This window comes from Hibiscus syriacus, unplaced genomic scaffold (genome assembly GCF_006381635.1).
Source record: "Hibiscus syriacus cultivar Baekdansim isolate YM2019G1 unplaced genomic scaffold, ASM638163v2 tig00110195_pilon, whole genome shotgun sequence".
Classification (NCBI taxonomy): domain Eukaryota; kingdom Viridiplantae; phylum Streptophyta; class Magnoliopsida; order Malvales; family Malvaceae; genus Hibiscus; species Hibiscus syriacus.
In genome coordinates this window covers 135,927-239,663 of record NW_024062621.1, presented here as the reverse complement: position 1 = coordinate 239,663, position 103,737 = coordinate 135,927, and the positions used below count along the sequence as shown (strand labels likewise).

Sequence of the window (103,737 nt, the reverse complement as noted above, 5' to 3'; positions counted from 1 at the left end):
GTCAACCCATTTTTGAAAAGTTAACTTTTGATGTATTTGATTGTGGGCGTCATATCTTCTTGATCGAATGTGACACATAGTTGTCTTGCAGATTGTCCTCATTTTCTTTCTGAGTCTTTTCTGACCATAGTCGGACCCCTGCGTTTTTCACCTCTTGTATTACAACCCCTTTGTCCATTAATGCGAATTATTTATGTTTTAACAAACACGTTTTTGGTGGATCAATACCTCTTTTAAATGATACAAATGATGAAAACAAAATAAAAGATAACAAAAATGAAAAAGGTTAGTGAGGTGAAAAAAACAATCATGAAAATAAAAGTCCTACCACACATGATATCTACCCCACATGCTTATTATTCCTACCCGAACATGATCTCTATCCCGCAAGTTAATTTTGAACAAGTCCTAACCGCATAAATTTCTAGTTCACTTGCTTTGAACAGAAAGTAAAGCAGAAAATAATTCTGGCATCTTAGGGTTTGAAATGAGGTTTTGGGGTGGGCTCTAACTCCTTCAAAGTCTCCCAGTTTAGTTCTAAAAAATGGTATCCGAGTTCTCTTTGCTGGTGCCCCATTGGGCTTACCAGACCCTTAGTCCTAAACCCATCACAGGCTTGTGTGGACTAAGTTAAACTCGAGAGGAAACATTCCCTTATGCCCATACGGAGAATAAATTCACACAAAGACATAAGGTATATGAATCCCGAAGGCTACTTGCTAGGCCCACACGGTGAATAAATTCACACGAAGGCGTCGCTTTCACCCCCACTTAAATAGGGTTCGGAGCTCGGGTATAAAGCCTTAGACGAAAAATCTTTAAGGGCTGAAATCATTAGAAAACGGTTAGTATAACTATTTACTTGAAAAAAAATAATCAAAGATAAATAATTGGAATCGAATAAATAAATTAAAATTTAAACTTGTAATTTTCGCTAAAAAAAGACAACCGAAAATTAATTTCGGCCTGACTCACTTACCTGTCCCCAACGGAGTCGCCAAGCTGTCGTAACCGTCTTTCGGTTGGGCCCCAGAATTGGGCTTCGACTTGAAAAATGTGTATTGGAGTCGCCACCGACCATTTTAAAACGAATTTAGGTGGGTCGGACACCATCTTACCTGATCTGCGTTTTTACCAGAAATGTGTCAGGTTCGGGAGTCGGTTACGGTCAAGGAAGGATTAGCACCCTTGAACCGCCCTTTCGGTACCAATTAATTTGCTGGTTGTCTTAGTTGCGAAAATTCAAAATTAAAATTAAAATTTAACAAACCCGATTCAAATTACTTACAATTAATTGATTTGAATACCCTTAAAAGATAAAAACGTTTGACTCGTAGCAGAGTATAAAATCGAATTAAGATAACAAGTGTGCAAACGTGAGAATAATAAATAAAACAAGAAAAAATGGAAAATAACAAAACACGTAAAAAATAAAAAATAAACAAAATGAATAAAATGTTAAAAAATAAAGACACAGATAAAGGGAAAATATTAATGGAGTAAAAAAATAAAAAAGGTAAAAGAAATTAAAAGGGAATAAAAATATGTGTACATATAAAGTAGTATTTACTAAAATAAATAAAAATAATAAATATATAATACTAAGTAAAACAAATAAAAAATAAAGATATACATAATATTAAAAAAATAATAGAAAAAATAAAATAAAGTAAAAATATAATATATATAAATAAATAAAACAAAAATAGAATATTAAGAAAATATATATAAAAACGTATAAAATATAATATTAAGAAAATATATATAAATAGTAAATGGAGAAAATTAATACATCTATATATATATAATGATATATATATAATAAAAATAATATAATATAAATAAAAAAGGAATATAGTAAATAAATAAATAAATATAATTAAAAATATATATATAGGGGACAAAATTAATATAAAAGTAAAATTAAAGGGTAAATTTTAAGGTAAATTAAAGATTAAGATTGACTTAGGGGGAATATTAAATACTTTAAAAAAATGAGTATGCCTCGTGAATATCTAGGTTCGAAACTTCGAAACCCTACCCCTTTTTGGTCATCGGCGCAACCCACGCTTTGGGTTATTCAAACCAAATCTCAAGAAAAATAACATGCACATGCGAGAAATGAACGAATCAATGTAAAAAAAGATGCTACTTTTATTTCCTTTTCGAATCGTTTACAATAGTTTTGTCTTTGTATTTTTTGTGCTTTCCTCTGTATCTTGTATATAAATCGTGTCTTACAAATGGGGAGGATTACATGTATTTATAGTGAAAAAAACTAACTATTTTTAGAATCCTATTAGCAATAGAATCTTAATGCAACTAGACTCTTTGCTCGGTTATTGCACGTTTGTTGGTGTGGTTGTTGCTTTAAAAGATATGGTGGTGGAAGAGTCCTCTTAGGAGATGAACTCTTGCTAGTTCTATCTTTTAAGAAAATGAGTGTCTACAAAAGGTTATTCAGATTCGAGTGCGAGTGTGATATAATGTACGTGATGAGCACAAGTCTATACTCATATATTGATATGCATCAAACAAGGTTATTTAGAATCATTTCGGATCGTTGATCTCTTATGGTCAAATCGAATCACGTCATGTCGTACCGGATTTGAATATTGTTCGAATAAAAATTTTCAAGTTCGGGTCAGAATTATCTTCAATAAGGTTTGCAGGGCTATAAAAGTTGGATTTCACATGGAAGTAGTAATTTGGTCGTGGAAAGGAAGATCATAAAGGCGATGGCTAGAAGCCAACATAGACTCAATAATCTCGATCTAGAAGAAGATGTAAGATAATGATAATAAATAATTTATCTTTATTTTTTTTTCTAATTCTTCTTAATTAATTAATAATTTAATGATGCACATGGCAGATTATGTGTTATACTTGAGGAAATATAGATAAACCTGGGAATACTAAGATGCTTGAAAAGCCTAAACACATTGAAGACAGACCAAAGAAAGCTTTGGCTTATGAGAATGCCAACATTTTCAACCCCTTAGGTGTGAAAAATGCCATAGAGAAACAAATCAAAGTGAATCCCTACTTGAATCTTGTGATTTTATGTGTACACGGTAATATATCGGACATGGATATGCGTCCGACATGAATATTCTAATTCATAACATATTGTAATGTGCCTAGATTGTTAAGAAAATGTCACTGGAACTAAGATAGGAGCAACGCGAAGTGAAACTGGAAATCGAACGTATAGAGAAACAACTTAAGCCTATGAAAGACGAGGCGTTTGTTTACCGTACTCGGCGATTGGAGATGTTGACGCGGAAGGAAGCAGCCCAGCATTGCATTTTGAAACTGAGGCAAACGTTTGTTGAAATGGTACCAAGTTACCCTTAAGTAGTTACTTGTATCCCTACAATAGCTCAGATTATCGCGATATAAGAAAATTTGTAAATATTACAGTTTGAGGTTTAGAGTTTAGGGTTTATACATAGATGAACGTTGTCGTAACATTTTTACCTACATGGTTATTATCCATATATCGATTCAGAATGGAAAGTATGATGAATATGTGTCAGTGTTGAGCAATGCCAGAGAGCTTTCCAGGAACAAAGATATTGCTGCACTGAGGAAACTCTCACGTCATCAGGTTTTATTTCTCAGACCAATTTTTTTTTTTTATCATTCTGATGTTTGAATTCATCAAAATTTTCTATACAACTGCATAATCTGGTTATTGTTTGTCGCAATTATAAGCCAGTAAGGATGGATCGAGGGGTATAGGGATGACCGGTCTCATGAAAATTAAAAACTAATTGAAATGTAAATTAAAGTATGTTGAAATTGACAAAAATGGAAAAAAATAATAAGGCAAAATAATATTTTTCCAACTTTATTGGTTTAGTCATTTTAGTCCTCAAGCTTTTTTTGGGGTCAAATTAGTCCAAATGTGATGGAACTGTAATGGATCGTTAAGCTGAAATAAGTTGTTTGTCCTTATTAAAATGTTGACAACAACTATTTTGTTATTTGCTTCCATTTTATCAAAAAATATTAAAAAAATATAAAAAGCCGATGTCCATATTTCAGTAAGGATAATATAAAAAATTAAAACATTTTGATAACGTGGAAGAAAAGGATAAAATAGATAATGTCAGCTTGACAACGTTGTTATTGTTTTGTCACTTTTAGGTCAATTTAATAAAAAAAATTTAAAAATTCAAGGGTTAAAATGGCTAAACTAAAAAGTTGATGAGCCAAAAAGTCATTCCACCAAATAATAATGTAGTGAGAAGGTGGTGGCAAAAGAGTTGATTCATTACTTGGCGTGGGGTGCAAGGGCTTTCGGGTTTTTAATAAAAGCATTAAGCCTCGCACCAATTCTCAATTCAATCATATATATATATATTTGAAAGGCCACATCCACTATATCCAAGGTAAATGTATGATCATTTCTGATTTTCTATATACATCTTTTTGATTTCTTCGTATCGAACACCTATCCGTATTCGATTCTCATCCGATTTTGCGCCGATCCATATTCTCGACTTCTTAGCTTCTTGTATCTAACTTGAAAAATGCAGTGTCATATATACAATTTTGAGAATGAATCTGTTTAACTGCATCAAAACAATATGCAGGAACATCATGGCAATGGACGACTCGGAAGCTAATTCAACACTGCCGGTTCTTATTCACGAAAATGAAGAACATGAAAAAGTGATTTACGATCGAATTCATTGTTCTAAAAAGATTCGTCGATTCTATTTTGTCAAGTTTTGGCCATATAAGGACCCTGATGAAGTATCCGAAATTGCAGAAGCAGAGCAGCTGATTGAAAACTTGGACTAAAAGTTAAATCAAATGCGCCGAGAATACAAACTTACAACGGTATGTATGTATGTAACGACATTAAATCTTTATTATCTATATTCAACACATATTTGAACATGAGTAAGGAAATTTTGGACAGTTAAAGTGGATCGATACACGTTCACAAATCGATCATCTAAACAATCGGAAATCAAGCATTTCATACAGATTGGAGTGGCAAACGAGGATGTTGTTGGATCACCTGCAACTTCAGTTGCATAAGCTTCACTTAGCCAGCAACATTCCTCATAAACACAAAGGACAACCAAATCACACTCGAGTAAGTTTCTCGTTGCTCGGATTTTGACTTGAGTGTCGGATATTTGGATGATTATATCACTTTACTTGTATCTCGACATGCATCCGACACGGATATATTGGATATGCAGGGCTTTCGAAGCTGGATTTCACATGGAAGAAGTAATTTGGCCGTAGAAAGGAAGCTCATAAAAGAAGTGGTTAGAAGCCAACACAGAGTCATGAATGATCTTGATTTAAGCAGCAGCTCATTACAAGAACAAATTGAAGAATTTGTAAGATAATAATCATAACAATTTATTAAACTTAAAAATTCTTAATTAATCTTCTTTTAATGATATCTATGGCAAACTAGTTGGCTTAGTTGGGGGAATATAGACAAGTCCAGGTATACCCAGATGCTTGAAAAGCTCAAACAAATTGAAGAGAAAAAAGAGAGCTTTGGCTGATTCTGCTAAAGAATCCAACATTTTCATCCCCTCAACTCAGAGAAATGACATCAAGGAGCAAATCGAAGTAAATCCCTACTTAAATCCTATTTTTCGTGTCATCTTCCTGTATTAGACATACGTGTTCTCGATCATTTTAACTATATATATGTTGATAAATATATAGTTTGTTTAGAAAATGTCACTGGAACTAAGAGTCGAGCTACGCAATGTGGAATCGGAGATCGAGCGTTTATCGAACGAATTTGATCCTTGGGAAGAAAAGGATTTTGTTTATAATCATGACACTTGGCATTGGGAGATGTTGAAGCAAAAGGAAGCAGCCCAAAGTTGCATTTTGAGACTGAGGCAAACGTTTGATGAAATGGTACCGAGCTAAGTTTCGGATTTTAAGAATATATATATGAATCAATCGAGTTAAGCTCCGGGTTTCATGTATATATATTTGTCGTCGCAACATTTTTATCTCCGTGTTATCTGTTGATTCAGAATGGCATGTATGTTGAAAATGTTGCACTGTTGAGCAATGCCAGAGAGCTTGCAAGGAACAAAGATATTGCCTCACTAAGGCAACTATCACATCACCAGGTTGAAGAATTCATGTCGGAGTGGAATCATCCTTATGTTAAATCTTTCAGATTTAATTACGAGTTTAATATCTTAAATTCACTACTTAAACGCAGATTAAGCCAAGATGAACGGATTGAATTCCAAGACGATGATCGAGAAACACTTTGATACATTGCGGATGGATCTAATATATGTAAGCTGGGATAAACAAAGACTCTGATGTACAAGACATTAATGGTGATCTCTATGATGCTAAATTACGAGAGCTGAACTGTTCCATTTTCAGCCTCTGTTATTGATACGAGGCATTAACCATTCTGATAAAAATACATGGTAATGCCAGATACATATGCATGCATATATTACATTAAAGATATCACAGTAAACCCGACCTCCAAGACTAGAACGGTCCGACTGCATTTTTTGCTGCAATAACTTTGCTAACCAATAGCTTCCACTTAGTCTCGTCTTTCTTGCATTGCTGCTGAATTTTCTCCTTAAAATGCCTATGAAACAGGTGAAGGAGATGATCAAATCAGCGGAATTAGATGTCTGATTAATTTGTCATCGTTGATATGGACTATAATGACCAATCACAGGAATCAACGGTTGCTTACCTGCAAAGAGGAACCTTGCAAGAATCCGGTTCATTGCAAATGCGGGAATGCAGTTCGAGAAGCTGCCACATGCGCTTGCAATGATTGCATCCTCCCGGGACCCGACTCTTACAACCGGAGAAATGACGAACTAAAGCCTCGAGTCCCTTACAAGCCGGGAAATTGCAGGTAACTTGATTTCCTTTCAGCACTTTGTCACGAGGACCGATCGTTCGACAACCGTCCTTGCAAATGTGAAGGAGAGCCTCCATTGCCTCGTGTAATTGCAAGTAGACCTTTTTCTCTTCTATTTTCCTCTGCCTCTCTTGCTTTCTCTTAAGGAAAACAAAGCAATAAGTAAAGCCAATGGTTTTTAAAACAAGCCATCTACTAATGTATAAGCGTAAACCGAGAAGGGTTCGACTTACAGAATCAGCTTCAACAACGCACTCTACGAGTTCTTGCTCGAGAGCCGGATTAGCACGTTTCATTACTTTCCACCCTTCAGTCGATGATACAGATTTGAAATCCTTTACGACCATACGAATGCAAACAAAAGCCAGCCTAGGTGCATCACAATTCCGGGCTAACTGAAGGACATCGATCATGTTTTCTCTGTTAAGCCAGCCCTGCTCCAGTAAGCTAATACAGACTCTTTTCAACTGCAGAACCGAGTAGGCATGCGACAACACTAATAGATGGAGAACAAACTTCTTCAGCTCTTCCTCTTCATAGCTGCATTCCATATCGAAAAAACATGAGTATACCAGGTTATAACTCGGATAACCGAGAAAACCGAAAATTTCCTAATCAAAAAATAAACATATAAGATGCAACAAATTTCATTGCAGTATCATGGCATAACAACATCAAAACATACACAAAGTTGCCATATTCGGTTTTGATTTCTGATTAGAACATACATGAAACTGTCATCAAAATGATTTCGAACGTACCGGGATGAATATAAAAAACGAACAAACAGTCGGACGGCATCGTGAGGTACTCCGGGAATTTTGATGTATCTCATGCCTTGCTTGACTTTTGATTGGCCGATCATACTGCTCAGCACAGGTGATGCAGTTCTCTGCATAAAACATTATACATATAGCTTTGATTTATAAGGAAATCGAATTAAAGCTCGAATTCCCATTTCCGAGTCCGTTCAATAAACAATTAAAAGCAAATATAATTGAACTGACCAGAACAACAGAATGAGCAGGAACATATGATCTGTCCTCGGTGACAATGCAAACATCTGCACCATAACCATCCTTGAAAACCTTGTCCCACATATCCATTGTCTCCTTCGGGGCAAAGCAGCACTCGAGCGGCCTTCTCGGATACTTACTTCTCGTACTGATATTACTCGGAAGAGGCGGCGGTTTGGGGATGTTACAACTACTAGACACCAAATAACACTCCGGAGCTTCCGGCACAGGAAAAGTATCAGCCAGATCCACTTCCTCTCCGTGTGCAGTCGATGACCAAGTTAAGGTCTCAATATGTGACGACATCAGGGCAGAATCGATAGCTGGTGAAGCCATGAAACATAAATTCTTACCAGAACACCTGCACTAAAAAATCAAACAAAATTGCAAATGAGCTACAACTGCAGTAATTAATCAAGTTTATAAATATGAACTTGGAGAGATGAATATACATATATATACAGAAAATTCATACAAATATATAGATTTCATTAAATGGAATCTTAAGGTTGCACCGTTTCATGTCAAAATCTTATCCGACAAGGAATGTTTGGACTTGAAAACTTAACAGAATCAAACAGGGAAAGTATCAACTGATAAATGTTTCTTAACGGTTGCCTACCTTTAAGGCTAGATTTGGTAATTGATGTAAGAAAAATCAGTCCAGATTTTGCCGGATCTTCTTCGGAGTATTTAATGATCTACAAAGCTGAAGAACCTGAACCAAAAAAAAAAACACTTGAAAAAAACTAAAAAAATATATCGTTACATCACATATAAATTAAATATTCATTAAAATATATAATAAAAAACACACACACAGATTTATAGTGAGAATACATGAAAAATGATTACAAAAATGGAAAAAAATAAGAGAAAATGATTCTTTTAGAAAATATTAAAAACTTACCTTTTGGATCAAACAGCTAAAGAAAGTGGTATTTGGGAGAGCATTGGTATTGTGGAGCTTCAAAAACGACGGAGTTTCGGTGCTCAGAGAAGGAGATATGTGTTCGTTTATGACGCCAAAGCGAAGAAGACGAGAGAATTCAGAATTGAATAAATAATAATATTATTTTCTGCTAAAAATGAAGAAGGCGAGAGAACTTATCTCGTGATAAATTTAGAAGATTCAACTTCAATATATCGTATCATTATTTTCTACATTTTACGTCAAAGTTTTCTTTTTTTCCAAAAGATTTCTCGATTTATTTAATAATTATAATCAAAATTGATCACTATAATTTATAACGAGTTTGATAATTAAATTTTATTTAGATAAAATTCATTTATAATAAAATTTAGATAAATTTCATTTATAATAAAATTTAAAATTTTAAAGTAAATAATGACAGATTTTAATAAAATAACTTGTTATGTAATTAGAATTTTTTAAAATATTTTAGAATTTAATTAGCTTATTCAAAAACTTTAAAAGGTATAATGAGAAGTTTTAAAATTTAGAGATTTAATATAAACTTTTCAACATTGAGGACTAAGGTTCAGTTATTGATATTATGATTAGTTTATAATAATAAGATTCAAACTTAAAATTTTATAATTTTTAATCTTAACTTTACCATTAAGTTAATGTATCACGGATTTTATGTTTACTTTTAATTATTTTATGAAATGTATGGTATAAACATTAGTATATTTCTTCACAAATTAGGCTTCTATTGCTATATCAAAACCATGTGTTATTTTATTTTGAAATATTACAGTAATAAAATTTAATAAAAGAAACCAATTGTTTAGTCACTGAATTGTAATCATATTTTTATTTGAATTACTAAACTATAAAAATTCCAATTATAACATTTAAGCTCTAAAAGTAAAATTTGATCGATTTTAAATTAAATTTTTAGTCGAACTCAAACTTCTTATGACTTAAACTTAACTAGAGATGATTATTAGCATTTAATTTTAGTAATCAAAGATTAAATCCGTCAAATATAAAAATATATATACTAGATTTGAAATAAAATCAGAACCATTCAATCTCTCGTTAGTTACAAAATCTGATTAGGGTTTCTCTCATAGAAATGGACACGTAAGTGCAATATGGAGTCTACATGTCATAGAAACATACAATTTCTGACAAAGGCTAAACTGGAATGTCGGCAAACTTTTATCTTAAAACAATGCTAACTTTGATGCAAACTTTTTCCTTCTTTTTCCAATTAGTTTTGCCTTTTAAATAACTTTACTAAAACTTTAGACCTACTAAAAGGTATTTTATATTTATATTTAATCAATATTATTTAAATCAAAACAATTAAATAAAAAAATCGATAGTTCGACCAGATTAATTAGGGATGTTAAAATAAATATAGAATGAACTGTTACGAAATATAAAAAATAAGAACAAGAAAACGACAAATATTTTTAATTTTATATAATTTATTAATTGAACTAGTAAATTCTGTTAAACTAAAAAAGTTAACAACATGATTGAATAAATCATTAACTATCTTTACATTACTTTTAATCATCTGATCTACATAAAAAGAGAAGATAAAGGCTTTTTATTCTCGTCTTTTTTTATTCCTTAGTGGTGTGATATAAGAAAAATGATGACTTGAAAAGTTCTAAAAATGATAAAAAAAAAGGAGAATTATTAATAAAGCCCCGAGTTTTTTTAAAAATAATAATAAATATTAATATTAACATTCAAATAAAAAAGTAATTCGACCTACCTAAAAATGTAACTCACTTTAATGTAATTTACAATCTTTCAATTTATCCGGAGACGATATTATAAGAGAAGAGATGGGACGCGAGTGTGACATATGTACTAGTTTCATAGAGGGTGGGGACCACCTCGTAGTCGTCACACGGCCATACATGAACCCACCAATACTACATGCACACGTGGATAAGATGATTGATGAGATCGCGTAGAAAGAGAGACACGGAAAGTGGGGCGGTTTGAAGAAAGACAAGGAAAATGACATGCTAGATTCTATTGTCCTATCATTTTAGTAGATTTAATTTTATGGGCTTGTTATTTTCTGTTTTTTATAGTTCGATCCCTTCCAGCTCAATTGATAGAGCACAAGACTTTTAACCTTGTGGTCGTGGCATCGAGTTCCACGGAAGGCATTTCATAATTCGGAAGTCTCCTACGAAAGCAGCTCTCAACCTGACGTTGTAGACAGCCTATTATCATACATTCCCTTATCCTATTAAAGGGTCTCCTAATTTTTTTTATTCTTGATCATTCTTTCAAAGTTTTTCCCCCCTTGGCTTTTTTGCATTGAAGAGTCGACCGAAAGCTACTTTTTCCAACTCATGAATATAAATAATTCTAAACACCATCAAGCTACACTTTAAATAAGTCATTTAAGATGTGTCCTTATCGGATCATGCACCGCAAGTACATCCAACATACAGCGTTACTCTCTAAATTATCCCATCTATAAACAACCTAGCCTTTTCTTTATGGTAACGGACCAAAGAACTTGTATTATCATAGATGAAACGTGAAATCTAAAGCATCTAAACACAGAAAAGCAAGGTGACCGATTGAGATAAAAGAGTAGCAAAATAGCTATCAACTCTTCCTTTCTGAACCTTGCAGAGACAATAAAATTTTCAAAGGAAATGTTGTGAACATGTATATCAAGAGCATCTCATCAAACTTGTCCAAAACTTACGATTCAATAATTGAACATTAAGGGTAATTACATACCAGTAGTTCACATAAGCTTCCACTGAAAGATATTGTTTCATGGATTTGTCCTCGAGGGAGACAATAAATATCATCTCGGTCCAATGCAGAATCAATGGTGCAACAAGAACTCAAACCTCGCTGCTTAATTGGAGCCCGCTGAGAACTGAAAACTGAATATATAAATACAATTCTGTTTTTGACCAAAACACTCTATTTTGGCTTACTTCACTATCCACAATAGCATGAACCAAGCATGCCTATGAATGGAGTTGCTGAAGTGCATACCTGGATTTATTAGAAATATCATCAACGTCTAAAAGCGTTTCTTTCTGATTCATAACGGCCTTGTGAATAATGTGCTCTGCGACGGACACTCTCTTCTATTGTTGAGCTTCCTCCCATCTCGGCACCGTAAATGCTTTTATGAGCAGCATCCAAGAAGTTTCTGCCAGTAGATGTGCTGGACACTGTAGCCTCTCGAGCATCATTCTCCTCCTCCTTTTTCAACCGTTTCCATCTTTGCTCTTCATGCAACTCAGCATCCTCTTGCATCTCACGAAGCCTGGCAGCTCTCTCCTCTTCAGAAAGTTTAGAGGTGCCACCCCGGCGTCTGTTATCCCGAGGTGCAGTGTCTCTATGGTCAGAAGATGGTCTATCTTTTTCTTGATTTTTATCTGCTTCAATCCTTCGTGGAGCTTGAGAAGAATATTTATCGTGCTTAGACTTATCATGGTTCCTTTTACCATCATCTCGATCATCATATTCATATTTCTGCCTGCAGCGATTCTTCTCTCGACTTTCTGCTTCCTTCAATTCATCTTTCGAATCTGACTCAATTCTGCGATAATTGCCCTCTTTATCTGACCTCTTGTGATAGTCAAAAGCTGGCCTATCTTTTTCTCGACTTTTATCAGCCTCAATACTTCGTGGAGCTTGAGAAGAATATTTATCACGCTTAGATTTGTAATGGTTCCTCTTAACATCATCTTGATCATCATATCTGTATTTCTGTCCGCGGAAACTCTTCTCTCGACTTTCTGCTTCTTTTAATTCTTCTGAGTCTGACTCCTGATAGCGGCCCTCATTATCTGACCTCTTGTGATGGCGATCTCTATTTCTTTTGTCCTCCTTAGAAATGTCATCTTCAGAATCTGAATGGTGTGATGAAAGTTTTCGCTGCTTGGAACTACTTCTCTGGTGCATCTTACGGTGTTCCTTATGATAAGGTGATTTTTCCTTTTTTTTCTTTTCTACAACCTGTTAAACAATTAATCGGAAACAAAAGTATGATTAGTAATTACAATAGTTAATCTCATTGAACTATACAATAGACAAAGTAATTGCAACTATTGATGGGTTCCCTACCCCTACTTAATCAGAAATCATATTCCCTACCCCTACTTAATCTGCTAGAGAAATAGAATAGATAGATAGCATACCGATTTACGAATCATTGCCATTTGGACGGGGTTGTTCTTGATGCGGGCAAGAGCTTCTTGCTCGCGCTGGCGAATCATAAGCAAGGGATCCGAATGGAGCTTGCGCCAGGCATCATTGGCTGAGTGAGGTTTGTCCTCGAACAAGGCACCCGGGGCAGAAGACTGGTTGGCTGAAGAATCCGTAGCCTTAGACGACGGGAGAGCCTCTTCAAGAGCCTTAAAACCTGCACCGCTGCCTCCAGCTGCGGAGCTACTGGCGCCTTTCCCAACTGCAAGCCCAGAATCGTATAGGAAATCCAACCTCTCCTGCTTCCTGCAGAATTGAATTAAAAGAAGAAGAAGAAGTAATTAAACTAAAACCCTAACCCTAAACTCGAAAATAAAAGAGGGGAAGCCAAGGAAATAGACGCACGGGACAAGGCCAGCTTGTTCCTGGAGAAGACGAAACTCAGAGCGTTCCCTCTCCTCATGAATCTGCTTGCGAAGCTCTTCCAATTTCTTCTGCTCAGCCTCATGCTTCTGTTCCGCTTTCCATACGTTTTCGATGTTCCTCAAACTTCCAGTATGCCATCCTTTCTTGTTCAGAAACTTCAACGCCATTCTGTTTTCAAATTTGGGATGCTGAAATCAGCCAAATCAATTACCCGCTCCTCGAATACGCCTAATTTAAATCTCCTATGGCTATAATCAGAACCTGTATAAGATTGAACAAATTTAAATGTAACCCTAGCAAATAACAAGTTGAACAAATGTGCAATTTACCCTAGAATCATTAAAAAAAATTGAATTGCACAGCTGAGAGGAAAAAGAACATACCCAATTGAAGCCGTCGAAGGGAGAATTATGGAAACAAATTCGATGGTAGAGAAATTTGAAGGAATCACAATCGAATTTAAACTTGGACTATCCATCCAACTTGCTCGGGTCAGGTCAATTCATGCTCACCCGGCCCAACTCCTACACCTAGTTCAACAATAAAATAATATTTTGATTAAATTTAAGGATAAAGTTTACAAATAGTTCCATAATTTTTAGGGCGCTTGTATTTTGGTCACCCAACTTTTGAAACTTACAATACAATCATCAAACTTTTAGTTCGTTTTCAATAAGGTCTCTTCCGTAACTCTCGTTAGTTTTAGCTGGCGTGGCACTTAACTCATGTTAACTCCCCCACCCCCTTCTTCTTCTTCTTCTTCTTCTCTCACCTCCAATCACCCCACCTCTGGTCAGCAGTGGCTCACACTGCTATCATCATCTTCACCTACGTTACCTTCCGACCACACCTCGACCCTCGATTCATACTTACAGTTTGTCGTTTGTCTCAAATCGCAAGAAGACCGTTCGAACACTCATCTTTGATCTCTGTCATCAGTCGTCAATGACCATCATTGTCGGTACCAGTAGGAGCGCAACCCCATTCCGACCAAAACCCCTCTAACCACTCGCCTAGACTCAGCTCTGTTCATTGTGGAGATAGTCCCAAACCTCGTCAGAAAACTCCAACGCCTCTTTTCTGTTTTCATCAATTTTTGCCCGGTTGGGTCATCCGTTTGCCACACCGCCACCACTGTTGAATTTCTCACACTGTTCTGACCAAAACCCAATCAACCGTGCCTCCTCACCATCATCCCTCCTCTGTCCGCCGTTGATTAGGAAGAATGAGAAGCAGAAAAGAAGAAGGGAGTAGGGTTAATGGGAGTTAAGTGCCAAGTCAGCTAAAACTAACAGAAGGTAACGACATAGACCTTATTGAAAACAAACTAAAAGTTTGATGATTGTATTGCAAGTTTCAAAAGTTGAGTAACCAAAATGCAAGCACCCTAAAAGTTTGAGGACTATTTATATACTTTACCCTAAATTTAATATATATATATATATATATATAGACTGCCTTGATCCAACGAGTTGGTGAGTTACTCCAGAAACAGTGGAACGTAAAACTTTTTTACGTTAACTGTGAAGCTAATGAAGTTGAAGATCACACATCAAGAGAAATATGAGGCTGGAGCTAACGGTGTTCCAAACCCCGCCTGCAGAAGTTAGGCAACTCCTCACGCGTGAGAAAAAGTTGGAGTAGAGCCCTTTCACACCGCTTTGCAGTGTTCTATTGTTACCCCCCAAAAAAAATTAGGTTCGGGTTGATTAAAAAATATTGTACGAGTCCAAAGCATGTATCAGACTGTCAGTCACTGAATATTCTACGAGTTAAAAGCATATATCATGTTGAAATGGTTAGCAGTTGTACATAATATATACATATGTTAATATTCGAGTCACATTCTATACTAATGGATGTCAATTCCCCAAACGTTTATCCTTCAAAAGACTCAAAGCAACCTTTTCCACTACGATTTTCATCTCCTAAACCATGAAACCCGAATTACGTGGCTCCGACATCAATTCGACACTATATCGGACAGCTGCGATGAAGGCGGATTCTCGAAAGCCAAGAACATCGGCGACTACCTGTACGGCTACAAGCTGCCGCGTCAAAAACCCTAACAAAACTCATCATAAAATACCAAAATTCACCACATCCCATTGACCGCACAATCTACTATGCTTTCCTTCCATGAGCTCTCGATGTCGCCAACGCCAAGTAATTCGGCATATTCGGATCCGATTTCTACGCAGGTGTGTGCTGTGAATTACATATTTTACTATGCTCATCATGGGCTTTTGAGTCCTCAGGTTTTGTCGTCGGTAGAGCCGATCGCCATCCCTGGTTTTCCGTTGCTTGAGCCTCGAGACATGTTGTCGTGCATCTATGTCGCTAGCTTATATACATCTTATTAATTTGCAGTTAGCGTTGAATCAGTTCTCTATTGCAGACAAAGCCAATTTCACTATAGTTAATACCTTCTACGAGTTGGAACAAGAGATTAGTTCGTTTACTTTTGACTATATATACTATGGGTTTAACCAAAAGTTCCAAATCGTTAAAAATGTCGAGTTACTTGAAATTCAAGTGTTAAAAGTTTGGCTTAAACTCTTAAAACATAAGAAGCAGGAATATTAAAGAATTACTTGATGATTCATCCATTGATTAAAGTAGAATTATTATGTATATTTACAGCAAAACTAACCATGCTATCTAATAAAACTAACTGCCTCTAACTAACTAATTTGTTGCTAACTTCTACATAAACTCGATCAATTTTCAATTTTAACATTCGAGTTTATTTAGAGAGAAAATTTGATCTACGTAAGCTAGAGATCGAGTTTATTATTTGTTGTTAGACATAGTGATTACAAGGAGGCAGGAGAGGGTGGCTTGGACTGGGGTTACAAGGAGGTTTGGCAAGATAGAGTTGTTCATGGAGTGTTGTTGTATAGGTGGATTGTTTGTATTTGTATAGTGACTGCGTTAATTGGGAGGGATGCTGCTGATTCTTGTTGTATTAGGGTTGGTTGTTGTCTTGTGTAATTTGTAACATCTCTCTATTTCTCTTGGGTAATAGAAATTCACCGTTCATTAAAAATAAAATGATAGCAATTAATATAAATAAGATGAATATGAGCTTTACTCTTTAAATTAATGAAAATTAATTTATAATATATAATTTTTAAAAGAAATGAATGGATGTTAAAATATAGACGGAAGTGATTGATTTAATAATGGAGATTTGATGTTATACACTTTTCAAGTTTACCGTAAGCAAATACGTAAGCAATTAATAGACTGTTTTTATCTTTTCCGTCGATTCCGTCTGACTTACACAGTCGGTCGATTCAGTATCCAAAGTGTTGACAATCCCATCCTCCTACTCGGATCAAAGACTCCACAGCCACCAACACTATGACCTCAATCGTGTTAGTCTTTCAATTTTTATATAATTTAAATATTCTCTTTAAATATTTCATCGATGATTTAATTGTCTATCTTTTATATTTTTAAAGTAATTTTTTAAGAAATTTATATTTTTTGATATAAAATTTTATGTTCATCTCTATCTCAAATTTATTTACGTCTAATTCAATAACATGACTCCTCTTACCATTCACTAAATGAAAGAACTTGCATGGGGTTTAAAGCAAACTGAGTTCGACTTCTTGAGGGTGGTTGGATCATCCAAATTAGATAAAGTTTCGGATGGGTTCGTCAAAGAAATGGGTGTTAAGGCCTTGATAGCTAACTGGATTCATCGAATCAAAGTGCTTGGTCGAAGTCGACGACGGAAGCCTTGCGTTTCAAGGTGCCAGCGGTGGCGATGCCATGATAGAGAGACCAAACCACGATTGGTAAGCTGGTCGAAAATGGTTGGAAGGTCAGAGTTGGAGTTAAGGTCGACGAGGATGGGATCGTGAGCCGAGATGAGATAGAGGGATGCATTAGACTAGTTACGGGAAAAAAGGGAAGGAAATCAAAGGGAGTGCAAAGAAATGGACGGAATTATAAAAATGTCAAGAAAATTTTGAAATTTATAAAAAATAAAAAAATATTTTTCCAAATTATATAATTTTAAAAATATTAAAATTTCTGACTTATAAAAAATGCTTAAAAGTCTTAAAATATTTTTGAAAACTCGAGTATTATAATTTCTAAAAACATATATATATACTTTTAAAAATAAATTCTGAATTTTTAAGATTTTTTTTCTATTCATTCTAATATAAGTACAAAATGATATATATATATATATATATATATATATATATATATAACTTAGTTTGTTTTTTAATATAATGCGTGGCCAGAATAGGATCAAACAAATATCATATAAATAGACCAAACGATATCAGTTGTTTCGTGTACAAGATTGACATATGATAATTTTGTCCGATTCCAATTTCGTGTGATTGGAAATCATCTCATTAGGAATTATCTAAAAGTCTAGTCTAATACATCATATTTAATAAACATAAAATATTTTTTTAAATAAGACTAATACCATAATACGAAAGTTAACGATACAACTTAGATAGGATTGGGATTAGATTTAAGATGTGTCAAATAAAAGACGATAGAGTTTAAGATAAACTACTCCATTAGTCATTTAATTTTGGGTGTGTTCTATTTTGATCATCAAACTATTTAATTTTATAAATTTAGTCATTAATGTTACACTTTAGTACCAATTTAATCATCGATCATTAAGTTAATAACATAGTCAATTTTTAATTGGTATATTTTTGCATTTAGCCCCTCTCTATGTTGAAGGTTTTGGGGTGATTGGATTAAAGGTGATAGTATAGGGTTAAAATATCATATAATAGTAAAAATACTTTCAAAATATAGACAAATGAAAGGACCAAAGTCATTATTTTTTGAAGTTTCAAATTATTCTAGTATTTTTATGCTTTTTCTAATTTTTTTGTTTTTTGAATTTTTATAATTACAATATTTAAGATTAGGACTAAATTGATAAACATTGTCAGTGTAAAGGATTAAACTTGTAAGTGTAGAGAGCTAAATTGATAAAATTTATAAACGTGAAGGTTAAATTTATTAAATAATTTAAAATTAGAAATAATTAGATAGAATAGATAAGCGTTGAAGGCTAAATGCGTGATTATTTCAATTAAGAAACTGACTTGCGTTTTCAATTTAATGGTCAATGATTAAATTGAAACTAGTGTAAGGGTAGTGACTGAGTTTACAAAAGTTTTAGTTTGAAAACTGAAATAGAACACACCTAACAATTTTATGACTAATAAGATGATTTACCATAAAATTTACAAATCAATTATTAAACGAGGAGATCCATAAATAATGAACCGACTAAACTAATTTTCAAGATTATATGTATCAATTATTCATTGCTTCCTTTATAAACATCTTACTCTAATGTCCATGTATATCATAAGAGAAAAATGGAGAGAAAAGCTACAAACAGAGTCCATGTATTGGCCATTCCTTACCCTAGCCAAGGCCATATTAACCCAATGCTCCAATTCTCCAAACGTTTATCTTCCAAAGGACTCAAAGCTACCTTTGTTACCACCATCTTCATCTCCCAAACCATGAAACCCCAATTAATCGGCTCCGACATCGATTTCGACACGATATCGGACGGCTGCGACGAAGGCGGATTCTCGGAAGCCAAGAGTGTAGACAACTACCTCGTACGGTTGCAAGATGCTGGGTCGAGAACGCTAACTGAACTGATCATAAAATACAGAAACTCATCCCATCCTATCGACTTAATAATCTACGACGCTTTCCTTCCGTGGGCTCTCGATGTTTGCCAAGCAGTTTGGCATAGCCGGGGCTGCTTTTTCACGCAGGCGTGTGCCGTGGATTACATATATTACTATGCTCACCATGGGCTTTTGAGTCTTCCTGTTTCGTCATCTGCGTTGCCGATCACCATCCCCGGTTTGCCGTTGCTTGAGCTTCGAGACATGCCGTCGTTCATCTACGTCGCTGGATCGTATCCATCTTATTTTGAGATTGTGTTGAGTCAGTTCTCTAATGCAGACCAAGCGGATTTCATTCTAGTTAACACCTTCTACAAGTTGGAACAAGAGGTTAGTTTAATCACATTAACTATATGGTCTGAAGGTTTAATCGAACCTAGCCGAGTTCAGGTTATCAAAAAACTTGAAAAGTTAAAATCCGAGGCTTAAAGCTCGACTCAAGCTCAACTGAGTTTCAGTTTTAATGTTCGAGCTCACTTAAAGGCCAAACCGATAATGACGTTTTATTTTCAATGAACTGGCATTGTACTTAATATCGTAAGCAAATATGTAAGCAATATTAATAGTTGCAAAGGTTGGCTGATTTACGTTGACCCATCTGGTGGAACAGGTTGTTGATTCGATGTCGAAAGTGATGACTCCGCCATTGTTAACGATCGGACCAACAATCCCATCCATGTATTTAGATCAAAGACTCGAAAACAACAAAGATTATGACCTCAATCTCTTCAAACTGGACTCCACCAGTACTCATTGGTTGACCTCCAAGACACCGAGGTCAGTCGTTTACGTCTCGTTTGGCAGCATGGCCAACCTATCCATTGACCAAATGGAAGAACTGGCAAGAGGTTTGAAGCAAACGGGGTTTGATTTCTTGTGGGTGATTCGATCATCGGAGATGGCCAAAGTCCCAGACTGGTTTGCCGAAGAAATGGGTGATAAAGCCATGATAGCAAACTGGATTCCCCAAACCGAAGTGTTGGCACACGAGGCCGTGGGGTGTTTTTCACGCATTGTGGGTGGAACTCAACGATCGAGTCTTTGTGTTTGGGCGTGCCGATGGTGGCGATGCCACAATGGACCGACCAAACCACAGATGCTAAGCTGGTTGAGGATGTATGGAAGGTTGGGGTTCGAGTTGAGGTCGGAGAGGATGGGATTGTAAGCCGAGATGAAATTGAGGGTTGCATTAGACAGGTTATGGAAGGGGAGAAAGGGAGATCAGTGAAAGAAAATGCTCTGAAATGGAAGGAATTGGCAGTTGAAGCAGTGTGTGAAGGTGGAAGTTCAGACAAGAACATAGATGTATTTGTTTCTGCAATACTGGCAGAATGTAAATACTCTTAAAATGGTAGATCTGAAACTTTTGTTCAATCATCATTTTCGTGACTGGTAGTTTTTCCAACAGAAAAGAGGACTGCCCTGTCTACAGCAATAAAAATCATTAAGCCTTAAGTGTTGTTAGTATAATAGGTTAGTTATAATGTGCTAGCAACCGCATAACTGTGTAAAACCCCAGCATGAGAGTGCTATATATTCTCGGTGAAAAGAATTAAATGATAGAGCAAAGTTAACAAGTGTTTATTCTAAAATTGCATTTCCAACACAAATTTGCATATATCGAATGCTGCAATTCTTTAAGAGTTTAGCCTCAAAGCCTAATCACAGGCAGTTCAAACAAAAGCTTCAACAAGCTCCGTCAACACAAATAATTTAAAGAAGATGAAAGCTCTAATATCAACATCGATGATTAACACCACTACACTGTCGCCAGTTTCTCCAATACTTAGCCAAGCCTTGGGAAACAAATAACAAATTGCTCTCATCTTCCACAGGTGTTGTCATGAGCTCGAAAATCAGGCATAGAGAGCTTCATTATTTGCACAATCTTGGGCAGTCTGGGGACCATTTGTATGAGCCCATTGCTCCATTTCCTTCAAACATTATGCTGGAGATGACTGATCTGTCATCATTTGTTTGTAACTCTGATTCGTACCCAAGTCTATCGAAATTTTCGTCAGAATTTACAAGAAGCAAGTTGGCTCTTCTGCAGCACTTCAGATAAGCTGGAAGAGGAAGACATAAGTTTAAAAAAGCCTCTGTATATTTTAACACAATCAAACATCCTACATGCAAATCTTGGTAGTATCGAGCATGCCACGAAAGTACGCCTTGAGTTGCATTATTGGGCTTTCTTTTGCCCCTCAATGGAGGCAGATATATGATTAAAACAAGAATTACCTAATAATCATCATCACCATCACTAGAACTGGAGCTATCATCTTCGGGTCTGCTTTCGAAAGAGCCTGAACCTCCTACATATATTTCAAACAAATCAGTTATGCATAGGATAACAGCAATTACTAAATGAAATCAAATAAGGCAACTTACTTGTCCTATCAGAAGCCAGCATCCAATCTTGAAGACAAACCAATGCTTGTAACATCTTTGGTTTTAAAGAACTACGATCAGCGCCAATCACTTGAGAACCAATGTCAAATGCACTGTCAGAAGCAATAGTGGACACTGGAATGGTTAAAACATCGCGAGCCATTCTTGAAAGCTCTGGATACCTCAGGGAGCATACAGTCCAATACTCTAAAACATCTATTTCACTGTTTAGATCATGGCTAGGCTCTTCTAAATAAAGATCGAGTTGAGACTTCTCCACTTGAGTTTGAAATCTGGCACTTTGAAAGGTTTCATAATCTTCAAACCCATCGTTATCATCTTTATCATTGGATATTTTACAGGTAGCAGTTGATAATTCGATAGCATGAGAAGGGCGTGCAGAATTTTGCATGTATTCCTCGAACAAGCCATACAAAGTGTTAACACTTACACTAACATATTTCTGAGCGCCGCTACCATATAGTTTGGTATAACAATATTCAACAAACTTAATCTTATACCTAGGATCCAAGATCGCAGCACATGACAAGATCAAGTTATACGCCGACCAGTATTGGTTCAATTTTGAGTGCATTTCCCTGACCATGCCAGTCATAAAATTTTCTGGACCTCGAACCATATCAAATAAGCGACTATGAACTTTCCATGCCGCTCTGAAATACAAATTTGAAGTCGGCTGTTTGTTTCTAAACAATACACAACTCACCTCAAAAAACACTTTCAGAAATTTGTACAAGACACTCATCTTTTCCCACTCGTCGCCTGATAGTTTGTTTATAAAGTTTTTGTCCTGCTCTGCCAAGTACACAAATGCGTTCTTATAAGACAAAGCAACTTCAAGCATATTATATGTGGAATTCCATCTAGTAGGAGAATCAAGACACAACTTTCTTTGAGTATCCAAATTCAAAGTCCTGGCAATTATGTAAAAGTTCTTCTTCCTATGCGGGGATTGGTGCACATACTTAATACCAAGTCTCAGTTTCCCAATGATATCAATGACTAGGTTCAAACCAACTAGCACAATCGAATTCAAAATGCGAAAGAAACAACCCACATGAAAAAATGCACCCTTGCAAGGAAGGTACTTTTTCGCAGCAAGTCGTGTTCTCAGCATGTCGGCCACACAATCATCACTCGAGAAGTTCTCCAGCGTAATGCTGAACACCTTGTGTTCGATGTTCCATTGAACCATACAAAAAGCTATCTCATCGGCAACAGACAAGCTATCATATGGAGGAGCTATAAGCTTGAACCTTAAAATCCTCTTCTGCAACCTCCATTCATGGTCAATGAAGTGAGCAGTGACACCAATAAAATGATCATCGCAATTGGATTTCCAAGTACTGGATGTCAAACAAATCCGCCCAGGACATGTTGCTAGCAACTCACGGATATTCTCCTTCTCCTTCACATAAATGGAAATGACATCCTTTTTAATAGAGCTCCTACTCAGCACCGGAAATTCAGGACAAGCAGCACCCAATAACCGTCTAAACCCCGACTCTTCAACCATACTGAATGGCTGTTCATCAACAATGATCATCATTGCAATCGCCCGATGGATCTCATCCACATCTATTTTATAGTTCTTTAAGGATGTAGTAGCAGCAATCAAAGTGTCATGGGAAAGAGTGACACGATTGGCATCCCGTTTAGCAGGTTTAAAGCATGCTTCAATCAAACGCTGATCTACGTCATGATTAGTACGTTTAACACAAGCTTCAATGTGTCGTCTCAAGTGAGAAGTACCGCTAGTTGTTTTAGCAGTATATATTCTCCTGCATAGCTTACATATAGCCTTGGAATCTCCTTGCTGCGCTGGAAGCTTCTCGAAAATATCCCAGACTTTGGATGTTGTTTTTGGCCTTTTTGAAGAGCTCTCATATATCTCTTCATGAACCATGCTTAATGGGGTAACGGCTTCTGCTGAGAGATTCTTGAAAAAATCTGCAATTGAGGAAATGGACAAAATACTCTTACAAATCCAAATTATAAGCAAAACAAAGGAGAGATAGTATAAAGCTGAATTAACGATTCGGCTGCAAAAATAAAAAATAAAAAATGGGAGCTTACCTGGACCGAGCTTCTGATCAAAGTTATCCATTTGTCGCTATTACCGAAACTCCAGAGAATGGTGAGAATCAATACATCAGTTTTAATGAAGCAAAGTCCGTGAATGAGAACTGAAAAACCTGGAAATATTGAGATGAGGGAATTCATAAATTCAACACCTCGGGCAGTTAGCAACTTTAGGAAGAAAGGTCAGATGATAATTGACAATGGGATTATAATAAAATTCTAAATACACCCAAATTCTCAAACTTTTCAACTTTCAAAAGGAATCGAGAGCAGAAATTTTACCCGTCGTCCTCGTCCATCAAACAAAAAAGAGAGACGAAGTGCTAAAGCTGAGATAAGGGTCAAATGAAATCCCTAAAACCCAAAACAAAATTCGAGTGAAAAGGGATCGAACCTTAAATTGAGATCGCCAAGAAAATACGCATCTGAAATTAAGAATCAGAATCATAAAACCCTAGAAGAAATCTGCTTTGTTTACAAGAAGATGCCCCAAATTCCAAAAGCAAAAAGACATTCTCCTCGGTTTCATACTCAACTAAATTTTGATTCATTGCAATTTACCCGACACCATGGACGCCATAACTAAAAAATAGAAATGAAACAGATAAAGAGAACATCGTCGAGTTTCCAACTCTCGATGTGCTAGGACACTGTTCACAGCATAGTAAACTAACTGCTAACCCACATAGATAAAGTACATATGGACGAATTACTACTGGATCATCCGGATCGGGTGATTATTCTGTGCGCCACCTAAAATACAACTAAAAAACGACGTAGTCCGTTTTACTACTTTTAGATCAAACAAAAATTTTAATAAAATATTCATATGATCCTTTATCTTTTGGCTCTGACTGATTTTAGTCATTACTCACTAGTTAAAAAAAGAGTTATTTTGATCCTTTATGTTATCAATCCATTTGATTTTAGTCCGTCAACCGTTAACTAACCTTAACCCCTTAACGAGAGATTATGTGGCAATAAAAAAAGATATTCTTCTTCTTACGCTTGTATACATCACTGGGGAGAGAGCAATTCACCCCTTTGAAGAACTCATACCTTTTGATTTCTACAGATCCATTCAAGCTTCCGATTCTCTTCTTTGGATTCTTCACTAGTAGCTTGCTGATGAGATCTTGAACTTTGACCATCTCTTCAAACTCTTTACCGCTTTTAACACTGATTCTCGGGAATGTTAAAGGTTATTGAAGGATGTTGATCAATGTTTACCCATTGTCTTCGCCTTTGAAAGGTGTTCTTCCGTACAACATTTCATATAAAAACACCCCTAGCGTCCACCAGTCCACAGCACTCCCATGGCCTTGTCCTGAGATCACTTCTGGTGCCAAGTATTCGTGGGTTCCGACAAACGACATGAAGTAAGCACACCGGTTCCGTACCGACTTCATGGCCTCGATTATTAGCTTGTTCTGTGATTGTTTTCAATCTAGAACCTTTCTTAATACGATTGAAAGAGTAAAGAAACGTAAGAAAACTTGTGTATTTATCAAAATTGTCTCATACAATGATATCTAATTATTTATAGCAGATTGTTTAGTAGCTAACTACTAACTAATTAACTAACTACTGCTAACTGTTAACTATAGTTGTAACACTTCCGTTTCCTGTTGGAAGATGAGAAACAAGACAACACTGGTTGCATAGGGTAGCACATGCGGGAGTTGAGCAATAGCTTTCGTAATTTTCAACGTCTTCTTCTTCTTCTTTAAGTCTCCACTCTCCACCACTCATAAAATTGTTAAATTCATTCATCGGCTCATCGCATCGGAAGTAGATGTGCTAATTCACCCACTGTTTGTTATCATTCTACTCATCTTCCTCTCCAACTACCACTTTATCATCACTACCGCTGCTACCACCATTCGTGGTGCCATTCATCACCTCTGTGGCAGATGATGCCGCAGGTGCATTACTGGTTCTGTCATCTTCGAATGCAAACCAGTTCGAGTTTGTGAACAGACTGCATTAAAACACATGGGTTGTAATCTCCATTATTATGACTGCTTTAACAAAACAATAAAACTTTACATTTATGAAAGCCAAGGGAATAGGAAGTTCAACAAAATTACCCATCAGGTGATGCATTATGAGCCTCACCAACTAATTACTTCATTACTATGGGTAAAGTTGACAAAGCTCACCTTCCTTGTTCATCTCCAATCCTCAAGGATGATATGACAACCTCAGCAGATTCATCATCGAAGTATGTGTCCTGCAAAATTGAAAACATATATATTTATGTACTCTTTAAAAGACTTTTCTGTTTGCTCTTACACCAATTTGGTTTCTGCAAACAGAAATCATGAGCTATAAAAAGCCATAAATACTTTAAAGAAGAAGAAGACCGACCCGGGGGTGTTTGTTTAACGGAGTTAATGTACCACGTCAAATAAAACTAACGGCGGGTAACGTCAAGGACCTTACTGAAAATGAACTAAAAGTTCAGTGACTGTATTGTAATTTTTAAAAGTTGGTTGACCAAAATGCAAACTCTTTAAAAGTTTTGGGGACTATTTTTAAACTTTACCCAAAATTTTATTTGCCGAGAAAGAAAATTGCATAATTAGCACTAAGTAATAAGATAAACTTAAAAAGGTAGAAAAATCCTATAACACTAAAAGCTTAAATGGCGCACGATAACGGAACTCCCTGGGTGCACATTAGCAGGTCTAATGGAACCTGAGTCTTTCGTTGATTCGCCGGCGTTTATTTCCGATTCCCTCCCAGATCATCTCTACTGTTACTTCTCGTTCGTTGTGGTTCTTGCGATTCATTGAGGCTATTTATTAGAAAGATGGATTGGCGAAAATTGTTTGGAGGCTCGGCAGACCAGAACCTAGAATACTTCCCTCCCAAATTTCGCGATGGAATCCCGACTGTCCTCCCTCCTTCGGAGATCCTCGATGATGGAATTTCCGAGTGGAAACTTTCACTAGTGGGCCAATTTCTGGGGGTTGCTCCAAGTTTCACTTCTATTCATAGGACAATTGAAAAATTATGGAGTAAAGCGCAACTGGGATCTCGAATCCAGGTTAGTACTGCTGGAAATAACATTTTCATTTTCTCTTTCAGTAATGAATCTGCTAGAGATTGGGTACTTGAACAAGGTCCATGGCATGTGCATAATAAGCCCTTAATCCTTAGGAAATGGGAACCTAACCTGAAAAGCCTTAGCTTTAACTTGTCTAAACTTCCTGTTTGGGTACAATTGTACAACGTTCCCCTTGAACTATTCTCTAGAGCAGGCTTAAGCTATATAGCAAGTGTAATTGGAGTTCCAATCTCTATGGACTCCATTATTGCTGTAAAATCTAGGCTCGAGTTTGCAAAAGTCTGCGTAGAAATAGGTGTTAAAGACACAATTCCTAAACACATTGAGGTAGCTCTGAAAGATGGGCAAACAACCTCTATCAGAGTAGAGGTTCCTTGGCTACCCCAATCTTGCAAGAGCTGTAACGTATTTGGTCACAATGAAAAAGGATGCTTGCTTAAAGTCAACACAAATCCTACTGCTTCACAAGTTTGGAAGAAGAAGGGAGAATTAATTCCCAATACTGCAGTCATTCATGTTGGTGGGATAGAAGCTTTACAAGAACACGAAAAACCAGAGAATCATGCAACTCCTTCTACTGAAACTAACAACCAGAAAATCACTGACTCATTTACTGCAGCTAGAGAAAAAAATGTTGTTGGATGCGATGTTAATTCCCCGATCAGAACGGAGAAGCTAAATTCTTCTAAAGATGCTGCTAAGAAGCATCAAGTTGATGAAACAAATGTTGACTTACAAGAACATGAAAATCCAGATATTCAAGCTACCTCTATTACTGGAGATAGCAACAAAATTAATCCTCCAGTAAGAATAGAGAAGTTGAATTCTTCTAATGATGTTGCTAGTAAGCAGAAAGTTGACGGTACAGATGCAGATTCGCACCAAGTTGATGTTGCTGCAAGTGACCTAATTATGCTAGAGGCTACTGAAATTGAAAAACCTCAACATACTGCACTTAAAAAGTTTCGAGGCAGACCTGAAAATGATAAATCTCAATTATCAGGTTCAACCAACAGATTTGATATACTCAATTCTGCTGAAGAGACTTCTAATTGTTCAGAAACCTTGCAAAGAAAACCGAGAGCTGCATCATTGGGTGTTGCAAACTTGGTGAAAGAACTTAAATCAAAAAAGAAGGAACATCTTGATAGGGCTAAAGGTCTTAAAGCTGGAGGTCAAGGGGGTTCTTTGGGATCACCTTCCCAATGAAAGTTAGCTTCTGGAATATTAGAGGACTTAACAGTTCTCTAAAGCAGAATAAAGTGGTACATCGAGCCACTCAGAATAATGTCGACGTTCATTGCCTTTTGGAGACTAGAGTTAAGGTGGATAAAGAAGAAGCTATTTTCAATTATAAATTCCAGAACTGGAATTATTGTTCCAACTATGATTTTGCTTACAACGGTAGAATTTGGGTTCTTTGGAGGAAGGGTATTAATCTCTCTATCATTCACATTACCGATCAATGCATTATTGTTAGAGGAACTCACCTTGGGTTTCCTTTGTTTATCTCGGCAATTTATGGTAGTAATGATGGGATTGCTCGAAGGCAGCTTTGGAATAGCTTAAGAGAAGTTGATTATACTGTTAACAACTCACCTTGGGTCCTAGGAGGGGACTTTAATATTATCATGCATTCCCATGAAAGTTCCGACCACGAAGTCATTGGCCACTATCTCACTTCTGAAATGAAAGATTTCCAGGATCTCACTTATGAGCTTCAACTCCAAGACCATCCTTATTTTGGTCATACTTTCACTTGGAGTAACAAGCAAAAAGAATTTTTCCTTGCAAGGAAACTAGACAGGGTCATGATAAATTCTAACTGGGCTTCGATCTTTCAGAATTCTTTTGTTGAGTTTATTGCTCCAGGAGTCTCGGATCATTGCATGTCACTTACTTGGCTTTCCAAAGAAGCTCCAGCTAACAGGCCAAAGCCATTTAAATTCTTCAATTTTTGGACTGCTCATCCATGTTTCTTGAATGAAGTAAGTCAATCCTGGCTCCAACCGGCTCATGGCAATCCTATGCAAATTCTCCTTGCTAAACTTAAAAGACTCAAAGCTTGCCTTTCGAGATTTAACAAGGAGAATTACAGCAACCTCTCGGACCGAGTAAAAAAGAAAAGAAGCGAGTTGGAACAACAACAAATCCTCATTTTAAAGGGTGAAGAGGTAATCGACAAGAAGCTTTTATTACAAGACGAGTTGAAAAATTTGGAAGATGCCGAAGCTTCGTTTCTCAAGCAAAAGTGCAATGGATTAAAGAAGGAGATAAAAACTCCAAATTCTTCTATTCATCGATTGCTTTTAAAAACAAGAGAGATACTATCCGTGTTCTTATAGACGAACAAGGCAATCGATTGGAGTCCTTTGAAGCAATGTCGAAAGAAATTATCTTTCTTTTCTAATCTGATCGGAACAACTGATAACATGGTAAAAGGAATTGATCCTAACCTTCTTAAAGAATTACTCAATTACTCGCTGCCTTCTGAAGCTTCAGCAAGCCTTGTTAAAGAAATTACTAGAGAAGAAATTCAAAAAGCTGTTTTTTGTCAAGACAATGATAAAGTTCCGGGTCCCCGACGGATTCACTCCCTATTTCTTCAAGAAATCATGGAATATAGTGGGTGAGGATGTTGTTGTTGCAGTCAATTTTTTCTTTCTTAATGCTTCAATTCATCCTGCATTTAATTCAACTATTATTGTTCTTGTTCCTAAAAAACCAAATCCGAGTGTTGTAAAAGACTTTCGGCCGATCTCCTGTTGTTCTGTAATCTACAAGATCATTACTAAAATCATTGTTAGAAGATTGGCTGATTTCCTCCCTGAGATTATCACTTTCAATCAAACGGCATTCATCAAAGGAATGAGCATTATTGATAATACCCTTCTTGCTCAAGAGTTGGTTAAAGGTTATGTCAGAAACTCTATCTCCCCAAGATGCGCTTTGAAAATCGATATTCAAAATGCTTTTGACTCCATTAATTGGGGATTCATCTCACAAATTCTTAAAGCTCTCCAACTTCCTCAGGCTTTCATTGCTTGGATCGAAGCTTGTTTCACAGGAGCTAGGTTCTCCATTTCTTTTAATGGGACCTTAATTGGTTACTTTAAAGGTGCAAGAGGTCTAAGGCAGGGAGACCTTCTATCCCCTTATCTTTTTGTTCTAGCAATGAATATTTTATCTCGGATGCTTAATTTATCTGCCGAAAGAGGAATGTTTGGTTTCCATCCTAAATGCAGGAAAATTGGCCTAACTCATCTATCGTTTGCTGATGATCTAATGATCTTTTGCAAGGGTAACATTGAATCTGTTGTTGGCGTACTCACTATTCTTGATCATTTCTATGAAATATATGGGCTTAAACTGAATCCTTCCAAATGTGAGATTTTTGCTGCGGGGATTACATTAAGAACTATTGAGGAATTAAAACTGATTACTGGGTTTCATATTGGAATTCTTCCTGTCCGTTATCTTGGTATTTCTCTTGTCACCCGTAAGCTTACCGAAAAGGATTGTCAAGCTTTAATTGATAACATCAAGCTCAAGCTTCATCATTGGACTGGGAGAAATCTCAGTTATGCAGGCAGATTAGAGCTCATTAGATTAGTCTTATTCAACGTCAACAACTACTGGTGTAGACAACTTGTTTTGCCAGCTTCAATCCTTAAAAAAGTGGAACAGCTTTGCTCAATGTACTTCTGGAAAGGAGCAGATAAATCTGCTGCTGGTGCTCGTGTGAGCTGGGAAATTATTTGTCTATCCAAATCAGAAGATGGCCTTGGACTGAAGAACATTAAATCTTGGAATAGAGCTTGTCTCATTAGTCTAATTCGGAAAATATTAACGGGAGATGAATTATTGTGGGTTGCATGGTTAAAGGCATACGTTTTTAAGGAGCATGACTTTTGGCAATTCCGAGCTGCTGCAAATGTAAGTTGGAGTATCGGCAGAATATTAAAATCAAGGGCTGAAGCTCTTCCAATTCTTTCAGTCGGTTCTCCACAAGTAAAGGAAATTTGGGGCTTGATTCGATCTAAAGGGCAAAATATTTCATGGCATAAAATAATTTGGTTCCCATTGCATATTCCGAAGTTTAGTTTAATAGCTTGGATGGCTTTACTGAACAAATTGCCAACTAGAGACAGGCTTCTTCGAATGGGAATTAGTACTGACGGTATTTGTGTTAATTGCAGCAACTCAAACGAGACAAGGGACCATCTCTTTTCGCACTGTTCACTAGCAACAGATCTCTGGAACTCAATTCTGAACCTTAATGGGATGAAGACTACTTATTTATCATGGGAAGATATGGTTTCGAAGGCATGTTCATCATGGAAAGGGAGGTCTCTTCTTACTACCATTCTTAAATTCTCTTGGACTGCTTTTATCTACTCTTTGTGGCAGGAAAGAAATCAGAGAATATTTCAAGGACGACGTAGAACGATCGAATGCTTGCTCAAAGATGTTAAAGACGTTGTCGGAATCCGCCTCAGGAGAACTAATATTAATAGACTTGATAGTACGAACTTAAGGCTTTGTAAGGTTTGGGGTATAGTCTAACCAATCATTTTGTAGGTTGTTTATTTGATTCTTTCGTTGTAGATTGGTGGATTGGTTGTAATTAAACCTTGAGTTGGGTAATAAAATCATAATTATCCAAAAAAAATAAGATAAACTTACTTAGCAGATTAAATGCTGAAACGGTTTCCCAGTTGGCATTGCCTTGAAACATACAAGTCTCGACCAGAGCAATGCTCCTGTACTAAACAAGAGTAATGAGAATCCTCAAATTCTGCATACAAAGTGAGCTCAAATGTGCGATCAAGCATACCTAGAATCTCTTTCTCCATGTCATCTCTCTGCAGCTTCTTCCTTATGGCAAGAGTTTCTCTATCCACAACTTCGTGGCATAAAAGAACTGAGGCAAACCAACCACAAGGTTCCTTATCTGGCAAAGATAAACATTTCCTATGTCGTCGCTTCCCGGCCTACGAAGGAGCCGAAAATCATGTATTACACCAAATTTGTAAGAAGAAGACGATATGAGGATTTTATTTTTAATTGCCACATAAAATTTCTGTTAATCGGTGATCAAAATTGGTCAGACAAAAAACATAAGAAATCATCCGTATAATTTTTTTATATTAATTTGAAATGTTACCTATATTAATATAAAATTATATCTAAGTTTTAAAACTGACTCAAACTTAATATTAAGGATAACATTTTATGTTGTAACTGAGTATGTTACCTTTTTACCTAATTTGTTGTGATTTTGAAACTTGAAATGTTACCCAAATTAACTTAGAATATTAAATGTTTTGGTAATATTTTCAATTATAACCTAAAATGTTACTTGAATTTTTAAATTACGACGAATTTAATTTGATAATAAAATTTTAAATTTCAGCCAAAAATATTATTGCTTTTAGATAATTTATTATGATTTTACCTAACATTTTAAATTTTATCTTAAAATTATTTTTTTCCTTAATAAAACAAGAAATTCCCTTTAACCCATCTTCCACGTCATTTAAAACAAAATCATTCTTAATTTGGGTTAATACCCTAAAAATCTAACAATTTTCTTTATCTTCTTTTTGTTTAATCGCCAATCTCAAGAGTAATAGAAGAATCAAGTACAAACTCAGCACCCTTTTGTGGAATTTTAGTTGTCTTACGCACTTTCTGAATATATGATAATGTTGGAAGGAAGCTTTTGGATGTGTGAACCATGAGTATCGTTTTAGAAGAAATTCAAAATTATTTAACTAATTTGATTCACCTTTGAACCTACGTTAAAAAAAACTAGTCATTAACAAGACATACTCCCTACAGATACAACTGTTCGAATCTAAAACCTCGAAAAAGAATAATAATTCATTTTAATCATTGAAGCCACTTAACGATGAATTAAAATTTTAGGTCTAATGTTTAATCAGGTAAGATATAATTTGGGTATTAGGGTTTAATTTTGTAACCTATAGTTTTGGTTTTAGGTAGGTTTGAAAATGATTAATTTTAATATAAATTATTAACTTGTTTTATTTATTTTTGTATATTTCATTTTTTTAATGTTAATTTTAATATAAATTAACTATGTAAACAAATAATTGAAATTGAAAAATAAAATGAAATGAAAATTAAAATATGAAATTAAAACCATTAGTTGATCATTAAAATTATCGATTGATTCATGTGAATTTAGAAAAGTAACTTTTTCAAAGTCATAACAAAATTATTTTGTAATCAAGATTAACCGAATAAAAAACCCAAAAAAAAAATTCAAAAATTATTTTAAAAAAACAATTATTTTGAAATTATGGATTATTATATGCAAGTCATGTTAAGATATATTATGATTACAGTATGTTGGTTTATATTTTATAATAACCGATTTTATTATTATATGAATATTTTATTGTAATAATAATTTTATTTATGGTTTATAGTCATCGCTCTTATATGAACGTGTATATATTGTTTATTAAAAAATTAATGTTCGTACCAATAATTAATTAGTCTAGTAGAATGATGTTCAAATTTTTTAAATAAGACCAAAGTTTGAATCTTGAGATTATGAATAAATAAAATAAAATTAAAATGGTTATTTCATAATAGATCTTTATAATATTTGATTTGAATCAATCGATCAATATATCAATCATTAGTTAAAAAAATTAATGACCCGTGGATATAGTGTGGCTGGCTAGCTGCCACTACTTGCACAGGTGTTTTATCTAGTGAAATGTGGATATAGAGGTGTTTATAGGTAGGGCTGAACAAAATTTGTTTCGGTTAAAATATATATTCTTTATTTTTAAAGTTATTTAATTTGTTTGAGTTAATTTGAATTAAAAAAATTGAGTTTGAATCAAATTTATATTTTATCAATTTAAAAATAAATTTCAAAACAATATCATTTTGATCTTTAATTAAGTAATTCGAGTGCTTTGAAGCTTGATCTTTGATTTTCTTATTTCGTCAGATTCTCTTTCATTTTAAATTTATTTATTACTAAATTTAAACCACAAATTCATATCCCATTTTAGAATATATATATATACAACTTCAATTCATTTTTTTGAAAATAAATTCTCTTTTATCAATTTAATTCGTCAATTTTACACAATTTTCTCATTTCTTCAATTGTCCTCCATTTTAAATATATTTTTGATCAAATTTAAGCTACATACTTTTCTATCACTATAGAATAGCATTATAATATTGTAAAAGTTCATTATGGGATCAACTCTCTCAACTTTGTTCGCAATTAAAATTTAAGCTTATGATTTTATTAAATGATATAATGTCTTATCATATTAGACCAACCGCTGATTGATAAATTCGAGTCTTTTTTTTATAAATAATTTTATCTACACTCTCTTAACTTAAAATAAATTTTATCACATCCCATTATATGGCAAACGTAAATATTTTTATATAAGTTTTTTAATAAATTATTTGATAAACATATTATAATAATATTAATTATTTTTAATGATTTTAAATTGAACTACTAATTAGTTGACCGGTGAGACGATGATACCAAATTTAATCAAGAGTTTAAATTATTTTTATAAACATCATGCATGCATGCATGTGAGATTAGGAAGGAAAGTTAGGCAAGAAGTAAATGTGTAATTCAATATTAATATTTTAAAATTTTTATTGACATGAAAAAATAGATATTTTTTCTTTTTCTTATGAATCTAGTGATCTTAATAGTTATAAAGATGGTTGTTATATTTAGAGATGTTAGGTTTCGAATACAATATTTATTAGGATGTTTAAATGCCCATTGGCGTATGATTAAAAATCTTTAGATGTTTTATGTGAATGATTGGTGTTCTTTTATCTGTTTATTTAATTATTTAAATATTGATTAATTTTATAGTGAAATCGTAAAGATAATAAAGTTATCCGGTGGTATAAAATAAATGGTTGTCCATTGTTCTCATATATAATGGGTAAGGGAGGTAAGAAAATGAGAATATGATGAGATGAAATGAATAAGAAAATGAAGAAATAAGGAGATTTTAGCCAAATTCACGTCCTGGTATTGCCTCTCCTTACTCAAGGCCACATCAACCCGGTGCTACAATTCGCAAAACGCCTGGCTTCCAAAGGACTCCAAGTTTCACTCATCACCTTCTGTGGTAACAAATCCTTGGAAATCAGAGACAACAGTTCCGTCAAGCTCGAGCCTGTTTTCGACGACCTTGGAGCCGATAGCGTTATGGAGAAAAGCATCGACGATTACCTCGACCGCCTCGAAGCCGTTGTCACCTTTAGATTACCACAAATCATCGATAAACTCGGCATGTCCAAGTCTGAAAACACAGCGAGTTGCCTCGTTTATGACTCGGCTTTACCATGGGCGCTGGATATAGCAAAGCAACAAGGCGTTTATGGAGCTGAGTTCTTCACTTTTTCTTGTGCTGTGAGTACAATCTACTACAATCTCCACGAAGGGTTGCTTAAGGTTCCCATTGTTGAGCCTTGTACGTTCATGGCGGGCTTGCCTTTGCTTCGACCACACGACTTGCCATCTTTCATTTCTGACATAGGAGCTTATCCCACATTAACGCACCTTTTGACAAATCAGTTCTCCAGCTTCAAGAAAGCCGACTGGGTTTTCTTTAATACGTTCACTAGCTTGGAAAATGAGGTAATTTCTACTTACTGACTTTATAATCTAACGGGTTTAATTTGTAGGGTTAAATGCACTAGAGGCTATTAAATTTCGTCGAACAAACTGGATGGCGTACCAGAGGCCAATCAAGACAATCGGACCCACGGTTCCGTCCAAATACCTAGAAAACCGAGTTGATGACGATGACGATTACGGCGTTCACTTATTCAAGCCCGAGATAGACATTTGTGCCAACTGGTTGAACTCTAAGAAAACCGGTTCAGTCGTTTACGTATCATTTGAAAGCTTGGCAGCCCCAGGAGAGGATCAAATGGAGGAGTTAGCAATGGGTTTAAAGAGAAGCGGAAGGAACTTCTTATGGGTTGTCAGAGAATCTGAACAGAAAAAGATTCCGGCCAACTTCATAGAAGAAACTTCAGAGAAAGGGCTTGTAGTTTCATGGAGTCCTCAACTGGAAGTGCTGGGTCATAAAGCGGTGGGCTGCTTTATGAGTCACTGCGGTTGGAACTCGATGATGGAAGCATTGAGTTTGGGGGTGCCTATGGTGGCGCCGCCGCACTGGACGGATCAAACGACGAATGCTAAATTCATTGCCGATGTATGGCGTGTGGGAATCAGAGCGGAGATTGATGGAGAAGGAATCATCGGCAAAGAAGAGATAGAGAGATGTATAAGGGAAGTCATGGATGGAGATCAAAGTGAAGAAATGAAAAGGAATGCAATGAATTGGAAGAAATCGGCAACAGACGCGGTGAGTGAAGGCGGAAGCTCAGAAAACAACATAATTGAATTTATAGCTCAACTTACATGCAATAACCATATTTCCAAACCCCAAGCTTAGCTTTGCAATAACTATATATATTTTTAATCAAATTCGTGTATAGTCCATTAATAAGAGGCGAGTATTTAATGAAATGTTATACTTACATTATAGGTCTGCATAATTAATTTGGGTTGACTGCACTGACTATGAATTCTTATATATGTATGACTAAATAAATGGTAATTGAAGGGCACTATTGGTTATTTAAGTAATAATTTATTTGAAGGGCTCATATTGTGATAATCTAAGGACTTGGGATTAATTATTCCATTGGAAAGATGAATAGTACAGGCTTAACATGCAACCGCTGATCTTCACCAATAAGCATTTCCAATTTGTAAGCTCTTTTACACAAAAAAAGACGGACCAAGAAAGAAGAGACAGGGAGGGGATGTTCATCACTTTCTTTCAATGACAACATGGTTTTGCACTTTGTTCAGCTCAAAGAATTATTACATCTCACATTCTTCAAGATGAAGCTTCCAAAACACGATCTCGAACTCGAAACCTCCCTCGAAATCTTTGTTCGGTTTCCTCTTTTCCGAGTTGACCGATCCTTCCCCTTATTTCCTGCAAACAATCAAGGGTTAAATTATACTGCTTTAAAACTCAGAATTCGGAAGAGTAAGAGCAATGGAAGTCTTCGGCAGATTCGGATTTATGTCTTGGATTAATCCGAGTCTACCACCATTGCCCTAGACCCTAGTCTGAGCAACATAGATTATAATAGTACTTGAAAAGGAAAATTTGAGTTCATGATATATCAAGGTACACCAAATAACATGTCATTCATATGTAACATATACAAACTACCGGTGAACGAAAAATTCGGTGATCGGAGCATACCAAGGAACCTTGAAAGTTTCTTTCCACCACCCTTGTTTCGTGCAACCAGAAACTATTTTGTCTAATCGTACGATGATTTCCGAAAAAGTCGGTCTTACAAGAGGTTCTGGATCCCAGCATTCTGCAATAAGCCTGTTCATATGGTCATAGGAGTAAAGCTTAGAATATTTATAAGCATGTAGTCTTATACAAGATAACTGCACTTTTTCCTGGTGAGACGAGAGACGATCTTTTCACTCCGAGACTTACTCTCTTAATTCTGGAGGATAACTTTTCGATTTGGTCTTGAGTGGCGGTCTCTGTTGTTCGATACACATCAATTCCACCGCCTCTTCAGCAGGCTTAGATCGGAAAGGCACTCCTCCTTCAGTCATCTGAACTCATATAGGAACAAACAGGAAAAGCCGTCAAGACCCCTGAAAATCCAGGCATTCATAAGGAATGGAACTATTTAGGGACCTTGTACCTCATATAGCATAACACCGAAAGAATATGCATCGACACTTCGATCGAATATCATATCTTTCCGAATTTCTGGTGCCATACATATATCTACAATAAAAAAACTGTTCTGTTAGCAGTTCAACAACTAGCTGAAAGACTACATGTGTTGTACTTATATTGAATGTACTGAAAATCCAGAAGGAAGTTTTTTCGTCACATACTCAATGGATCGAGTTGTTCGTTTGGACGTGCTAATTTAACCTTGTCGGCGGATAATTTCGACAATCTCAGCAAACCGAATCCGGCTATCTTCAACTGACCACCACTATCCAGCAAAATATTTCTGGCACCTTAAAATTTCAAATATTAAAGGACAGTTCACCTTAAAATTCTGCAGGCATTATGTCAACTTCTATAGTGGTTCCCTTACTTTGGCTGTAAATTGCAGTGGATGATAGGATCTGGTTTAAATTCATGAAGGTAATTCATTCCCCTTGCTATGTCGACGGCAAATCTTAGAACTTTGGATGGCGACAGACGCCTTTTCTTTCGAAGTTTGCTTTCCAAGTCACCCTGAAATGAAGATCATCACCTTAGTAATGTTAAAATGGACAGATCAACGTAGCAAAAACACATGCTTACATTCGGATGATACTCTGAAACAATCATCATGGGAACGTTTTGCGTAACAGCTCCGACGAATTGAAGCACATTCGGGTGTCGAACTTTTTCTAGTAAAGTTAGTTCATACTTGAAAGCATTTCTGTTAAGAGAAGAGATACAAATATAGTTCTGCATTAGGCTCTGCAACAAATTAGGACTAAAAGAAAAGAAGATAAATGTTCATACATGCTCTCAGGGTCGGAATAGCTGTCCTTGTCTAATATCTTGACTGAAACTTTCGTGCCATTCCATTTTGCCACTTGATATGATCCCTGCCAATTGTAACAAGCCGGAGTAATCTTTTATTGGTTCTAACGGTGTGAAACACCAGGACGATATGCAGAATACTAATCATTGCACAGCATAGTGAATGAAATGCAGAATACTATCTGCAAATAAACCGACTTGTCTTTCAGATCGGAGCATACCTTTGTTATACTGTCAGACTTCCGAATTTGAAGATCCGATGGGTTAAGCTCGTACTCCGGCACCTCTTGAGGGTTAGCAACTGTCATTGGCGTCTTCCTGGTTTTCTAATATCAAGACAGATATGTAAATAACAATCTTCATACATGCATAATAACATAAATCATTTAATCACAAACAAACATGATACATAGATGGAAGAAGAAGACGAAGAAAATGTACTATCTTACAGGAACTTTGGCTCCTCTGGCCTTCAAAATTTCATACACTTCTGCATTGCCATAGTATTTAGCATCAGCAGCCGCCTGGCAATATCGGAACAAAGTGTAAGTGTTAGATGCGAGTATATATATACATACATACATACATACATACATATATGTATATATGAGGTAGGATCCGTTCATACCGTGCTACCCCAACGATCACGGGCATCGATATTAGCTTTCCTTTTAAGAAGAAGCTTAACAACCTCAACATGACCTTCACAAGCAGCGATATGCAAAGCAGTACGTCCATCAAGATCGATACTATTGACATCAACCCCTTCGTTCAACAAATCCTCAACCCCTTTAACATCTCCTCCACACGCCATGAACAGTAGCTGCATGGTCGAGTCGAGGTTGTTCGGCACCGTCGTCTCATCCCAAATGCTTTTCCTCCTAATGGGGTCCAACGACGACTGCCGGCCGAAGCTAAACCGTCGGTTGTTCCTCCACGGTTCAAGAGACGACTGCCGTGTGAATTGACGGCTCAAAGTCCGTTTCAAAGAATCCGTCGAGAATTGGCGGGAGATCCTCCGTTTTAGCTGCGATGCTAAGCTGTCCATCTTCATCTTAATCTCTTTTTTTTTTCTTGGGGTACAAAAAAAGGGTAATCCGGAATCAAGTGAAAAGTACGGGTACAACAAGAGGATGGAGTGTCACATAACAATCAAAGGAACCCAAAGTGCAAAGGATTCTTCTTTTTTGGTTCCGATTAAGATCGAGAGCCACAAAGGGGAAGAAAGAATTAAGCTTGGGGGCTCTCGGTAATGGAAACAGGGGAAGGAAAAATGATGTTATGGTGATGAGCAAGTGAAGGGAAGAAGATGACTTGAGATCCGAAGGAAGCGCAAGGAAACAATGGAGAAAGAGAAAAAGGAGGGAAAATGGTGGAAAAAAAACAATTGATAACAAAGCTTTGGCTTTTATCTCGACTCTGTTTAATAATTGATATAAAATTAGATAGTGATAATAATTCAAATTATTTGTAATTATAATGATTATTTCTTTTAAAGACTAAACTTATTTGAATTAAATATATAATTTAGATAAAAGTAGAACATGTGTGAAGTTGAAAAAGTAGGAATTTGAGGCATCAATAATTGAATTGCAAAAAACTCCATGATTGTATATATCTCATGGGGATTGGTATATCCCCACAATCCACATTTAAGCTAACATGTGGAATTCCTATCCCCTCCACTTTTCAAGCCGTCACCCCATCCCTTTTATTTATTGTTGCTGTCATTGAGTTATAAAAAATTTGAATATTTCAGACTACATTATTTTATTTCAATAATTAAGATCTAAACTTTATATCTTATTTTTATGACATAATTGACTGCTTATTCATACACTTCTAGTATTCTTTGTTTATTACCTAGTAACTTGCAATAGCGTTAGCGTTTAGCTCCATGATTCTCTTCATCCTGTATTCTCATATTTGACTGCTTATACGTTACTGTTGGATTTAAAAATCTAGAATTGAGGTCCAAAATTTTAATATATTTTTAAATTAATATATAAATTTCTTTATTTTTTTCTCCTCCGTCTAATACACTAAACTAGATTTAACAAAATTTTCAATATAATGGATATACAGTCTGTTATACATGGAAAGGAAGTTCATTTAAGGTAATGCCATTGGAATTGCCCAAATTCATGTAGGTTACTGATCATTTTCATTAACATCTGGCTTCCGTGTATTACATGCAAAAACTTCATAGTAAGATAACATCTACTTACACAGATAATGTGTTAATCCGACACTTCATTTCTCTAGGTATTTTTCTCGAAATATATTCGAACATGGAGTATTCATAGCATAACATTCCTCTGTCTGTCTTAGGTTGCTCAAACCGAATGTATAGCATTGACGAGAGTATCGGGTATGGACTCTAAATATCTACATGGATATTCATTTCCTCTATAAATTCGAAGAATTTTCAAGTTATTGGAATTATAGATCATTTGATTCAACCACAACACAAAACATGGTAATTATCAAAGACAATCCATGATCACGCCTATTTGTTTACTCAGACATTTCCTTGTTTTTGTTTAACATCTAATAATAAACACAACACATATACAAGGATTACCTCTGAAAAGTTGTTCCGTATGGTTGCATCAATCATGGGAGACTACAACTAGCTGTTTCCCGACATTGAGACCAGTGAAGAGTCCGATGAGAGCTGCCGGAGCGCTCTCAAGGCCTTCGGCCTTGTCTTCAACATATGTTATCTTCCCTTCTTTGATGTAAGGTATAATCATTTCTAGATACTTGGGATACAGGTGATAGAAATCACCGACGATAAACCCTTGCATCCTAACCCTTTTTGGCACGATATACATCAGGTTGTGCACCGCATCAAGCTGCTCATTGTTGTACTGCGAGATCATTCCACAAGCAGCAATACGGCCATGGACCCTCATGTTAGCCAGCACTGCGTCGAGCATCTTTCCCCCGACGTTTTCAAAGTAAATATCGATACCTTCTGGAAAGCACCTGGCAGAATCATACATAATTGGAGAATTGTTGATTATTGAATGATGATACGTTAGCCTAGTTAATCAAAATTATACTAAAGCATAACTACTGACCTTTTTAAAGCAGCATCTAAATCTGGTTCTTCCTTGTAGTTGAAGGCCGCATCAAACCCGAATTTATTCTTCAGCAAATCAATCTTCGATACAGAAGTTATCATGATATTTAGAATAAAAAGGTGGAAAAGGAAGGAAGAAATGACAGAATCAAAAACTCACTTTCTCTTTGCTTCCAGCACTTCCAACAACATAGCAGCCGAACAGTTTTGCGAATTGCCCGACAAGTTGACCAACTGCTCCAGATGCAGCCGACACATAGACATACTCCCCTTTCTTAGGGGAGCAAACCTCGTAAAAACCAGCATAAGCGGTCATACCAGCCATGCCTATAATGACAGATTGAAGAGCAATTAGTTGAGCATAAGGCTAATGCAGAGATTTAGTTTCTCAAGGCCAATGCATATTGCTCCAGCTATTCGTTTGTCTTTAACATTGTCAGACACAGGCATGGGAATATAATCCTCCAAACACATGAACAACTTATAAAACTGAATATACCCGTGTCACACACATGACCCATATCTGACACTCACTCAAGTTCAAGTAACAAACGACAATACATCCAATGAGTGTCTGACTAGTTAGTAAGTGGCATTCCTTTTTTGTATAGTTTTGATGTTATCTTCACAAATTAGAAATTAACTTACCAAGAAGTCCTGTATAGTAGGTAAGAGGCACATCTGTGTGCTGAATTTTGAACAAACCATCGGGCGCTGTTATGAGAGTATACTCTTCCCAACCAGTCATCCCCCAAATGAGATCGCCCTTTTTGTATCCCGAATGAGTAGAATCCACAACTTTGGCCACTCCATAACCGGATATAGGCTGTGCAATGTCAACATTTAAAGGTAAAGTAAATACAGAAAACCTCATTTCATTTGGATCAGGAGCATGCGAGAGAGCTCAGTTTTTAAGTGCTGCTGTTATTGGTTTAGTCATAAACACCTGTGATTCACCCATGGATTGAACTATGATTTATCTCTAAGCATTGTTCTTGAGTCTTGAACATCTAATTCACTGTTGTTGCAGCTCTAATCTATCATCCATGATTCCAATTATAACTTAATTCACAGTGAACAAAATCTGAAAGAACCCACATCCCAAAAAATACAATAACCCGAAATTTCCATTTGAACTTGACTTATTTCAAAGTGAACGAGTATTTTAACGAACATCTTATCTACAACTCTATACATTAACTTAACACAGCCACAAGCTTCAAATCGACCCAAGAATTCCCAGAAAAGTCAACATCAAAACATGTATGCAATGATCACTAACTAAAAAAAGAAACATATCAAAATTATTTCTAAAAAAAATTAGAAAAGGGAGCCTTTTTTCAAGTTCCGATCATCTAACTCACCGAGCCAATCTGGAAAGACGACGCATACGAACCTTCGAGCTTCTTCATACGATTCCTCATGTAAGGATCACAAGACAAGTAGAGATTTTTTACTAAAATCGCGTCTTTAGTACCCTCCGGTACTTTCAATTGAATGCTAGTTTCTTTGATCTCCATGTCTGATTCTTTGGGCAAACCGGCACTCACATGGTTCTTGAGAACTACCTGCTTGTTGGTCACCGATTCTTCACCAGCCATTGTTGTTGCTTAAAACAAAAACTGAAAGAGAAAGCAAGAAGATTCAAGAGCGAACAGATTCAATGTGGAAAAGCTTGCACAGAAGTGACTATCTTATAGTGAGGGAAGAATACAATAAAGTTGAAGATATTTTCTAGCATGATGACACTGATTGGCTCATATTTGGATGCTTTAGTACAATTTATCACTTGAAGTTATCATAATTAGAACATGTCATAAAAATATACATTCGTATATACATATTAACTCGTCAATATCTGGATGCTACTAAAGTTCATCCTCCAAATTAATTAAAATTACTCATAAAATTTAAATTTATTAATGGTTAATGTCTGGTTTGTTAATTAAAGTATAACACTAGAAATAAAATAAAAAGGAAAACGAAGTTGGAGAAGTAATTTTTAATAAAGCAAACGACGATGGTTATATCGACTAGGATGATCAAAATATTGACCAGTGTCCATTACAAAGTAAATAAATTTTTTGTTGTCTATTATCGAATCGATCTGTATCATACACCTTTAATTTTAAAGGGAGAATCTCATAACAGGGTTTTTGTATATATAAAAATTCGAATTCAAGAAATTAATTAAACGATATTAAATTTGTTGCTTGTTGAGTTTGAAGACAAAAGTCTCCCCAAATAGAAACGAATAGAAAATGTTTTTTCTTGCTTAAAAGGTATGTTAATCTTTATAAAATGCAAAATAAAGCAAGGCAAAGAGAATTTCTATTTTATAATTTTCTGTAGGGGTTTGATCTTTTTACTTTCCTAGGACCCGAACACAAGGTAAGATAAATGTGGTGGGTGCTTTTGAAGCGGAAAGCTTGAGGTTGTCCTTGTAATCGTCGTTCCTTTGGGTGGAATTTTCTCGGGAAACAAGCAGAAATTGTTGTAAAAGGAAAAAGGTAAGTGAAGAGAAGAAGGAAACATGATGATGATGTCATCAGCTTTCATCATCGGCAGCCGCAGTAACTGTAGACAAGACAACGAGCGATCTTCTAATTGGTCCTGATTGGACTATGAACATCGATATTTGCGATTCTGTTAATTCTAATCGCTGGTAAAACTTTTTAATTTTTACTTGTTTTAATTTTGTTTCTTTGTGAATGAGTTGACTTTGACTTTCTTTACTTTGTTAGCTTAAATTTCTTACGTGCATGTTTTTATGATTTAACAACTGTTCAGTAATTTTCTCATCTATTCTTGTTTTCCATTGGCATGAATATTTAATATGATTGAATTATGGAATTTATTGATATTTGTGGGGGGTTTCATATATAAAAAGATTGTTTCTTGTAAAAGGATTCGATCAAAATTACTTTTTAGGTTGAATTATATGAAGATTATTTGGTGTTAGTTTCTCTTTAATGTCTGTTAAAATCACCATTTTTTGGGTTTCAATTACTTGTGTTACTACTTTTTTTCAGGGTTTTTCTTTAAATATTAGGAAACTAATGGAAAATTTTGCTTTGGATGTGGACATGTCAGGCAAGCGAAGGACGTTGTAAAAGCTGTGAAGAGAAGGCTGCAGCACAAGAGTTCTAAAGTTCAATTACTAGCTTTGACGGTAGTTTTGTTCGGAAAATTATTTCTGGAGTTCCCGCCATGTGTATATGTATTTGTGGATTAACCATGTGCCGTTTCCCCTTTGTAGCTTTTGGAAACAATGGCGAAGAATTCTGGTGATTGTCCATTTTCAGATTGCTGAGAGGGATGTATTGGGGGAGATGGTCAAAATTGTGAGGAATGACTGATATTAGTGATACTACACCTATGTACTACACACTAGCAGCCACATGCATATTGAAATTTAAGTTTGGTTTGCTGGGATGACTGGTGCTAACTAACAAGTGATGGATACTGAAAATTGTTGAGCTAAGGAGAGTTCTCTTACCTAGTAATTGGTTCAGCTGGAATGTAGTGTTTCTTTATTATCCATGTTTTCACTTTTCATGCATGGATGTAGCATCTGACTTCTATCAAAATCCTCAAGTCTATATGTCGGTTTTAATGAACCTGGCTCCCTGAATTCTGCAGGAAGATATGCTAGTGAGGGATAAAATTTTGACACTATTGGACTCTTGGCAAGAGGCATTTGGTGATTCGGGGGGTAAACATCCTCAGTACTACTGGGCATATGATGAGCTAAGGGTAAGCATAGCACCTTAAGTAGTGATGCGTCATGGCAGACTGGCATCAAGGACATGCTATCCAAGGATTTCCACTTCTGAGATCAACTACTATTGTTGTCTTCGACTACTCTAGTGATACTAAAATTTTGTTACTGTACAAATGACAGCGTTCGGGAGTAGAGTTTCCCAAGCGTTCATCAAATAAAGCTCCTATCTATACACCACCTGCTACACATCCAAACATGAATCCTGGTTATGGAATCCAAGCAATTCTTCTAGAAGTTTTGGCGAAACAATGGCTAAGGATATTAAAAGTTTAAGGTCTAGAATCACTTTAAAGTTTTGGTTATAAAGTTTGTGTTCACTTACGGATGTTTTTTGTCTCGCTCCTTTTTCGAGCTGAAATTTTCCTTATAATCTTAGTTTGTCTAGCTTATACTCTATGAGGGATGTTATGGAGCTCTTAAGTGACATGCTGAAAGCTGTAAACCCCAGTGATAGTGCGGTATGAGCAACAATAATAAAACGTTTTGCTTTAATTTAATTGAAAGCGGAATCTATTATAATTACATCTGTTTTTTGTTTGTATGAACAGGCAGTGAAAGATGAAGTGGTCGTTGATCTTGTCAATCAATGTCGTTCCAACCAAAGAAAAATGACGCAGATGCTCACAACTACTGGGTTAGTCATCTCCAAATTTCTGTTCTTTAAATGTCATTAACAACTTGGAACTTTTTGGATCCTGTTTTCTTAAAAATCATCATAATCTCCATGGTCTTTTACTTAGCTATGGCATCCGACCTGTATGCTTTTGTTTCTTTGTGTTTATATGTGGATTTCTTAAATCCACAATTTCTTTCTTTTGTATATTGCCTATCTGCGTATATCAAAGTTCTTTATTGACTTTGTGGAAGGGATGAGGAACTTTTAGCTCAAGGTCTTGAATTAAATGATGGTCTGCAAAGTTTACTTGCAAAACATGACGCCATAGCTGTAGGTTCTCCCTTACCAATTAAGGCCGCTGGTGCAACTCCCTAGCCCACTGAAGCAAGTAGCTCCAACATATCAAATGATGTGAACAGCCCGACATCTAGTATCAGTCCACCAGGACCTGTTGATACTGTGGCAAGAAGCCATATTGATGAAGAGGAAGACGATTTCGCACAGCTTGCTAGAAGGTTTCATACACCAGCTCTTAATTCATCTCAAACCTCATAAATATGTTCAATTTATAGCACAGTTCTTTACTGGTTCACTTATTGTTCTGGGTGCAGGCATTCCAGAGCACAATTCCCGCCTTCTCAGAGCACATTTGCTGGAACAAGTGGAGCCATTGTACCAATCAACAATGCCACTGCGGCAACTTCATCTGTGCCGACTGCCTTAACCTCTATTCCAAGTAATGCTTTAGCTTTACCAGATCTACCTGCACCAATTAGGACTTCGAAAGAGCAGGACTTGATTGATCTTCTAAGCCTCACCTTGTCAACAACATTGGCTTCCACTCCACATACCCCTCCTACACCATCCGTGTCTCACCAAAATTTGCATCAAGGAACTGTTACTCCCAACTGCCAGGGACATCCTTATGCTTCCCAAACCTACCCCGGAAGTCAAGGACCAATGGCATATAGTAGTTATGTGGTTCCTTGGGCTCAGCCACAGGCACCTCCTCAGAGACCGTCCCAGCCTCAAGTCTAACCACAGTATCATTCCCTACAGAATACACAAGCATCACCTATGGTGGACCTACAATCTGAATCCCCCAGTTCCAAGCAGAACCCCAAGCTCAAAAACCAGTCAAATTCACCGGCTCAGACCCAAACTCAGTTCAAAACAGAAACCCGACCTCAATTCCAGCCACAATCCCCATCCCAGTCCCGATCTCTGCACCAAGCACATCAGCAAACGCATCATCAGCTCCAAACACAATCCCAAATTCAAAACCACTCATACAGACAACCTCAATATCAACAAAATTTTCAGCCTCAGTACGGGTATCCCCCTCCACCATGGGCTGCTACTCCTGGTTATTTCAGCGGCCAAAATCATCATTCTTCTGCAAACATGTTTTCTACTCCCGGAGCAAATACCGTCGCGTCAAACACTCCCACAGCAACCAGACCCTTGCAGCATAATAGTTCATTGCATGCAAGAGGAACAAACGGAGGAGCACCGATGAACGGAGATTCTTGGACGAGAACCGGTCCTAGGAACACCGCTCCTGCTACAGGACAAAAGCCCTTTATCCCATCATACAGGTTGTTCGAAGATTTGAATGTGCTTGGAAATGCCGATGGAAGGCATAAGATGACAAACAGCAGTAATACATCGTCTAGCCCGTCAGGTACTAATACCCAAAGTATGGTTGGTTGAAGGGAGTGAAAAAAAAGGGGAAAAATTGTAGTTTCAGGTTCAGCTGTATGCATAGGATGTCCATGTGTAAATCCGTATCTCAGACGTTGATTCGTCATTTTTAGATTGATGTGGCTCGGAATTTGTGTTTTTGATTTGATTTGTGACTCAATATTAGTGGTCTTGATTTGTACCTTTAAGATGTAGCCCCAGTTTCTGTCAAATTCACCTCCAAAATTAAAATTAGTAAGGGTAAAATGCATTTAGGTTATTTAATTATTTCCGTCATGAATAGATCAAAGTAATGACATAACCTGTATAGTAATAGTTTATATATATAATTTATACATTCATACATCTATTAATCTTAATAGAATTTTTAAACAATTTCGATTGATGAAAACGATGAAATAAGGGGAAGAAATAAGATATTTACAATGCATTTACCTATATATGTAAAACAAATTATTTGCAAAGCCATTCGCAAAACCCCCCCATATGAATATATGTTCAAAGATAAGATTTCTTTCAAACATGTGTGAAGACCACATAACACCGGAGGCTAATGAAATCAATATACATCCCTGTTTTAAAAGCCACAGTGGAACTGTAAATCTGGCAGCACCATGCCACAAACAATCGAATGATGATCTGGAATCTAATGTATTGCTACCATTAACTTTTGAACTTTGACCTTCGCGAAATTTGTGCTAAAACCGATTTCATTCACCGTGTGCTGCTAGAATTCAAGCATTCATCTTGTATGAGAGTTGTCATCAGCATAGAAAGAAACACAGGCATCAGTGTCACTGTCAGCTAGTAAGACTTGGTAGGGATGGAAGGCAAGGCCGTGAAAGAATTCAAACATTCATCTTGTACGAGAGTTGTCATCAGCATAGATAGAAACACAGGCATCGGCGGCACCGGCTGCTAGCAAGACTTGGTAGGGATGGAAGGTAAGGCAGCTTACGGAACCAATCTTCTGGGCCATGAAGGTATGTTGGTATCGGATGGTGCCGAGTGGCTCACCTTCCAGACTGAAGACTTTGATTAGCTGTTTTGCCGAGCCACTGGCTATGATTGGGGCGTGTCTATGAACAGCTAAAGCCGTAAGCGACCCTCGGTGAGCAACAATTGTAAGGTATGCATCTCTCTGATTTCTAACATCGAGAAACTGAATATCACCAGCCTGGGATGCACTTACAATCTGACAAAAAACGTGTAAGTTCATTTTTTCGATATTTGCCCGATTAAAACCTCGAATGAGACATTCATGGAGGAACAAGGATGATTACAAGACTTTTTACCTTTCCTTGATCAAGTCCAGGTTGAAAGCCAATACCCACAACTCTTTCTACTTGCTGAGTATGCGGCCTGGTTGTGCAAACCAACCTAAACATTAAGAAAAAAACTCATGGATCAGACAGATATTTACGAATGACAACATGAGAGCAGTTGCTTCTCAAGAAAGACATGGGGTCAACCAATGAAAAATTTCAGGAATGAAGAAATAAAAAATATCATCCGTATGTTCAATCTTATCAACCTATATTCATCAGAATGCTTACATGTCGGGTGTCCGGATGTCATATAGTCTGACAGAACCATCCACAAAACCAGCTGCAAATTGGCCCTCATGAGCTTGAGAAGAAGCCTGTTAGTGTGAAGAAAATATGCAACACAAGATGAACTACCAAAAGGGGAAAAAAGGGGCAATGACAAAAGCATGTCAGAGCAGAACAAAAAGAAAAAATATTTCTAATTTTAAAAAAAAGGAAAGCATCCAGACTCCAACATAGCACGATTTCAACTGCAGCATGCCTCTTACTTGCCAACTCAATAGTGATATGCAATAACCTTTTTCAAACATGCAAAAGATTACTACTTTGAAAAGGTACCTATTGCCGCCAACATGATTATAAGCTACTCAATTCAATCGTTTAGCATAAACTAACATAATGCATAAGAGGCAGAAGACTCACCAGTGCTGATACACTGCAATCTGAGGATGATGGTATTGAATTAACAAGCTGCTCTTTATCCAGGTCCCAAAGCATGATGGATGGTATCTCCCCAGATGAATACTAGTTGTGACATCAGAGCAACCAAGAACACTATATTAGGCATCAAACTGTACCTAATAAGAATGTCCTAGAGATAAGTATAGAAGAAATACATACAAGATACCCAGACTGCTGCTGCCAGTCCACAACAGTATTCAAACTCCGCACACCAGGTTTATGACCTTCGATAGAAGACAACGCAGTAACAAGTTTCTGTTTCCCCTTCAGTGTATAATCTTTCCAAACTCGGATATTTCCATCACCTGCGTGAGATCAGCCCTGGATTATAACCATTATGGGGGGGGGGGGGGGAAGCGCAAAACAAGGGAGAAAAAGTGGAAAAGAGCATTACTTGAAGCAACAAGCAACAAGCTGTCATCAAGCTCATTCAGAAGACACAGTTTAGAAATTCCCTTTTCTGGAAAATCATGATTGTCAAAACTGTTGAGGAGGGTGGCTTCCTCATAATCCCATACCCTGAAAAGAAAAGCAAAACAATTACTATGGCAACATAATTTACAGAAATAAATTCTTGAAGTATCAATAAAAGCATTATCCCTTTTTTAGTAATAAAACAAAAGCTAGTTGTAGAAAGTAATTTACAATATATAACCTTTCATGCAGTAAAGAGTTCTACTTGACTCATTTCAGAAGAATTATCCCAAAATGTCTCTAACTTGCTTTAGGAATACATAGAAACTTGAATCACATACCTTATCCGTTCATTTTCATCTGCTGCAATCACAATAGGAGAGAAAGGTTGCAGCAAGGCTGTTCTTGTACCTGTCTCGAATCTTGTATCCCAGCTAGCAATTTGACTATTATTGTTAAGTTTACTAACAGCTAGCAATGGGAAAATGAGAAACCTATTAGTTCCATGGTAAAAATTGGTATAAGAATATGATAAAAAGAACAAATCAATCAAAAGGCATACAGGAGTGCTGGCATTTAGCAATATGCTCCAGTGCAAATCTCTCATAATCTTCTCTTCTGGCCAATAGTTCTTCACTATCATCTGATGCAGTAAGCAGAGGCTTGGAGAAGTGACCACAACTAAAATTAAATATAGTTGATTGAGGAAGTAAACTGCGGTCTGACCCAGAAACAGAACCTAGAAGTGGGTCAGCCAATCCAGAGTCTGGAGAATTCATCAGGTGAGGCCTGAAGTCTAAAGAACAAACTCTACGAATTCCCGCCAGGTAATTTTGCCGGGGAGGGCTAACGGGAGGTGTTCTAAATGTTAAAGGTAGATGACCTGTCAAAATCACCTCCAAATTAAATCTTGTGATTTTAATGTCTAACAAGTGTAAAAGATTGCATCAAAGCAGGAAGATATCAGGGAAAAGAAAATGTGAGTATAATTGGGAAATGTGTTGAGGGTAACAGAGAGCAAAAGAGTTACCTCCATTAAAGTCCAACCATGAAGAAGAACGAACCAATCCAGAAGTATTAGGAGTTGATGAGGAAGTGGTCGGATCACCAGGCCAGGCACTGTTACCCGCAGGCTTCAAAGATTTTGTTACTTGTTCAATTCCAATAATGGAAAGAACCCGCCGTCCTAGACTTGCCACTCGTCGAGATGGGTCTTTAGCTAAAGTACACATAGCCAGTACACACTGTGAATACATTGCATTGTCCAAAGATTTTGGCCTTGAATTATGAATTTCACCATTACTAACACAATCATTCAATATTCCAGAGTCAGAATGTTGAGACGAATCATCAGATAATGGAGACCCATGCATGATTCCAGCAAGAGGACTGCTGGTGGATACCCTTCCATCCCGAACAATGGCTGTTATAGGACCTATCTGGGATGAAACTATACCTCCACTTCCTGTGCCCTTTATATTAGCAACCGAAGGCAATGAATTCAACAGAGAATTAGGCTGAGGTTTCCAATATGCAGCAGCAAATGACTTGAGGTGCTGCTTATGTCCGAAGGCAAAGTGTGCCAGAGCTGCCAAGCCAAACGAAACATCAATATTAATCCACTGTGATAATTCAGGGACGTAGTGAATCTGTAGAACACCCACTCACAGCACCCAATTTGGAATATATGCTAACGGTAATCATCAGCCAATTACAAAAGTTATAGAAACTTTACAAGGTGTTTCAAAGTGCCAAGTTTCTATCATATTCATTCATTCAACCATGTCAATGTTAATGTTAATTCGGAAGAAAAAATTTCTTAAGAAAACAAACAATCCTAACATATGTAATATGAATAAGATAACCACCACATACCTACAGCAACTTCTGCCCGGACAACAGGGCTTCCATCAGAAACAACATTCAAAAGGCTTTTAATTATAATATTCTCAGCTCTACTCTTTTCAACATCGTCACATTCTTCATCCCCTCCACTACCATCTCTAGAGTCAAACCCAACATCAAGCAAGGTAGCCAGCGCATAAACTGCAGAAGCCCTAACCTGAAATTAAGCAGCATAAATAATTACAAATGTCTGTAACTAGCCAACTCGAAACTATCCATTTATAACATCTAAAATAAGAAAGAAAGAAAACCTACCTCTGGCTGAGGTTCAGATAGTATAGAAACACATATTGCAGGCACATCTGCCTGCAGACCTATCATCTGAGCCTCAGAAAAATCCTCCCATAGCTTTCCAAGACAAAGGCAAAGCCACTGAAGCAATAAGGGTTCAGTTTGAGCCTCATTTTGCGTGAAAGCTTGAAGGTGCTTTAAGCACACCTGGATTAACCCTGCTTCAATACAAGCTTCCTGGCCACGTCTATGACCATCCACAATGACAGCCAGAACAAATGCAGCCATTGCACGCTGCTCAGGATTTGCCTCCGCACTATTAAGAAACCTAATGAAATAAACATGACCACCATCCTTTACCAGATCAACCTGACAGGACTGCAAACAAAGATGATAGATTTTCAATATTACTATTGCATTAGATAGAAGGAATATTATAGTCCTGCAATAAGGAATCAAATAGAATAAGAGAAACAGAATCAATTTCCAAGTGTCAAACAAAAACAGCAAACCATCATTACATAATTATTCAGGCACCAGCACGTGTACATAGAATTTTGATGTTACAGAAACAATCTTGATCATGCATAGACCAGCTATATAGAAGCATCCACAAAATACAAAAGCATTTAGCAAATCCTTAAATTCCAGGCTAAAAGGAAGGTCAGGACATAATACCGCATGTTACCACAGTATTGTATGCATAAAAGGCTATATTAACATATGCAAACAAATATGCATCCCATATTATGAAGCATCTGTTAACATACCTTATCAAGTGCCAAAATCTTTGTCCAAATGAAGACAAGGATTTGACGTAGCTCTGGAGTGGTTGTTTGCAACAGCTTTAGAACATAGGGAAATATTCCAACAGAAAGTGCCTAAAAATAGAATCCAGTCTGTAAGTAAAAAACAGCATGAAACACGAAAAATGCAAATAGTAAAGATCTAAGCCATAAAGAACTACCAGATCTACAGCCCAGGGTCCCATATCAAGGAATCTTCCAAGAAGAAATAGAGCATGGAATCGATGGCATTGACTAAGCAAAACCTGAAACATCAACGGTTAGCTGGTCAGATATTACATTTAATTTTTTTTGGTATAATTAAACATATCATTGCTAGTGGCCCTGAATAGCAGTAAACCTATACTGGATGTACTGCAATATAGACTACTAAATATGGACAAATCAACTCAAATTCATAATAAATGGAATTCCAATCCAAAAATGAAGTTGTTAGCAACTATAGCATTAGCAGCTGTGATTCTGAAGGATAATTCCCCACCTTACCATCAAAAATATCTTAGGTGACCGAGAACTCGATATTGAGTAAAATTGTTTAACATAAATTCAACTATATTAAAAATCACCATAAATAAGGACAACTAAATAGTGGCCCTCACATCTAGAACAATAAGGAAATGTTACAGCACCTGAAGCACAATGGGCAATTGCTCCGGTGGCTTTTTATGCTCAGATCCATGGTCAAGCCATACCTCAAAGGCTGTCAGCTGTTCAGTGAAAAATGAGCTCGACTGAAACAAAACAAAAGTACACTCAGATATGAGGGAGCACGGGGAGCTGAAAATAGGCACCATCCAATTTTGCGACTCAATTCTTGTCAGGCTCCAGTAAGCATCAGCAAAATTCAGGGTAACAAATTAATATTGGAAATGGACTTTGAAGAAAAACACACCTGGAACTCTGCATTAGGATCCTCAACCAATGATGGAAGCTGAGAAAGGCAAATTTCAGCAGCCATGTCCCATGCATCCCTGGAATATATAGAAGAAGATTTTAAAATAAACAACCGACAAGTGAGTTGAAAAGTAAGTCAAAAGTCCCTGTAGTACCACATATGGTGCTGATGGGTTGGTGGCAACATTGGGTAAGAAATTGGAGAACAATTTGCAGAGCGCATAATCCTCTCAGCAAGCAAAAAATTTCTGAACAAACTGGCAACCAGTAAATCCTGCCTAAACAACCTCCGAAAAAGTTCTACATCGCAAAAGAAGTGTTGATTAAGTAGATTAGAATACAACAAATTATATAAAATACGGCAGACAACTGATCAATACACTCAAAGAACTAACCATGAGGGAGAACATTCCAAGCAATTGTGTCTGTCACTGCAGTAAAAATCCAATTCAACTCCCCTAAAAGTGTTTTACGGTCATTTTGACGGCCAGGAATTTTATCTATAAGTGAACAGTCAAGAGACTCATGAAGCAATGAACGAGTACAAAACCTGGAAGAGATAACAACAATCAGACAATTAGTAAGCTCATTTTACACAATACTAAATATATTAAAAATAAGATATGCACATTATTAAAAAATGTTCACTAAGGTGAATATATTTAGCCTAGCAAATGTTAATTCATGATGCAAATACAAAGGAAATATATTTAGCCAAGCAAATAGACCACTATTATTTGAGTATGAAATACTGCACTTAGTCCTATCAAGCAGATCACATGAGAATTTTACCATCTCAATGCCATTTTGATAGGTGTAGTAAGACAAGAAGTAAACACATCGGCAGGAAATTCAGCACTTTGAGGAAGAGTCTCATGTGCTTCACAGGCAGCCAGCAGAATGCAGTCTCTTGCAGATCCAGGGTAGTTAGAAGTGCCACAGTCAAGAAGCTATCAATCAAATTCAATTTAATAAAATTAAAAGAAAACCAAAAACAAATCAAGATAGAAGAAACTAATGTCTATTTGAATAGTGAAAGCCAGAAAATATACAAGTGAAAAAATGAGGATAGAACACAAGCAACTACCTCAATGAAGGCATTAACCACAATTCCTGCTGCAGAGCAATCAAAAACATATATAGAAGGTGTTTTTAACCATGAATCAAGGTCGCTGATAGGCAAAGGAATATACTGTGTATAACTCTGCACAGGAAAATGATCAGGCTGAGCAAGGAGAAAAAAAATGACAAATAGAAAAAAAGAAAAGCAACAAGAATCGTTTCATAATAGTTAAACAAATGAACACCTTATTGAACAGCCAGATTTCACCATTTGCAGTTGGCTTCGGAACACCATGTCCATTGTAATGAAATAGAACTCTCTCTGACTTGGCATATCTGCGACATGTATTACAAAGTTTCTTCACTTCGTCTACTGTAGGATCAAGTTCAACCTTACATCGAGCCTGATCACACATGATAGAAAGAATTAGATTCTAGACTTGAAATAGTAAACTTGAAATGAAACAAAGTATGAGAACGAGTTCACACCTTGGGCTGCCACCTCTCATATTGATCCCTCAAATTTTTCCCAATAGCTCCAAGTGCTTTTGGTGGTGCCATAGAAAAAGGATCTGCAACAATCAAATAAAGAAAAAGTGAAACATACTGATAGCAATGTGTCATAGGCCTATTTGTAATTAGATCAAACGAGGAAATAGTTTTCATGTTTTAACTAGTTACACAACGAAGAAATTTGAATAGACAAATTTTGCCTTATATATTTTAATCATTTTTTCACCAGAGAATGGATGCCAGATAAAAATATAATTTGAAAACTTATTTTGTCTAAATGCAGTACTAGGATTCAAATTTCTTGTTCCTCCTTGGCAACCAAATAACGCAAGGCCAGTACATGGCTCATGTATAGAAATATTAATAGATAAGCATTCCTGAGTCTGCATGCCAAACAGAGCCAAGGGCAAACAATATCCAAAATTAAAATTCATGCATGCTCAATAAATCCACAAGCATTGTGTTCCGTGACATTAAAATAACACGAAACTTATTAAAGATTTCTTGAACAAAATCATGACCTTAAAACTTCAAGAACCATTAAATAGAAAAAATGCAAAAACAAAAAAAATTACTCAGAAAACATACCAATCCAGCACTCCATTCTTGCACAAGGAGAAATTTTTATTACATCAGGTGGATCAACGCTTATATTTAAACATAAAACTAGGGCTACACATCCTGTCTTCATCTGCATATGAAGCCGAGAGTCAAGTGAATATCATCAATTCTATCAAAAAAAAGTGAATATCATCAAACCTAATATATCAAGACAAATTAAAGGGAACTAGTTCTTAAAGAATGGTTTCTAATATTTATCAAGAAGATAAACACTGGTATCTAAGAATCAAATTCAGTTTGACGAAAAAGAAAACTACTAAATGTCTTCCAAAGAAACTAGAGCAAAGAGGCAGCTCAAAGATAAAAACGGAAGTTTTTAAATCATGCTATAGGAACTAGACTGCTAAAAATTTTGGTATTGCAGAATAGTAGAACATTTTTTTCTAATTATTAGTATTCTACAAGTTAAGGCTTTAGAAATCTCTTTAAGCAAACATAAAAATATATTTCTCTCATTTTGCTTTCAAGTTATAAGTTCATGTTGAAACCCAAAAGATAAAAATAGAATAAAGTCTACCACGGTATGTTAAAAACCCTAAGCTATAGGAGGAGCTACGGAAATTGTTACTTTATTATAGATGAAATTAAAAAGTGTTGACCTATATGTTTCTGCTGTGAAGCCATCTAGTGTACAGATACATGGACAACCAGCCATTCGAAATATATTTCTTAGTCATTAGTGCATCACAAGGCAAAGCATATACTGGAATGGTAAAAGCAACAGCAGATTACTTAACGTACAAAGTATTTAACTTTTAAGGCTCTAATGCTTTTATCTAAAACCAAAGGAGTAGAATGTCTTCATGCCTACCATTCCCCGTGCCCACACCAAAATCAAGGTTTTCAAACTTGATCAACAGTACTAATTCCATAATGATAAGCTAGCACATCTACGAATTCCACTCTTCCATTCAATTCACTAAAGCCATATTGAATTTTGGAACCCATGATTTGAAATAAACAGTCAGATGAATGGAATAAGCAAAAAAAAACAGGTTGAAAGGAAATTACTTACTCTGTCCTTGGGACGCCATTTGGAGACAAGTCCACTATCAGAGGGCCCAGTGGGCGTGGAAGCTTCAAAAGTAGCATGTCTAAGCTCGCATAAAACAACAGTTTGCGGCAAGTAAGCCATGGATGTAGGCACAGCGGCCGATGAAGTAACGGCATTCGCATAACTGCTAGTGGATTCAGTATCGAAATCCCTCCTTTGAGAGGCCAAATCAGTATAAGAAGTAGCATCCTCCTGGTAGCTGCCACTGCTGCCGTTTCCGTCGGTGACATGATTGGATACTGCCAGCGACAATTGCGAAAACCGTGATGTCATCAGATCGCCCAATGCCATTCAAATCCCGCAAAACAAAAAGAAAAGATAACCCTCGGATGAAAATTTGTACTAATATTAAATTAATCTCAGTAAAACCTATCCTTTTCTGCTCAAAACTGATCAACGAGAGAAAGTGAATATATAGAGAGGGGAGGGAAGAGAGATTTAATCAACGAAGCCGCTGAACCAGCGGCGCATTGAGATTCGCCAGATGAAAGAGAGATAATCCAGCTCGGAAATTTGAGGAAAGAAACGAGATGGGGAAAGGGAGGAATCGAAACCCTAGTTGACGGCGGCGGCGACGATGCTGGTGTGGTGGTGGCTCATAGAACAGTGACGGAACAATAAGAATTATGTGTTGGTTAAATTTATGTCAAGAATGGGGGAGAAGAGCCGAGAGTCGAAGGAAGGGAATTGGGCAATTGTAAAGAAAGGGGAAGGAATTAGGGATTGGTAGGAAAATGGGAAATGAATTAGGGATTTTAATTAGTAAGATAAGAGTTAACGGGTCAGAAGCAGATAAAAGAAGTGGGCTGGGTCAACTAAAAGAGAAGAATGAAAGTTAAAGGAGGTAGGCCTGATGATACGGGCTTAGTAGAACTCAGGCCTCAGAAACCCAACAATCCCACAAATCTAATCATCCACCAACAACCCCATTATAATTAATTGCTCGTCTTTCTTATGGTTACAACTTAAATCATTTTATCTTTAATATATATATATGATGAAATTATGATTAAATCTTGTAGATCATGTCGATTAGATTGCTGCATGATTTTTCATCCTTTTTTTATGAAATTACTTATAAAATGTAAGATTCAAAATGTTTTGTAATCAATGTTGATTACATCTCAGAATAAAAAAACAAAACCAGTGAGATTTTTTCTGTAAAATTGATTACGATTTAATTTATTATGTATTGAAGATAACATGATTTAGGTTGCAAGCATGAGAATGAAGGAAAGTGATAGTAGTTATGGTGATTGTGGTTAACAAAGGGAGGAGGGAAGAGTTAAGAGGTTGAAGAAGAGATGGAGATTTAATGCTGATATGAAATGAAATAAATAATTAAAAATAAAGCTTAAATTTAACAATGATTAAGAAAAAATTACTGACATGTTTTAATTTTATTGGTCGAGTTCATATCCTAAATCAGTGAAGAGTGACTCGAGCAATGTAAGATCACCTTATTAAATGTTTTCCATTTTAAGGTAGTCAAGTTGTAGCCCTGCGTTATAGTTTGATGCCGAATTCAGGGATAAAATGAGCAACAATGCAGAAAGCATCGAGCTGGGACAATTACAATAAGAAAATATCTATTAATTACTATCGAGCTTGGGGTGGAAGGGTCAATGAAGAAGCAGGTGGTGTCGTCTGAGAAACGGTTTCTTGATGGCGGTGCCGGAGTAACAACCCCGTTAAGACTAGGTGATCTTGAGTTTGATTTCATATCAATTATGATTTAATGATCGGAAACTGACGTTTGTAATGTTAACAAATATCATTCGATGTAATTAAAGCTTAATAAAAACAGACATGATTTTGCATTTCCAGAAAATTTCAGTGTGGAGCAACTACAACAAGTTGTTTGCCCGCATTGCGACCATTGAACAGTCCAATTAAAGCAGCGGGGCCGTTCTCCAAGCCTTCAACAATGTCTTCCACATACTTTATCTTCCCTTCCCTTATGCAAGGCAATATGAAGTCCAAGAAGTTTGAATATTTTGGATAGTAATCGAATACCACGAATCCTTCGAGTCGAACTCTCTTGTAAACAATCGACATTAGGTTGTGTATCCCTTCAGGTTGAGGTTGATTGTACTGCGAGATCATCCCGCATACAGCAATGCGACCATGGACTCTCATGTTGAGAAGCACAGCGTCCAGCATTTTGCCTAGATATCGATGCCTTCAGGAAAATACCTGAAAATTGGTACATAGATGAATACCGCTGGCAACAATCAATATCCGTTCAACTTAAATCGAAATTTGAACTGAATTAAAACTCGATCGTTATCAGCGAATTCAACAAACACAGGTTGTTTACCTTTTCAAAGCTGTATTAAGATCAGGCTCCTCCTTGTAATTGAAAGCATCATCAAAACCAAACTTGTTCGTCAACAGTTCAACCTACAAAACAAATCAAAGTTATTGCAGATTTTTCAATTTAGAGGCCAACCCAAGGGTTATGACATGATTTATAACCTTGTGTTGAGTTCCAGCACTACCAACGACATAGCAACCGGTGAGCTTAGCAAATTGGCCAACAAGCTGTCCGACAGCACCGGATGCAGATGACACAAACACATATTCCCCTTTCTTTGGTTTACAAACCTCATAGAACCCAGCATAAGCAGTCACACCAGGCATACCTGGTTTGAATACAATCATGCAAAATATTACATAATTAAATAATAAAGAAAAAGAATGGTTTTTGAATTTTTTAACAAGTTACCCAGAATTCCAGTATAATAGGAAAGGGGTACATCAGTATGCTGAATTTTAAAGAGACCATCGGCTGATTTCAGGACCGAATACTCTTCCCATCCTGTCATGCCCCAAACCAGGTCTCCTTGTTTTAACTCTGGATCTCCTGATTCTAGAACCTTGCCCACTCCGAACCCCTTTATCACCTGCAAATTATCCCAACACAGATCCAGAGACTTACGGTGCCAGGAGCGTAGGGACCGAAGACTTCAGAACTTTGGTTCGACATTAAGAGGCGCATATAAGGATCACAGGACAAGTAAAGATTCTTGACGACAATGTCTTTGGAACCAGCCGCCACCTTCAGTTTCACATTCCCATCGCTGTTGATGGCCATGTCTGATTCCTTTGGAAACCCAGAGATATAATCCTTGAATATCACCTGTTTGTTGCTCACCACTGCTTCTTTCTCACTGCCATCCGCCATTGTTGTTTGCTTAAGGTTTTTCTCTCCCTGGTGAATGAATATCCAACTATGAACTGATTTGCAGGCAGAGGTCTCTATAATTATATAATGGTTTGATTGCGTATAGGGCTGGGAATTGTGGCCCTGGAAAACGTGGAATGCATGTTTATGTCCAATAAATTAGGACCATACAGTTTTCTGATAAAAATTTCGGCCTCACAAACTACAACACATAATCATGTGTTAAAATACAAGCCACGCAATCAAACTTACTCAAAAAGGTAAAGTTGAATGTATTATAATGATAGATCCGTTGAGATTGAGGATGTCGTTTTGTTCAAGAACAGGAAACAAACAACAATGGCGGATGGTAGTGAGAAAGAAGCAGTGGTAAGCAACAAGCAGGTTATCTTACCAAAGATTCGACACAAGGAAAACACAATAAAGAAAACTATATATTAAAGAATTAACATAACGCTATCTTTATCAATTATCAGTGATCAATTAGAATAATAGAACGAGACTTTAGGTTGTTTAAATCAAAAGGTCTTATATTGAAGATAAGGGCAAAGTAGCATACTTATACAAGTTGAAGATGAGGGTGGCATTCTTTCTCCTTTTTCAATAAATAATTTTAAAAATAATTCCAAGACGACGGCCTTATATTGAAATTCTCCCCAAATAGAAACGAATTTTCCCTAGAAAATGAATTTTCTTGCTTAAAAGGTCTTTTAATCTTTATAAAAAACCAAAACAAAGCAAAGCAGAAAAAGAGTTTCCATTTCATAATTTTCTGTGGGGGTTTAATCTTTTAACTTTTCTAGGACCTAAACACTAGGTAAGGTAAATATGGTGGCCGTGGGTGCTTTTGAAGCGGAAAGCTTGAGGTTGTCCTTGTCATCATCGTTCCTTGAGGGGAATTTTCTCGGGAAACAAGCAGAAATTGTTGTAAACGGAAAAAGGTAAGTGAAGAGAAGAAGGAAGCATGATGATGATGTCATCAGCTTCATCAGCAGCAGCAGCAGTAGCTTTAGACAAGGCAAGGAGCGATCTTCTAATTGGTCCTGATTGGACTATGAACATCCATATACGATATTTACGATTCTGTTCATTCTAGTCACTGGTAAGAAGTTTTAATCTTTACTTGTTTTTCCTTGTGTTAATTTTATTTCTTTGTGAATGAGTTGACTTTGATTTTCTTTACTTTGTTGGCTTAAATTTCTTGAGTTCTACGTGCTTGTTTTTATGTTTTAAGATATGTTCAATAATTTTCTCATCTGTGGCTTGAGCATTTAATATGATTGAATTATGGAATTTATTGATATTTGTGGGATTTTCATATAAAAAATCCGTTTATTTTGAAATGATTTAATTAAAATCACTTTTTAGGTTGAATTATATGAAGATTACTTGGTGTTAGTTTCTCTTTACCGTCTGTTAAAATCACCAATTTTTCGATCTCAAGTACTTGTGTTACTACTTTTTTTCAGGGTTTTTCATTAAATATTGGGAAACTATATGGAAAATTTTGCTTTGGATGTGAACTTGTCAGGCAAGCGAAGGATGTTGTAAAAGCCTTGAAGAGAAGGCTGCAGCACAAGATTTCTAAAGTACAATCACTAGCTTTGACGGTAGTTTTGTTGGAAAAATGATTTCTGGAGTTCCCGCCTCCGGGGAATTTCATGTGTAGATGTATTTGTGGATTAACCATGTGTTGTTTCCCTTTTAGCTTTTGGAAACAATTGTGAAGAATTGTGGTGATTATGTCCATTTTAAGATTGCTGAGAGGAATGTATTGGGGAAGATGGTCAAAATTGTTAGGTAGAAGGTAAGTTCTTTGATTTTTGCCATTTTCATTATTACAAGAATTGTTGGTCAGATTCTTTTGCTTAAAACTAATGCTTACTGTATTGCCTTTCCAAAACGTTTTTTTTTTTGCTCCCCCATTCAAAAAAGAGATTTGCATATGATATTAGTGATACTACACCTATGTACTACACACTAGCAGCCATAGATGCATAATGAAATTTAAGTTCTGTTAGCTGGGATGATTGGGGCTAACTAACAAGTGATGGATGCTGAAAATCTTTGAACTAGTCATGAATGTTAATGTTAGTGGTTGTGTGGTATTTTGCTTTTGAGATTTCTCTTACCTAGTAATTGGTTCAGCTGAAATGTAGTGTTTCCTTTTTATCCATGTTTTCACTTTTCGTGCATGGATGTAGCATCTGATTTCTATCTAAATCCTCAAGTCTATATGTCGGTTTTAATGAACTTGGCTACCTGAATTCTGCAGGCAGATATGCTAGTGAGGGAAAAATTTGACACTGTTGGACTCTTGGCAGGAGGCATTTGGTGATCCGGGGGGGTAAACATCCTCGGTACTACTTGGCATATGATGAGCTAAGGGTAAGCATAACACCTCAAGTGATGCATCACAGCAGACTGGCATCAAGGACATGATATCCGAGGATTTCCATTTCTAAGATCAACTACTCTTGTGTTCTTTGACTACTCTAGTGATTCTAAAATTTTGTAACTGTACAAATGACAGAGTTCGGGAGTAGAATTTCCCAAGCGTTCATCAAATGCAGCTCCTATCTTACACCACCTGCTACACATCCAAACATGAATCCTGATTATGGAATGCCAAGCAATTCTTTTAGAAGGCTTGAAGAAACAATGGCTACAGATATTGAAAGTTTAAGGTCTAAAATCCATTTTAAGTTCTGTTTATAAAGTTTGTGTGTTCTCTCACAGATGTTTTTGTCTCTCCTTTTTCGGGCTGAAATTTTGCTTGATAATCTTAGTCTCTCTAACTTGGACTCTATGAGGGATGTTATGGAGCTGTTAAGTGACATGCTGCAAGTTGTAAACCCCAGCGATAGTGCTGTATGAGGAACAATAATAAAACCTTTTTCTTTAATTTGATTGACAGCGGAATCTATTGTAACTACATATGTTTTTTGTTTGTATTATCAGGCAGTGAAAGGTGAAGTGATCGTTGATCTTGTCAATCAATGTCATTCCAACCAAAAGAAACTAATGCAGATGCTCACAACTACTGGGTTAGTCATCTCCAAATTTCTGTTCTTTAAATGTCATTGACAACCTGGAACTTACAAGTTTGGATCCTGTTTTCTTAAAAGTCATCATAACCTGGAACTTACAAGTTTGCAGATGCTTTTGTTTCTTTCTTTGTGTTTATATGTGGATTTCTTAAAATCCGAATTTCTTTCTTTTGTATATTGTCTATGTGCGTATATCAAAAGTTCTTTATCGGCTTTGTGGCAGGGATGGGGAACTTTTAGCTCGATGTCTTGAATTAAATCATGGTCTGCAAAGCTTACTTGCAAAAAATGACGCCATAGCTGTGGGTTCTCCCTTGCCAGTTGAGTCTGTTGGTGCAACTCCCAAGCCCACTGAAGCAGGTAGCTCCAACATATTAAACGAAGTGAAGAGCCCGACATCTAGTATCAGTCCACTAGGACCTGTTGATACTGAAGCAAGAAGCCATATTGATGAAGAGGAAGAAGAGGAAGACGATTTCGCACAGCTTGCTAGAAGGTATACACCAGCTCTTAATTCATCTCAAACCTCATAAATATGTTCAAATTAGGACAGTTCTTTACTGGTTCACTTATTGTTCTGGGTGCAGGCATTCCAGAGCACAATTCCCGTCTTCTCAGAGCACATTTGCTGGAACAAGTGGAGCCACTGTGCCAATCAACAATGCCACTGCGGCAACTTCATTTGTGCCAACTGCCTCAACCTCTATTCCAAGTAATGCTTTAGCTTTACCAGATCCACCTGCACCAGTTAGGACTTCGAAAGAGCAGGACTTGATTGATCTTCTAAGCCTCACCTTGTCAACCACATCGGCTTCCACTCCACATACCCCTCCTATGCCATCCGTGTCTCACCAAAATATGCATCAAGGACCTGTTACTCCTAACAGCCAGGGATATCCTTATGCTTCGTAAACCTACCCCGGAAGTCGTGGACCAATGGCATATAATAGTTATGTGGTTACTTGGGCTCAGCCTCAGACACCTCAGAAACTTCCCAGCCTCAACTCCAGCCACAGTATCATTCCCCACAGAATACACAAGCAAAACCTAAGGTGGACCACTCACAATCTGAATCCCAGATCCAGTTCCAAGCAGAACCCCAAGCTCAAAACCAGTCAAATTCACCGTCTCAGGCCCAAACTCGGTTCAAAACAGAAACCCGACCTCAATTCCAGCCAGAATCCCCATCCTAATCCCATATCTGCACCAAGCACATCAGCAAACTCATCATCAGCTCCAAGCACAACCCCAAATTCAAAACTAGTCATACAGACAACCTCAATATCAACAAAATTTTCAGCCTCAATACGAGTATCCCCCTTCACCATCGGCTGCTACTCCCGGTTATTTCAGTAGCCAAAATCATCATTCTTCTGAAAACATGTTTTCTACTCCCGGAGAAAATACTGTTGCAGCGACACAACCACAGCAACCAGACCCTTGCAGCATAATAGTTCATTGCCTGCAAGAGGAACAAACGGAGGATCACCGATGAACGGAGATTCTTGGACGAGTACCGGTCCTGCTACAGGACAAAAGCCCTTTATTCCATCATACAGGTTGTTCGAAGATTTGAATGTGCTTGGAAATGCCGACAGAGGGCATAAGATGACAAACAGCAGTAGTACATCGCATAGCCTGTCAGGCACTAATACACTAAGTATGGTTGGTGGAGAAGGGAGTGAAAAAAGAAGGAAAAAGATATAGTTTCAGGTTCAGCTGTATGCATAGGATGTCCATGTTATGTAAATCCATATCTAAGACGTGGATTTGTCTGTTTTTAGATTGATGTGCCTTAAAGAGTTTGTTATTCAATATTATATCTGTCATGTTAGTGGTTTTTCTTTGTGCCTTTAAGATGTTTATAGCCTCTGCTTCTGCCACTTTCATCTTCAAAATTAGTAAGGGTAAAATACATTCTATTAATTTCAATAGTATTTTCAAACAATTTCGATTGATGAAAACAATGAAATAAAGGGGAGAAATAAGATATTTACAATGCATTTACCTATATATGTAAAACAAATTATTTGCCAAAGGCATTCCCAAAACCCCCCTCCACATGAATATACATGCAAAGACGAGATTTCTTTCAAACATGTGTGAAGACCATATAACACCGGAGGCTAATGAAATCAATATACATCCCTGTTTTAACAGCCACAGTGGAACTGTAAATCCGGCAGCAACATGTTCCCAAACAATCGAATGATGATCCGGAATCTGATATTTTTACGACCATTAACTTTGGACCTTCGGCCTCCACGATATTTGTGCTAAAACCAGTTTCATTCACCGTGTGCTGCCTCCTGGATTTTGTGAAATAGTGAAAGAATTCAAACATTTATGAAAGTTGTCATCGGCATCAACGGCGGCTAGTAAGACTTGGTAGGGATGGGAAGTAAGGCGGTGAAAGAATTCAAACATTCATCTTGTATGAGAATTGTCATCAGAATAGATAGAAACACAGGCATCGGCGGCACCGGCAGCTAGTAAGACTTGGTAGGGATGGAAGGTAAGGCAGCTTACAGAACCAATCTTCTGGGCCATGAAGGTATGTTGGTATCGGATGGTGCCTAGTGGCTCACCTTCCAGACTGAAGACTTTGATTATCTGTTTTGCCGAGCCACTGGCTATGATTGGGGCGTGTCTATGAACAGCTAAAGCTGTAAGCGACCCTCGGTGAGCAACAATTGTAAGGTATGCATCTCTCTGGTTTCTAACATCGAGAAATTGAATATCACCAGCCTGGGATGCACTAACAATCTGACAAATAACATATGTAAGTCCATTTTTTCTATATTTCATCGATCAAAACCATGAATGAGACATTCAAGGAGGAACAGGGATGATTATAAGTCTTTTTACCTTTCCTTGATCAAGTCCAGGTTGAAAGCCAATACCCACAACTCTTTCTACTTGCCGAGTATGCGGCCTGGTTGTGCAAACCAACCTAAACATTAAGTAAAACACTCATGGATCAGACAGATAAATACGGATGACAACATGAGAGCAATTACTTCTCAAGAAAGACATGGGGTCGACCAAAGACAAATTTCAGGAATGAATAAATAAAATTCATCCGTATATTCAATTTTATCAATCTATATTCATTAGAATGCTTACATGTCAGGTGTCCGGATGTCATATAGTCTGACAGAACCATCCACAAAACCAGCTGCAAATTGGCCCGCATGAGCTTGAGAAGAAGCCTGTTAGTGTGAAGAAAATATGCAACACAGGATGAACTACCAAAAGGAAAAAAAAGGGACAATGACAAAAGCATGTCAGAGCAGAATAAAAAGAAACAATATTCCTAATTTTGAAAAAAAGGAAAACATCCAAACTCCAACATAGCACGATTTCAACTGCAGCATGCCTCTTACTTGCCAACTCAATAGTGATAAGCAGTAACTTTTTTCAAACATGCAACATTATAAGATTACTACTTTGAAAAGGTACCTGTTGCCGCCGACATGTTTACAAGCTACTCAATTCAATCGTTTAGCATAAACTAACATAATGCATAAGAGGCAGAAGAGTCACCAATGCTGATACACTGCAATCTGAGGATGATGGTATTGAATTAACAAGCTGCTCTTTATCCAGGTCCCAAAGAATGATGGATGGTATCTCCCCAGATGAATACTAGTTGTGTGACATCAGAGCAACCAAGAACACTATATTAGGCATCAAACTGTATCTAATAACAATGTCCTAGAGATAAGTATTAAAGAAGAAATACATACAAGATACCCAGACTGCTGCTGCCAGTCCACAACAGTATTCAAACTCCGCACACCAGGTTTGTGATCTTGGAGAGAAGAAAATGCAGTAACGAGTTTCTGTTTCCCCCTCAGTGTATAATCTTTCCAAACTCGGATACTTCCATCACCTGCATGAGATCAGCCCTGGGTCATTATCATTATAGAAAATACACCGCAAAACAAGGGAGAAAAAAGTGGAAAAGAATATTACTTGAAGCAATGAGCAACAAGCTGTCATCAAGTTCATCCAGAAAACAAAGTTTAGAAATTCCCTTTTCTGGAGAATCATGATTGTCAAAACCATTGAGGAGGTTGGCTTCCTTGAAATCCCATACCCTGAAAAGAAAAGTCAAACAATCAATATGGCAACATGATTTACAGAGATTAATTGTTCAAGCGTCAATAAAAACAACATACAACAAGCAGCTCCAAACTCACTTAAATCATTTCAGAAATGTTGTCCCTTTTTAGTAATAAAACAAAAGCTATTTGTAGAAATCAATTTACAATATATAACCTTTCATGCAGTAAAGAATGCTACTTGATTCATTTCAGAAGAACTATCCCAAAATGTCTCTAACTTGCTTCAGGAATACATAGAAACTTAAATCACATACCTTATCTGTTCATTTTCATCTGCTGCAATCACAATAGGAGAGAAAGGTTGCAGCAAGGCTGTTCTTGTACCTGTCTCGAATCTTGTATCCCAGCTAGCAATTTGACTATTATTGTTAAGTTTACTAACAACTAGCAATGGAAAAATGAGAAACCTATTAGTTCCATAGTAAAAATTGGCATAAGAATAGGACAAAAATAACAAATAAATCAAAAGGCATACAGGAGTGCTGGCATTTAGCAATATGCTCCAGTGCAAATCTCTCATGATCTTCCCTTCTGGCCAATAGTTCTTCACTATCATCTGATGCAGTAAGCAGAGGCTTGGAGAAGTGACCACAACTAAAATTATATATAGTTGATTGAGGAAGTAAACTGCGGTCTGACCCAGAAACAGAACCTAGAAGTGGATCAGCCAATCCAGAGTCTGGAGAATTCATCAGGTGAGGCCTGAATTCTAAAGAGCAAACTCTACGAATTCCTGCCAGGTAATTTTTCCGAGGAGGACTAACAGGAGGTGTTCTAAATGTTAAAGGTAGATGACCTGTCAATATCACCTCCAAATTAAATCTTGTAATTTTGATGTCTAACTAGTGCAAAAGATGGCATCAAAGCAAGAAGATATCAGGGAAAGGAAAATGTGAGAATAATCAAGAAATGCGTTGAGGGTAACAGAGAACAAAAGAGTTACCTCCATTAATGTCCAACCATGAAGACCGAACAAATCCAGAACCAGAAGTACTCGGAATTGACGAGGAAGTGGTAGGATCACCAGGCCAGGCACTGTTACCAGGAGGCTTCAAAGATTTTGTTTCTTGTTCAATTCCAATAATGGAAAGAACCCGCCGTCCTAGACTTGCTACCCGTGGAGATGGGTCTTTAGCTAAAGTATACATAGCCAGCACACACTGTGAATACATTGCATTGTCCAAAGATTTTGGCCTTGAATTATGAACTTCCCCATTACTAACACAATCATTCAATATTCCAGAGTCAGAATGTTGAGATGAATCATCAGATAATGGAGACCCATGCATGATTCCAGCAATAGCAAGAGGACTGCTGGTGGATACCCTTCCATCCCGAACAATGGCTGTTAAAGGACCTATCTGGGATGAAACTATATTCCCACTTCCTGTGCCCTTTATATTAGCCGCGGAAGGCAATGAATTCAACAGGGAATAAGCAATTTGAAGAAAGAGAATCGTGCTTGAAAAAACATACAAATAGTAGGTTCTAATGATGGTTTCAGAGGCAGAGAGAATATATATAGAAAAGGGTATTTCAGAATCAGAATTGCAAGTTGCTCTAATGTATTGCATTACAATGCGGAACAGGAATGTTACTATTATGTACAGAAACCTGCATCTTAGAAATTCTAGGATGCTCACACGAACCTAATTTGGAATATATACTATCGGTAATCATCAATCAATTACAAAAGCCATAGGAACTTTACAAGGTGTTTCAAAGTGCCAAGTCTCTGTCATATTCATCCATTCAACCATGTCAATGTTAATTTTAACTGGGAAGAAAAAAATCTCTTAAGCAAATAAACAATCCTAACATATGTAATATGAATGAGATAACCACCACATACCTACAGCAACTTCTGCCCGGACAAGAGGGCTTCCATCATCAAATTCTTCATCCCCTCCACTACCATCTCTAGCGTCAAACCCAACATCAAGCAAGGTAGCCAGCGCATAAACTGCAGAAGCCCTAACCTGAAATTAAACAGCATATATAATTACAAATGTCTGTAACTATCCAACTAGAAACTATCCATTTATAACATCTAAAATAAGTGAGAAAACCTACCTCTGGCTGAGGTTCAGATAGTAGAGGAGCACATATCGCAGGCACATCTGCCTGCAGACCTATCATCTGAGCCTCAGAAAATTCCTCCCATAGCTTTCCAAGACAAAGGCAAAGCCACTGAAGCAGTAAGGGTTCAGTTTGTGCCTCATTTTGCGTGAAAGCTTGAAGGTCCTTCAAGCACACCTGGATTAACCCTGCTTCAATACAAGCTTCCTGGCCTAGTCTATGACCATCCACAATGACAGCCAGAACAAATGCAGCCATTGCACGCTGCTCAGGATATGCCTCCACACTATTAAGAAACCTAATGAAATAAACGTGACCACCATCCTTTACCAGATCAACCTGACACGACTGCAAAAAAAGATGATAGAATTTCAAAATTACAATTGTATTAGGTAAAAGGAATATTATGGTTCGGCAATAAGGAATCAAATAGAATAAGAGAAGCAGAATCAATTCCCAAGTGTCAAACAAAAAAAGCAAACCATCATTACATAATTATTCAGGCACCAGCAAGTGTACAAGAATTTTGATGCTACAGCAACTATTTTGATCACACATAGACCAGCTATATAGAAGCTTCCACCAAATACAGAAGCACTTAGCAACTCCTTGAATGCCAGGCTAAAAGGCAGGTAAGGACATGCTACCGCATGTTATCACAGTATTGTATGCATAAAGAGTTATATTAACATATATGCAAACAATTATGCATCCCAATATTATGAAGCATCTGTTAACACACCTTATCAAGTGCCAAAATCTTTGTCCAAATGAAGACAAGGATTTGACGTAGTTCTGGAGTGGTTGTTTGCAACAGCTTTAGAACATACGGAAATATTCCAACAGAAAGGGCCTAAAAATAAAATCCAGTCTATAAGAAACAGCAGCATGAAACACCACAAAATGCAAATAGTAAAGAGCAAAGCCGTAAAGAACGACCAGATCTACAGCCCAGGGTCCCATATCAAGGAATCTTCCAAGAAGAACTAGAGCATTGAATCGATGGCATTGACTACGCAAAACCTGTAACATCAACGGTGAGTTGGTCAGATATTACATTTAAAGTTTTTGTATAATTAAACACGGTAATTTTTTTTTGATAGAATATTATTAGGCCTCATTAAAAAACACCTTCATACCCTCCATGTTACAACAGTAACATTAAGGACATTGGAAGGAGGAAAAGAGTGCCTATGAATTTTATTAATCAGAACAATAATACACAGCCAGTACCTAACAACCTTCTGTTACAACATAACACTGAAGACAAAACACCCTACAGTAATACAAACATCTCACAACAACTTAACAACCCAAACACAGAACCTATTAATCAACCTATACCATCTTTAGCTAACTTATCCGCTTCCCAATTAGCAGCTCTCAGGATATGCCTTATAATAATATCCTGTCCTTCCACAAGAGAAGCTATATCTTTCACCAAGGACTGAAACATAGGAGTACATATAGCCGGATTTTTAATCCACTTCAATGCAGTACTAGAATCCGATTCTAGAATAATCCTTTGACTTGGGACAGATCCTATTTCTTCAATAAGAAGCAACTCTCTTTTGATCGCCAATAACTCTGCAAGTATAGGAGGACCACCCCCAACCTTCTCTAAAAACGAACCAAGCAGCATACCTCTACTATCCCTGATCAATCGACCTATTCCTCCTTTATCCCATCCCTTTACCATCGCACCATCTACATTAAGTTTTGTGAACCCCTCTGGAGGAGGTACCCACCAAGATGAAGGAGAACAACCCTTTTTCTGTCTTCCCACTAAATCTGCTAGTTTTATATCACCCACTAAGGAGTCAAAAGGAATATGCACATCTTTAAATCTAGCACCAAACCAAGAAGCAATTCTAAATCGAACAAGAAAGAACAACAGCGCAATATCCACCTTCCCTTTATGAAAAAGTAAATATGAATTGTTGGCATGTCATTGCTAGTGGCCCTGAATAGCAGTAAACCTATAATGGATGTACTGCAATATAGACTACTATATATGTACAATTACAAATCAGCTCAAATTCATAATAAATGGGACTCCAATCCAAAAATGAAGTTGTTAGCAACTATAGCATTAGGCAGCTGTGATTCTGAAGGATCATTTCCCCACCTTACCATCACAAATATTTTAGGTGACCGAGGACACAATATAGAGTAAAATTGTTTAACATAAATTCAACTAAATTTAATATCACCATAATTAAGGACAACTAAATAGTGCCCTCACATCTAGAACAATAAGGAAATATTACAACACCTGAAGCACAATGGGCAATTGCTCTGGTGGCTTTTTATGCTCAGATCCATTGTCAAGCCATACCTCAAACGCTGTCAGATGTTCAGTGAAAAATGAACTCGGCTGAAACAAAACAAAAGCACACTCAGATATGAGGGAACACGAGGAGCTGAAAATAGGCACCGTCAAATTTTGCAACTCAATTCTTGTCAGGCTCCAGAACACATCAGCAAAATTCAGGGTAACAGATTAATATTGGAAATGGACTTTGAAGAAAAACATACCTGGAACTCCGCATTAGGATCCTCAACCAATGATGGAAGCTGAGAAAGGCAAATTTCAGCAGCCATGTCCCATGCATCCCTGGAATGTATAAAAAGAAGATTTTAAAATAAACTGACAAGTGAGTTGAAAAGTAAGTCAAAAGTCCCTGTAGTACCACATATGGTGCGGATGGGTTGGTGGCAACATTGGGTAAGAAATTGGAGAACAATTTGCAGAACGCATAATCCTCTCAGCAAGTAAAAAATTTCTGAACAAACTGGCAACCAGTAAATCCTGTCTAAACAACCTCCGAAAAAGGTCTACATAGCAAAAGAAGTATTGATTAAATAGATTAAAATACAAACACTTACATAAAAGAAGGCACACGAGTGATCAATACACTCAAAGAACTAACCGTGAGGGAGAACATTCCAAGCAATTGTGTCTGTCACTGCGGTAAAAATCCAATTCAACTCCCTTAAAAGTGTTTTACGGTTATTTTGACGGCCAGGAACTTTGTCTATAAGTGAACAGTCAAGAGATTCGTGAAGCAATGAACGTGTGTAAAACCTGGAAGTGTTCAGACAACTAGTAAGCACATTACACACAATATAAATAAATATATTAAAATCAGATAAGCACATTATTAAAAAAAATGCTCAATAAGGTGAATATCATGTTCTAAAAAATACTGAAAAAATGAAACGTAAACAGAAAAACATAGTAAAAGTTAATTCAAGATGCAGATACAAAGGAGATATATTTAGCCTAGCAAATAGGCCAATATTATTTGAGTATGAAATGCAGCACTTAGTCCTATCAAGCAGATCACATGAGAATTTTACCATCTCAATGCCATTTTGATAGGTGTAGTAAGACAAGAAGTAAACACATCAGCAGGAAATTCAGCACTTTGAGGAAGAGTCTCATGTGCTTCACAGGCAGCCAGTAGAATGCAGTCTCTTGCAGATCCAGGGTAGTTAGAAGTGCCACAGTCAAGAAGCTATCAATCGAATTCAATTTAATAAAATTAAAAAAAATCAAGATAGAAGAAAATAATGTTTATCTGAATAGTGAAACCCAGAAAATATACTAGTGATAAATTGAGGATAGAACACAAGCAACTACCTCAATGAAGGCATTAACCACCATTCCTGCTGCAGAGCAATCAAAAACATATATAGAAGGTGTTTTTAACCATGAATCAAGGTCGCTGATAGGCAAGGGAATATACTGTGTATAACTCTGCACAGGAAAATGATCAGGCTGAGCAAGGAGAAAATAATTCCCCAAATAGAGCAAAAGAAAAGCAACAAGAATTGTTTCATAACAGTTAAACAAATGAACACCTTATTGAACAGCCAGATTTCACCATTTGCAGTTGGCTTTGGAACACCATGTCCGTTGTAATGAAATAAAACTCTCTCTGACTTGGCATATCTGCGACATGTATTACAAAGTTTCTTCACTTCGACTACTGTAGGATCAAGTTCAACCTTACAGCGAGCCTGATCACACATGATAGAAAGAATTAGATTCAAGACTTGATAGAGTAATCCTGAAATAAAACAAAGTATGGCAAGGAGTTCACACCTTGGGCTGCCACCTCTCATATTGATCCCTCAAATTTTTCCCAATAGTTTCAAGTGCTTTTGGTGGTGCCATAGAAAAAGGATCTGCAACGAATCAAAGAAAGAAAAAGTGGAACATACTAATATCAATGAAGAAAGTTGAATTGACATTTTTTTTTCTATATTTTAATCATTTTGTCACCAGAGAGAGGATGCCATATAAAAAATATAATTGAAAACTTATTTTGTCTAAAAGCGGTACTAGGATTCCAACTTTTTGTTCCTCCTTGGCAACCAAATAACGCAAGGTCAGTACATGGGTCATGTATAGAAATATTAATAGACAAGCATTCCTAAGACTCCATGCTAAATAGAGCCAAGGGCAAACAATATCCAAAATTAAAAATCATGCATGCTCAATAAATCCACTAGCATTGTGTACCGAGACATATCAAAATAACAAGAAACTTAATAAAGATTTTTTGAACAAAATCATGAGCATAAAACTTCAAGAACCATTAAATAGAAAACATGTGAAAACAAGAGGAGAGAATTTACACGGAAAACATACCAATCCAGCACTCCGTTCTTGCACAAGGAGATATTTTTATTACATCAGGTGGATCAACGCTTATATTTAAACATAAAACTAGGGCTACACATCCAGTCTTCATCTGCATATGAAGCCAAGAGTCAAGTGAATATGGTCAAGCCTACCATATCAAGATAAGTTAAAGGGAAACTAGTTCTTAAATAATGGTTTCTAATATTTATCAAGAAGAAACATACTAGTACCTAAGAATCAAATTCATTTTGACAAAAGAGAAAATTACTAAATGTCTTGCAAAGAAACCAGAGCAAAGAGGTTGCTCAAAGATAAAAACGAAAGTTTTTAAAAGCATGCTTAAATGTAACACCCCAAACCGATGCGGGTAGCCCGATCCGATTCGGGAAGTCACATTAGGGTCACCGGAGCGACCCACCGTAAAAATAACTGAAATTTTAAAACTTTTTATCAGAACATGTAAACTTATAAAATCATTTATCACTATTTAAAAATAAAACAGATTTCTAAACTCGTATATAAATCAAAATACAATTACATGCCCCCTAATCACAAATACCATACTCTGCAACCACGCCGGAAGAACTCCCTTACTGAAGTCGATAGATGCACTGGTACAATTGTTTTAACCTGAAAAGGTGAGTAATAGAGTGAGCTTTGGAAAGCTCAGTAATACAGAACTACCAGATGATGCTACATGACATGTAGATAAATAGAAAGCCATATAATTTCCTTATTGAATCATATGTATACCAGCTTGTAGAATAATTTGGGGTTCCCTTAGAAGTTCATCGAGTAGAAGCCATGAATCTCAGTTCATAAGAAACCTTTCAAAGTATGACATTTTCAGGAGATCGAATAGGATCTAGTGTGTTCCAACAGTATAATAAAATCATAATAGGTACAAATCATAGTCCAGTAATATCACAATTTCGTAAAAGAGTTTAACTTTTGAAAATCATAGTTTAAACCCTTTTCTGGTACACCATCAGTTGCCAAATTATTTTCCATATAGCTTACTTTATGCACATAGCAAAAAGAAAGCCGACTTAAGGATAGGCTCTGAAGCTTGTATCCTTAAGCCAAGTCAATAAGTCCATATAGCTTACCCTAAGCACACAGCAAAGGAAAGCCGACCTAATGAAACATCTTGGGGCCCTCAAGAGTCACATTAGGCCCAGTTAGCTTGATCAGAGCTATTCCATCGTAATTCAATTCCATTCAATTGCACCGTGACATAAATTCCATAAATCCAAAAACATGGTAATCATATACCATTTCAAAACAAAAATTAGATAGCACCATATTCCCCAGTATTTCCAGAGGCCATTGTAGTTATCATTTTGGATAACATGAAACTTATGAAATTTGATCGAATTCCTGGAACAAGGTCCTATGAGGAGAATCGATTACTAACCGATCTAGCCAGACATTTAATGTTGATACATTAGAATCCCACTATATTTTCGTGCTTTAGGAAAACGTTCAGGAACCTTTATACATAATAATTCTAAATTCAGATTTACTGCGAGTGATTCCATTACCCAAACAATCAGGGGTATTCAGGAATATACTTTAAATTCATAGGATTTCAGCCCAATTGAACCAAATGAGATATTCAGAATCTTTTCCATCTGCGTACTTGTTTTTTTTTTTCAAACATGACCGAAGTGATTTTAGATGAAATATAGAATCGAAGATTCAAGTCATTTACAATCTACGACTATCGATCATATTATCAAACAACTCGAGTTACACAAGTCTCAAACTGATGCATGTCAACAAGTCAATTCATTATCCTTCCAGTGTATTCACTCTTTAATACCATAGTGCAGATCCATAGATCATCCCCATAATCATCACTGAATAAATCTTCCAACGGTCTTTATTTCATTTCCACGTTTCAACAATATCAGGAAATACTGACGTACTTGATCCATGGCTCATAACCCATAATGACAATTCATCATGTAAGTTCAACAGTTTCCAAACTCATCAAATCACCTATTTAATCCTTACTCATTGATTACTACTTAGTTCGTTTGGTAAGCAAGTCTATCTCGATTACTTTAAAGTTTTCCAGAATATTCAGACGTTTCTGAATTTCAAATACACGTTGTACTTTCATTCAATTTATTCATATAATAAGTCATTCTGGTATTCGGTTGATTTGACTAACGACTACTCACTTATTAGTACTGTATGCGCTCTAGAGTTGAGCTGCGCCAAGTACTTCCAGAATTATCATCGATCCAAATTGAGCTGATGAACAAACATTCAAGTGATACTTATATCATTCAGGTAATGATATAGTACTAACGTTGGTTAATCACTTAAGTTGCGTTTCACAACTTTTACTGGTAGCACAACATCCATGTTTATTTGGATTTCTTAATTAATCCAAGACATTTACTTATTCTAGGTCATAAGGGCATTTTGGTCATTTGGTGCTTAACATTTTTTTTCTATTCATTTCAAAGCTTGAGTATATCCATTCATTCCTGAGCTTGGTGACATTCTTGAGTTATTTCCATTCCAGGGGTAATTTGGTCATTTTATAATTCTAGAATATTTCAATCATTTCCTTCCATCCGGTCTTATTATTTAATTCAATCTTATCATTTACTTCAGTCCTTTCGAACAATTCTGTCAGCAGAATACCTCCAATAAATTACTCTTCAAGTATTTACCCCTTATTCGATATTTTCGGGTCAAGTGTCTTCTCATTTTACAAACGGAATATTATAATTTTTCTGTACAAAGACAGGATCTTAACAATTAAATTCGTACTTAATCGAGTTAAGTACAATCCTCAAAGTACTCTCTCATTCAGGGTCAATTCAGACTATTTATCTCTCAATGGCATTTTCGTAATTTCTTAACCAAATAATTTCAATATTAGCACTTAACGAAAATAATTATAATTTAGAGATCCTATGATCAATTGCTTTCCCGAACATTCTTTGATTTTGAAATGATTCCTTCACAAACTCTCATAGGATTAAAACGGTTATCCATAATTTCCAAATAAAACTAACATTTCTTATGCACATAGTATATATCGGATCAATATGTCTTTTCAGAGTTATTAACCAACTTCCAGGGGCAATTCTTATCATTTTCCAACATAAGGGTAATTTCGTAATTTTACCATATCGGAGTATTCTCATACTTTTCATCCAAGTATCTTTAACATTTAACCCTGATGATATAAAATATAAGTTACAAATCCAGAGCTGATTTCTTTATCACCAATCACAAACTTGTAATTTAATTCTAACAATTATCAATCTCTTATCTTAGTCATTCGATCCGTATTCAGTTACAGAATTTCTACCACATTCATATCGAGTGAATAAATTATCAACTCCACAAAAGTGACCAACATTATCTTATTCATGCATTTACCGATATCAACATGTTCCATAAAGCATAAAGAGGTAGTAAAGTATTACCTCGATTTCCGTGTAATACTGATCGACCATAAAATTCCATTCGAACGCCTTTGATCTTCAATTCAACTTCCAATAATTCCTCAGATACATATCAGCATAAATTATATCAGAAACGGAGCTTAATTACGATAAACGGATCGAATCGGGTGATAAATCAGTGAAAGACGGCTTACCGGGTTTGAATTGGCGAAACGGACTTCGGATTCGGATTCAGGACGTCGAAAGCATAAAATATGACTTTTCGGAAATTGAATTTTTGGTCAAAATCAAAGTCAACGGGTTTGACTGACAATTACGAGGCCTTCGGGTTCGAATTTCGAAAAACGGACAGCGGAATCGGATTTGGAACATCGAAAAATGTTAGGATAGGTATACTCGGTCGAAGTCAAGGTCGTTTAATGCCCGATCAAAGCCGGTCAAAGTTTTGGTCAACAGTGGTCAACTCCGGTCAATGGTCAACGGGTCACGGTCAACGGGTCGGGTCAACGGGTCGGGTCGGGTCAACGGGTCAGGTAAACGGTCGGGTCGGGTCAACGGGTCGGTCGGGTTGTGACCGTCAAACCGGTCAAAACAGTTCCAAAACCGGTCAAACCGGTCACTTTTTCCTTCCCCACGCGCAGTGGCGGCGCGTGGGGGCGCGTGAACAGTGATAAAATCCCGGAAAAATTTCTAAAAATTATTTTGAGCGCTTTCGAGATACTTACAAAGCTCGGTTCACAATTTTGAACGGCGGAGAGCTCGATTTCAACAAATCGGGAAGTTTGACCGGTTCACCTCCCAACGCGCCGCCGCCGCCGGAGAAAAAGAAGAACACCGGTGGACTCGGAACGGCACAAGGAACACGATGGTGTGGGAGGTGTCGTAAACAGATGACCCGATCGTCATGAATCGATGAAAAACCAACTAAAACCGAGTTATTACCGACGATACTTCCAACTGAAATTCACGACGAACGGTGATGATTCACGACGAAAGGTTTGAGGGGTTTTGTTCCTCGGTTGGTAACGAACACGATGGTGGTTTCGGCTCGTCGATCGGAGGTCGGACGGCGAGTAGATCGGAGTTCGAAGTAAGGAGAACGGGAGAGGAAAACTGGAAAATTTTCCAGAAACATACGGGAGTCTGGGGGTTTATAATATCTCATAATTAAAAATGGCTAAACCAAGAGTTTAGCCATTGAACTTCCTGCACTTCTTAAAACGGTCTGTCAACTTTGAAATCTTACAATTTAATCCCTTATTTCTTTCAAAATACCAAATTAAATCCACCAATTTATATTTTCTTAAATTTAGCCCCTAAATTGGGGTGTTACAATAGGAGCTAGACTGCTAACAATTTTGGTATAGCAGAATAGTAGAACATTATTTCTAATTATTAGCATTCTAAAAGTTTAGGCTTTAGAAATCCATTTAAGCAAACATAGCAAATTCCCACAATATTCTTCCCTTTTTCTTTCAAGTTCTAAGTTCATGTTGAAACCCAAAAGATAAAAATAGAATAAAGTCTACCACGGTATGTTAAAAACCCTAAGCTATAGGAGGAGCTATGGAAATTGTCACTTTATTATAGATAAATTAAAAAGTTTTGACCTATAAATTTCTGCTTTGAAGCCATCTAGTGTACAGATACATGGACAACCAGCTATTCGAAATATATTTCTTAGTCATTTGTGCATCACAAGGCAAAGCATATACTGGAATGGTAAAAACAACAGCAGATAACTTAACGTACAAAGTATTTAACTTTTAAGGCTCTAATGCTTTTATCTAAAACCAAAGGAGTAGAATGTCTTCATGCCTTCCATTGCCCCGTGCCCACATCAAAATCAAGGTTTTCAAACTTGATCAACAGTGCTAATTCCATAATGATAAGCTAAAACATCTAAGAATTCCACTCTTCCATTCAATTCACTAAAGCCATATTGAATTTAGAACCAAAATTTTCACAGTGCAGTGTCAATAAATACTCTCTTTTTCCCCTTAAACCCATGATTTGAAATAAACAGTCAGATGAATGGAATAAGAAAAAAAAATGCAGGTTGAAAGGAAAGTACTTACTCTGTCCTTGGGACGCCATTTGGAGACAAGTCCACTATCAGAGGGTCCAGTGGGCGTGGAAGCCTCAAAAGCAGCATGTCTAAGCTCGCATAAGACAACAGTTTGCGGCAAGTAATCCATGGATGTAGGCACAGCAGCGGATGAAGTAACGGCATTGGCATAACTGCTTGTGGATGCAGTATCAAAATCCCTCCTTTGAGAGGCCAAGTCAGCATAAGCAGCAGCATCCTCGTGTTAGCCGCCAGTGCTGCCGTTTCCGTCGATGACATAATTGGATACCGCCAGCGACAATTGCGAAAATCGTGATGTCATCGGATCTCCCAATACCATTCAAATCCCGCAAAACAAAAAGAAAAGATAACCTTCGGATGAAAATTAATATAAAAACAATCTCAACAAAAGCTATCCTTTTCTGCTCAAATCTGATCAACGAGAGAAAGTGAATATATATACAGAGAAGGGGGAGAAGAGAGATTTAATCAACGAAGCCGCTGAACCAGCGGCGCATTGAGATTCGCCAGATGAAAGAGAGATAATCCAGCTCGAAAATTTGAGGAAAGAAACGGGACGGGGAGAGGGAGGAATTGAAACCCTAGTTGACGGCGACGATGCTAGTGTGGTGGTGGCGCATAGAACAGTGACGGCACAATAAGAATTATGTGTTAGTTAAATTTAATGTTTTTTTCCACATACAGAGAGAGAGAGAGAGAGAGATCTTAAATCTCAACGCTGAAATAATTTTTGTTTTGTTTTGTTAAGAGAGTGTATGCGGTGCGAACTTCAATGTGAACTGTGCCTTGCTTTATTTTTTATTTAAATATAAATTAATAATGTTTAACAGTGTAATATATTTTTTAAAATTTAAAAGAATAACAATTGATGCGTTAAATAATTCCTATTTTATAAAATATATATATATATAATTAATTTAATAATAATATTAAATTTAAGAGATGTTGAATTCAAAATTATTTAAAATAGATAAAATGATATAAAAAAAATTATCCCTACTGTTTGATTACATAATTATTTTAATCATTAATTTCTATTTTTAAATGTTTAAACGAAATTTTTTAAAGAAAAATATAAAAATAATTAAATTAAACAAACCATTTAATTAAATTAGCATGTAACATATTCCGAAGTAACAACAGTTTCTACTAAAAATATATATTATCAAGCATTAATGCAACATTGTTAACTCTAAAAATTAATGTTATAAATGGATATTATTTATTATTTACAGTGACTTGGATATTAAAAGAAAAAAGTATGTATGGGTTAAATGAAAGGGTAAAGTACACAAATGGTCTCCCGATTATAGGGTATTATTTTGTTGAGTCCTCTGACTATTTATATGTTTCAAATTCGTCATTTTTCGTTAAAAATTGAAGATAGTTTGAGTTGAACGTTAACTTGCTGACTGAGATAAGCTAAAATATGATCATAGAATCTCAAACGACTATCATATCTCAGTCAGCATGTTAACGTCTAGCTCAGATGACCGTCAACTTTTTTTTATAAGAGAGAGAGTCTGAAACATATGAATAGTCAGTGATCATTTTGTAACTTCTAATAGTTGCAAGACTCAACAAAACAGTATCCTATAGTCAAGGACCATTTGTGTACTTTACCCTATATGAAAATAAAATCATATTTTAAGCTTTTGTACTAAAAGAATGTTAGTATTGAAATTCAATAATGTTTTATATTTAAATAAACAAATTAAATATTTTAAACAAATTAAAATTACTAAAAATAAAAATAATTTAAAATTTATATTATAAATATAAATTAATTTATATTATATTATAATTAATATACTTTTATAAATATATACAATTAATTACGATTACAGTATAATTAATTACAATATAACATGCAACTAAGTTGGCATGGCGATTAGAAACTAAGTCCTTAGGTCTGATTCCACTTTCTCTAATTTTTCATTTCTTACTCCATTCATTTTAGGGTAAACTACACTTTCAGTACTTAAATTATTATTTTGTTCCGTTTTGATATCTAAATTTTATGTTTTTTAAATCATATCTAACGTTTAGTTTATGTTTTATTTTGATATCACACCGTTGAAAACTTAACGGTGACATTGGTGTATCACCATAAGATAATATTACATCGTCATTGAAAAAAATTAAAAATTGTTACGTCAGTAGTTCAATTAATTTTTTAGCGTCGGGCGCCAAAATAAAACATAAATTAAATATTATGTATGATTTAAAAAAAAATAAAATTTAGGTACCAAAACAGAATAAAGATAATAATTTAGATACTAAATATATAGTTTACCCTGTTTTTAAATCAATAAGATGATATCATTATCATATATCATCGTAGGATTGATTGGGATTAGTTTAATAAAAATAATAATAATTTATAATTAATTTAATAATTAAATCTTTATTGATGTATCATTATGTGTCATCATTTATTCATACATTGGCATATTACGTTGAAATTTTAGCCTAAGCGATCCTTTATAATCAATAAAAAGCATTAATCGTTAATTAATTAATAGCTTCATCTAATAAAAAATAATTTTAATGTAAAATAAAATATCAAAATTTTATATATTTTTAAAAATTAAAATAATTAATCAGTGAATAAATTTTAATAGTATACCTTAAAATTACAATCAATAATAATTTGAAATATTAAAAACGGCAAAACTTTCGAGATAATGTTTTGGAAAAAAAATAATTCACGAGATAAAACACTCCCAAGATTAATTGCTCAAATAAGGTGAAATCCACAGTGTTGGCCGTAGGTCGCCATGTCTTCCGGGCGACCTACTAGGTCGCCATGTCTTCCCCGCGAGCTACAAGAGATAGCATGTGCCATGCACGTCCCAACACGTTGGGCATCCGAGGCCATCCGACCGAGGCTATCCGAGAGCATCAGAGGCCATCCGAGAGCATCCGAGGCCATCCGAACGAGCTATGCGAGGGCATCCGAGCGAGATATGCAAGGGAATCCGAGGGCAGCCGAGCGATGGTAGGTCGCCCAGAGTGCATGGCGACCTACAAGGTCGCCCGGAGGGCATGGCGACCTATGTGTTGGGACGTGCATGTGCCATGCAACACGTTCATTCTCTCTGTTTGAGCAAGGGTAGGTCGCCCGGAGTGTATGGCGACCTACAAGGTCGCCCGGAAGGCATGGCGACCTATGGCCAACACTGTGGATTTCACTCTATTTGAACAATTAATCTTGGGAGTGCATTAGCTCGTGAATTAATTTATTTCAGAACATTATCTCGAAAGTTTTGCCTATTAAAAACAGATACTCTAATTTAAGGAAATGTATTATCGTGAATCAATATTTGATGACACGTGATGATGTGAAGCAATAATTACCAATATCTTATTATGTAATATTATGTTACCTTAGTAATGTGACATTTTGACTGATTTAATTATACTCAAATTTTAATAATTGGTTCATTTTACTATAAATATAATATCATAATTTAGAAATAAATTTATATTATATAAATAAAGTATCAAATTCTTTTAAATAGAATATATAAAAAATTAAGTTGCAATAATTATTTTAATTGATTGTAACGCCCTGACCCGTATCTGACCTAGATACGACTTTGAAGTGTCACATTGACTTTTCAAATACTTTGACTCATATAAAATGCGATTAAAACTTGACAATAAAAACAAAACTTAATAAAACATAGTTAAAATACATATCATAGCATCTATGATTTACACATGTTTAGTATATGCCAACAATTTACACATAATTAATTCACATATTGTTTAATTTACTCTTATTTGATATCATTCGGAGATATGTTGTCATGCCCTTGCTTATTCGACTTACTCCTCAGATCTATTTGAACCTACGTGCGAAATCATCACACGCTAAATCTTTGGCTTAATGATGCATAATGAGTATAATAAAGAAATAAAACATTTATGAAGATTTTTCAAAAGAAACATGAAGTACAAAACCACCATACTCTTCCTAACTTATACATATATTATTAAACATTGATTAATTTATATCTATTTGACATTTGATTATACATTTCCTTGAAAACATTACATATAGAAACTAATAGACATTTCATGAACATTTTATATTATTACTCACTTTCAAATTATATCAATTTACTTTATTAGCCCAACGTATATTACTGAGAACTCAAGGTATGTGAGCACATTGAGGTTATGCACAAAATGAAGTCACCACTGCTAATATAATTTGCACCGAAGTGCCACATATAATATGCACCGAAGTGCCACATAGATTTGTCCCGAAGGACCACGTAGAATTTGTCCCGGAGGACCACGTAGAAATTTGTCTCGAAGGACCGCGTAGAATTTTCGACTCTTGGCATACCAACTATACCCCTAATTCTCATAAAATATACTTTGGACTTATTCCATATAATTATTTCACATTTATTATTCAAGTATCATTTATTCACATAGACATTTTCACGTAGCATTATCCAAATTTATCATTCATTCACATAAAACTTGTTATCATAGTAGTTCATTTCACATAGCACACATTCACTTAACACATATTCATATATATCATACAATCTTACATTGGCTTAGTTCAAAATCATTTATTGTTTTCCATATAAATCATTCACATAATCAATATATTTAAAATATTTCACATGTGATCAAAAGAGCTCAACATATAAAATAGTTTGGGTAATTCATATCCAAAATCATTCAAAGAAATCATTTAACAAAACATGATAAAATATATAATAAAACAATTTAAAAACAATTTCTTTCCAAATCAACTAAGGTTGACTCATCGCAAGTCTTTCTCATTTCATACTTTGAAAGCATAAATAAAATGCACTCATCTTTGCCTCACGTAAGTCTTTTTTCTTTCGATCAATTTCTTACTATGCCGATTCTTTCGTTACTCTTTCGATCCAAATCTACACATTAATACGTCAAAGATCAATACCAAATTTAATTACTAATATTCAATTAACACTTGCATAAACGGAATGAAAACTCCTAATTTAACATTTCAGAATTAATAGTATCGGTACCCCTTCTACTGTACAAATACTTATCTTCTATGGTATCGATACCCACTTCAGTATCGATACCATTTTGGCATTCTGGAAATTTCATTTTCAATTATATTATGGATACCATACCCTTGGTATCGATACCTACACATCAATATCGATATTACTTCAATCAATATCGATACTATTCATCCGATTTATACATTTCCTTCAATTTAACCTTATATTATCGGTATTGTTCTTCTAGTACCGATACCCTTACCCAGATTTCATTTATTTCATTTTGAATTTTTCTCACAATTCACCTAAATCTCATACTTTAATCACTTATCCCACACAACTTATATCCATTAATCCACTTTAATTTCCTGCTAAAAGTCCATAATGCTCTTTCATTCTTCAATTTTTGATAACAAGTCCTAGACAAAATTTTCTAAATCAGTCTTTAAACTTTTCAATTTATCAAAATTAAGTTACTAAGTTTTCAATCCTTACACTTTAGTCACTAACCGATGTTTGGGGTATTGCTTTGATCACTCTATAAATCATAGCAGAACTTGTTTAACTTATTGAAGCAGAATTTTATTGATTATTTTGCCTTACAAGAAGGGATTTTACACAGTGATTAGATAAACTTGGTGAGTAATTATATTTAATCTTTTATCTACAATTAAGATTGGACCTATCCGAGACTTGATTTATAGTATTTTTTTAAAAGAGAGATCCAGGTTGAAATCCTAGTATCTACAACCTCCTTTCCGTATGCACGAGCTACAACCTCGTTCCCACCGAGGGACTGGAGGCATCACATCTTCGACATGGTGTAATCCATAGCATCTACAAGGAAATCTGCAACAACAAATTATGCATTAAAAACACAAGGGATCGACCTAGTTGCTATATCTTTGTTATTCGGATTCGGATTGAGTTGTGGGCATCGGAAACACATCAATGGAACAGCTCACCTGCATCTTCCTTGGTAAAGCAGAGAGGAGGGGTAATTCTAAATACATTGCCATAAAATCCACCTTTCCCAACCAATACTCCGATGTCTACAGTAAGTTGTTGAAGCAAGTATCATATAGTGTGGGGATTTGAGTAAATTGAAGCAAGTATTTAATGTGGGGATTTGAAGAATCCTCACCTTTCATTTTGGCCATTACATGAACTGTTTCGAGCTTTGCAGGAGTCTTAAGCTTGTGTTCGGTTACAAATTCGACTCCAAGCATCAATCCTCTCCCTCTTACATCCCCGATAACTGTCTACATTTGTACAATCAGGCAATCAGCAATGCCGGTTACGATGAGCTTAATGATACCAAATTGAAAGATGTCTGATGCGTAAGATCATATTTATCTTTTAGTGCAGTTAGTCTCTCTTTCAAATAAGATCCCAAAATTCATGCATTGTCCTGAAGCTTCTCTTTCGATTACTTTCAGGATGGCTAACCCTGCTGCTGTACATACAGGGTTTCTCCCCAAAGGTATTGAAGTAACTTCGGCAGGTCAATACCTCTGCAATCTCAGGAGTGGTTACCACAACCCATAGGAATGCCATTTCCAATGCCCTGTCAACATACAATGCAGCTGCAAGTGAATGCCCAAGCCGCACAAAAACAAACCTCGGTGTGTGCTTTTCATGCTGAAAATGCATAACCCAAGCTCGACAACACTAGAGCGGTTCTATAGCTACGAGTAGGTCGGAAAATGCTGCAATTACCGTAAGATAACAGTAATATCCGGCAAAGGGAATTAGCTAGAAGCCTAGAACAATTTATAAGGAAGAAAATTAACCTTCGCCATTGTGACATGTCAGGAACAACTCCATGATTATCAAATCCCCAGAAATGGCTTCCTGTGCGCGCAAACCCAGCCTGAACTTCATCGGCAATGCAAAGGCCTCATGCTTTCTTTATAGTGCTATAAGCAGCAGGCAAGTAACCTGGGGCCAATTCTATAACTCCACCAACTCCCTGTCAATGATAACATAAAACGAATGTTAACAGTCTTAACTATAACATCATGATAAGTCACTCGGACTCGAGTGTGAGTATCGGTCACTGGCATGCTTCCCACCCAGATATGTCCCAGTCCCAGTATTCATCGGACATAGTTGCATTGAGAAAAAGGAAGAGACGGAACAACATAGATCATGAAATCTGATAAGAGGAAATGAAAAATGAAGGTGATGGTGGATATGGGTGATGCCTGTATAGCTTCAGAAATGAAACCAGCAATGTTTCCGGAAGCTCCAAACTGGATAACATCTTGGACATCTTTTGCATACTTCTGTCCTTCAGAACCAAATACACCTCGGTATGGATCTGGGTTTATGGCATGATGAACTCCACTCTGATGAACACACTTAGAATATTAGCCATAAGTTTGACTATGGATCAAATTTCTAAATCCGTGATGAGCATGTAAGCCTATGCATGGTCTACGTATCAAATATGATTGCAAATAACATCAGGATACGTCTGTGTACTAAAGATGCTAAAATTACATATTTTTAGCAATTTCGTGGTAAATTCTCTTCACAAAACATGATAGCGAAAACCGACAAAGTTTTCTTCAGGAACCAAGCAATGATGGGATGTAAATTTCACATAAAACGTTCATTCCATAGTAAAATAACGTTGGGTCATAATCAAAATGAAACCAATAAAACAAGGTTCACATAACATCAAGCCATAATCACCACCTACTCCTTTTATTTCACTTTCAACTATTTTAATCACAAATTGATATCTACTTTAATAATTAAATGACGTCCAAGGAACGAAAACAGCATAGAATAAAATAAACTATGCAACGTACCTGAATAACATTGAACTTCCAGTTACTTTGGGCAGTGGCTCCCATGGTGCCTGCTGCATTCCCGTGATACGCATTCCTCAATGATATTATGTCATGGCATCCGGTATATAATCTCGCCATCATCATCGCCAACTCGTTAGCCTCTGTCCCTGAATTTGAAAAGAATACAACCTGCACAAGCAAAGAGAACAATTTGAACCTGCAGATATGGCCAGAACTGAACATATTTCACCCAATAAAGTAACTGTACAGATTATAAACAATGGAAAAACAATGGGTGCTCCTATTTTCATGTACATATTTTTATTCAATCCAAATACAAGTGTTCCTAATGAAAGAAAAGCTGTCAAAAGTTCAAAAACATTGAGAGTTCGATAATTAGAATACGTAGGATAGAGTAAAAGACCTTGAGATTGCCAGGCAACTTGTTGGCAAGGGCCTCAGCGAAATCAGCGACGGTTCGGTTCAGATAGAGGATCGTCGAGTGTTGCAAGCGCTTGGCTTGTTCAATGATGGCATTGACCAGGTCGGGATGACAATGACCGCAGCACACCGTGGCTATCCCGCCAAATGCATCTAGGTATCTTCTCCCCTTTCATCGAACAAATAATCCTCCCATCCACTATGTTCAGCTACACAAAGAAAACACAGAATCATTACTTTTAATATTTTACAATGGAATCCACAGTTTAAAACAACACAATATTTAAACAAAAAACAAATATTTTTTCCAGATTAAACTTTATACAGTTCAATGAATCTGAGAATTGCAGCCAAATAAATCCTAAATTATTGCACTAGTGACTAATTCTTTGTAATATTTTTAAAGGACAGTCCGATTGTCAAAACTCAAAAATTTCCGTGTACATTTCAAAAATCCATAGATATCATTTCCTTCCGTTTTCTATTAATTAATTACTACAAACATCTCAAACTATAATTCAAATTTTAAATTGATCTTAAATTTCAAAAAATATATATACAGTTGAATTTCAAAATATCGACAAGCTCTCTCCGTCAGCTTACCCAGTCTCTTGACTCTTGAGCCTTAAATGCCAGTTCGAATCTGATAGATACAATAATATTTTTCGGTACATGATTGATCCAATAATATTTTCATTATTTTGGACAATTTCAAGGTTTTAGAGTTCAGGGCCAAATTAAAATTTGAGCATTAATTTAATATCGTTCACCGAATTAATCCTTTTTTTTAAAGAAACTCACTGGTTTGTTGTACAAGTAGAACATGGATGGGTTAAGATACTCCTTGCGTTTGGAGAGGATCTCAGCGGCGGAGGGACCGGTGTAAGGCAGCGGAGAGTAATCAAAGGAAGGCATTTTGGGAACCATAACAGCCTCCTTTTGAGCCGCTAGAGAGAAGCACCGTCGCCACTGATGAGAGTACTTAGTTTCCGAAAATCGCCTCGTCGCCTGAATGAATCTCTGCATCTTTTGGGAGGCAAAAAGAATAAGTTTCGAAAATATAGGACTGTGTTTGGGCAGTTAAGTAAGGAATGGCAATTGGAATAAGGAAGAAAAGCTCGAGGGAAAGCTTATATAGCAAAATGGAGTTCTGCTGACGTGTGATTGAGTTTAGTTTGTTTTTCTGGAGCGTAACGTTATTTGACAAAAGTACCCCCTCTTGTCTTTAAAATTACACCTATTATAAGTCATCTTTCGTTGTTAAGAGAGATGTTAATCGGATGAGGCGGATGTAAGATGTTCCTCCATACTTATTTTGTCATGAATTTTTAATTTTATTTTTGCCTCACAATCTGTTGTGAATATAAACTCAAAACTATTTTGTTCTACGATTTGTAAGATTAAAATTAGGTCTTAGTATTTATGTGAGTCCTTAAATTTTATCTAACTCTCATTATATATGTCCTTCGGTAATTCCGGTCAAACTGTACATAGTTAACTTTCATTGGGACATAATTTCTTTCACGGATAATGTTAATATTGTATCTGACTCGGTGACACTTGTGGTCTCAAGTAATGTTGTATCTACATCTCTTATTCTGAATAATAGAACCTATGTTTCTCTTAATATAAGTTCTCATGAGGCATCGCTGGTGGAGCAGGAGATGCTTAATAATACTCTTGGTCTCTCGAGCTCGTTCACCTTAGCGAAGCAACTTTGTGACGGTGTTGACACTTCGATGAGTTTAGACCTACGAGTTCGTTTCATTTAGGTGCATTTGGACCTTCGGGTTCGTCTACCATAGCAGAGCGGTTCCGCATTAGTATGACACTTTGGTCGGCGTCAATTCATGGTTTTGAGTTCGAGTTTTTTCAAGCTTAAATTTAATATATTTTTTTAGCTTTTTCGAGCTTCAATTCATGGTTTCGAGTTCGAGTCAAACTTGAAAATTTTAGGCTCATAATTTGTTGAGTTGAGTTGAGCTCCATTTTAGAGTTTTCAAGTCGAGTTTAGCTCAACAATACTCGAGCTCAACTCGACTCGTTTACAGTCTTATACGTAACGAGTATATCTAAATAACGAGAATCAAAAAGTCACATTTTTAATAGGTTAAGGTGGTTATAAAGTAGTATTCATTCAATACATTTTTAATGTATTGAACCTAAGATCATTAGGGAGAATAATACTTTCCTTAATCACTGAAGTCACTTAGGGGGTGTTTGGATCAAGGAATGTGAGATTCCCATGGGAATGAAATCCACATTCCCATGTTTGGTTGGTCATGAATCTCATTCCCGGTAATGTTTTATTACCAATAGTAGATTTTTTTGGGTATATTACCGGGAATGTCATTACCTCCATTTTCTTAGGTATTGTTGGATTACCGACGTTTTGGACTAAAATGCCCTTAATTTTTTTTCTTTTCAAAAATATCATTCTTCTGTCATTGAATAATAAAAATTCTACGAATGTTAAATTACAAATTTATCCTTAAACTATTTTAGATTTACAAAAAAATCTGTAATTAAAATTTTATATGAAGTTTAGAGGTTAAAATAAAATTTTACTCTTTCATTAAACTTTTTTTATATTTTTAATTTTGTAAAAAATATATATAAATTTTATGAATTTAATTTTTTTAAAGAAAATATGTAAATATTTTCCAACTTGTTAAAAAAACAAATATATAATAAGGACAATTTGGTCAAATATACATTTCAATAATCTTTTATTCTTTAACCAAACACGGTAATCTTACATTCCTGCTAAACCAACCGAACACAAAATACAACATTCCCAGTAATCCTATTCTCTGGTAATCTTACATTCTCACTGGTAATCTTATATTCCGTAAACCAAACGCGCACCTTTAAGGAATTCAATCAAAATATAGTATTGTCTAATAGTTAAATTTGAGTTCAGTTCTTATAAATATGACTTAATTACTAATTATAGTTTCATTTTATAACAATTATTTTGTAGTGTCCAAACATGTAGATTTATAAATTTGTTTTTAATATAATTGGTGTATTGAATTGAAAATGAATCAAATTGGTTTGATTTCAATCATATATGGTTCAATAATTGAAAATAAAAGGGAATATCCGTTTCACTTCTGAAATGCTAATTTAATCAGTTATTAGTCAGCAATGCACTAATTTTGATGAATAATTAGTTTAGCATATAATATAATAGGCCATGACGATGACGAGAGGCTGTCCACATCACACATCACTACTCTCTTGCATATGTTTAGCCGTGTCGGACTTCCACATTTCTCACCTTTTATATGTAGTTTAGAATCTTAAGATTCATTATTACAATAATTTTTTTATTAATAAACTACATATTCAGTCACCTAATTATTCATATTACTTCATTTTATTTATTCAATTATTTTTTTAAATCATATATAATATTACGTGTTGATTTTATTTTGATCACTCAATGTTAAAAAAATAGTTATAATATTGATTGTTATCATAAGATAATAAAACATCATCATTGAAAAAAATAAAAAAAATATATCAACAATTCTACTAATTTTTAAACGGTGGATGATAAAAAAGAAATAAAAACAAAATGAAACCAAAATGTAACGTTATTTATCTATTTAATTTTAATCATCAAATTTAATTAGATCATTGATTTAAAAATATATAAAGTTTTTATATTGTGTAAATGAATCGTAATTCATATAGATAAAACCCATTAATACAATATAAATTTTTTAAATTTTACATATTTTTTAATTAAATCATTAACATTTTGTTTTGATATCAATTAAATAATTAATCATTAATTGATTAACGATTATAACGCATGATAAATTAAAAAATAATAATTTTAATCATTTATATTAACACATTATTTCATTTTAATCTATCATACTTGTAAATTTTAATCTGAATTCCATCCTCAGACACATCATCAACTATAACAACCATCAATGTACACGTTTTTTTTATTCACTAAAAAATTTAATGCGATAACATTGAAAACTTATCGATAATTTAACGATATGTGGCTCATTTGACATCAACATAAAATATTAGTGATTTAATTATAATCATTTTTATTTATTGATTAAAATAAAATAGTTAAATAAATGATATATTCTTAAATTAGATGTATAATTTTTCTGATGTAAAAATCAATTATCACATAAATCGTTTGAATTATAGTGTACTAATATATGCACAAGAGATGATATTTCTTTTTAAATTTTAATATTTACATCTCTTTTCTTTAGACAAAAATACTTGGATGAAGCTTTAAAGAAGAAAAAATTGGCTGATATGGAACAACGAAAAAAATATTTTTTGAAGTATGGTGAAATGAATAATGAAGGGAGAAAGTTTGTTGAACACACACACATATCGTCTTTAAGAAGTCGATTATAACATTTAACATCTTCAAACTTTTCATCTCCGACAACATCCGATGTCTCTCTCCAACGTGTTCGAGAGGCCATCCATAGTATTATGACAGAATATAATACTTGTCCCTATTATGACAAAATAGAGAAAGTATTATATCAATTATACTATTGAGTTAATTTTGAACTAATTGGTAACAGCAATAGAGTCGGGATTTAACCATATAAGATCACCTTATTCAATCTTTTCCAATGATGAAATGAGCAACAATGCAGAAAGCAAATATCTACTAATTACTATAAGCAATCTGGATTAGAAGCTAATAATGAATCCATTTTCAGACCAGATTAGCACTCTTTATATACAGAGATATCATCCTCTATGTTCATCTTTTATATGTTGGTAAAATAGACCCCCCTCCAAAGAATAAACAAACGAACAAATGTATACTTTTTTTTTATAAACAATCAAAATCCTTCCAGACTGGTCCCTGTAAGGCTTGCTGATGATGATCTCCGAGCACATCGCAGTTCAAGTTCCTGTAATGAGAGTGTAGAGGAGCAAGCAGGTTGTCTCATTGTAGAAACTGATATGTGGTTTCTTGATGGCGGTGATGGTGACAAACTTGATCCAGGTGCCGGAGTAACAATCCCGTTAAGACTAGGTGATCTTGATATTTGTTTTCCGGCAATTGACAATGGCTCTTGCAGAGGAAACAGGCACGAATATTTCATGTCTTGGATAATTTTGAGATTCTCGACTATGGTTCTCATGGTCGGCCTTTCAGATGGATCCTTCTGGAGACATCTTTGTGCGATGTCGGCAACAGAACGGGCAGCTTTCATGGGAAATCGACCTTTGAGGTTAGAATCCATGATGAGTGACAATCTACAATCATCGGCAAGATATGGTCGACTCCACTTCACTAGGTTCCTCTCTTCCCTGGGACGACGATTGTCGAGATTTTTTCGGCCAGTAAGCAATTCAAGTAGGACAATTCCGAAACTCCAAACATTGCTCTTCGGAGTTAGCCATCCTCTCTCCAAGGTCTCTACAGAAAGATTTGCTCCAGCCTGCAAAGATAGATAGAATCAAATAAGTCAAAACAAATAACTTCTAAGTAGAGAGGTCGAATGAAATTCTAGTCACCTCTTCACACCCCAAGATTTGTTTTTTAAAAAGAACAATTACGAGGCAAACGACTTACAACCGAGTTAGCAGAGATCTCTTCTGTCTCAGGCATATGACCAACACATCCGTATCCTGAAAGCTTTGCACTGAAATCTTTGTCGATCTGTATGTTGGCAGTCGAAAATTCATTGTACATTGCCTGCATATGACGGAACCCTTTTGTAACTACACATGTATACGAATGGGGAATTTTTCAAACAAAATAGAGCTTGTTTAAAACAACTGACGCGCTCTCATCAGTTTTATAATGTCAAAATGTTAGATGCATGTTGAGATTTTTTATATATACCTGAAATGGTCCTTCCTCGTGTAAGAAAGTAAGACCCTGTGCAGAACATAAAGCAATTTTCATTCGGGTATTCCAATCAAGTGGAGGTCCATCAGACCTCCCATATAGATGCTGGTCTAGACTTCCATGAAACAGCCTCTCATAGACCAACATTCTTTGTTCCGAATTATCACGTGCATGGTATCCAAGCAATTTACAGAGGTTTGAATGTTGCAATGATGCAATAGTGTTTACTTGATGGATAAACTCCCTTAAACCCTACAGGAACACAGAAAGAACAGATTGAGATAAAATTTCAAGAATATGGCCATTCATACATAAAAGGGTGACATAAAATAAAAAATGTAAATACAACTACAAGGCAGATCCGATAAATGGATGATAATAGCAAAAACATTAAAATTGCATGTACAGAGAAATAAAATATAATGGATGCAATAGGGAAGTACATAGTACAATCATCCCATTGCCATAAATTTTCATTAGAAGAAATTTTATCCTACCTCAGAGGATGAGTGAAGGCGAGTAACAGTAGCTTCAAACTTCTTAGAACTCGATGCATCATCTCCGAAGGAAGCCTTATACAAAACAGATGAGAGACCCTCAGATGTGAATCTATCAGAAGAGAAATGATGGCAAGCTGTAGCAATCTCTTCGTAAGAAAAGTTCCGTAGTGATCCACAGGGAGGCAAGGGCAATGGTCCGGAAGCAAACAGAGGGCCACTAGCAAATCCTGATTTAAAGCTTACCATTTTCTTGAGCCCAGTACGAGGGGGAGAAGGAAGTGGAAGAGGCTGGGGACTTGGTGACCTCGGTTCCTTCACTAATTCAACATGACTCTTTAACTCTTCAAGTTCTTCAAATTCAGCTGATGCAAGTCCATCCTCCTTGGCAGCATCAAAACATGATGGAGCAGATAATGTATGTGTCCTGTCTCTGGTTGTCTTGTTATCAACTAGATATGGTTTTACTCTGGTTCTAAATCTTAGGGGTGCTGACTGCAGTGAACGGGTATGAACTCGAGGCTCGGGCAGTGCAGTAGGCATATGCTCCCTGTGAGCTATGGGCTTTACAAAAACCGAATGCTCAGTCTTTTTCTTCCTACTTTTCAACACTGTAAAACACCCCATCATATATGCGAAACGCCTAAACCGTATTTTGGTCTTCTATGCTTCTTCCAGAAGGAAAAAATATATATAAGTACACAAATGAATAGTTGTTTTGAATGGCGAGAACATACTCGATGCCAATATAAAAGGATTTCAGCAAACTCAATGTGCTATTATATAAGAGGAGCAAGCAATTTCAGTCCATCCATATAATCGATAATACAAAATGTTCAGGGCCTCAACTACAACATATGAGCCATCAAACAATTGAAGACAACATCCAGCACTTCAATTCGTGAAAATTTACATAAAGTGATTATCGATATCGTACCAAGTGATCATGTTCGACAAACAAAGATTGCGTTGCAGTTTACATCGTCCAAATCAAACAAAACCCCAAAATTTTCCAATTCAATAAACTGGATGCAATCTACGGCAGAGGCATGAACCAAACATGCTCAAACGACTATAAAACAATTCAGTGAATAAGCCATATTCATAAAAAATTTCAACCCCAGATACAAGATAATACAAACAAGAGGGGCAGGAATTAATCTTCAAATCTACCAATCAACTATTCGAATTTTCGTGCATGCATGTTAGCGTAAGGCAAAACAGACCCATTAAAGCAATGATAAGAACAAATCAGCAAAAAGACAGATTCCCAACAAAAACACACCATGAAATCATTAATGAATTTCAGCAGAAAAAATATAAAAAAGGGTGAAAAAAAAAACCAAACCATGTAACGCAGGTCACGCAAGAAAGACTTGTATGGAGAGAGACGAAAACCCAGAAATCCTGTTTGGAAGTCAAAGGAAGATAATGGGAAATGCTGTTCAAAAGTTGAGAAATTTTTGAGGAATAGGCAAGAGAAAAACATTGAATTACTAAATATTAATATAACTATTACTATTTATTAAAAAAAACAAAAAACAAAAATACCAATTTTAATTTATTCTCTGTTTACAACAAAGATACGCTTTCAATTTTTCGATTTGACATTTTTGTCCTCGTTATCTCTTACCAAAACAATTTTAGGCTCTGTTTGTGTCAAAAGCCTATTTTTTTTTTAACTTTTTAGATTTTAAATTATATTCAAGTAAAGTTGGGGGAAATAAATGTCTGAAAAAGTAATTTTGAATTTTAAGATGATATTGAATTAATTAAGGAAATAAATATGTTTTTACTTTTTATATTGTAGATAAAATTATGGGTAATTGTAATCGATTTTAATAAAATTGTCTGCATCTGTCGATGATTTTATCAATTATTATATAAATATTCTTAATTAATCTGTCATCTTCAAATCTTTCATTTTTCTAATACACATTTCCCTTTGATTTTATTATATTTAATAATAATAATTAAGATTTTATTATAATAATTAAAATATAAGGGTATATATTTAATATTTCAATATCAAAGATTTTATATTTAAAAATATTATAAATTAATATTTTCAATTCTTATATAAATTTGAATTGATAAAATTATGTAAATAATATTTCTAATTATTTACCGAAACGATCCAAAAGATTATTTTTAAAAATAGAATCATATTCGAAATGAGTGTTATGAGGGGTTTTAGTTTCTTATAGAGGCAGGTTTCCCGTGTGGTCAAATGTACATATCAAGATAAGTACTTGACTATCAGCTTTGACCATCGTTTCAAAAAATAATCGGTTAAGATCTGTTCTTTGTTGTTTGGTGGGACCCACGAACAATCATCAATTTTGTCCTTTTTGCTCAATCTAGCGGTGCATGGGTAAAGGGTGCAAGTAGGTTGGGGTGTAATTTAACGAGCTTAGGGAATAAAGGTTACATTGGTGTTGGTTTAAATTTTTATTATTGTGTTCGTATTGTTTATTTATTATTCGTAAATATATTGGTTTAATATTTATGAATGTGTTTATTTATAAGTTTAGAAATTCAGAAATATGTTCGTTTGACGTTCAGTTAGTGTTTGTTTGGTGTTTGTTTATCGTTCGTTTATATGTATAATTTTTAATTTTATATTTTCATTTTCCGGCTAATAAAATGAAAAAATTAATCCACTAGTGCTTAAACTCCTTAAAATTCACAGATTATTTTTTTAACTTTTACCATTTGTTCAATTTAATCTTTACATTCGCCAATATTTAAAATATAAAAAAGGATAATGAGAATCGGGTAACGAGCTTGTTCATAAACGTAAACGAAAGATTCGATAAATGATTTTGTTCGTGAACATAAACGAATTGAATACACTAAACTTAAAAATTCCAAAAGCCTTTAACGATCACCTCTTTTCCTTTAAAAATTCTAATCACTGAACTTAATTTAGGGGTTTTCATTCTTATATCTATTCTTTAAAAAAAATTCTAAAAATTGTAAGAGAAGAGAAATCCTATGAAGATTGAAGACTCCATTGATGTTCTGCTTTGCAATTGTGGATGCCTAGCTAAGTTTTTTTTAATTTTTTATTTATTTTCTATCAAACCCAAAAAAAGCTTACCATAAAGCATAGCGTTGTCCCCCATTTGCCGCAATAACCTCCATGTAAGTACGATGGTTTTTCTTTGCTCATTTCTTTACTCGTTTTTCTCTCAGACTAATGAAAGAAGAAGAAATAGGTTTATGGAAGAAGAAGAAACGGGTTTATGGAAGAAAAAGAAATGGTTTATGGAAAAAGAAGAAAGAGGTTTATTTATAAGAAGAAATGAGTTTATGGAAGAAGCAGCAATGCGTTTATGGAGGAAGAAGAAAATGTTTATGGAAGAAGAAGAAACTTGTTTATAGAAGAAGAATTGTTCAGAATGGTAAATGAAACCCTTGATCCCCATTATTAATTAATTAGTTAATAATTACATATTAGTTCAAGCACTGTCAAAGGGATTCCAATTGTCCTCCAACGTGGCGGTCAACCCAATCAACCCAGTCCATGTAATCAGTTAATGCGTCAGCTGTGTTTTTCGTCAAACCTGTTAACAACTGTTAACATCGAGTGATCAATTAGTAACAAACGATAATATTAGTGATTGATTTGTGATTTCTAAAACATCAATGGTGAAAACAAAAATTTGCTCAAATGTTAGTGACCAACTGTGTAGTTTACCCTTTTTATATAATATAATGATTATAAGATAATATTCATTATAATATATTTAATTATTAATAATGTATATATATCTTACAAATGTAAATGTATATATATTTAAATTTGGGATTTATAGAAAAAAATCTAGAACACGTTTTTTTATGCATATAAATCTTCGTTATATTACCATAATTTTAAAAATCAATTGTCTTGATTTTTTACTATTTTAAATTATTTATCTATAACACTTAGAAGTAGAGTGAATCCACAAACCATAACACTTTTAGACTGCAAGTTGTAAAATGGAGCACACAAGATATTAACACCCAAAAGTGGAAGATTGCAAATTGGTCCCTAAACATCCGCAAAAGTTGGCATCCTACATCAACTTCCCTCTTGACCTACGTTGCCATTGTCTGTGGCTGGCCGAGGAATGACATCCTTATTTCCTGTCTTATGTTGAAGCAAGGAATGGCGACAATTGGGGCAGGAAGAGCGTGACAGCAGCCATTTGTCTATGCACCTCACATGGAACCCATGCTTACATTTTGGCAGTACTTTAACCTTATCCCCATCCAGGAACTCTCCAAGGCAAATGGGACACTCGCCGGACGTAAACCTCACGCCTGTCCCATAAACAGCCACTGGAATTCGTTCCAAATCTCGTTTTTTGAGTCCGGTCGTGGTCGCCGGACTCTCCCTACGTCTGCAACGTAGCACGAATTGGACTATTGAGTTCAACCCCATGGCAAACATCACGACACATAAAAGAACCACCACCTGCTTGGTCTGGCTAATGTAGGAATTATGGTCATGAGTTTTGTTCCCACTTGCTGGTGCTACTGCCATGCTCACTTGTGTCTCAAGCAACCGCCGATAATTCATATACACAGTTGCTGGTAACATGTTAGAGACGGAAAAAACACAAAAAACAAAAACCAGAAGCCGAGCAAGTTTGGTTTAGAGTAGAACAAGTGTTTCAAGTCGGTGTTCCTCGGGCAGAACACAAAGGAGTTTGGAAGTTGTTTTAGGCCACAATAACGTTCAAGATTCCAACCAGACGGGCACATAGAAAGAGCATCTCCTAATCTCTGTCTCTAGGATAAGGCAAAAGAGAACAAGACTGCAAATTGTATCGTGGCCTAGGTCGGGGACCGTTTTCACCTGCAGGATTCCCCGTCTTTTTGTCCCAAAACCAACAAAAATGAATCCAATGGGTTGCTTAGATTTTAAAACAATTTCTAACCCTTACCTTAGTCTCCCCATCATTTGCCTGAAAACTATAGCTGTAAACCCTACTTGTGCATAAACAAGGGATGGAATCCTTCATTTATACTTACGAAGCCGACTTTATTGTATGTGAGGCTCAACTTTCACAATATCCAAATACAAGATTCAACGTTGAAAAGTATCACTAATCATCATGAAAGGATTAAAAAGGTAAGATATATTACTATTGATGGTTTGATTTGCCTCATGTATGATTGTAAGATTTTTATTAGAATAGAAACATATAAAATTTTAAGATACGATAAATTGATAAAATTTTAAGGGATGAAAATAAATTTTTAATATATATATAAAAAATATCTAAAATATATAAGAATTTTAAATTTCTAGAAAGACAAATATCTCATCCACTCCTCTCGTATATCCAAGGTTTGCCTACCACATCATGAAAACCTTATTAAGATATTCTTGAGACTAAAACAGCCGTTTGATAACATTGTATTTGTGTGAGAAAATCTAAGGAACAACAATCTAATCTAAGATTAAAAAACAACGAAATAGACATAACAAAAAATGTGATAAAAATATAATCAATGAGATTAAAAAACATAATATTTTAATCACATTTTCAATTATGTCCATATCTATTATTTTTAACTTTAAATTAGATTATCATACCGAAAAATTACCCATGTTTGTTCAGCTAATGAGAAAGGGTTTGGTCGTGAAGGCTGCCATGTTCTAATTCAGTTTTACAGGTCACTTTCGACATCATCATAAGAAGATAACTATTACGATTGACACAGTCATCACCTTGTAAGAAAAAAACTTATCTCTTACCCTTTTCAACTTTATAAAAGAAAAAGTAAACTGATATTTGCATATTATTAGTAAATTAGATGTTATATTTTTATTTATTATGAAATTATTTTTCAAAATTTGAATGCAAAACTTTTAATTTTGTAATTAAAATATTTCAACTTTATTCATAATTATTTATTAAATTATTTTTTGTAAATATATATTTTTATAAAATATTCTCATTCCCTAGCATCGTCAAGGAGTTAATATTTTATGCAGTATTAAGAAATAAAATTATGTGGTATTGTTTTGATTACAATGAGTTTTGGAAGCGCACTAAGATCAATGTGGTCTTTCTAATGTTGTAGTGGTAAAAAAAAGGATGTCTAAACTTTTCACGTATGAATAAATTTGTGGGCACACATCTTATCAAGTTATAGATACTCTTTTACTTTAAATTCTTTTATTATTGTCTGTATTATACATAAATTAAATTTTGAAATTTTAATACTAATTTAAATAATAGTAATCTTTCAATTATTAAGTATATAATGATTAATATAAAAGCTAATGACAATGTATAAATCATATAATAATAATTGATTTAATTTAATGAATTACTCGAATCATGATAAAAACAATTATGGTAAAGATGTGATTTTATTTAGGTATTCTTATTTGATTCAAATTTGAAATGATCATCCAGCTCAGTTGGTAGAACGCAAGGTTGTTAAACTTGAGGTCGTGGGATCGAGTCCCACGGAGGGCATTTCATAATTTGGAGGTCTCTCACGGAAGCTGCTCTCAACCTGACGTTGGGGGCAGCCTACTATCCTACCTCCCCTTACCCCACATATGAGAATAAGGTTCAATTAATTTATTTGATTCAAGTTTGATAGATTTCAATTTAATTTTATTGGTATTCTTATTGCAGGTACAAGTTAAATTTCTTTTCAAGGACAAGATCGAGTAAACTCTGACCCAACCTAAGATAATAGTATATATATAATTATAACAATAACTACTTTTATATTTATTCAATTAAATTTCTAATTTATCGAATAAAATACATATTTTATGGTAATTTAATTAAGTTATATTAAAGCGAAATGGTTTATGAAATACAATATATGTTTTATTTATTTTTATATTTCTTTCTTATTTCATATTTGTTAATATTAACATATTTATTTTACAAAAATAATGTTCCAACATCAGCCACCAAAAACATATATAATTACCAAACCTCGTTGGTTCCACATAATCGTAAGAGAACATCAAGTAATATCGAAAACTTGTAACACGGTGGGTTCTACTTATTCCATTACAGGCTTAGGGTTTTAGTTCATAGGTTTGTCTTGAAAATTAGTAAATTAACAAGGGTACGTACTTAACTTTTGCATACTAATCAATCATCTCTTGATGCAACATAAGAAAAAAGACTATAAACTTATATAGATCATTAATTAACCACTAGGGTTACAAATAGTTTCAAATCCGAAAACAACATCAACACAGCTTTCCACAATCTAGTAGCCGACATTACACACTGTTTTACTACATATAGTAGTTTTATTACATAATTTTTAGCTTGCAAAATAACACCAACATCGACCTCAGTTCACTGCACCCTGCAACACTCATCATCACCAATATACATTAGATGCATGGCACAAAGAATGTGATATACAAGGGAACTAAGAGCCTTACTTGTCGCAGTCAGTGGAAGGGCAGATTTTGTACGGGATATCGAGACCGCATTTTTCGGGGATTCCGGCAACCAGATCGTAGTTGATGTTAGAATACCCGATCCCATTCACGGCTGATTTGATGCATTTGCACACACTTTGGCGATCACCCGGGTTTTGAGCCTCGCCATAGAGTGTTTTCACCCCACTGCAGCAAGCAGAAGAAATTGGTCCGCCGTTTGAAATGTAGGAAAGGCATGGCATCAAGTTGCCCACCACGTCGCTGCAAGTGATCGTTGCTTTGACCATCTCGGGTGCACCGCTTATCACCGCCATCGAAACGACGAGCATTAGAGAAACCGACTTCCAGACTCCGGCAGCAGCCATGATAGTTGGACTCTATTTGGACAGTAGAAAATGTATTACAAGAGATGAGTTATGTGGCACCCAATGCCGGTGTTTATATAGGATGGATGGATAGAGATGTAATAAAATTGAAAGTGGATCGGTAGTTGGGACTTGATGTATTGCTTTCATGGATACCGTTGAGCAATTAAATGCTTATACCATAGATGAAGAAGAAGCTCAAAGGGATTAAAAGGAAATAAATTAAGTCATTACTTCTTTTGATGTATTGTTTATATGTAAATATAAATCATGTTAACCCAATTCTACTATAACTCAAATTAATTAGAAAACAATTCAAATGATTTGAAATAAAATTATACGGAACTCAAACCAAAATGCGTAGAATATTAAAATAAAGACCCTAAAGAACATTCCAATTGCTCATACTATAATATTGTAAATATATTGCTTTTTTTAAATAGTAAAAACTAAATGGCTGACTAACGAGAGTTGGTTCAAGTGATAAGTAACTTAATATCACTTAAGTAAGTCTCAATTTCGAGTTCTTGTATATGCAGAAAATCTCCGTTGAAAGGCTCATCCACTACATCCAAGTGTGTGACCGAGTCAATCCGGATTAGCAACTAAGTCAATCCCGGATTAATTAAGGTGAAACTTTGACAACCATCCGGCTAAGTAATACAGTGAACACCAACTGATTACGCATCTCATAAAAAACTCAGCTGTCTGCATTATTATGTTTCCATTATTGTTCTCCGATTCTAATTAAAGGGTTTTAGATTTTTCAGTTTTAGATTTCATATATTACCTCCTCAACAAACACATACATAATTTTTGGTTGTTTCTTCTTGTTATAGATTACTATCTTCATATAGTAGGAGAGTAAATTTTTAATAAAATTTATATTAAAAATTTAATGTATGAAATTATAAAGTTTTTGAAAATGTCAAATTAATTTACTAATAAAAAATACCTAAATAATATGATACAATCGCCAACGCACCATCAATCTTAGCTTAAGAATCGAGTCAAAGTTAAATTCAAACTTAAATTCTAAAATCTCTTTAATATCAAATTAATTTGATTTAAATATGACACATAAATCTAAATAATGCAAAATCATGCGACAAATCGCCTTCACAAGTGAGAAATTTTGCATGCAAGCAACGTGTCTTTGGCAGATAGGTTACTTTTTACTCGAAATTTGCATGAGCGTGCATTGCTGAAATGATATATATAACAAAATTAATATATTTAAATATGTAATATTTTTATTTAAAATTTGAATAGTATAAAAAATGTAGATAATTTAACATTTCATTGATGACATCATATGACGGCTTCCTCGACATCACATATATGACTGCTTCCTCGTCTATATAAAGTTGTGAGAAAAATAATTTCTTTATATAATATATTTTTCATATTATTTTTCGAACTAAAATAAATTTTTTTATTGGTCTGAAAATATCACACACTCCTAAATTACCTAAACGTATCGTGAAATCTTATTTATTTACCTGTCTTATTCATTTATTCATTTACCTGTCTTATTCATTTACCTTCTTATTCATTTACCTGAAATCATAAAATCTTCATATTTAACTTGAATCTTCATATTTAAGT

At 35.6% G+C, this 103,737-nt stretch overlaps 12 protein-coding genes and 8 pseudogenes across 18 annotated transcripts; 7 read left to right on the top strand and 13 right to left on the bottom strand.

The window, feature by feature from the left end:
- Nucleotides 1-4,759: 4,759 nt before the first annotated feature.
- Nucleotides 4,760-5,606, top strand: LOC120218136. Its single transcript, XM_039215105.1, has 4 exons — nt 4,760-4,851; nt 4,934-5,113; nt 5,223-5,366; nt 5,442-5,606. Exons 1-4 carry the CDS (start codon nt 4,825-4,827, stop codon nt 5,538-5,540), a joined length of 450 nt encoding a protein of 149 aa, XP_039071036.1. The 5' UTR covers nt 4,760-4,824; the 3' UTR covers nt 5,541-5,606.
- A 104-nt stretch (nt 5,607-5,710) lies between these two features.
- LOC120218028 (proton pump-interactor 3B-like) lies at nt 5,711-6,278 on the top strand. Its single transcript, XM_039215029.1, has 2 exons — nt 5,711-5,907; nt 6,030-6,278. The coding sequence occupies exons 1-2, from the start codon at nt 5,719-5,721 to the stop codon at nt 6,276-6,278; spliced, it is 438 nt and encodes a 145-aa protein (XP_039070960.1). The 5' UTR covers nt 5,711-5,718.
- A 33-nt stretch (nt 6,279-6,311) lies between these two features.
- Nucleotides 6,312-8,925, bottom strand: LOC120218131 (BTB/POZ and TAZ domain-containing protein 3-like). The gene is made up of 7 exons (XM_039215102.1): nt 8,828-8,925; nt 8,562-8,635; nt 7,909-8,285; nt 7,663-7,793; nt 7,135-7,441; nt 6,728-7,041; nt 6,312-6,616 (listed from the first exon to the last, which is right to left on the bottom strand). The coding sequence occupies exons 3-7, from the start codon at nt 8,251-8,253 to the stop codon at nt 6,511-6,513; spliced, it is 1,203 nt and encodes a 400-aa protein (XP_039071033.1). The 5' UTR covers nt 8,254-8,285; nt 8,562-8,635; nt 8,828-8,925; the 3' UTR covers nt 6,312-6,510.
- A 2,420-nt stretch (nt 8,926-11,345) lies between these two features.
- On the bottom strand, nt 11,346-13,907 carry LOC120218129 (pre-mRNA-splicing factor CWC25 homolog). 3 transcript variants are annotated; one of them, XM_039215101.1, is made up of 6 exons: nt 13,849-13,905; nt 13,445-13,707; nt 13,033-13,345; nt 12,505-12,850; nt 11,879-12,267; nt 11,346-11,756 (listed from the first exon to the last, which is right to left on the bottom strand). In XM_039215101.1, the coding sequence occupies exons 2-5, from the start codon at nt 13,630-13,632 to the stop codon at nt 11,900-11,902; spliced, it is 1,215 nt and encodes a 404-aa protein (XP_039071032.1). In that variant the 5' UTR covers nt 13,633-13,707; nt 13,849-13,905; the 3' UTR covers nt 11,346-11,756; nt 11,879-11,899. The 3 variants fall into 3 exon arrangements, with proteins under 3 accessions (XP_039071032.1, XP_039071031.1, XP_039071030.1); XM_039215100.1 differs by having other exon boundaries at nt 11,879-12,850; nt 13,445-13,726; nt 13,849-13,907; XM_039215099.1 differs by having other exon boundaries at nt 11,879-12,850; nt 13,849-13,904.
- A 1,121-nt stretch (nt 13,908-15,028) lies between these two features.
- On the top strand, nt 15,029-17,431 carry LOC120218027 (annotated as a pseudogene).
- A 950-nt stretch (nt 17,432-18,381) lies between these two features.
- Nucleotides 18,382-43,132, bottom strand: LOC120218133 (2-alkenal reductase (NADP(+)-dependent)-like). 2 transcript variants are annotated; one of them, XM_039215104.1, is made up of 6 exons: nt 42,838-43,132; nt 42,122-42,299; nt 41,634-41,800; nt 41,472-41,554; nt 40,966-41,376; nt 18,382-18,400 (listed from the first exon to the last, which is right to left on the bottom strand). In XM_039215104.1, the coding sequence occupies exons 1-5, from the start codon at nt 43,072-43,074 to the stop codon at nt 40,998-41,000; spliced, it is 1,044 nt and encodes a 347-aa protein (XP_039071035.1). In that variant the 5' UTR covers nt 43,075-43,132; the 3' UTR covers nt 18,382-18,400; nt 40,966-40,997. The 2 variants fall into 2 exon arrangements, with proteins under 2 accessions (XP_039071035.1, XP_039071034.1); XM_039215103.1 differs by lacking the exon at nt 18,382-18,400 and having other exon boundaries at nt 40,822-41,376.
- On the top strand, nt 18,821-20,550 carry LOC120218130 (annotated as a pseudogene).
- Nucleotides 20,744-24,356, bottom strand: LOC120218126 (zinc finger BED domain-containing protein RICESLEEPER 2-like). 2 transcript variants are annotated; one of them, XM_039215096.1, is made up of 5 exons: nt 24,062-24,356; nt 23,662-23,780; nt 21,565-23,535; nt 21,415-21,488; nt 20,744-21,239 (listed from the first exon to the last, which is right to left on the bottom strand). In XM_039215096.1, exons 2-4 carry the CDS (start codon nt 23,690-23,692, stop codon nt 21,415-21,417), a joined length of 2,076 nt encoding a protein of 691 aa, XP_039071027.1. In that variant the 5' UTR covers nt 23,693-23,780; nt 24,062-24,356; the 3' UTR covers nt 20,744-21,239. The 2 variants fall into 2 exon arrangements, with proteins under 2 accessions (XP_039071027.1, XP_039071026.1); XM_039215095.1 differs by having other exon boundaries at nt 23,662-24,356.
- On the bottom strand, nt 24,627-25,440 carry LOC120218025 (annotated as a pseudogene).
- LOC120218024 (mogroside IE synthase-like) lies at nt 34,713-36,259 on the top strand. The gene is made up of 3 exons (XM_039215028.1): nt 34,713-34,725; nt 34,780-35,423; nt 35,503-36,259. Exons 1-3 carry the CDS (start codon nt 34,713-34,715, stop codon nt 36,241-36,243), a joined length of 1,398 nt encoding a protein of 465 aa, XP_039070959.1. The 3' UTR covers nt 36,244-36,259.
- Nucleotides 36,539-39,759, bottom strand: LOC120218127 (integrin-linked protein kinase 1-like). Of its 2 annotated transcripts, XM_039215098.1 has the most exons (11): nt 39,014-39,759; nt 38,835-38,909; nt 38,607-38,711; nt 38,365-38,450; nt 38,158-38,278; nt 37,946-38,088; nt 37,737-37,858; nt 37,538-37,623; nt 37,321-37,445; nt 37,072-37,203; nt 36,539-36,795 (listed from the first exon to the last, which is right to left on the bottom strand). In XM_039215098.1, exons 1-11 carry the CDS (start codon nt 39,437-39,439, stop codon nt 36,789-36,791), a joined length of 1,428 nt encoding a protein of 475 aa, XP_039071029.1. In that variant the 5' UTR covers nt 39,440-39,759; the 3' UTR covers nt 36,539-36,788. The 2 variants fall into 2 exon arrangements, with proteins under 2 accessions (XP_039071029.1, XP_039071028.1); XM_039215097.1 differs by lacking the exon at nt 36,539-36,795 and having other exon boundaries at nt 36,829-37,203.
- A 701-nt stretch (nt 43,133-43,833) lies between the features above and the next one.
- On the top strand, nt 43,834-47,595 carry LOC120218137 (annotated as a pseudogene).
- A 379-nt stretch (nt 47,596-47,974) lies between these two features.
- LOC120218125 (regulatory-associated protein of TOR 1-like) lies at nt 47,975-57,796 on the bottom strand. Of its 2 annotated transcripts, XM_039215093.1 has the most exons (23): nt 57,048-57,794; nt 56,000-56,102; nt 55,388-55,470; nt 55,144-55,302; nt 54,924-55,040; nt 54,629-54,786; nt 54,232-54,386; nt 53,992-54,136; nt 53,835-53,913; nt 53,572-53,673; nt 53,104-53,187; nt 52,907-53,017; nt 52,161-52,514; nt 51,876-52,062; nt 51,031-51,588; nt 50,563-50,883; nt 50,342-50,471; nt 49,981-50,105; nt 49,746-49,891; nt 49,548-49,649; nt 49,134-49,219; nt 48,873-48,957; nt 47,975-48,772 (listed from the first exon to the last, which is right to left on the bottom strand). In XM_039215093.1, exons 1-23 carry the CDS (start codon nt 57,375-57,377, stop codon nt 48,434-48,436), a joined length of 4,059 nt encoding a protein of 1,352 aa, XP_039071024.1. In that variant the 5' UTR covers nt 57,378-57,794; the 3' UTR covers nt 47,975-48,433. The 2 variants fall into 2 exon arrangements, with proteins under 2 accessions (XP_039071024.1, XP_039071025.1); XM_039215094.1 differs by lacking the exons at nt 47,975-48,772; nt 48,873-48,957 and having other exon boundaries at nt 49,128-49,255; nt 57,048-57,796.
- Nucleotides 57,797-58,904: 1,108 nt separating this feature from the next.
- Nucleotides 58,905-60,320, bottom strand: LOC120218135 (annotated as a pseudogene).
- Nucleotides 60,321-62,722: 2,402 nt separating this feature from the next.
- Nucleotides 62,723-64,896, top strand: LOC120218132 (annotated as a pseudogene).
- A 469-nt stretch (nt 64,897-65,365) lies between these two features.
- Nucleotides 65,366-80,380, bottom strand: LOC120218023 (annotated as a pseudogene).
- Nucleotides 80,381-85,477: 5,097 nt separating this feature from the next.
- LOC120218326 lies at nt 85,478-89,016 on the bottom strand (annotated as a pseudogene).
- A 3,726-nt stretch (nt 89,017-92,742) lies between these two features.
- On the bottom strand, nt 92,743-95,791 carry LOC120218124 (probable serine/threonine-protein kinase PBL1). Its single transcript, XM_039215092.1, has 5 exons — nt 95,687-95,791; nt 94,339-95,009; nt 93,836-94,093; nt 93,563-93,685; nt 92,743-93,428 (listed from the first exon to the last, which is right to left on the bottom strand). Exons 2-5 carry the CDS (start codon nt 94,966-94,968, stop codon nt 92,823-92,825), a joined length of 1,617 nt encoding a protein of 538 aa, XP_039071023.1. The 5' UTR covers nt 94,969-95,009; nt 95,687-95,791; the 3' UTR covers nt 92,743-92,822.
- A 2,616-nt stretch (nt 95,792-98,407) lies between these two features.
- Nucleotides 98,408-99,005, bottom strand: LOC120218122 (RING-H2 finger protein ATL74-like). The gene has a single exon (XM_039215090.1). The coding sequence runs from the start codon at nt 98,927-98,929 to the stop codon at nt 98,408-98,410; it is 522 nt and encodes a 173-aa protein (XP_039071021.1). The 5' UTR covers nt 98,930-99,005.
- Nucleotides 99,006-101,536: 2,531 nt separating this feature from the next.
- Nucleotides 101,537-102,158, bottom strand: LOC120218123 (non-specific lipid-transfer protein 1-like). The gene is made up of 2 exons (XM_039215091.1): nt 101,765-102,158; nt 101,537-101,685 (listed from the first exon to the last, which is right to left on the bottom strand). The coding sequence occupies exons 1-2, from the start codon at nt 102,127-102,129 to the stop codon at nt 101,676-101,678; spliced, it is 375 nt and encodes a 124-aa protein (XP_039071022.1). The 5' UTR covers nt 102,130-102,158; the 3' UTR covers nt 101,537-101,675.
- Between the last annotated feature and the right edge of the window lie 1,579 nt (nt 102,159-103,737).

Excerpts from the sequence above, each read along its gene's own strand:
- LOC120218125 (XM_039215093.1), bottom strand. The coding sequence starts at position 57,377 with ATGGCATTGGGCGATCTGATGACATCACGGTTTTCGCAATTGTCGCTG. Across the intron at positions 54,787-54,923 it reads TGGTTAATGCCTTCATTGAG|CTTCTTGACTGTGGCACTTC; the intron begins GTAGTTGCTTGT and ends TTTGATTGATAG. Across the intron at positions 48,773-48,872 it reads CTGGACTTGATCAAGGAAAG|ATTGTAAGTGCATCCCAGGC; the intron begins GTAAAAAGTCTT and ends GTTTTTTGTCAG.
- LOC120218133 (XM_039215104.1), bottom strand. The coding sequence starts at position 43,074 with ATGGCTGGTGAAGAATCGGTGACCAACAAGCAGGTAGTTCTCAAGAAC. Across the intron at positions 42,300-42,837 it reads CGTCTTTCCAGATTGGCTCG|CCTATATCCGGTTATGGAGT; the intron begins GTGAGTTAGATG and ends GACATTGCACAG. Across the intron at positions 41,555-41,633 it reads GTGCTGGAAGCAAAGAGAAA|ATTGATTTGCTGAAGAATAA; the intron begins GTGAGTTTTTGA and ends TCTGTATCGAAG.
- LOC120218127 (XM_039215097.1), bottom strand. The coding sequence starts at position 39,439 with ATGAAGATGGACAGCTTAGCATCGCAGCTAAAACGGAGGATCTCCCGC. Across the intron at positions 38,089-38,157 it reads TTTCAGAGTATCATCCGAAT|GGTGACTTGGAAAGCAAACT; the intron begins GTAAGCATGTGT and ends TCTTCATTTCAG. Across the intron at positions 37,446-37,537 it reads TCGGTGTTATGCTATATGAG|ATGACTGAAGGAGGAGTGCC; the intron begins GTACAAGGTCCC and ends ATATGAGTTCAG.
- LOC120218122 (XM_039215090.1), bottom strand. The coding sequence starts at position 98,929 with ATGTTACCAGCAACTGTGTATATGAATTATCGGCGGTTGCTTGAGACA.
- LOC120218123 (XM_039215091.1), bottom strand. The coding sequence starts at position 102,129 with ATGGCTGCTGCCGGAGTCTGGAAGTCGGTTTCTCTAATGCTCGTCGTT.
- LOC120218028 (XM_039215029.1), top strand. The coding sequence starts at position 5,719 with ATGTCACTGGAACTAAGAGTCGAGCTACGCAATGTGGAATCGGAGATC. Across the intron at positions 5,908-6,029 it reads GGCAAACGTTTGATGAAATG|AATGGCATGTATGTTGAAAA; the intron begins GTACCGAGCTAA and ends CTGTTGATTCAG.
- LOC120218129 (XM_039215100.1), bottom strand. The coding sequence starts at position 13,632 with ATGGCGTTGAAGTTTCTGAACAAGAAAGGATGGCATACTGGAAGTTTG. Across the intron at positions 13,346-13,444 it reads GAACAAGCTGGCCTTGTCCC|GAAGCAGGAGAGGTTGGATT; the intron begins GTGCGTCTATTT and ends TCAATTCTGCAG. Across the intron at positions 12,851-13,032 it reads TGGCAATGATTCGTAAATCG|GTTGTAGAAAAGAAAAAAAA; the intron begins GTATGCTATCTA and ends ATTGTTTAACAG.
- LOC120218126 (XM_039215095.1), bottom strand. The coding sequence starts at position 23,692 with ATGGATAACTTTGATCAGAAGCTCGGTCCAG. Across the intron at positions 23,536-23,661 it reads TGATCAGAAGCTCGGTCCAG|ATTTTTTCAAGAATCTCTCA; the intron begins GTAAGCTCCCAT and ends CCTCAATTGCAG. Across the intron at positions 21,489-21,564 it reads GCTGGCTTCTGATAGGACAA|GAGGTTCAGGCTCTTTCGAA; the intron begins GTAAGTTGCCTT and ends AAATATATGTAG.
- LOC120218124 (XM_039215092.1), bottom strand. The coding sequence starts at position 94,968 with ATGATGGGGTGTTTTACAGTGTTGAAAAGTAGGAAGAAAAAGACTGAG. Across the intron at positions 94,094-94,338 it reads GCCTTCACTCATCCTCTGAG|GGTTTAAGGGAGTTTATCCA; the intron begins GTAGGATAAAAT and ends GTGTTCCTGTAG. Across the intron at positions 93,429-93,562 it reads AGATCTCTGCTAACTCGGTT|GCTGGAGCAAATCTTTCTGT; the intron begins GTAAGTCGTTTG and ends CTATCTTTGCAG.
- LOC120218024 (XM_039215028.1), top strand. Across the intron at positions 35,424-35,502 it reads GCTTGGAAAATGAGGTAATT|AACTGGATGGCGTACCAGAG; the intron begins TCTACTTACTGA and ends TTTCGTCGAACA.
- LOC120218131 (XM_039215102.1), bottom strand. The coding sequence starts at position 8,253 with ATGGCTTCACCAGCTATCGATTCTGCCCTGATGTCGTCACATATTGAG. Across the intron at positions 7,794-7,908 it reads CTGCTCATTCTGTTGTTCTG|AGAACTGCATCACCTGTGCT; the intron begins GTCAGTTCAATT and ends TGTTTTATGCAG. Across the intron at positions 7,042-7,134 it reads GCGTTGTTGAAGCTGATTCT|AGAAAGCAAGAGAGGCAGAG; the intron begins GTAAGTCGAACC and ends GTTTTCCTTAAG.
- LOC120218136 (XM_039215105.1), top strand. The coding sequence starts at position 4,825 with ATGCGCCGAGAATACAAACTTACAACG. Across the intron at positions 4,852-4,933 it reads GAGAATACAAACTTACAACG|TTAAAGTGGATCGATACACG; the intron begins GTATGTATGTAT and ends AATTTTGGACAG. Across the intron at positions 5,367-5,441 it reads AAGAACAAATTGAAGAATTT|ACTAGTTGGCTTAGTTGGGG; the intron begins GTAAGATAATAA and ends TATCTATGGCAA.